The following is a 144,179-nucleotide window of genomic DNA, read 5'->3' as shown; positions in this document are numbered from 1 at the left end:
GGACACCCATGCAACACCCATGGAAACGCCTCTCTGAAGCAAGTAAGGCAATGCAGCAACTTGAGTTGCGTTGCCTTATTCCATATTTTCAAGGCCACGAGAAGCCATGCAAAGTGGCTTTACGTGGCCATGCAGATATGGGCCTGCACGCTGAGGTGCCGGTGCAGCACAGAAAGTGGCACACCGGCGGTGCAGGCCGCTTGTAAATAAGCCCCTCAGTATGGACCTTCTGTCCTCCACGTTGAGCCACAGCTCCCTAAGAAAAGCTTGGATTGATTGCAGTTCTATGAGTAATTTAAGGAACCCTTTTATTGCACAGATACCCTGATGACTTTCAGATGTCTACTGAGGAAGAGCTGTAAAGGAAAAGTCTTATCACTATCACTTTTCGCGTGAGCGGTCATCTCACTCTGGAGAGTGGGCATCTAGACAGAAGCTCTTTCCAGGAAGGTTAGTCAGGGTAAGGACAGCTTTAGGTCAACCTCACAAGGAAGGATGGCTGTGCAGCAATTGCTGGCCCTGTACCCTACCTCAGACTCAGCCACTGACTGACTGTGTGCATTCGATGCATTGTTATTTGCTTCCTAAAAGAACCAAAGCTAGGACCACCAAGGACAGAGAAGGGGCAATAAAAGAAGACGCCAGTCAGGCCAGCGGCATATGAATGTGATGTCACAGGAGGAGAAGGTTTGAGGCTCTGAGGGTTCAGTCTGGGCTGCTGGGGAGCAGCAACTATATTATATTTGTTAAGGAGCACAATCACCTCTCTCTTTCTCCAAACTCATGACAGACTCATTTTCGCCTTTGCATAAAATAGCATAAACAGGAAGAGCAGAGTAGATAGTGGAGCAAAAAAGGCAGATGGCAAGCATGAAGCTGAGAACCACAGTGGTGAAAAGAGGTGGTGAACTGTGGTAGGGTGCAGATCAAAATGTTTAGTGGGATGGGTGAAAGTTCTGGTGAAAGGATGGGGTGATAGCAGCAGCATTGGAAACCAGTATCCATGTGCATCCACTGTAATGAATGGATGTTTTACTTGAAGCCATAATGTAAATAAGAGGGAGTCACCTCCTTTGGGGGACTCACCTGAGTGTTGTACCAATTTAATAGCCTTATACTCTAAAATGAAACTGCAAACAATATGAATGATGGTTACAATCAACCAATGACTGTTGAATGTTTGCTGATTAATTGGCGAGTAGCACTTGCCGCACCTAGTGTCTGATCATTTTTCCTCTCCCTCTTCATAGATTTACAGGGACTGTGTGAGCTGTTCAAGTCAGTTAAAGGTTTCCCAAGCCAAACTTAAAATGGTTTCCTTACAGAAAGAGAGTAAAGCAATAGAACAAAAAACTATTAATTTATGTGATGTCTTGGGCCCTCGGCCTATATGCAGAGCAAAGGACGACACAGACACATGGAATATGGTACAGTAACTGGCCCAGGGAACGTGCGCCCAGCCCCTTTTATTGGCAGGGTCACCTGACTGGTGATGCCTGTGAGGGGTGGGTGTGGGGTGTGTATGACAGGACAGCCCTGAGGGAGTGGCTGGTGACACAGTACTGTGAAAACATTAGAACGTGTCCAGCAGGATACTACAATTTCGAGTGATGCAAAATTGCTACAATACTAAACTCACGCAACTCAAAAGATTTTTTTGAGTTTACAACTTTTTAGCAGTTTAAGAAATTTTACAAGCTGTGTGGGGTGTTTTAGCCAAGCAAGGCCCTCATTTGGAGCTCCCACACTCATTGTCTCAGGGCTGTAGACTGCCCTAAACTCTGACCCTGTCTCATGGTCCATTCCAAATATACAGTGAATGGTTTTTCTTTTCAAAACATCAGGCTGTTGCGCCCTTTCATGGGGAAGTCACGCTGGACTGTAAAACAACCCTGCTTTGCGGGCCATGGGTCCAGGAACTTCAAACTGGCAAAGGCGGGAAAAGTTAGAAAAGCATTACCCACTTTCGTAAATGCAAAGCACCCAAATTCTTGGCCTATATTATGGAACTGCTTCTCTGACAAATTGTGTTGTCCCAAACCTGAGGAATTTGTCAAAATTCCCAAAAAACACACTTCTTCATACTAGTAACTCTAATATTGATATTCAATCATTACAGTAAATATATACTACAAGTTTAATTCTAATGCTTTTAATTCTCCGTTGTTGCAAGTACCCCTGTATTGAAACTGTGTTCTGGTTCTAGACATATATATTTATGAATATTAGAGAAAATTAATGGTTACAATTATGAATATCTGGTTACAAAATACCGGTTATATGACGGAACACCGAATTTTAAACTACTACTAACCTTAACAACGAGGTCGGAACACCGACCTCGTCTTTACTACTAATGATTTTACCACGAATGCCTTTACAACGATATTTTGTTGTAAAGGCATTCCTGATAAAATCATTAGCAATAGGCACCATTCACCCTACATCCCTCACGCCACCCCCCCAATCCCACCCCAAAACCTAAAACCCCCTGACCCCCCACCCACTCCCCAAAACCAAAAATGCCCCACCCCCCCAACCCCACCCTAAAACCTAAAACCCCCTGACCCCCCACCCACTCCGCAAAACCAAAAAAGCCCCACCCCCAACCCCACCCCAAAACCTCAAACCCCCTGACCCCCCCACCCACTCCCCAAAACCAAAAACGCCCCACCCCCCCAACCCCACCCTAAAACCTAAAACCCCCTGACCCCCCACCCACTCCCCAAAACCAAAAACGCCCCACCCCCCCAACCCCACCCTAAAACCTAAAACCCCCGGCCCTCCACCCCCTCCCCAAAACCAAAAACGCCCCACCCCCCCAACCCCACCCCAAAACCTAAAACCACCTGACCCCCCACCCCCTCCCCAAAACCTAAAACCCCCCACTTACCTGAGTCGTCACCTTGTCATCTGCGTCGTCCTCCTCAGCCGACTCCCTTGTTTGTACCTTAACCATGCATGTTCGTTGTTCAGGACATGCGTGGTTAAGGCACAAAATAACGAAGTCGTGGTTAAAGAAAGCGTTGTTCCGCTTCCGTTAACCAGGACTTCGTTATAAAAAATTCGGCATAAAGGATGTTTCCCCAAAATACCAGCATAAACTGTGACCAGCATTTTTGCGACAAGTAAAGATTTTTAAGAACAAACCTATATTCTAAAAGGCGGGTTCTTAAAAATCCGAATCGTAGTGGGTCACAATCTGACCTACATCGAGATTATTAAAGTGGTAGGTCACAAATTGTAACTCAGTATGATTGAACGCCATCACAGGGATGGCAGCTTGCTGGGTTAGGAAACCACTATTTCATTGACGTTATTTTTTCTTCTCAAATGAAGCCTGTTTATCTTCAAGGAGACCGGGCTCCGTTTTGATAGAGCAGCATGACGGACGGAGAACCATTCTCTTCTTCATGTGTAACTAGCATTACTCATCTCGGAGTGGGCAAGGGTGTAGTCTCAGGGGGTATTTGGGGTGTTACGCCCCCTAATAAATGAATTTTATGGACAATAGTTGAGTACAGATGCTTTTCAGTCGGGTATGGTAACATGCCTGTCGGATTTCACAAGGAATTTTTTACATAAACACAGACAAAAACGTATAAGTTTTCTCTCCCTCTGCTTTGAAAATCTTCAAAAATCTCGATTATTTGATCAAATGACGTGTTTCCTTCAGTTAGTATCCCTCCAATCCGCACTCCTCTCCCTTTACACTGGCCCTTTAGCTCCTATCATGTGTGTTTTGACATTATATGCCAGTGTGGTTGTTAGAAATTCTGAAGCTTGTCTCCCCCCCCAATGTTACAGACCAAGTTACGCCCCTGAGAGTGGGCCATGCAGAGGATTAAAAAAAGTGAAGCCATTCTGTGATTGGTGACAACCCCCTGACCAAATCAAACTGGGGTTCTCACACTTCCCCACTTCAGTGTCACAGATTTGCTTTACAGCAGAAGATATCTCGGAGACCCTTGCTCTGTAGGAAAGAAAAAATGCAGCCTTAAGCTTTGCTCGCTTGCTCATCCATCTTGCTCTCCAAACTCCGAAGATCAGCTCAGTTACTCACACCAAGTATAAAAAAAAATCCACCCACCAGGTCCCAGATGTTTTGCATCCCATGTGAAATACTAATCGTAGGTGACAAGCACAGGTGATCAATCAAGAGGATCAAGCAGACTATCACTAAAGTCAATGGTCATGTGTCCGGTAGGTCATATGACAACCTATCAAATAGGAACAAAAAAAATCATAAAAACCCAAGGAGTTTATTGATTATGTCATATCTAAATAGTCCATTCTGGAACTACAAACTGCAAAATAAAGGTGCATGTTTGGGATGACAACTGTATAGTGGTAGTAGACTGTATATTTTGAGATAATAAAGCATTGCTGTATGTAGCAGGGCTGCAAACAGTGAGATATGGGTTCAGGTGCATTCTCTATAGTCTCCATTCACCATAATTCAAGGACAGTAATTCTTTACTGTTAAGAAAGGGGCGGTATCGCTCGGTGATTGTCTTCATATCTTTCCTTCTATCTCATGAGACATTCACCTTATATTTCTGATCTTTCTCTTTTTTGGTTTGATCACATTTTTGTTGTTGGCTCTTTATATCATCCGTCAAACAGTAATTCTGACATCACCTGTCCTTCTACGCTCTTTCTCATTTACATGTCACCTCATTGTAAAGCTCAATGCATCTCATGTCACTCATCCACTATTGAACTGATGCTAACCTCTTCATTGTGCTTTGGACTACCTGTGTGTCTTGTTTGTTCATATTCAAAATGTATCATATGCTCTCTTCCTCTGTGTTTCTTCTGTTATATTTTCTGCGTCTCATTGATTACTTCTTCATATCATGTGCTCCACTCTTACATTTCATGGGTCACTCACCAACAGGACTAAACATATCCAGATGCACCAATCCACACAACACAGAATACAGAATGCAATGCATACTTAGAACTCACTGTGACCAGCATGCCACATGCGTTAACACCTCCCTCTCCCCAAACAGTACAGTAAGCAGTGTCCTAAAGATGGCCTTTGGTTTGTAACCATGGCAATGAACAGTAACAGAACAGAACCCCTGTATCACCATGCAAACGTTGACAAACACAATATGGCAATGCACCAGATTACATAAAAACCCAAACCAAACACATCACTTAGCCATGGGATTTGCCCACAACAGTACTTCACCAACAAAATATTCAGATTAGCCAGGCAATGGCCACCATCACCCCCAAAGAACAAGAAGGCAAAATGGTAGACCCTGCCAGCTCATCAGTCACCATCTCAGACACAGAGGCACACTTATAGAAATGCACACAATCCTCGACCTAGCCAAGAGAAAACATGTCCATTAATTGATCATCCATCAAATCAAAGGGGGTTTTTACAATCCAAAAACAGTGCCGTCTATGGGTAATATACACATGTTGTAGATTTAATTTCCGGGGTGCTTAATGCTATTCAAATGCTCAGACAGTACCAAATTTAATAATGCAATCTGGCCCAGCCTCCATTCTGAGACAAAGTACAGAAATGTGAGGAAGATTATTTGTGAGATAACCCACGCAGCCAGGATTTCATCTCAATGACAGACAGGTACCGTACATAATCATAACATAATGTACTATGACATACAATTAGATAATATGATAATAAAATTTAAGAAAGTGGATTATTATTTAGGGTGGGCAGTCACCCACCTCAAGGAATATTTACCCTAACTTGTGAGGGTGAATCCTAAAGTCTCCAAAATAACAAGCTCAACCCCTGGTACCTATGGCAGAAAGAGCAGAAAGGCTCACTTGATGGAATTGTGTAAAGTACTTATGTAGTACCAGAACAGTAAGAAAGACAAAACACCAAACAATAATAATCCCAAACTAAGGGCCTGATTTAGAGTTTGGAGGTTGGGATTAGTCTGTTACAAACATGACAGATATCCCATCTGCTGTATTATGAATCCATAATGTCCTACGGACATCATAATGTGGTGGACGGGATATCTGTCATGCTTGTGATGGAGTAACCCATTCACCAAACTCTCAATCAGGCCCTAAATTAGGCAAATAGAGTAAAATGTTATAAAATGATACCAACATGACAAAAAATCCAATAAGGGGCACCAGAGAAATGCATTTTTTAAAGTTTTGAATTAAAAGGAGAGCAAAACATCTATGGGAGCTGTAGAACAGGACCTATGCACTATTTCAGGCCAACCACGATGGAGGGTGAGAGAGATACAAGTGGGTTCTAACCGGTCATTGATATTACCTTCTATCTTTTAATGTAGCTCAAAATCCTTCAGCAGGGCAAGCCTGACGCTGTATTTGGGAAAAGTGCCTCAAAATCAAACACCTTTACCACAAGGTAACCCTCAAGGCTTTAGTGGACTTGGAAGTCCTAAATGTTTCTAAGTCTCAACTTTTCAGGGTTTCTTAAAAGCTCCTCTTGGTCACTTCTAAGGCTCTCAGGATCTCGGTGACAGCACTAGTAGCCAGAACTCACTTCAGTAGAGGTCACCAGCAAGGTCCAGCCAGATCCCGTTTGTACTTGTCAACTGGTCACTTTAGGAAAAAGGACTTTTGCAGCTTGGTGTGTACTTGTAGCCACACAGGAGGTCAGCCAAATGACCCTTGGAGTCAACTTCTTTGTCTTGGGTACAAGAAGAAGTGGATTTAGTCCTTCAGGCCTCATCTCAGGTTGCAGCAAGCAGGGTCCAGTCCTCTCTTGATCTCCTCCAGGCCAAGAAAGTGTTCTGAGGTGGGTGCCTTCGGGTGGCACATTTATGCTTGGCAGAAGATAATGGTGGGGTGACTTGTGGGCTCCTCCCTAAGCAACAGGGTAAAAGTTCCTAAGGGCAACCCTACCCACTTTTGCAGTCTTCTCTGTTTGCACTACTGCAAATGCTCTCACAGTTCACCTTACTCCTAAAATTCAAGCTGAAGAAACCCTTTCTTCTTTGTTCAGGACATGTGTGCCCACCCAGAGGTGTGGCAAGAAAATGAGCATCCTATGTCACCAATCAAAGCTGTTTCTAAGGGTAGATCCCCTGCCACTGTGTTTGGTGCCAGTCTGGCAGTGGGAATAAAGGGGTGCCTTCTCCAGGTTTCATCTTACATTTGCCTGTGAAATGAGAGGTCCATTTACAAGTTTTTGAGGTTACAGGGTCCCCTCTAGACGGTATTCATGAAATAGGGAAGAAAAACACCTTCCCAGGTCTAGGTTATTGTTCCTCCTCTGAGAGCAGTTTTCACACCTCATTAAGGGCAAGTACTGGTTGTACGTCTGAGGATAGAGCTAATGCACATTAGCTTCCAAGAGCTTCTTAAAGGAAAAAGGTAACATTCTGACAGTTACCTTACCTGAATACTAATTCAAATTTTAAATCCACCAGTGGATTGCACATGTAAAGTCTTTGAACTAATTTTGTAGCTGATTTATGTCAAAAGTTACACATTAAAGTTTCTAGAATTTGGCTGCAGCCCTATTGGAGAAAATAGATTTTGGGCCATAGTCACAGGAGGAACATGCCTCTTTCAATTTTACACATGTTCCGCTTTTAAATATCAGGCACCCTCCCTGATGGGTGACATAATTTTTTTAAAGCATGGCTTCCAACCTGTCAACAATACTTATTTTGACAAGTCTGTATAGCAGGAAGTAGATTTGAAGCTTTGTTACTGTAGTGGGTGGCCCAACCAGTGCTGCAGTCTACAAGTTACATTTAACTTTCCATGTCAATGGTGTATTTCTATGCCATATATTATGGCCTTATACTCTACCTTTTCTCATAATATCTGCCTTACACGTGTTGTTGTCATGCACACTAAGGCATAGATTTACATACACTTTGCCTTGGGCTTGTGATACTTTTTTAATGCAAACCCAAGGCAGGATGTAGTGGTGGGATTTCCATTCCAACACAAATCGTGATTTGCATCGGATTGCAACCAAGAGTAATGCAAACCTGCGGAATGTGCTGCCTTGTGTTACTTTGCATTAAGGAGGCATTCCCTGTGTAGTGCATGGACATTCTCATGCATTCAACTACAAACAATTTTCGACAGAGATTTGCACAAAAATACTGCTCCTCCTTGAGGCAGATGTAACGACTAGAAATGTTTTCATTTCTCTTTGCGCTTCCCTCAATGCATATATGCTGCATTCTACAGCAAACACACAGCATGAGAAACACCGTTTTTTTACTGAAAGGGACCCCTTCCTGCACAAAAACTATGCTTACCACAATACAGGCACACTTGCACTAGCAGTATCTGCACTGAAGCGTGGAAGCCAACAGTGCGCTTGCACAGGCAGAGAGAAGAACTGTGCCACATCTTAGTAGGTATGGTGATGTTCTGCTCTACCCTGTTCACACAACGCAGCAACATTACTTGCTGCTCGGCGCTGCATGATTTTTTAATAAATCTGGGCCCTAATGTCCTTCTGTGCATTTTGTCTGATGTACTTGTCTTCAAAATGTCTCTTGGCTGCTTTCTATTGTATTAGTTACCATGGCTTTTTAGAGTGACAAATTGCATGCAATTCAGGTTGATAAGTGCCTCCCTTTAACGATCAAAGAAATGAATGGATCAATCCAGCATGCCAACTGTGTACTACTGAACAATGTATCCAACCCCTTCATCAGTATAGGATCCATTGAGCAGTTCACAAAAATAGTGTTTTATGTATGAATGATGTTGAGGCTCAGAGGCAGTTTTGTCTCGAGCGACCTGAGCCAGTCCCTGACAAAAAACACAGTTCAGTGGAATAGATAAATAACAATTTAATTCACTGCACTTGATCTGCGTGAAGGTCTATAGAATAAACCCATTAGTATTTCACCCATGTAACTAGTGGTAAGCAAAAGCCACATTGGCCAAAAAGAAACCATTCTCAATATATTTTTTGGAATCCAGATCAAGAGCCAAACTCAGAGGCCTGAAATCGCAAGAAGTCATGGAAATGCCAAGAAACCAGCACAGCAGAGTGTAAGCAAGTCAGGTTGGTAGGAGATACCACAACGGTACAGATGCAGTTATTGAAGAAATGAGCTTACCTTTTAAAGAGACTGTCCCTAATACCATGTAAAGGGCACTGTTATATCTGGTATAACGTACCTCCTAGTGAATATTATTAAGGGCACTTCAAGTCACAAGCTCCAAAAACATATAAATGCCTGAGGCCCGAAACCAACTTTTTTTTATTGGGACATGGAAGTCCAAGGTGACTTATCAATGTTTGTTAATGAATAACACGGGGTTATGTTAGTCCTTATATGCTAAATGTCACCTTTTAAACCTCTTATGGGTGAATAGAGGTCTCGAGTTTCCCTGATCTGAGTGCGCACGCACATGTGTGTGCGTAGAAATGCCTTTGAGCATGCATATATGTTCCACCACACATCCACCTCCCTATTTATTACAAAGAGTGCTGTATTATGACGTAATTGATGCTCCAGTAAAAGGGTGCTTAGTGTTGCTGCCACTTTTGTCTTATCTCCTTTTCCCTCATTCCTTCCAACTTCGCAGATACACGTTTCTTTATTATTTTTCCGCATCGCATTTACGTGTAAGCTTCCTGGTGTAAACCTGCTGGTTGTGCATAGATATTCCTTCAGATTTGATGAGGGAAGGACCAAGAAAGGGCCACTGTGAGAGCCAGAGCTCTCTACGTGCATGGGAGGAAACCCCTGTGTTTTATTTCTTGTGCCAGCTTACAGAGACAGAGGGCCTCATTTACGAGGCCCGGGGTGCAGGGTGGTGCAGCAAATACATTGATGTGCCACTCTGCTCCACCTGGAAAGGCAGAAATGCACTGTATCTACAAGATACGGCACATTACTGTCCTCTCTCCCCGCGCTGGTGCACAAATTGCTGCATAGTGCACAGGTGCCTGCATTGTGGGAATGATTGTTGTTGTGCAACACACAGAGAAAGAGGCAAAAACAGGGAGAAATAAAGATATTTCTCCACGTTGCGACATTCTTACGCCACCCCTGAGGTGGCATAGGAATCTGACGCCTTCCCAGACTTGTAAATCTGCGAATGCGTCAGATTCCTTTGAGTTCCATGGGTGTTGCATGGGAACACCCTAAGCGACACCCATAGAACACTCCTTTCACGCCGTATTATGAGTGAACTTGGTCCATATTTACCAGGCCATGAAAAGCCATGCAAGGTGACTTTGCATGGCCTTATAAATATGGGCTGGCATACTGCGCCAACGGAGCGTAAAAAATAAAAATTACACTCCAGTGGCACAGTGTGGCGCTTGGGCCTCGTAAATGAGGCCCAGAGTGCACTAACGTGCTCATATTTCATCATACTGAAAGAATTAAACCATCTAGGAAGTTGTCACTAGTGTATTGTAATAAAATATTACAAATATTATTGTGACAATTTTCCTATTGTAGCAGTTTTCCATGTAAAAAGAAAACATAATCCAGTACATCATAACAGGATTACTGCCTGCCACATGCTCCAACACATTAAAACCGAACTCTACCTTTTTGGTAGTAACACTGCCCTTACAGGTAGAAATCTAACATCGTTCACAAATACCACATGATATGGAATACAGGAAGGGTTATAATCAAGAGTCTGGATACGTTTTTCATTAACAGAAAAGATGTCTGTAAATTTAGTGAATAATAACTAGGCTGTGAAAATTCACCTGAACGATTTGTGAACCTATCAAGATCTGACCACCCATCAATCTCTCACCTGGACAGAGATTGTAGGGAAGGTGTTAGGGCAAATATTAAACATTCTGTGCTACAAAGTAAAACTAGAATGGGGGCAAAGAAGGGGAATTTGGCCCAGATCCCCACACCATACATGGAACCATGTAGTCATTGAGATCTCCTCCTCAAACTGGAAACAGACATTTCAACTGTTTGTGATGCATTCAGTTCATGAATCACCATCTTGGAGGAGATGGTGGGGAAATTGGTGATGATTATGGGGATTATTCATTAGAATGTGGAGAACCTCTTGTGCAAACTAGTTTCCTTGTTTAATACTATCATGTTGTTAAGTTCTCCTCTCAGGGCCAGCCCAGTTGTCTTCATCCATCCCAATCTCTTGATTTATATGGGGTTGAGGCCCCTGGACAACACCCATTATAACTGTTAGAAATGGGGTCTCTGGTTGGCAGTCAGTTTGCACTCTGTCCAAGCAGGGACCCTGACTCTAGTCAGGGTAAAGAAGAAACACACCTGGTTAACCCCCGCTCACCACTTTGGTAGCTTGGCACAAACAGAAAGGCTTATCCCCAGAAGCAATGTGTAAGGTATTTGTACCAACACACAGAGTAATAAAGATAAAACATTACAAAATGGATACCACACCGGTTTAGAAAAAAAGGTAATATTTATCTGAATCAAACAAGACCAAAATAATAAAAATCCACCATACACAAATCAAGATCTGAATTTTCAAAAGAATAAGAGTCTTAATCCATAAATTTTACACAAAGTACCTGGTTTGAGTCCAGAATAAAGGCGCACGGGAGAGCGTGCGTTAGATAAAGTCCGCGATGCATCGATTCCTTACTCGCAAGTGAGGCCGTGCATCGTTTCTTCTCCGGTCGGGTCAGTGATGCGTCTTTTTTCTCCCTTGCAAGAGAGTGATGCGTCAATTTCTGGACGGGCACCCTGGGCCAGGGTAGGCTTTGCGTCGATTTTTCATGCCCAGCGATGTTGTGTTCAAAATTCAGTTGCACGGTGTTTGCAAAATGCGCTGCGTGGAGTTTGCGTCATTATCAGCAGCTGCAAGCGTGTGTTGCGCATCATTTCTCCATCCATGATGCATTGATCTTCCATACGCAATGCAAGTGGAGTGTCGATTTCAACCGCGAGGGTGGCAGCGCGTAGTTTATCAGCCACGTTGTAGATGGTGCGATTCCCCGCACGGCCGTCTTTGCGTGGATTTCAGTCCTTTTCCACCCGCTTCACCTTTCAAGGGCCCAGGGACTGGATGGCGCACCATTTGGTAGGGCAGGAGTCTCACCAGGTAGTCCAGGTGCTGGCAGGGGATGTCTTTGATGGCCTTGAGACTTCAACAACAGGAGGCAAGCTTAGTTCAAGCCCTTGGAGATCCTTCTCAAGCAAGGAGGCACAACAAAGTCCAGTCGTTGTCCCCTTTCCCAGGCAGAATCAGCAACTGCAGGATAGCCCAACAAAGCACAGTGGCAGAAGGGGGCAGCACTTCTCCTCAGCTCTTCTCCTTGGCAGAGGTTCCTCTTGAATCCTTGAGGAAATCTGATTTTCAGGGTTTTGGGTCCAATACTTATACCCCTTACTGCTTTTGAAGTTGGCAAACTTGAAAGGAAAGTCTCTCTTGTTTGCAAGATTGTGCCTTGCCCAGGCCAGGCTCCAGACTCACACCAGGGGGTTGGAGCCTGCATTGTGAGAGGGCAGGCACATCCCATTCAGGTGTAAATGACCATCCCTCCCTCCAATCTAGCTCAGATGGCCCATCAGGATATGCAGGCTACTCCCCAACTCCCATTGTCTTGCTGTTTAGAGGAGATTCACAAACAGCCCAACTGTAAGTCTGACCCAGACAGGGAATCCACAAACAGGCAGAGTCATAGAATGGTTTTTAGCAGTATTTCACTGTTAGGACACGTAAAACAAATCAGTACATGTCCCACCTTTCACATACACTGCACCCTGCCCATGGGGCTACCTAGGGCCTACCTTAGGGGTGCCTTACATGTATACAAAGGGAAGGTTTAGGCCTGGCAAGTGGTTGCACTTGCCAGGCCGCATTGGCAGTTTAAAGCTGCACACTCAGACATTCCAGTGGCAGTTCTGAGTCATGTTTCCAAGGCTATTTATGTGGGTGGCACAACCAGTGCTGCAGGCCCACTAGTTGCATTTGATTTGCAGGCCCTCTGCACCTCTAGTGCACTTTACTAGGGACTTACTAGTAGGTAAAATAAGTCAATCAGGGATAAGCCAATTACACATATAATTTACAGAGAAGCACTTGCATTTTAGCACTGGTCAGCAGTGGTAAAGTGCCCAGCGTACCAAAGACAGCAAAAACAGAATCCAGCACACAGTCAAAACATGGGTACCAGAGGCAAAAAAGACAGGGGAGACCACACCAAGGATGCCAGGTCTAACAATACCATTATCCCTGATACCCCACCACTCCATAATACCCAGTTAACCCCCCATGTGATTCACCTGAGTGGAGTATAGTTCCTAGTCGCGGAGAGGGTGCGCATCATCACTCAAGGAAGGCTGAAGGTTTTCAGGAGCTTAAAAATGAAGTAACTCATTGGCTGGCAAACAAGGGTTATAGGGTTAACCTCGAACAGACCTTTTTTTAAGAGATCATTATGGTCTGGAGAGTGGGCTGGATAGGGAGCTCTAATAAAGCATGTCCTGGTGACTGTATAATTATGAAGTTTCGTAATGCCATGAGGATGGATCACATTATTCGTAACCTCAAGAATAGTACTGTTCCAAGAAGCAGAATATCAGTACTCCCCTTACTTTTTTTTCTACCAACCTCATACACTCAGGCCTATGAAGAGATTGGGGCGCACTCTGGGCAGTGTGGTGCCCCCACCCACTCTACTCTATCCAGGTTAGAACCCTAGTCTGCAGCTCAGCAACCAATTCAAGCCTCTGGCCTGACTAGATGACCCTGATTGACTAGTCGCATCCCCAAAGGCTTTTCCTTGGTGATGCCTGAGGTGTTTAGTCTATGCAGCGATCTCATGGTGATAAGTTGGAACATAGCTGGGGTTTGTGGTGAAACATCTGATGAGGAATGGGTTAAGATGCTGTGAATTTATGATTTAATTTGTCTTCAAGAGATTTGGAATGCACAGGAATGCTTACATCTGAATGGTTATGTTACGCTTGCTGCCACTGCCATTACCTATACCCATGATCGAGCCAGAAGGGCTCTGTTGACGCTTATCAATCTAGGGTTGAACTGCCAAGTGGAGATGGTCTCTTCTAATTTGCCAAACATCCTATGTGTCCTTTTGACTTTTCCAGATCTGTATAGGGTGTTAACTGCATAAGGTTAAAACTCAGTATCTGTCAGAGGTGAGAAAGAGGATGTTAAAGATTTTACAATGTTTTTAGATTACATTTTCCATTGTTTGCCTAATTTTATGATTATTTGTTGTTGAGGGATTTCAGTCTGCACCCCTGCACGGGTTGTCACACTAATTGGGACTTTGGCAACCTGGTGCCACTCACTGATCAGGTTCCCCTTAAATATACCTGGCAGGGTAATGTGCTAAACAATTTGATTACAGATTATAATTTAGGTGATCTGTAAAAATGAGGGGGATACAGTTCTGAAGAGTAGACGCTCACGTTCAAGGGGAGGTGCGCTACCTCCCTAATCGATTATATTTTTGTCTCTGCTTGTCTGTGTCTCTATCTTGTAAATTTTAAGGTAGGGTGGGATGTACATAAGGATCATAACCCTGTATTGGCTACTTTTTTGTGGGCCAAGATGCATGTGGAAGTAGGACACCTATTCAAATACCCTGTTTTAACAACAGATTAGGGGTGTTAGACAATATGGGCTAAGATTAAGATTACCCCTGTTGATTTTACTACTAATTTGGTTGTCACCTGTCACTGACATTCTGGTCTGTCTACATGCAGACGACCCTGGCAGCAGTATCCTGGCAGCTTTCTCTAACATTTCTAGATCTATCAAATCTGCCCTCACTACGAGGGGGATATCATCATCCCAATGCCACTGCAAGTGGCTCAACAAGAGGAGCTCTTGGGCGCATAAAGATCTACTAGTGACCCTGCACAAATAAGATGCACATTCAGGAAGAGGTGATAAAAGCCAGGGCTACGTATAGCTTGGCTTTTAAAGAACGAAATAATCATTTAAAAAAAGGCATGGGAAAATGTCCTTGCTGCTAGTACTTCATGGGACAGTGTGGCTTTCTGCATGGTAGTGAACCACCCTCTGTTTAGGTCCAAGCAGTTGTCAAATCAGGCTCTAACCTTCTAGGCACAGGCATGGACAGACCATTTTGAGGCCATCTACGATCACGAGGACTTGCAACCCTTCACACCCTGCACCCGGGTGGGTCTGAGGTTTATATTTAGGTGGGAGAAGGTGAGATGAGGTCCCTGGTGACCTGTACAAGTCATTTGTTGACCTGTGTGCACCCCTATTGACTCAGATTTAAATGCTGCTGTTTGCAGCCTTCTGCCACCCTTGTGGGGTCACTCGGTGACTGTGCCGGTATTTAAAAAGGGGAGTAGAGTAGACCTAGCATGTTATAGACCTACTTCATTGGTGGACTTTGAGGTGAAAATTATAGGTCAGGTTTTGTTGGATCTCCTAAAGGTTTGGGCTAACGAACATAACATTCTGTCAGATTTACAATATGGGTTCAGACCACGTTGGGGGTACTGTTGACGAAACATTAACTTATATTTACTCATCAACAAATACACCAAAGCGAGGTGGGGGTGCAATCCACTTGGCCCTCATGATTCTCAGCTTGGCCTTCAACAGAGTAAACAAAGCTAAGCTCTGGGTCGGTATGGAATGGAATTAATTGGGGTTGAGCCTGCACTGGGATTTGCACAATGGTCTCTCCCCTGTGTGAGACCTGATACAAATTGGGGATGCACACAGCACTTTAGTTTAAAGAGAGGGGTCAGTCAAGGTTGTATCCTGGCACCCTTTCTTTTTATTCTTTAAATTAATAAACTTGAATCAGTTGTAATAGAGCACATCCAGGATCTTCCTAGTGTAGGTGGTTGCCTAGTGCCATCCTTTTATATGCAGACAATACTGTTTTAGTTGCACGCACTGCAAGGGTTTGGCAGTGGCTTTCAGATCTTTTTATTAGTTTTATTAATAGTCTTCACCTCACGACTAATTATATGAAATCTCATACTATGGTGGTCGATCCCAAAAGTACTAAAACTACGCGCTTTGTTGCAAAGGGTTATCACATTAGAAGGGTAGATAACTTTTCCTGCCTGGGCATTTTGCTCAATTCTCACCTTATCTGGCAATTGTTGCTAGACAACAACATAAAGTCCTTTAATGGGCTACTTACAGTATTGGTGATTTCTCAAAACAGCTGGGGCGCAAACATATAAAGGCAGTATTAGGTATCTTCAACACTAAATGTATCCCCATAGCTAGTTTTGGCTGTAAAATCTGGGGCTATGCGCCCATTGCACCTATTCAAGTCATGGAGATCAAGTTTTTCAGAGGACTTCTAAATATTCCACAAAGCAAACCCTCCGAGATTATACATGAAGAGTTGGGCATGGGATACAGATCAGATTTATTTGCCTCCGTCCCTTGCTGCTTTGGTTTTCAGTGTGGCTGCAGGATGAGTTGAAGCTTAACATGCAAATTGTACATGATTGTATGGGACCGGACACTATGTTACATATCCCATGGTTGTACTATATTTTGTGCAATTTGTGAGACCTAGGGAGACTAGAACCTTTTTACGATCCTAGTCTCATTAAAGCAGATATTGCCAGGGTCAAGTGAGCCTATATCTCCAAGGAGGCAGCGGAGCATTAGGCCCTTGCTTTCACCAAGCACTCCATGTGCCACTTTATTCTGGTTTAATCTGTGAGTGGCATTGAACCTTATTTGAATCTGGATATGCCCAGTCACCATCGAAGACTGTTGACCTATTTTAGACTAAACTTGGTTCCTCAGCTTATGTCCTTCAATGGTGGTTGGTTCGAAGACTCTGAAATCCCTGTGTGCACTTGTGATAATGTATCTATTCCTGACACCTTGCACCTTGTTATGATTTGTCCTAAATTCAGAAAACTACATCACAAATATACAGGCCTCTCCAGTTACCTTTGAATGTTAAACAAGGGAGACCAGTGGTATTGTTTTTCCACATTTTACCTATGCCTAATGTATGTTTCTTCCTATCTTTGTTCCTTTCTGGTGTCCTGAGATTGAAATGATACAGGTTTTGTCGTATTATATGTTGTTTTATTCCCCGTGGTGTTATTTCTATTAAAAGTTCTCAGATAATATTTTTAGGATCTGCATATCTACTTCTATGATTTTCTTTGGAAAAATCAAATAAAGTTTTACTGATACCGACACTGGTAAATATAACTGGTAGGGAAATTCCACATCCCATGTTTATTACTCACACGTTTCTCACTAGATAGTACCTGATGCGATTCGTGCATGCATTCTACAGGAACATCCTGCGTAGCGTCTCAAGTGTTCACTTGTTTTATTAACAAAATGCACACCGTACAATGACTGCGCAGTAGAAGCCAGGACACCTTCAGACCGCAAAATCAGATGTGTAAGAATGAAAAAAAAGGTGGCAGGTCTTTCCCATCTACGAACTCACAATCTGGAACTTGTGAATATACTTATGACTTAAACAGCTGGCGTGAGGGTAAGGAATGTGCAGAACTTTTATTCTTCCTACAAGTTTGCACAAAAGTCTGGGCTGGAATGTGTCCTCCATTTTGTTTGGATTGCGCTACTGTCGAATAATTTTCCCACACCTCTGTATTTGCATTTGAAATCTGCTACCTATCGATTTCCAATTAAAACTGACCACAAAATGGACAAAGCCTCAATTGGTATGCCACTTTTTTTAGGGATAAATTTACCACCAAAGTTAAATCAACGTGTTATTCTACAGAATAAAATGTAGAGATTTTTGAAAATGAAAGCTGGGACCCCAAATGCAACCCCAGAGTTTGCATTTCGAAAATCCTAATAGTTTTCATAGTTTTAAAGAGCACACACAGGCCCAGATTAATAAAACTGTAACCCAATGCAGCGCAGCACAAAAGTTGCTGCTCTGCCTTGCGTAGCAGAAAGAGAGAAGGAAAGCAAAATATCTACGGAGATCTGGGTCTAGCCTGCTTTTGCCTGCTTTTGGAGACCTGGGTCTAGCCTGCTTTTGGAGATCTGGGTCTAGCCTGCTTTTGGAGATCTGGGTCTAGCCTGCTTTTGGAGACCTGGGTCTAGTCTGCTTTTGGAGACCTGGGTCTAGCCTGCTTTTGGAGACCTGGGTCTAGCCTGCTTTTTTCCTAGCGCCGGTGAACAAATAGACTTCTGAGAGCCAGGCACACACTTCTGCACAGTGCTTAATTTGTAAGTAAAGAGGTGCAGATGCTCAAAGCCCTTCTCTTAAACACGAGGCTGTTGTAATTAAATCTGCCAGCACTTAATACTGAGGCAGGGTAATCCTGAAGCCATCTCGGGCCTCTTCAATCCATTTACGGCCACCCCTGCCCCTTCAGCTCATCCTGCAACTTTCTACTTTCTACCTTTATGACGAGTTTTCGTTTTTCCATCTTCCGTCTTTCACATATGTGACTTTTGCTCGCAGCAAATGCTTGAGGCGTAAGAATAAGCCCCGACCCTCACAAATAAGTGCCAGTGCTCAGCACCGGAAACAACAAGCACAAATTAAGCACTGCTTCTGCACCATAGTGCAAAGACGTCTGATTGAGTTTAGTGAAGGTTTGGGTAACCTTCCAGTACACAATACTCTGCCTACACAAACTTTAAAACGTCTTCTACTCTGGATGCGTGCTGCATAGAACACACAAGCAAAGTCAGAAAAGTTAGGATAAATATAAGCATTTCTCCATTGTAATGCCTGATTTCAAGTGGCATTAGTTTTTAGTGCAAAACCTAGTCTGCTATTGTTAGTAGATGGGATTTGCGTCAGCAACCATGGTTGGTTTCATGAGAACGCCCATGTACCATCCGTGGAACGCCCCATTCAAGCAAAGCAATGCAAAGCAGCACTTTACGCTGTACTTTCAGGCAACGTTCCAGCGCAAGAAGGTACATTTTTTTAAAAATTGCAAAGGTTTGTGGCTCTTTTGGGGCACAAACCCAGCGCAAAAGGTTTGTTAATCTGGACCTGTGTCCACCAATTTATCTTAAACCTATGAAAAACCTGTGTATATGAAGATAAAACCAAATGAGTGTACTATTTTGTATTCACCTAAAGTTTATGGTGTCTGTCTTTACTGGGTGCGGAAATTTCCCATTTTGTAATCAGGGCCCTGATGTTCTTCTAAAAGGAGTAGGTCGCCTTTTCACTATTTTATTGTTATACTATTGATATGTTTGATGCACCCTTCTTCCTTTTGTTTTAAACACTGTTTTATTTCTATATTTAGCACACCTAACATAACTCAGTGTACATCAAATAACTAAGGAAAACTTAAGAAAAGTAAAATGTGACAACGTGTCGTCATATAGGGCTTCAGGTGAAATATTTATAAAAGCAAAAAAATCTGAAGGAAAAAAATAAAGACTCGATTGACGGCTCGTTTTGCGTCAGCCAGTGCAAGTCTCAGACAAACGCCTGAATTTTCTGCAATTAACGGCGCGCACTGAGCATCTTCCGTACCACTAAGCGCAGTGCCCGTCAAAGAGAACGGATACAGGATTAACTAGGTCCAATTTCATGTTATCTGACGCTACAACTTGCGAGAAATGAGTGTATCGCCATCCGCTGATGGATGGCCCACTCCGGTAAAGAGAGCTATCGATTGCACGATTTCACACGGCGGGGCGAGGAGCTTCTGACCTTGGGCTCGACGGACAGCAGGTCTCTGCTCACATCTGCAGGCGTCCAGGCAATCTCACAATGCTAATAAACGAGGATAGCTTTCTGAGGGAAATGGCAAAGGCAGAAAATGTGTGTGAGATGAGGCCTTATGTGCTGTGTTTTCAGATCAAGGAACGGGAGAGGTGCATCAGCGTGCCCTCTGCTCGCGGACTCGCTTCCTGCTTAATGCAGATATACATGGCAAGTGCTTTCTTTCTGATCAGCCAATTCACTGCCCCCGCTCAAAGTGTTCGGGACAGCCAATCGGAAGCGCCGATTGATTTTTCCACTTGGTTTAAGTGACTTTGGACGTGGATTGATGGTTCGAAAGTCTCGCAAGAACTACTGCACCTCTGTCTGCTGCGAGGCGGTGAAGAAGCGAGAAATAACCGAAGGAACTAATTCAGATCCACAAAGCGCACAGACGCTTCTCTTAACATTCAACTGGCAAAATGAAACTAAAGAGGGCACTAGGGATGTCTTCTACCAAAATATACACACACACTAATTTTTCACAAAAAAGACACCGTTTGTCCCCTTCTTTTCTTTCACAGGAGCATAACACGCGTGGGCAATCCCAACAGTTTGGTTTGTGAATAAAAGTGTCTTTCGTGTCATTGATGGGTTTAGGCTCTCAATAAGCTATCATATATGTAGTACGTTACTCATCTTTGCAGTCATCAATTCTTGTATTCACCATGTGACTCAAACACAATAAAACACACAAACTCAACAGCACAATCAAGAGAAATTAAAAATTAAAATATGCTGCTGTCTAAACATGTAGGGCACATGCTTGTAGGAATGAAACTAAACACAGCAGCAATTGTGCATCTTGCAGTGGTATTGTACACAGTGTTATGTTGTTTCAAAGTTCCAGTATGGCACCAGATTTAGAACCAATGTGTTGGCCATCTTGCACTATGAACAGCATTCCATAGTGGCTTCATGGGGTAGAATAAAAGGTAATGCTTCCATTTTCTTACGATAAAGTCCTACTCCCTCGCCTTCCTTTTAACCAATGAGGCCTCCTGCCTCCCCCCTAGACCCTCCCTTCCCCTTTCAAAACCCCCCCCCACCCTTATCCCCTCCTGTACAAAAACCAAGCCCAAGCCGCAACTCGGACAGTCCGTACCGGGAGGGTGGGAGGGAACGGAAAAGGAAGGCGAGGGAGTAGGACTAGGAGTAATGCCATTATCGTAAGAAAATGGAAGCATTACCTCCCGTCCCTCCCTCGCCTTCCTTTTAACCAATGAGACATAGCAAGAAAAACACACAGGAGACGGACATCGAGTTGCAAGACCCTTAGTTAATATCCTGCACCAAGAACATCCCAAACATTCTCTCATAGAGGATAAGACCCGGTGACCAAACACCGACTCCAAACCACCCAAGTCCGACAGCCTATAATGACGCACAAACGCCGAAGGAGAAGCCCAAGTGGCGGCCCTGCAAATCTCCACCACTGAAGTCCCCTGAAGCTCTGTCACCGTCGCCGCCATGCCTCTGGAAGACCTCCCCTGAATCCCTAGAGGAGGAACCACCTCTTTCAAGGAATAGGCCAACAGAATCAAAGATCGAACCCACCGACTCAAGGAAGCCGTGGAAGGTTTCTCACCTTAGCGCGCCGGACCAAAAGTAACAAACAGTGAATCCCCTGTACGAAAAGGAGCCACCACCCGCAGATACTCCAACAAAACCCTACGTACATCCAACAAATGCAAACGGACCTCCTCCCCTGATGAGGGATCCGGACAAAATGAAGGAAGGATGACCGCCTGCCTGGAATGGAACGAAGAATTGACTTTTGGAATAAAGGAAGGCACCGGAACCAGAACCACCCTATCGGGAAAAATCTTACAAAAAAGGAAAGGAACATGCCAATGCCCCCAATTCCCCCAACCGACGAGCCGAAGTAATGGCGACCAAAAAGAACGTCTTCAAAGATAGACGTCGCCAATCATAGTCCCCCAATGGGTCAAAAGGGGCCCCCGTCAACACATCCAAAACCAAGGACAGATCCCATGAGGGAAAAGAACGTACCGGGCGAGGAAATAAATTAATAAGCCCCTGAAAAAATCCAGGCATCAATCGCCCTTCAACTTGAAGATTACGCCATGGTCCCTAAATGCCTGAATAGCCGCCCACTGTACCCGAAGAGAAGCCACTGACAACCCTAAACGAGCACCGTCCTGCAGGAACTGCATCACCTCAAAGAGAGAAGCGCAGGAAGGATCCAACTCACGACTTAAGCACCAAGACGAAAACACCTTCCACTGTCTACCATAAGAAAGCAAAGTTGAACGTCTCCATGAAGCCAGCAAGGTAGAACTCAAAGCCACTGGCACCTAACAGAAACGCCCTGAATAGTTGAAACGGAGGGAACGCATATAAAAGGCCCTGCGGCCAAGGACATGACATCCCGTCCACCTCCCATGCTTGGGGACACCGAAACCGGGAGCAGAAGCACTCCACTATCGCATTCTCTACTGACGCAAACACATCCAGCACTGGAAGACCCCAAAGCCGAACCAGATGCCGAAACAGAGACCTCCGGAGAGAGAAAAGTTGAGAGGAAGGAATCACTCTGCTCAGTAGATCCGCACGAACATTTACCACTCTCGCCGAATGACATAAGCCTCGGCCACTAAGTCGTCTGTGCGAACCAGAACCGCCAACCCCCTCAGGGAATCCTGGAAATGGACCAGAGCCAGGAATATAGCCCGCAGTTCTCGCCAATTAGATGACCGACTCGCCTCCCGAGGGGACCAAAACCCCCGAATCTGAGCTGACCCCATCCATGCCCCCCAACCGGAGAGGCTGGCATCCGTCGTCACCACCACGGGTCTCAGAGGTGACAAAGACACCCCTACCCTCAGGTGGTCTGCATCCAACCACCATTGCAACTCTCTGTGAATCAATCCGGACCCTGGAACCCCGTCCTTCAGAGAACCGGACCCTGGATCCCACCTACTCAAGAACCACGTCATCAAGCACAGGGGATGGAAACGTGCCCAAGAACCCAAAATATCACTGACGCCAAATGTGCAGTCGCAACCATAGAAGAGCTCGGGGAGCAGACAGTAACCATACCTTCTTTACCAAAGCCTGGAGAGCATCCAACCTTTTTTTTTTTTTTTTTTTCGGACACAGTCACCAACCCTAGAATAGGCTGAAACCGAGCCCCTAGAAAAACCAGATCCTGGGACGGCACAAAGTCTGATGACACCCAATTGATCAAAAACCTGTGTTATTGCAGGACCCCCAGAACTTGGGCCACCTGCCTCTGCAAAAGGTCTCGTGAATGGGCATGAATCAAAATGTCGACTAGATAAGGGTGCAGAAACACCCCTTCTGAATGAAGCAAAGCCACTAGAGGAGCCAGCATATTCGTGAAAATTCGGGGAGAAGATTTCAGACCGAAAGGCAGAACGCAAAACTGGAAATGATCCTGCCCCACAGCAAACCTCAGGAACTTTTGAGAGGACCATGCCCCCGGTACGTGTGGGTAAGCATCCGGCAGATCCAGTGACACCAGAAAATCCCCTTGCCTGACCAATGGAAAAATAGTCCGAATGGACAGCATGTGGAAATGCACTGTCCTGATCCAGGTATTCACCTCCTTCAGATTGAGCACCGGTTGAAAATCCCCCTGAAACTTTCCGCACAAGAAACAAGACCGCATAAGTGCCCTGACCTCGGTCGTCTAGCGGAACATGGGAAATGGCCCCCATGACCAGTAAGTCCCGCACTCCGTCCAATAATGCTCCACTCCAAGACCCCTCTGAAGGCAGAGGTGTGGGATGCACCCCGGAATCTGGAGGAACCGCCACAAAATCTATGACATAACCATTGGTCACCATGTCTAGTACCCAATGATCGGTTACACTGTCCTCCCAAGCTGAAAGAAAGTGACACAGTCATCCCCCAACCGGCCCTCTGCCAGGCCCACAGCGAATGCCAGGACCCCTTCTTGAAACCACCCCGGGTCTCAGGAGTAGACTTCTTAGGTGAAAAACGCGGATGAAAACGCCGTCTCCTAAACGAAAAGGATTTAGCAACCCTAGTAGGAGAAGATCTGGAATGCTTCTTCCACCCTTTACCCGAAGAAGAAACCCTTTTATAAGGTAAGGCATGCTTCCGCTCCTTAAACGCCTTGGAAAGTATGGATGGTAATAGTTCTCCAAACAAGTTACAACCCTCAAACGGCAGTCTCAACAAGGCCGCCGTTTCCCCTGGATCAGCCTTCCATGAACGCAACCAGAGGGACCTACGAGCCCCAATCAAAGACCCAGATGCCAGAGCCGAAGTACGGACTATATCTGAAGACACATCCGCCAATAATCTGGCCAGCTGTTCCATACCAGCCAGGAGCTCCGAACACTCCGCCCCTTCCTGTACAGCCACCGCCAGTTTATCAAAGCCTTGAACCAATGATTGTGACGCATAAGCAGAATAAATCCCTGCCTTCAGCGCCAGATTCTCCGCCGCAAAAGCCCTCTTAAGACCTGAATCCACTTTACGGTCTGTGGCATACGTAGGCACACAATCCTCCGGATTGACTGCCGTTTTGCCAATTAGAGTAGCCAGAATAGAGTCCAGGCGTATTGAAGGAGGAAAAACCCCCTCACCCTCAAGTAAGTAAAGTTTCTGAAGGAATCGTGGAACCTGAGCCTTCTCCACATCCTTCCACTCACGAAACACCATATCCTTCACAGGTCCCTGGAAAGGCATGGCAAACATAAAAGGCGTCTGATATTTGAGGAAATAAATGAGACTCTGAGTTTGTAGGTTGAAACACAGGGAAACCTAAACTGTCCCGAACATGTGTCATCACTTCCCACATTACCTCTTCTGGAAACCTATTTCCCCCCAGATGACGTTGATGGGGCCTCATCCTCACTCTCCGATGAGGATTTCCTTGCCGCTACCGATGAGTGCGCACGCTTAGACTGATCAGTCCTGGCCACGCCAGCTTGCAGTGCCCTGGTGACAGCCATTTCACCCATATCCTGCACTTCCTCACTAGACATGAGGGGAGTACCCCTGCCAGGTACCTGTGGGTTCTCAGGAAGAGCAATGCTACCCTCCCCTCCCACCTCCGAGGAGGAAGAAGAGACAACCACGTCTCTTTGCTGGAGCTTTAGGCATGGTAACCAAAATAACACTGCCTTTCATTCCAAAACACTACCCTACATACAGGACCCTGGTCCTCCCTAACAGGGCTCCACCAAACCCTAAAAAGGTCACAATCCTTGTAAAAATCCAAAAAACCACGGGCAGAACGCCCGTCCTACCTGACCAGCATCCAAAAATTGAAGTTCCTCGGTCCTCGCGGCTCCGCGGCGTGGAAACCCGGAAACTAACGCCCCAGCCACAGAGGGCCGGCTGACCCCGTCAGCCGGCCCCCAGTACACGCCTCTCGAGCAGCCATGCCGTTCGCTCAAGACGTGACCCAGCCGTAGCACTCCTCGCGGAGCACCGCGTCCCGAGGAGTGCCTCCATCGACGACCTCCAGGCCCCGCCGTGCAGGTAAGAAAGGGAAAGAAAACCGTCTAGCGTGGGCTAGACAAAAGAACAGGAGGGGATAAGGGTGGGGGGGTTTTTGAAAGGGGAAGGGAGGGTCTATGGGGGAGGCAGGAGGCCTCATTGGTTAAAAGGAAGGCGAGGGAGGGACGGGAGGTAATGTGGGATGTGGCACACTGCAAATAAAATAAATAAATGGTCTGTTAGCACCACTTGGGGAGCTATATTCACTTGAAAAAAATCATATACAAAAAAAGGAAAGCAAAGAAATAGAAGGGGAACTATAAAAGAAGGAAAGTGAAAAGAACTTGTCAACCTCTCTTGGCCCTGAATCACACTGATTTTGAAGTGGATGGGTCCATGTGGTTAGAAAATGCTATCATTCACAAGACAAGATAGCCAATACAGAATCCATTTTAGGACATCCTCATTCCTCACTCCTCATCCCTACTTCTCATCCCTGCTTCTCATCTATCATTCTTACTTCTCATCCATCATATATCATCCCTACTTCTCATCCATTATCAATACTTCTCATCCATCATACATTATCCCTACTTCTTATCCATCATCCCTACTTCTCATACATCATATATCACCCTTACTTCTCATTCATCATCCCTACTTCTCATCCATTATACATCATCCCTACTTCTCATCCATCATCCCTACTTCTCATCCATCCTACATCATCCCTACTTCTCATCCATCCTACATCATCCTTACTTCCCTCATCCCTGCTTCTCATCCCTACTATTCATCCATCATCCCTACTTCTCACCCATCATCTCTACTTCTCACCCATCATACATCATCCTTACTTCTCACCCATCATCCATACTTCTTATCCTTACTTCTCATCCATCATCCCTACTTCTCATCCATCATCCTTGCTTCTCTTCCATCATCCCTACTTCTCTTTCGTCATTCCTACTTCTCATCCCTCATCCCTGCTTCTCATCCATCATTCCTACTCCTCATTCCTCATCCCTCAGTCATACCCACACATTTTCAGTTTTGTGAAACACACCTTCACACTGATTGGTTGGCAACAGCCAATCAGAGTTATGAGAGAGGCCTGCATTCAATTTCACTGAAAAGCAGCCTTCTCATTGCATGTGCTGGGTGAAGATGGAGGAGAGGAAATGCAACTGTGTTTTTGTTTCTGGTGAATTCAAGGCTGCACAATATTTCATTTTATTTAACTAAGTGTTTTTCTGTTTACACAGGCCTCTGCAGAAAGCTCTGCTGGTTTGGGAAATACAAGGAGCCCACAGCTTGGGCCATAAATCAGCTCTTGGAGAAAGGGTTATAGAGGTCATCTACGGTCCCTATTTCAAGTGAGGTGGTAGTTCCATTTTGTATGCTAACTCCTGTTTTTGCAGCTTTATCTCTTCCCATTTGGAAATTACACATGCACTGTAACAAGGCAAGAGACATGCCTTGCAGTATTGAAAACAAATTTAAGAGTTTTTCAATACCAAGACATCTAAAACATAAAAGTACATGTTCTACGATTTCAACAAACAGTAGGAGGATGAAGGCAAAAATATTGAGGGTGACCCTGCAGAAAAGGCCAGATGATAACCTACAAATGATAACCTACAACTCCTGTCCCCACTCTGGAAAAGAAGCAAAACACAATCTTGCCACACTCCTTTGCTACCTGTAGTAATGCTTTCTCCACCTAAACTAATTATAAAAAAAAAATAACTGGCATTCTTCCACCAATTTTCCACCATGCCCTATCAACGTTTGGGCTTTCCTCCCACTTTCATATTAAGTGCCATGTTTTGAGATACCACCATGCGGACCGAGGGTCGGGGAGAGTGTCTAATGTTATGGAGACAAGAGAGAGGCAGTAAAAGACTGAATTAGCAGATCCTCATCAACCATTGGAATGTCCACTTGAGCACAAGAGGTGCCAACAGATCAGCCCTCCCCCCAATGGATTGAATTTTGATACTATAGAAATAAAGAATGAACACTGGTGGTATACCACAGCAGTAGCTTCAAGGGTGGCAAAGCATGCAATTAAGTTAATGGCTTCGGATGGGAGTCATACAATATAATGAAGGTCACTTTCCTAACTAATAGGTCTCCCTAAATCACAACTTGAACCTTTAAATGGGGTCTTTCACTCAGCTGCATGATATGTAACTATCACAAGGAAGTATGACCACTTCAAACATATTTAAAATGACAGGCAGCATTTTCAGGGATGCATGCAGCATTTATAATGTCAGACTGGATATCCCCAGATATTAGGAAATAAACTTACCATAGCTGTAGAAAGCACAAAGTTAAGAGAAAAGACATTGCTTCTTCTCGACTTTATAAACTTCATGAAAAGTCTCATCATGACTTAAGCTTTCTAGTGAAAACTCCAGAAGTCTTGAAATCCCAAAAGCACCTACAAGCTACCTATTGTTCATAATCTTATCATCCTAAGCAAATCTGTCTCAACGACTTATGAACCCAAATGTAGCCACAACTCGTTTTTCTGAAGAATATCAATGTTAGCATTACGTTGAGCTCTGTACGCATACTTATTGAAATACACATTCGTATTACTCCATCAAGCTGTCAATAATTCTACTAATACTTTATTAACATCATTTCTCTCCGCAGAATTAGAAAATGCACTGATTTGTACCTCCAGTTATGTTATTCCATCATGGAAAATGCTCTACCACTCTTATGCAATGGCCGTGATCACAGTATATAGCAAAATCTAAATAAAATTAAAATAGAATGATGGACAGAGTGTTGAAACTTTTCAAACACTGACACTCAGTCACAGATTTCGGTTTAATCCTTCATTATTTTGCTCGGCCCAACACCCCACTTTGGACCCAGCCATATGCAAATCAGCCTTGACCCTGTTCCAAATGGGACTAGTTGAGCCTGAACTTCCAAGCCAGGTCCTCCCTAGACCAGAAGCAACCATCCTGGGACCGGTTTCAGAGTATCACCCCTCATCAGCCAAGCTAGCTCGAATCCAATGGCACAGCGAGCAAGGGGCCCACGCCTGGGCATACTCTTGCCAATTAGGGCAGACAAAGCAAAACCAAAATAAAATGATGGTCTAAGTGTTGAAACTTTTTAAACACTGACCGCCAGTCACAGATCTAGTTTTAATCCATTGTTATTTTGCTTACCATGTCACCCTAATTTGGACCCAGCCTTATGCAAATCAGTCTTGACCCTTTTCCCATGGAGGCCTCCCAGTCAATGGACTGCGCACACTACGTTCTGCCCATAACCAGCTGAGAGACACCACAGATAGCCACCTGCAGCTAACATCCCTTAGGATGGGCCGGGTATCAACCCTGCTAATGAGAGAGTGGCCAGGCATTTCAGTGTTTACTTCAATCCCAAGACCTGGGGTCCTACAATAGGCAACCAGGTTCTGACTTGAGGAGACAAGACAAAGGGAGAGAAGCCCCCTGAAGAAGCAAGCCCCTGCTGTGCCCTTGGAAGGCACTAGGGCAATAGATTGTTTAACAATTCCCAGACAGGCATAGACATGGGAGGAATCTGAGGCCTCATGGTGCAATTCAAGTGGTGATAAAGAATGTGTCCTGAATTCCCACTTATTCTCATAGTAACTACATTCTTCATTGACAGACAAGACAAGGGATTTTTCACCAAGAGTCACAGGAAACTTTTGCAACGTTCACCCACCTCTATGAGTAGTGAGAGGAAGGTTTCACTAAAGATATGTTGCCCGCATTGCGGGGCAGCCCTAGACCCTAACAGGCTACCCCTCTTGGAGTCAAATTCAAGAGTTCATAAAATGTTTCTATGTGCCACATCACAGCATCAGTCAGGCAAGCAGCTCTCACAGCAGCACAGGCACGTGGCTCTGCTAGCATTTCACCCCACTGGGGATGCAAAGGCCCAGACAGGACAACATAAATCTCAAACTCTAGCCCAGCCACTCAGGACCAAGCATCCCAGCACCTAATGACAACAACAGAGGTTTGCTCAACTGCACATCAGTGATCCACCATCCACCACAGATGGTGAGAACCAGAGCTCTACCCCTGCATGTTGAAAGTCACCTGCCAAGGCTACAGCTCCAAACCAATGCTCTGGGTTAGGCCCCCGGGTGAGAGGGGGAACTGGTGGAGATGAGCCATAGAATCAATTCAGGTGACAAATGCTGAAGTGTGTGGAAACCTTGATTGGCAGCTCCCATCTCACTGCTTCAAGCAATACTCATATTCAACTGCTGGGATTTGTTCTTAGGATCTTCAAGCAGCTCCGTGTCTCCTTAGAGGGATACAGGATTCTCTAATGGCTTTGGCTTCATCCCCACCAAGCTACTATGCCACAAAGGGTCACTCCTAGGACATTATAAACCCTCGTAGGCCAGGATCAGGCACAACAAGCAACTTGGCAGGGTCTTTCAGGATGCACCTCAGAAGATACCTTGATTCAGTTCCCAATAGTTTGTGCTGGGTTATGGTGTGTTCCATCTCTGGAGGGCCTTCTGTTGAATCAGGTCACTTCCAGGCCTGGTGACTGGGGTTCCAGCCACACGCCTCTGCCTGCAGAATGCTCTGCCAAGCTCATACATGGAAGAGGTGGAAGACTGCCCAAGGCCACCCACACAGAGGACCTCAGGTGTCAATGGACCCTCTGGGGGAGAAGACTGCCTCAAACCCAGCCCTTGCCCAATTGCCTAGCAGCCATGGACCACTCTGCCAATCCGCAGGCAAGGGGAAGGCTGTCTGTATTGAGGCAACCGACATTGGACTTATAATGTCCCTCATGTTCCTCTGCCATTGATGGTAATTTTGTAGGACCAGCTAAGAAAACCTTGTACAACTTCTATATCTTCCAGATGGTTAAGACTGATTGTCTTCTGGATGCTCCATTAGGGCCGATGTCATCCAAGATAGGGCTGATCTGAGGACCTCATTGAACCAAACATTCAGTAATAACATGGAGCGATGTGTACCAAGAGTAGGGATTTATTCAACATGAGCTTATGACCTGCATTTGTTGAGAATTCATCATTCTTGTGAAATAATTACAGTCTCCAATCAAGAAGAAGAATGGTTTCAGCAGGTCACCAGCACATTTAGGCGAAGGGTAGACATGTGCTGATTAATTCATTGTGGTACACATGCAGTCTCAGATATTTGAGGACAAGAGAGATTTGTTTTTGCTCAACCTTATGTGGCTAATCCCCACTTATCCGTCTAAGACATTGAATGCCAGCTGCTGGGGGCTATGTAACTAGCTTCCATGGTCTCATTCATTATCTTGATTATCCAGACAAATTGTTCCACCAACTGAGAATAGTCATGCTCCGTCACCCACAAAAACAAGAAAGAGCTATCACTCCATCAACACTTTCCATTTCTGGACTAAGCAAGGTTTCCCTTTTTGAATCAAATTACCCTGCAGGCCCCACTAATGGATAGTCTCAATTCCTTTAAGTTTCAGCTGTACAGGCATACTGTCTTCAAAACCCAAAGATTTTGGTGTCCCAGAGGTTCCTTAGCATGCCATGAGAATAATGCTACTGGAGTGCTATTCTGCATTGTTTATGGTTGGAATTATCATGTTGTCTGATAGTCTTCAATCTTCCAACTTTTAATCTTGTCTAATGAAAATGCTTTTGGCAAATCCTTTTGCTTTGGTTCATCTATTTTTGTTCTTAGAATTTCACCTCTAGTGGCACAGTAGTGGCTCATCCATCCCTCTTAATCATGGACCCAGTTCTGAAAATCAAAAAAATAGAAACTGAGTCCTATCCCAGCACTCTGTCTTATCCAGAGTAAACTCTTCAGACCCCTCACGACATTCACTCAAGACTGAGTGGCCCTCAGGAGTAGGACCAGGGACAGATGGTAAGAACTTGCAAATGACTGCCAGTTTGATCCCAAGATCCACCTACAAGCTTTTCACCTTCAGAAACCATAATATACACTTTTAGATTTAAGCAAAATGTTATTGTTTTAAATTAAAAACATAAAGCAATCGCTGTCAGGATGCATTATAATTAATGAATGATGCACTACAACAGTACATAGTAAATAGTTAAAAAAATGGCAAGTAAACAAATAATAAATGGGTTAAAATGACAAGCAAACGAGCATATATAATAAATAGCTTAAAAATGACAAGCAAGTACAGTCTGAGTGTAAAACATATTCAAACATATCATTAGTCCACTACAGCTTTTAAGTAGCAAACAACAACTAACTTCCCCACTTACAGTTACCCCTTACCAAGCTGTCATATATAGTGCACCAAAGTAGCCACCATCTTCAAAGTTCAGCACAGGAGTTCCAGACCCCAACCATTACGATCCATGCAAGATCTGTTATTACCACCCTCCAGATCCTCCTGAGGGATCATGGAGCTATTTGACGTGCCCATGTTATCATTTGGGACCAACAAGCAATTCACAAGGTGTTCCCATGCTCTAGCCCTTTCAATCATTAGCCACCCTTTTTTCAGCTCTCAAAATAACACAGCACTCTCCAGACCAGCCCATTTAACGAGTTATTCTCACAATTCAATTATTCAAGGGCCTCACGTAGACTTCCAATGCATTGTCAACCCTTGTTTTGCCACAATCAATGCTAAGTCAATAAATCTAGTAGTGGGTTTCCTCTTTTTGTGATGAGTGTATCCCCCAAGTATGCAGGCCAAGGGTGTACAAGGGATCGCTTGTAAAGTTATCTCATTAACACAATTCATTACTGCTTCCCAGAACTCCACCAAGGATGGGTAGGACCATACCATATGGGATATGGGACATTTCTGCCCCTTGCTCCCCACATCTTGGACATTTGGCAGCAACAGTCACATAAAACCTATTGATCTTTCCAGGCGTAAGGTAAGCTATTTGCAGAATATAAAAATCAATTAATTTGAATCTGGCATTATGAGAAACAGCAGGTGTATGTGCTAAGATCCTCTCCCAGTCCATATCAGTAATCTAAAGCTCTAGATTTGTTTTATCTTTCAGATCAGTAAGGGAAGTTGGAACACCAGCATGAATAGCATAGTATACATATGTGACCGCCTTTACTGGACCCAGTGTTGTACAGAGAAACTGACACACTTGATGTTTTAATGGTCCAGCACCTCCATTCCCACAGTGATTCCTAATCATGGTAACCACTTCCCTGTGCATCAGTAATTGGTCTCCTGGTATACCAAATTATTCAGCAAGCCTTCAAATATGAGCAATACTCCATCTCAGTACAAATCCCCTAAACGATTAACGTGCGCCATTTGTTTAAATTACAGCTCTAACTTCTTGTATGGTAATATCTCCCCCAAATCATCTGCATCTTCTCACAAAAGTACACGCAGCCGACCCAGGGACAAAAAATCCTCAATATCCTACAGTTGTGGACCAGATACTAGGGCATAGAGGGATGTATAGAACGCTCGAAATCTATTGTTGATAGCAGCTTGGCTATATAAAGGTTCTCCTGTATCAGAGTGTAGCTACATGGTCAAAGGACCCCTTGTATTTGGATTAATAAGCCATGCTAAAAGGAACCTGTTTTATCACGCTCTGCATGAGCCTGGGTCAGATATTCCCTGTAATCAAAGCAGAAGAGTCTCTCAATATGGGCTGTCAGTAATACCTTTGCTTTCGAGCAACAGATACTTAAGAGCGGGGTTACCTGGCCTTCATTGTTCAAGATTCCAAAGCACCTTTTCTTAAGCCTCTACCTCACCTACAAGTGGCCTGCGCACCCCAACTACTTCTGCAATACAGCAACCCCTGATCACTGTCTTGAAAAGCATCCCACTCAATCAAAGGGGATGTAGCAGTGTCTGCATTGTCAGCAAAATAAGCTCTGATATTATTTTTAAAGACCAGCTCATCCAGTGCCTCCACCCGCAATCTCCAAATGGGAATGCGAAGTTGCTCACGCTCCCAATTTAGAGAGACTAACATGATCTGAAACAGTTCACCACATATATTCTAATCCATGAACTGCACCATGGACAGTTGGGTGCATAAAAAGTTGTCAAGCCGAACATGAAGTTCATGCAATCCCGTATAAAAAGAGTAGTCTCGTGCCACCGGGGGAAGTCGCCTCCAACAGTCTACCAGTCCCCTCTGCTGCTACCATGCAGAAAAAAGTGAGCTGTCTGCATCACTGGGTAATTTCACTGGGGAGGATGTGAATGATCAATCTGCAACACAGTTAAAACCCCCACCCAATAATATGGTCTGTGTCAGGTAAGGTGCCAATTCCCTAGACATATAAGCAAGAAACACTCCCTTGTCTGTATTCGGAGCATAGATTCCAACAACAGCAAGGTTGCATCCCATCAACCTCCAAGACATAACCACGTGCCTGCCCTCCAGATCTACAAGTTTACTTGTTCTCTGAAATGGTACTCCCAGTCTTACCCAAGCCAAACACCTCCGGAAAAACCTGAATAAGTTGTAGCATACACCTGGCCTTGCTGCCTCTTGTGAAGAGCCAGTTCTTCAGACCTAGTAGGAAGGGTTTCAAGCAGAAGGGCTATGTGAGTTCTCCACCTCTTAAGATAAAAATACATCTTATATCTTTTAGACATACTATTAAGACCCAAGACTTTCCAGGAGATGAAGTTGTACCTCACTTTCTGTCAATAATATCCAGGAGAAGCAGACATGGTAACTCAAGGAGCTCCACTCCACTGGCAGACCCTGAACTCAGGCCAGGGCCATAGGCAGCAAAATAAAGCTGCCATTTCAAGCCTCTTGTGCACCGGCCTGTCCCATGTGCACTGTACACAGGACAGGCCAGTGCACAAGAGGCCTGAAACAACAGATTTCACTGCCTATGGCCCTCCTGAATGCACCCGATCTCGGATGCGCTAAGCAGGGTCAGGCCTGGCTGACCAGGCCTGACCCTGCTTAGCGCATCCGAGATCGGGTGCATTCAGGACTCCGAGGGTCACGGAACTCCGACTCCACAGAATTCTGCAAAGTCAGACTCCATCAACTCTGCCAATGCCTAAAATACAACCAACCCAACTCCCCATCCCCAGGACCAGAAGCAAACGACTCCCCATCCAAATAAGTCGAAAACCATCCAATCACATGCATGCATTACAAGCACAACAATACAGAGGGGGAACCCACTGAGGCGCACACCAGCCCCACAGCACACCGTCTGCAGAACACAAAACAGAACAATCACCTCAATATGGATCCTCACTGAAACACTTGAAGTGCACTCTTTCCAATTACAATCCCCCCAAAGAGCCCTACATTGGTATTTTTCAGCAGTACTTCCCCAAGTCAGGAGTCGTTAATTTATGTACCTGATGACTTTCTTGCTTTTGGTAGCAACTTTTTAGGCTCCATACTCAGAACTGAACCCTGTTTCTTGGTCACCCCCATATGCACAAACAGTTCTATCATAAGTTGACAGAGCAGACATACTAATGTACCATCTATATCACAGAGACATATAATCATCCAAAGGTTATCTAGATTCACAAAGAAGTCAGGCAAGTGCTGATTGGTCTTAGTCTGATAAGTGCATACATCAAAGGAGGTTGGCGCTGGTCACTATGTATTAGATCTAGAATTACAACAGTTATAAAAGTAACAGGAAGGGAAATCAAAGAACCATAACTGCTTTAATGAGCCATTTGCAGTTTCACTGTACTGATCATTTGTACTTTCATGTGTATGTCTTAATCTTTGAGGCAAGTATATGCTATTGACAGAATCAACCAGGCAGCCACACCTGCTGGAAGAGGAAGCCAATAGCCTGTCTCAAGAGCCTGTGTGCCCTTGCACCTACAGGGTTTGTGTGGACAGGATGATCAGATGGACACCAGTGGTCCAGGCTGTCCCATAATGACCAAAGGGAGCCGCAGACTGAAGCACAGTTTTAGAATGATATAGGACTTCTACTATTATCACTGATGTGGATGGTGGGGAAACCCTGAGGAAAACCCCTAAAAGGGTCATTCGGAGGTGCGCTGAAATGTGCTGGGTGAAGAAGGGCAATGGCATGGGATATGAGCCTTGGGACTGGATCTACCTAACTCCACCCACTCCAAGTGAACCACAAGGTAGGGGCTGCTGGGGTGCTCAGCTTTCACTATTCTGGGTAGGGAGGTGTTATGATAGGACCTCCCTGAAAGGCACATCCTCATGTAAGATGCCCCGAGGCAGGGTGAAAGCTCTTTTACTTGAAGTAATAGCTGAGGTTGTGCAATACATTGATCCCTAAACAGACCTGGTATGCCCCATCAAAGTACTATGTTGGTTAGACTGTCCCTGAGCAGGCTACCCTGCCCCCGATACATGCTTCGCACTCCTGCCTGCTTTCTGGGAAAACAGGCTGTATGGGGCTGCCAGGGCCCTTGCAAAGTCTGGGTAGGTGAACCAGATGAAAGATGGGTCCCAAGTTCTGTCCCCCTGCTAATCTGGAGGAAGGTAACTACCTATTCTTGTACTTTTGTGCATCTTGGGTGGCACAGGATGTTCGAGCATATATAGCTGACATTCAGCAACCCTGACTGGGCTTGGAGCTTCAAAAGAGCCCTAATCCGGACTTCCAGGGCAGTCTAGCCATCTGGGCACCAAATGCACTCTTATGATGCCGGCAGCCAGATGACTAGACTCGGAAAATGGCCATCTGGTAACATCTTTCATTCATATGGGAATTTTTGCTTGTCCTGTCGTGAATCTCTCTTGTGCAGAGGGCAAAGCAGGCCAGTCGCAATATGCCAGGCTTGGGCTCACAGATCCCAATGAAGCATTGGCTAGCAATTGGGCTTGTGGAGCTTGGACTAGGTCGGTTCTTGCCTCGCTGCTCAAGGAAGGGATGCCTTCCGAAGACAATAGAAATGTATGCTACATAATGTGGGACACCAGTGGTTGAAGCCGTTCATGAGGCCGGGGGGCCACACCCCACGACTATACCAGCCTTGACTGGAGTATAGACTTATCGTAGCTTCTCACCTTGCTGGAGCAGGGAAGCCCTCCTCCCCCGGGCATTTGGACCCCCATCTTGGTCATTTCATGACGACGCGGGCCAGTGAATGACACACAGGTCCAACAGCCCAAGCCCTGCCAGAGCTCTTACAAGAGACCAGGGCAGAGCTTTCCACCCTGTCCACGGAGGGTATCTCTCCTTGGGCTTGCAGACGTTTATGGTGTGTAGTTAAGTGAACCTTGCCACACTCACTTCACTGGGAGTAGCATCTGGTAGTCGGGTAGTCCCTCATTTCACCAACAATGACTCTCTGGGGTGAGATGACTAGTCTTTCTTGTAATCTGGGTATCTGGGGTGACAAAGGGAGACTTCCGAGGATGGAGATCTGACCTCACGGTGCCTTTCCTGCGGGAAAATTTCAAATCAGTACTCAGTGGGCACTTCCAGGGCACATCTGAATTTTGAACTTTGAGTCCCGCCCACGAGTCATATATTCTATTTATATAAAAAACAGTACGAGTGGCATTGGTGTTACAAATGTATGCACACACATCCATAATGTCACACACCGCTTGTAATGACGTAGGAGTGGCCTTTTCCTTGTGTTTTTTAAGGAATTCAATCTCCGTCCTTAAAATTGGAAATTTTTTGTTTACACGTATTGTGCTTTACTAATGCCCGTACATTTTTCTACAAGACAGCAGACAGTCATCCACTAAATGCCTGAACAGATATGCACCATTTCAACGATATAGCAATAATTCCTATCAGCAATAACTAACGCAGCTGTTAGTTTCCCCGAGCAGAAAATCAGCTTTCTATCCTTGTTACACTTTTGGCAGTACTGACTGCGCAGCTGTAACTTACTGCTGGGGGTAACTCTTATGTAATAAATGCGTAAAATTACCCATTTCACTGTCACTGTCACGTTTTATGATCTTATCTGTCTGCTCCGGTGATATTTAAAACACTATCAAACAAGAAATTACTCTGATAATATTTAGAGCATCTGGAGAAATGTCATGAAGTTTTACACAATTGTACAATTATTAAAGGTGGTATAATTGTGTGAATCTAAATAAAAAAAAATATTTGCCGTGTCTGCCCTATTTTTTATGTACCCTATTTAAAGTTCACTTCGGAGAGTACCTACTGCAATTCAACTTATGCACTGTTTATTGTTCAAGTTGAATTTTTTTTGGTTTTCGTCTTCACAATACAAATAAAATGTGTCAAAATACACCAGCTCACTGGGCCTTTGGTTTGGATTACACCTTAAATGGGGACTTTTGGCTATGGGGTTTAGACCAGTTGTTTCAGAACCCACAAACTGAGGTAGTGGTGTCATTGTTTTCATAAATGACAAGAATAATGTAATCTCTTTTATTTTTTTCTCGCCAAACATTCTCTGTTCCTTATATGTGGCAATTCTCTTTAATAATCAAAGTAAACAATCCCATGCTAAGGAAAAAAAATACCTTTGTTTAGTCAGCACTCTTTGGAAGGGGCATATGAAAGGAAATTTACACTGCAACAAATATTCAGCAGGTGCATTTCGCACCAATTCTGCTTGTTTAAGAGGGAATGGTGTAGGCATGAATTTGCTTCAATCCATTTCAGACTAGGTTGTTTCAACAAACATTAAACATGTAGCAAATTGAAGTTGCTTGATTTGTTTCCAATTTTAAAATGTAAAAGCTCAAACTAACACTTTTATAAAATCAGTTTGCTTCATGTGTCCATCATGAAAGGATTGTATTTTTGTCTGGAATGAAAGCAGCATTATATAAGGAAACAGCTCTTTCTTATATTTCTGCAGTTATTTCAAAGTCTGTTTTCTCTATTTTGTCCGTGCTACATATATTTCACAGTGGTGTGGACTGGCGTGAATCTTAAGTGTGCCTCCTGCATTGGCAAGTAGCTATATGGGGCAACTGCATTCCTCTGCCAGCTTTTATCGGTGCAAACCTAAAAACATTCCAAAAATGCAGTTCTTATTTTAACTGGACTTTGTAAAGACAAATACTGCCATCAAATCCTCTTCTGCTAACAAACAAGCATCTAGAAATATACATTTAGAAATCAAAGCCCGCCATTACTTAAAGTCAATCAACATTAAGTAATCACATGAAAATTAAATACATTTTTAAAATAAAATAGTCACAACACTACATAATTTACTACTGAGAATAAAAATGTTTCTGTCTAAACAAACAAGTTACTTAACCTTTGTATTGTTTTACAGTTTAATTATGCTATGTTTATGTTACAAAGCACTTCGGCTTCAGCTTTATAGTTTATTGTTATAAGAAAATCCCTAATTTGGAAAATACTACCATAATACACGGCTACCCGTTATATATAATCAATATTCTACATGAAAAGAAAGGAATTGCCATTTGGTCTAGCCAGAATATTGTGAAGACCTGCATAACGTCCTTCAAACAAAAATAGTGAAAATGTATTATGTTATAAGAGTAGACTCTGGCCCATTTCGCTACCCGATTGCCCCACCAGCAACCCCCTTAGGCACTTGTGGATGTCAAACTTCCTCCCCGTAAATTGCTCAACAATATTATTCCATTTAATAGGGTCTGAAAAAGTGATCCTGTATTCAATCCAGGCTAAAACTCGAGCCCTGTCCTCAAAGATGCAAAATCTGGGCATCTATTTAAATGTTTACCACTTCTTCTCCTTGTAAGTCAACACAGATGTTTGCAAATACACTGACAGGCAACTCATGCTGATTGTCATACTCCTTAGGTTCCTGCATTTGAATCATGGAGTAGACCTCACAAGAGCATTGGTCTGGTCTCACATATCACACTAGATCCGTCTGTATGCAGGCAGCTCTACAAAGAAAGTGAAGGCATGCCAAGTTCCAAATCAAGCGAGGAGTTTGTTCCCTAACGTAACACGCTTTACTTTTTGTTATTGTTGAAGATATTATAGGGTCTCATAGTAAAGCATTTAATTGAGTGCAAGATCCTATGCATCATAAAAAAGTCCATTATAGCACCAGCCCTGGATTTTAGGAGAAAAAAGATTCTCCATTAAATCTCACTAACTATCTTTGGACATAAAATATCTGTTGCTATGAGAAATGCACTATAACAACAGTAAGGGCCTAATTACGACTTTAGTGGTCCAGGGACTGTCACAGAGGTGTCGGCGGTCTGATGGCCATATTACGATACCTGGGTTGCATAGACAAAAGACCGTCGAGGACCCGCAGACACAGCCAGCAACACTAGACCGTGGTAGCGAAATAGGCGAAAACACCTGCCAGAGGGCAGACCACCAGTGTTCCTGCTGGACCAATTACGATGTTGCTTTCCGCTGATGTGACTGTGGTGGGCCAACCACCATATCTGAGTAGGAGAAAACAGAGAGATATATAGTAGAAACTCACCTGGAGGCAGCGTCACACATCCTGTGCTGCCATGGATCCAATCCTTCACGTCTTGCTGCTGCTTGAGCTGCTCGATTGTGCACAAAATCGACGCCATTATGGACACACCAACGGTAAGCCAAACACCTACCCGTTTGCTCCACAGCAAATCGATGGGCCGCCATTGACCTGGTATGTGGGCTGTGCTCCGTGGTCCAGATATATTTTGTGTGCCTTGGGTAGGAGTTTCACACAACGTCTGACCCAATCACAGCCCCATTATGCCCCCTTGGCCAGGTCACAGACACTGCACCGCCACACTCTACAAAACTTAATATGGGTGCACATCCTTAATATGTGTGCACTTCAGGGATAGTGATGTGTCCATAATGTTGTGTCATCAATACAACACCTAAAAATTGAAGCAAAACCCTCACATTGTTCACATGCCATGGCCTGTTGTTACATAACATATGTGTAAGACCTGACAGCCTTAGGGTGGTCACCCCTAACTTTTTGCCTGCCTCCCTCCACTTTTTGGACACTGTTTTTGCTGGTTTTAGGACTCTGTGCACTTTACCACTGCTAACCAGTGCTAGAGTGCATATGCTCTCTCCCTTGAAACTTGGTGACATTGGTTAATCCCCAATTGGCTTATTTAATCTACTTTTAAGTCCCCAGTAAAGTGCACTAGATGTGCCCAGGGCCTGTAGATTAAATGTAGTAGTGGACATGCTGCACTGATTATGCCACCAGCCTAAGTAGCCCCTTAACCATGCATCAGGCCTGCCATTGCAAGGCCTGTGTATGCAGTTTCACTGCCTCTTCGACTTCGCATTTAAAAGTACTTGCCAATCCTTAAGCTCCCCTTTTTCTACATATAAGTCACCCCTAAGGTAGGCCCTAGGTAACCCCTAGGGCAGGGTGCTATGTAGATAAAAGACAGGACATGTACCTGTGCAGTTTATATGTCCTGGTAGTGTAAAACTCCTAAATTCGTTTTTACACTGCCGTGAGGCCTTCTCCTTTCATAAGCTAACATTAGGGCTGCCCTCATGTACCGTTTGAGTGGTAGATTCTGATCTGAAAGGATTAACAAGGTCATATTTAGTATGACCAGAATGGTAATACAAAATCCTGCTGACTGGTAAAGTTGGATTTAATATTACTATTTTAGAAATGCCACTTTTAGAAAGTGAGCATTTCTCTGCACTTAAATCCTTCTGTGCCTTACAATCCACATCTGGCTAGGTTATTTGACAGCTCCCTTGTGCATTTCACGCAGACAGCCCCAAACACAGGATCCTCAGTCACACATGCACACATTTGCATACTGAATGGGTCTTCCTGGGCCGGGAGGGTGGAGGGCTTGACACTTACATGTCAAAAGACAGTGGCCTGCCCTCACACAATGGACTGCCAAACCTCCTACTGGGACCCTGGCAGACAGGATGGAACTGAAAGGGGACCGTATGCACTTCTAAGCCACTCGTTGAAATCTCCCCCACTTCAAAGGCACATTTGGGTATTCAAACAGGGCCTCTGACCCTAACAACTCAGACACTCCTGGAAAAGATACCACTGGTGAAGAAACTGTGAACCCGAACCTGCCTGGCTGCCCAAATGACTCACCTGACTGCTTTTCTGCAAAGGACTGCTGCCCTGCTGTTGCTCTGCTGCCTTGCGGCCCTCTGGCTCTGCTGAGAAGTGCTCTCCAAGGGCTTGGTTAGAGCTTGCCTCCTGTTCCTTAAGGTCTCAGGACCAAAAAGACTTCATGCTGCAAAGAACTCCTTGTGCGGTGAAAATTCAACGCACAGCCTGCCAGAAACGATGCACAGCCAGCATCGCGGTGAGAAAATCACCGCATGCCGAACCGGAATGACGCAGCCCGGCTCCCCGAGAGGAGATCGACACAGCGCCAGCGTTGCGACCAGAACTTCGACGCACGGCCCACTGGATCGACGCAAAGCCGAGCGGGAATGATGCAGCCCGACTTCCTGTGAGAAGAATCGACGCAGCGCCTGATGTGCGACAGAAATTTCCAAGCATCGCCTACCGGATCCACGCAGCTCCTACGACTTCGCCCTGCATGCCCAGGATTTCTCTGCATCATTCCCGGGGCGTTCGAAAACCCCTCAACCCAAAGAGGATCCAAGTCTGCACGGTGGAAATCCATGCAAAGCCATCCCTGCGTGGAAAATTATCGACACATCATCTGGGTGCACCCGGAGAAACCGATGCACACCTCCCCGTTTTCCACGCATCTCCTCCTCTGCGGTCCCTTGCAGAGAATTTGAACGCAGACCAGGTACTTTGTGCTTGCAAGAGACACTTGTTGCTTTTTAAAGACTAAAGACTCTTTTTATCATTCTCTGAAGTGATATTACAACGTGTACTTATTGAATCTTGATCGTTTTGACCTGCATTTAATCAGATAAATATTCTATATTTTTCAAAACACTGTGTGGTGTATTTTTGTGGTGCTATACTGTGTTATTGCATGATTTATTGCACAAATACTTTACACATTGCCTTCTAAGTTTAGCCTGACTGCTCAAGTGCCAAGCTACCAGAGGGTGGGCACAGGATAACTTGGATTGTGAGTGACCTACCCTGACTAGAGTGAGGGTCCTTGCTTGGACTGGGGGTAACCTGACTGCCAACCAAAGACCCCATTTCTAACAATATGCATCTGTATGGACATGTCATTGAATTCAAACAAACCTTCCCTGCAAAATCTTTGTCATGGACTCACATATATCATCCACATTGCAAGTGAATGTAAGGTAAATGGGAAACAGAATAATTTGTGTGACAAACTTCCAAAGCTCACAATTTAAACTAACCCTGCTGAATAAGTACGGAATAGGTATGGCAGCTTCAGGGGGACTCCAGGAAGGCTACTGCCGTGGGACACATTTCACTTTGCACATGCCTCAAAACCACTATTTGCACAGGAACTGTGGCTTGATGAATATCAGGGACAACCAATAGTATATGTGATCCCTATGTGACAAATGTTTAAGTGCAAGTCTAGAAAGCAAATACAGCAGCAACATCATGGGTCACACATTTAGATAAAGTAGGTGTAAGGTACACACACATTAAAATAGACACATGTCCATTTAAATGTATAGGAAGGTAGCACAACTAAACACACTGCATGTGTGGACAAACATACCTCAAGCTTGCACACACAATACAAATGTCCAATCTACATCAGGGGGAGAAAAGTAACCCAACAGATATTGACATTGGCCAAGCCAAGATGAAATACTAAGTATATGAAACACCACCCAATGGAATGCAAACCCAAATGGATTACATCCCACACATCCATTCATCGAACATTTCCCTCTGTCCTGGGTGACTCCACCACTGGTTCCAAAGTCAAATCTTACCAACCACATCAAATGGACCATCAGTTCAGATAAAACAAACCCAACTGTAGCTATACATCACAAATTATTCAAAAACATCAAAAAGGTAGAACAGTAATGGCAGGGCCAATATGTAGCAAAATAACCAACTGAGGTTTATTTTCATAACACCAAAAATTTTGAAAAGGCCAATGGCCAGTCCATCTCTCAAATGTGCTGAGCACACTGTTGTGCCCACAACTTGCCTCACAGATCACTGCCACAGGAACTTCCACAGGAAGAGCCATTTAGTGGACATTCCAGGCACCTCAATGATCACCAATGGGTGGGGTCGGGTTTTGGATGGGTGGGTTTGGTCTTGGGAGGGGTGGGCTTCACTTTGGCAGGGGTGGGCTTCTTTTTGGGTTTGGTAGGGGTAAGACTGGTTTTGGGGGAAGGTGTTACAGGGAAGGACTTGGACGTGGAAGGGATGGGTTGGTGTGTGGGAGGGGTCCTTTTTGCTTTGGGGGGTTCACAGGGGTAGGGACAGGGTCATACATGAAACTTTCTTTAGGCAATGGGTAGGTTGTTTATTAGGGATTAGAGGTTGGGAGGTTGAGGCAGTGCTTGTGTCAGGTGTGGGTGTGGCTGTTGCTGGTGTGCATGTGTCTGAAGTATGATTGCGTTTTGTTGGTATCTGTTGCATGTGCGAGTGTGAGTGTGTGTGTCTCTTAGTGGGCTGTGATGTGGATGTGATGGGTAAAGAGGGAGTTGTGCATGTGTCTGTGTGGGTGGGGGTGGTGTCTTGGGTTATGGTGTGAGTGGTAGCTGTGTCTGTGAGTGTTGGGGTGGTGTCCGGGGGTATGGGCTGAGTGGTGGCTGTGTCTGTGGGTGTTGGGGTGGCGTCCGGGGGTATGGGTGAGCAGTGGCTGTGTCTGTGGGCATTTGGGAGGTGACTGGCGAGTGTTGGGACGGTGTTTGGGGGTATGGGGTGAGCGATGACTGTGTCGGTTGGTGTTGGGGTGGTGTATGAAGTGAGTGTTGGCTGTGTCTGTGGGTTTTGGGGTGGTGTCTGGGGCTATGGGGTGAGTGGCAGTGGGTGTGAGTGGAGTGAGTGCCTGTTGAGTGCTTGCCTACTTGTATGTCTTGTGGTGTTTGTGTTTATGTGTGCTGCTTGTGGCTGTTGAGGTGTATGTATGTCTGAGTGTCGTGTGACAGATATAGGAATAGGGAAATTGGATTGGGAAGAGGAAGGGGGGATTGTGGTGGGTGGAAGGCTAACATGAGGGAGGAGGCCAGAACTGGAAAATATCTCTGTAGGCCAGACATAGCACTGTGAATGCCTTGCATGTACGCAACCATCTGTTGGAGCTGCATGCCCTGCACCTGGATGGCATTCAGAATGGCAGTCTGACCCACAGAGATGCTCCTCAGGAGGTCAATAGTCTCACCACTCAGGGCAGCAGTAGTGATAGGGGTAGGGCGTGATGTGCCTGGAGTGAAGGAGATGGCTACTCTCTTGGGGGAGTGGGCCAAGCCACCTGGCTGGGGAGCAACAGGGAATGTGGAGATGGAACTGGGGGTGACGGACAAGGATGGAAAAGGGATAGGTCCTGAGTGCTCCGCCACCACTAGAGAGTGTCCACTGGAGGTTGACTCAGAAGAATACGATGTAGAGCCAGTGCCCTCCATTGCACTCCCCTCACCCCCTGGGCCACTGGGTCCCTCTGTGTCTGATGTTTCGTGAACAGAGGTAAGTTGGCCAGCTGCTTCCCCACTGATGTCAGCCCCGTCTCCTCCACTTGCCTTTGATGATGCTGAAATAATTAGGACAAATAGGGTCATTCCATGTGTGTCAACACACTTGAACAACAGCTTTGATTACAAAACATTACAATACAGTACAGTAGCCTCCTGCCACAAGGACCTCCAAAAAGGCTTAAATACATTGGCAACACCAAATGCATGCATGCTACATGAACTGCAAACAATTGCCCACAGGAAAATCAGATTCACAAACAACTTCAATTGCATGAGTGAAGTTGTCCAATCACAATAACCGTGGATCAACTAGGAGAGCTTGTCACCTTGAATGGTTTGGCTCTTGTAGCACCCATCAGTAACTTGTTGGCATCAAATCTTATGCCAATCCAAAGTTCAGTCTCACAGATTCCACACAAGGTCCTGCAATCAGCAAATGTTCATATACACAATACCAAATCATGATGAATTGATGGGAAAATAATCCAGCCATGTTGCAGTAAGAAGTACAGTAGCCGGAAGAAGGTGACATGGAATTACCCATGCCACACTGTAAAAACTCACCAATGGTCACTTCACAATATGTCCATTGTCTAAATAGTCTCATGGAAGTTGCACTAATGTTACTTTGGTGGATAACACATCTTGTGCATAAATGCACACTGGAGACAATCTGGTCAAAATGTCTGGGAGATTTGTCTGCAAATATTCATAGCACACTGCATCAGCTAGGCCTAGGGAAATCACCTGTCGTGATTGGTCCTGCTGAGAACACCCTTCTAATATTGCATAACTAAAAGGCAATGGTCCATTGAATGTTGTTGTGGCTCAAGGAATCTCCGTCATCTGAAGAGGGCCTTTAACATGTTTCTTAATGGGAAGGCACATGAATGTACCTTTTTATCATGCAAACACAGATTCCATTGGATTACTGAGTGTACACACTCACATATGATTCCAACATTTCTGCATGTCACTCCCTGGTGCATGCCAACAGTCAGGTTATGAACCTTCACTAATTAACATGTGCAAAGCACTTAGCAAATGATACATCAATGGTTAAGGTATGTGTGACCCAACAAACAATGTTGACACCATATGAACTGTATACCCATCATATAAAACTATCTTCCAAAAGATTTGGCATGCACATATATGTGATGGAATCAAACAGCATCTCACAAAGACAGGCAGATCATGTATGAACAGCAGTGGAAATGATACTACAAAAGTGCAAGGCAGACATGCTAACATGTAGGCAAAAATACTGATGCCAACAGTGATGTTACCCAAATCATGCAACTCTACATTTCCCAGCTTACCAAGGGCAAGTATTGCTCAGTGACTGCACACAAAGGACGACATATGCTATGTCACATGTATGATGACCGCCGTCACCTGAGAGACAGTAGTGGCGCATCAGCACTCTTAACACACTGAAGACAAGTGGCCTGTTGGGTGCAGATGCCAATATATTCTCTTGAGCAGACACATGGCTGAGTACAGTGATCTATTACCTCATATTGTTTGATGTTGACGCTAACACACTGAAGACAAGTGGACTGTTAGGTACAAATGACATCCACAGTATGAAAAAAACATGAGATTGACCACTGCACTCAGCCATGTGTCTGCCCAATAGAGTATATTAGTAGTGGAAAGTACTCTGTTTTGTCCCTGGTCACAAGGACAATAGGCAAGGCACATCAGCATGCACCACAATTCCTTACACAAACGATAACACATCTTGTGTATCACAAGTGGGCCATCTCCAATATTCATGGGGAGAGGGCTGCCCCAAACACATCAACCTGGCAATGTAACAGATAGGAATCTGACCAGGACTCACCCCCTTGCAGTTGTGTGCCTCCCCTTAATTGGCCATTAAGCCTGGGGTAGGCCCCCACCAGTATGCAAGACATCCAGGGGCTCTGGTTCTGGCGTGTGCCCCAGCCATGTTGGGAGGACAGCCTCAGCTGGACCTCTGCAATTTTTGGGCCCAGCGTCTCAGGTCCTCCCACCATTTGTGACAGTGGATGCACTGTTGGCGATAGATCCCCAGGGTCTGTGCTTTCTGGGCAATGGCTCTCCAAATCCCTTGCCTCTGATGGATGTTGATCTGTATGAATGCAATAGACAAATGAAGAGGTCACAATTCCACTGTTTTAGGGTAACTGGTTGGAAACACCTAGCACAAGCATTTTATAATTGTCAACACATTACTTGTGTAAAGCACACATGGTGATAAGTACGGGTACATAAATACACACTTTTGGATTTGTCTGATGACTATGCACAACCCTGGTGGCCTACACTGACTTGGCAAGCCCACTGACATCATGTAGCCCAGGGCCAAGCAACATGTAACGTGATGTGAGCCACTATGAAACAAAACACACTATTGTGACCTCCTGAAGGGTAAACTCTTTGGGCCTGATTGGACAGACACAGGTATATCCAGCCACATTGACTCAATGCATACAGTCCCTACAGGCAACTACCATAGTACAGACTACACCTTAAGACTTAGTGAAAGCGCTGGCATGGGTGTCACTGAAAGCTTCTTCTCTGTGGATATGTGGACATGTGGTCTAACTAATGGATTCTGTTACCACTTCTGAGTGGGTTTGTGTGGTATGTACTGGTATCACAGGAGACATCTTTTACCATATGTGGCACTCCTACAGAGATGGCATTTAACATATCAAGGTATGTTTGGTCTCTTGGTTGCATGTAACAAAGCTGGTAATTCCCATGTCATGATCTCCCCTGAATTTACCAACTATCTGCGCTGTGAGTTTCTCACTTGTACAATAGGCGTGTACTGTACAAACAAAACTTATGGAAAGATGGCAACAGACCTTTGGGAGTAAGAGGTCTGGCATACTTCAATAACACACATTCACAATGGAGGTCAATGGAAATAATTACCAGGTCAGATGGTTACCTCAGTCCCCATTCCTAATGTAGTCAATGTAAAAGCATTCAGGCCAAATTGTGTTTCTGAAGACTCATTTAGTCCACAATCAAGGATCTGCAGGTGTACAGGGAGTGGGCTTGGAGCCTCAGCTGCCCAGCCACAGTTACTGTCCACCAGCCTGGGCTATGTCACATACTGTGTAAAGGCTTTGCCAGGCCTTGCCCTCTGCAGGCTGAGCATGTAGAACATACATGAACATCACATTACCATCACTTCAATGCATGACAGTACACCCTGTTTTCATCCTATATGTGAGTTCAGGGTTGTGTGGCACTTTAAAGGGCTCAGTGAGTTTAACATTGTTCTCATATGACAGTTCGCCAAAGCCTGATATGGGTTGAGTGATCTGTGGGACTTTACACATTGCTAACAACTTCCTCAACTTACTTTAAAAATATACATACACAGCTCATGCTGTAATGCAAATACATTTACTGCGCCATTTACCATCATCAGATATATGATTGTTTGGCTGTAAAGTGTACTTGTGCAGATATATGAATGCAACTGAAGGAGGACCTAGGGCTTATCACACATCACACAACACACTGGTCATTTGAAATACACAGAGTACAGGGCTCCAAAATCCATAACCTGTACATCCTATGTATGGACCAAAGAGTGAGACAACAAGCACCCAAATAACCCACTGAGATTCAGAGGCACATTGTAGCCGCTGAGGAAGTAAAGGATGGTGTTGAACAGAGTCAAATATGCAATGAGGTAGTTACCTGCTCCTCTGATGAGTCATAGAGCTGCCCACACAGTGGGAAGGACCTCTCCCACAAGCCTCTCCAGCTCCTCTGGAGAGAAGGCAGGGGCTTTTTTCCCTACTTGGCCTGGCATGATTGTTCCCAAAGTTGGCACACAGCAGTTGAAGTGGTAGAAGTGTTGATGGCATCAGTGTCAGGAGGCAAGTGAGTTATTTTCCAAACTGTGGCATACATGTAGGCCACATACACGGTCATCACCGTTGATGGGCACAGCCATTGGACCTTGATCTTCACAGTCAACAATGTTAGCCTATGGCTGTGTTCACCATGGTTGAAACTGCCCACCTCGCGGTTGGCTTCCACCGGCAGCAGGAGGTGCCTAATGTCCAATGAACAAGGTCAGGTATCTGTCTATTTGGCAGTTGAGACTGCAGTTGAAGCTACAGTTTTGGTGACTGTTAAATGCGTCAACACATCTATAAATGTGTAGTAACGTATCAACATATCAAAAGCTTCCTTGATATGTAGATTGTATGTCAGGACCGGAGGCTTCGATTATGCTTCTCAATTCTTTACTACTCAAAAACAGCAGTCAATGAAAAACAATAAACATTAAAGAGGCTTTGAACACCGCCTCCCATAACCAGCAATAACACACCAACATAGTATATAAACAGGGGAAGCACTAACAGACGTCCTCTTTTTTTGCTGCTCTGCAGTCAGATAAGTGCCTTCCCATTTGTGCCTAACTTTGGTCATTGTTCTTAGGAAAGTTGTTTTTATTGATGTATTTTCTTCTTGCACTCTGCTTTTCTAAGCGCACTAGGGTGCGTGTTGTGCTCGCATTCCTTTTCTGTTGCTGATGCCGCTTTTGGTGCTCCGCGTGCCTTGCACGCGCCCTTCAACTCTTTGTGTCGGTCGGCTTTTCTTTTCCTTTTGTCTACCTTGACACGGGCCTCACACGTGCGCTGCTTTTTCCCTGTCGGGCAGCCCTCAAGGCTTTATTTATTGATTTATTGTCTTCGCCGCATTGCGCAGCAATGTTTGCTCCACCGCTTCGCAGCTTCTTCTATTAATAATTTGCTAGTACGTTGTCAACGAACGGAAGGTCAGACACGGTTTGCCTGACTTCCGCGTCGCGATGTTGCTCGCACCAGGAGACGCGCGTTGATAGCCCAACTGGGCTATTCACATGCGTATACATCCAACGAGGGAGGGAAGTGACGTGTGTCAACTTCCCTCTCTCGTCGGACCAAGGACGCCGACTCTGGGCTGATTTAACAGGGGCAGTGATTTTCAACATTATTGACGCTTCTGTGCCTCGTTCTATTTAAAGTAGCATCTGCTATTGACATTTACTCTGCAGGTACTCGTCTACTGGTACAACAATTCTGGCAATTAAAATAATTAAATTTTTGGGATTTCTGACACCCCTGACCTGTGCTGGCTGGGGTCGGAACAATTGAAAATCAGCTTTTTTCAGCAATTGTGAGTACTTCAATTCTTTCTCTCCCTCTCCTTTTTCTTTCGAGCCATCTGATATTATTCATCCCAAATCATCAGATTGGGCTACTGCCCCTGCTGTAGCAGATTATATGCATCTGCATATTCGTAAAGGGTTTTAGAAGGAGGTCAGATCCAGATTGAGATCAGAGTGTCCACGTTCAGATTTACCACATAAAACACAATGATGACTTCCCTTAAAAAATACAACAAGGACCCAAAGAGAGGAATAGACAGGGCCCTCAAGGCTTATCAGGATAAATTTCTAGATGTGTCCTGTCCCCTCGCAAAAATACTCGAATTGGCTCTTCAGGCTCATGAAACTGGGGCAGCCATCCATTCGGAGGTGATGGCTGGGTGGACTCAACGTGCCATATGTTTCCTTGGCAATGCAAATTGCGCCTTAGCATCAAAATGCAGAAAGTCGGTCTTGCTGCGTTTTGCCCTCCAACTGGCAGATTTGGCTTCGGCTGAAGCAGGCCCTCTAGCTGAGGGACAGCTTTTTGAGGACAAGTTTGTGAAATACATTGTGAAATTCGTTAACACTTTCACGTCTTTTGGACAAATTACAATCTTCCCTTAAAAGAATGTTTAACCCACTTTTTGGACGGGCCGGTCGATTTAGATTACTCCCGACCCGCGGGGGCTTTCAACAAGGTCCTGCAAGAGGTGCTTATGCAAGACGCAGGGGTTACACCCAGGACCCTTCCCAAGCAAGTTTCTACCCCTCCAGATATCGAGGAGCATGCAACCGCAACAATCGGGGTGCACATAGAGGTTACAAAGCCATAGATAACACCCCCACAGGTAATACATCTCCCTCTTCCTTCTATCCCCTTAGGAGGCAGACTAAAATTTTTCACTCAAAAATGGGGTCCCATTTCCTCAGACGCATGGGTTCTAGATACTGTTCAGGGGTAATCCATATAGCTGGTTTCAGTCCCTTGACAGCCTGCCTTACCTCATCCAATCCTTTTTCCCAATGAGACAAATCCTTTATAGATGGCGAAATTCAGAAATTATTAACAAAGAAGGCCATTTCTATCACTTCCGGTCACCCAAGTGGTTTCTGCAGCAACGTTTTCTTGGTGCAAAAGAAGGGAGGTGGTCAGAGATTAGTACTCAATCTAAGGCACTTCAACCCCTTTGTTGTATGCCGTCACTTCAAGGTGGAGGGCATCAATCTGTTGAGAGATCTTCTTCAGAAGGGAGATTGGATGGTTCATCTAGATTTGAAGGACGCTTACTTATCAGTCCCCATAGCGCCTTCCCACCGACGGTTCCTTCAATTTCAGTGGAGAGACAGTTGGTATGAATACCTGACGCTCCCTTTTGGGCTGTCTTCAGCTCCTTGGGTATTCACCAAACTCTTGAAACCAGTAGTGGAAAATCTTTGTGAGAGAGGCATTCGATTGATAATCTATCTAGACAACATGATTTTCATTGCTCAAGATCAATCTCTGTTATTGACCCACCTGTTTTGGGTATGTTCTCTTCTTCAGGATCTGGGGTTTGTGATCAATCACAAGAAATCCTGCATGATTCTGTCCCAATGCTTGGAGTTCCTGGGATTCCAAGTAGATTCTGTACAAGCCCAGTTGCTTCTTCCTCCCCAGAAAATGAAATCGATCAAGAGAGAGTTGAGGATGTCCTTATCGAAACAGATTGTTTCTTTGAGGTCCCTAGCACGGATTGTAGGCCTTTTGGCCTCTTTGATTCGGGCAGTTTTTCTGGGTCCTTTCCATTACACAGCTTTACAGAGATTGAAGATCCATTTTCTTCAACAGGGTTTCTCATACGAACACCTGGTTCCTCTCGCTCTGGAAGCCCGAGAAGAGCTTCAGTGGTGGTTCTCCCACATTGAGGCATGGAACGGCAGGGCCATTTTTGCGGAAATCCCGAGGTGGTGATAGAGTCAGATGCCAGTCGCTGGGGCTGGGGGGTGAGATGCGGTCCTTTTTCCACAGGGGGGAGGTGGTCCTTAGAGGAATTGCATCTCCACATCAATTGTCTGGAACTCTTAGCAGGTTCTTTTGCCATCAGATCTCTGTCCCCCCTCAGGAGCAATCATTGTATTCTTCTGAAAATAGACAATGTGTAGGCAATCCGGTATATCAACTGTCTGGGGGGAACGATGTCTCACCTCCTGGCGAACATTGCCAGGGAGTTCTGGCATCTTTGTCTGGATCAGAAAATCACGGTGATAGCAGAATTCCTTCCAGGCAAAGACAACTTAGTGGCAGATTGAAATTCTTGATTCCTGAGGGATTCCAGCGATTGGAAACTTCTACCTTCTGTCTTTCAGAAAGTCATGGGGTTGTGGGGACCTTGTCAAGTGATCTGTTTGTGTCTCGCCTCAATTCCCAGATCCTGAGATTTTTCAGTTGGAGGCCAGACCCTCTGGACATGGCGACGGATGCGTTTCTGCAGGATTGGTCATCTCAGATGAATTATGCGTTTCCTCCGTTTGCCATGATTACTCGAGTCACAACGTGCTTGCGACGTCAAGCAGCATCTGCAGTTCATAACCCCCTTTTGGAAGGGTCAACCCTGGTTTCCATCTCTTCTGGAACTCTCGATTGCCCTTTCTCTTCGGCTCCTGGTGTTTCCACAGCTCCTTCTGGATCCGGTGGGTTCCCCGCATCCTCTTCTTCTATCAGGTCAGCTGTGTCTCATGGCCTGGAAGATATCGGGAGACATTCAGAAGTGCAGGGCCTTTCAGCTTCAGCTTCCTTGTTTATATGCCAAGCTTGGGCTCCTTCCACCCACAAATGAAACTCCCTGGCATGGAAGAAGTAGGTGCGTTGGTGCATTCGAGGAGATGTGGATCCCGTGGGATCCGAAGTCAAGGACATTATAAATTTCCTGTCTGAGGGTGCAGAATCTGGTCTATGTTACAGGTCAGTAAATAATTTTAGATCGGCTATTTCAGCTGGACATTCTTGGATTAATAATAAACCGGCTGGGCAACACCCTGTGGTTTGTAAATTGCTGAAAGATATCAGGGTGTCCAATCCACCTAGTCCCTATTCTCAACTTTGGGATGTGAATGTTGTTTTATCTTTTTTGTCTAATTGGCCGGAGAATCATTTGTTATCTATGAAACAATTGTCAGCAAAGTTAACCATGTTACTCTTTTTAATTTCTTGTTGCAGGCTGTCAGATGAGAAAGCATTAGATTTAGGAGGGAGTTTATTTTCTCCTTCTGGGGTTTCCTTTATCATTTCTAGGCATACTAAATGCATGTCTTCTTCTGTGGATTACCCAGCATTTCCACATAATGCAAATCTGTGTGTGGTCAAATGTTTAAAGGCATATGAAGAACACACTGCAAGTTACAGAGTGGATCCAATGGGTCCTCTTCTTATTCCCACCCAGAAACTCTTTAAACCAGTTTCAGCGGCTACTCTGGCATGCTGGGTTCGTTGGGTGATGGCAGAGTCAGGTATTGATATGTCTCTACATGGGGCTCATTCTACCAGTGGGCCTGGGCATCAAAAGCTTTTCTTTTGGGTTCCAGATTGGAGGATGTTCTTAGAGTGGCCGATTGGTTTAGTGATTCTATGTTTAAAATGTTTTATTATAAACCAATAGTACATGTTTCTAATTTGGTGGTGGATCAGGTTTGAACCAGCATAATCGGAGCCTCCAGTCCTGACATAGAATACAGAATTTTCTAGTGTAGCTTTAAGAATTTTAGATTCTATTAAGGACACAGAGGCGAGGATTATCCCACCCATTATATAAGTTGATATGAGTTATACTATTCAATGATTTGTATTATATTTTTTGTTTCCCGTCCTGGAAATTTTAGTCGTATTCTTCTAGAGTCTTATAATCTATTTTTCTTTCAGAAACGGATGCCAAACAAGGATGAAGTTTTGACGAACCGTTGTTTGGTCGTTCTTGGCAAACTGGAGTTCTGGTGGATTGTACTTCGTTCCACAGACTTTTGATGGACTTTGTCACTGTATGGTTGTTCTGATTATTTAAAGAAAGAGGACGTCAGTTAGTGCCTCCCCTGTTTATAGACTATGTTGGTCTGCTATTGGTGGTTATGGGAGGCGGGGTTCAAAGCCTCTTTAATGTTTATTGTTTTTTCATTGGCTGCTGTTTTTGAGTAGTAAAGAATTGAGAAGCATAATCCTTGCCTCCGTGTCCTTAATAGAATCTAAAATTCTTAACGCTAAACTAGAAAATTTTGTATTCTCCTACACAATCAGTGTGGTGCTGGGCTGGTCACAGATGTCATATAACCGGAGTGTACTGTACCCCACCGGTGACAGTATTTTTGGCGGTCGGAACATAATTTACAATATCAAGTGGCACAAGAGTAGCTAATATGTAGGGTATGTGCACATAAATCTTGTAGGCACATGTCTAGACAACCACACAGATCAAAGCTGGACCTTGAGTAGTTTATAGTTTTGATGTGTAATGGGTGAAATGTATTTCCAGTCAGTGATGTTTTCTCACATTACTTTGGTCTCACTCCCCATATGTTAGACTGGACACAGTGACTAAAGCTCCAACTCTTTTCATTTCACAAATAGGTACCTTGGGAGAGGCAGGATGTGACAACCTCCAGTCTACCATCCATTCCCACACCTCCAGACCACAGAAGAACATGACAAAATAAAGCAGTTCTGTCTCAATAGGCAAACAATCCAAGATCTGTGTCATCAGTTGAGGCAAGATGTCATGCCTCAAAACAATAATATGACATGTATACCACCCATTGCAAGACTCATGGCAGTATTACCCTTCCTAGCCACAGGGTCATTTCAATATACAGTAGCTATAGCTGGTGGTATGTCACAACCAATGTTCAGTGGTGTTTTAAAAGTCGTACTATCAGCAATGATGAAACACATTGACAGCTATATCAGGTTCCTCAGACATGAAGATTCAGCCAATGTGAAGGTTGACTTCTATGGAGCTGGTCGCCTCCCACATGTTGTGGGAATCATTGATGGCACCCATTTTGCATTGGTGCCACCACATACCAGTGAACAAGTCTATTGCAACAGGAAGCGCTTCCATTCTATCAACGTACAAGTTGTCTGCTTGTCAGATCTGTACATTTCAAATGTCTGTGCCTGGTTCTGAGGTTCAGCCCATGATTCCTTTGTTATGTGGAACAGCACCGTACCCCAGCTGATGTCACAACTGCAACAGGAGAGGGCCTGGCTTGTTGGGAAGTTACATCCGTTGCAATCTTGTGTGCGCAATGTTGTGTGCTACAATCAGGAAAAGTGTGACTCATTGTGGCACTTATGTCTCACTACAAAACAGGAGATTGAGCATATCCCAACCATCCTTGGTTGTTAACAGTGGTGAGGAAACCAACTACGCTAGGGAAATTCCACTTCAATGAGGCCCACGGAAGAACAAGGTGGCCAGTTGAGCAGGCTTTTGGGCTCCTGAAGGCCAGATTTCACTGTCTGGACAAGACCTGGGCCAGATTTCACTGTCTGGAGAAGACTCGGGGAGCCTTCCTCTACTCACCTGGAAAGGTGTGTCAAATCACTGTGGTGTGCTCCATGCTCCATAACGTCACCCTGCGAAGAAACATCCCCTACATCCCAGATGAGGGGGAGCTTGCTGTGCCACTGGGTGAAAATCCGGAAATGCCAAATGAAGATGTTAGTGGTGAAGAGGAAGGAGCTGACTTGTGACAAGATCTCATCAACAGCTTCTTCTGATGATTGTAAGTATGTCATGAGATGTCATGACTTTGACTGTACAATGAACTCTTGTTGTGATGATATGAGGAGTATATTTGTTTGAAAAGTTCAGAATCTGAAGCTCTGGCAAATACTAGGAAAGTGTGTCTGATGAGGAAACGTTTGACACAATCACATTTTGGAGATGTTGCTTTGTTTGTGTAAGATTTATAACATGGGCTGCGTTTTCCAGGTGTTTGTTATGTGAATTGTGTCATATGTATGGTTTCATAACTATACTCCTTGTTTTTGCGTTTGTTCAAGTACCTTCACCATCACATCTTCATTGGGACATTTCCGAGTTGCGACATTGGTAGGTATATGATGCTGTTCAGACATACAAAGTGGACATGGATTGTTCCTGGGAATGTAGGTCGCAGACTTTGGGTGTAAAAGACCTGTGCCAAGACAGCTTGCACAGTGATAGGATGAAAGTTTAGACAACTCCATGGGACTTGTTCCTTGTCATGGGGTGGTCCTGATGCATCATGTGTGTCATCATGTGGTCAGAAAATATGTACTCCTAGGCTGAATTCATATTAGTTTCCCTTCATATTGGCTAAACACCCTTTTTGTATGGACTATTTGTAGCTGTTGATGTGTTTCGTCATTGCAGGCCAAAGTGCCTCTGGCACATCACTGACATTTGTTTGTGCCAGACCCCCAGATGCAGAAGCACTGGATTTGTAATGACCCTGTGATCAGAAACTGTTGTACTGTCATCTGTCTGAGTCTTGCATTATATTATATTCCTTTTGTAAGGTAGGTGATATGGCTCCATCTGATGATATCAACCTATTGCATGTTTGCCTATTGTACAAGACAATGTCTGATATATCCCTTCCTTCCATGGTCTGGTCTGTAAATGTGATAATGTATCCAGTATGATTCAATCATGTATGATTTGCTATGTTTCAGACATATTGACAGCCTATGAGCTGAACAATGCAATAACATTTCTTCTTTGACAAGACACTTGTATGTATGTGTTTGCGTGGAATGGTTATTATCCTGAGCTGCACACTGTACACATGCAACATATCCATGCTTCCACAAGTAGCTTGTTTTTCATTTTATGGTTCACATGTTCTTACGTATCTACATTGCTAAATGTGAAATTTAAGAAAGCAGACAATGAGTTTGTGAATGGTGAATTTATTACAGTGCTAACGGTGAAAACAAACTTGTGGCAAAAAGTAACATGAATGAAAAGTGAAGGGGTAAGTCATGGTGAATGAAAGTAGATGCTACACCATCGGAAGTCCAAAGTCCAGAGTACTCCTCCCATCAGAAATGGAATGGTGTTCATGATGAGTCTACAGAATGAATGTGTGATGCACAAAGGAGGACAATAAAGGTAAGGTTTCTTGCTGACAGTGGTGGGTGTCTTGCTTGGATTTTTACATGGATGTCCTCACTTACGAGGGTGGTGTGGTTCAGCTGCTGCAGAGGCAGGGGTGTCTCAATCAATCAATCAGTATTTGTAAAGCACGGCTACTCACCCCGAGGGTCTCAAGGCACTGTCGGAGAGTGGTTGGTCCTCTGGCAGGGTGTCCCTTCCTGTGTCTGCTGCAGATGTACTCGGGCTTGATGTAGTTGGCCCACAGGAAGGTGTAGATGTTGGGAGAAAAGCCCTCATCAGGGTTGGATGGATGTCTTGCAGCACCCCTGTTAGGGTGGCCATGTTAAAATTATGGTCCTCTATTTGTTGGGGCATGTCCCTCTGCAGCTGCTTGATATCCTGGAGTTCAGTTAACACATGGCCCATCACACCTTGGGACTTCTGATAGACCCCCAAGCCTTGACTGATGGTATCCTGGTCATGAGTTGCCCCAGTACCTCACTCTGCTGGCCCACAGTATCCCTCTCACAGACCCTACCCCCTCGAGCCTGTGCCCTTGGCACAGGGTGAACTCTCCATCTGGGCCCTAGACCCTCAGTGTGAGGATTGTTGATTTGCAGCTCAGGATCCAGGACTTGGGAGCGTAAGATGGTAGCAGTTGTGTTAGGTACATAGGTTGGAGTGCACATTCTTGTCTGTGATGTAGAAGCAACTGGGGTGGGAGGTGTTATTGTGGGCACAGTGAAAAAGTGAGACTCTCTGTTGCCGTCCAACCAGGCTGCTCAGATGGGCCAGGACCATCATCCATCTCCCACATGTCCAGGAGTGTCATCACTAAGGGCTTCATCCAGGTGTGGGTGGGGAGACTGGACGGTGGACGATATCTGGCCAGATGCTGTGCCAGCTCAGCCTGTTGAGAAATAGAGTACATTGTTATTGGGTGAAGTGTGGAATCTACATCCAAAGGTTTGTGTGGCTGTAAGTAGAGGCCTTGGATAATCTTAAGTGGTAGGTTTGCTGATTGTGTTATGCTACCATGGTATTGAAGTTGTTGACATGACATGTGTGAAGCTTGCAGAAACTATTTGACTTAACCAGCTCATTAGATGTGGTGATCAGTTGCCCTTTATATGAGGGAATGAACATGGCATCCTACAAACAGATAAGCCAACACAGTGACAAGGGAACACATGAATTTGTCTATTAGAAGGCTTAGTTGTGTGAGATACAGGCGAACACACAACTTTGTGGTATACGTAGCTGTAGCCATCATATGAGCAGTGCTGAGTCAACGTGTTAGCTGCCACTATCAATCTGATGAAGTAGCTGAATGCCTTAGGAATAATTGATGTACACACTAGGTAAGCTGTTGTTCCGGTCCTCAATGGTTTCATTTTGGGATACCAGCACAAGAGCAAGCTAGGGAGACAGACATGTCTCTAAGTTATGCATGATATGTAGATTGCTCACTCTCATGTGAGTGAACATCAGTTGTGAGATGGCAAACAGGTGCATTTGGGCAAAGTGCAGAATGGCCTGTTTGCTTGAGTTGTAGAAACAGGGCCTCCTGGTAGCTGTAGGCATGTCACTTGCTGACTTCCGACACTACAGAAATGCTAAACTCCCAGGGGAGGGTACATCAGTTGAGACATGGCACATAGGTGTATTTGGGCAAGTCCAGAAAGACCTGCTCGTTTGAGTTACAGAAACAGCTCCAATAACTTGTCTTTAGCAGAGTACACAAAAACTTACCTTTTCCATAGCACATCGTGAGCTGTGGAAAAAAGGGGTCCTAATGTCTGAATTTATTGGGCTTAATTTAGGACCTTCGGGAGGACAGAAGGCTGACTGGGCTTTGCTCTCCTGACATGCTGATTTGCTTTTCATTGAGCTATTTCTCCAGCATGTTTCTCATAGTTTTGCAGGTGGAAGAACAGTGAAACAGGACCGAGTCCATGAATAAACTGAATATGACAAGCACTTCAATTATATATATAGGTGTTCAGATATTATTAGTTTAATCAGTAAAATTATGTCATACTTCCAAAAAGTGGGAGTCTCCTTTGCAAATTCAGCTCTGTTTCCCCTCCAATCTTGGAGGAGGTGATCGAGGTAAAAAAATAGGGTAAACCATTGCTCACATCAACTGAAATACACTTTATATATCACGAAGCTGTTTTTTCTAACACTCCCCCTTTCTGAATCTTTCTAAAGCACCTTTCAAGCTTAGGTTATTTTGGCAAATTTAACCTAAAACATCTATTCACTCATTTATCAAATATGAATCTAAGTCTAGAGCACTTAATATGCTTCATTTTTATAGCGTTTTAGTTTACGTGTGCCTAGCTATCCGATTATTGCATACTTTCAAAGGCAAATAAAAAGCACATTAAATTATCTCATAAACGCCAACAGTGGCAGCAATGCGTGCAGGCGTAGTATTTTTAATATAAATCACCATCCCCCAGGCCATACCAATAGATAACACAGTGCCTCTATATTTATATTTTTTCATTAAATATCATATGATTAATTTCACAAGTTAATTCGCTTTCCCTGTTAGAACAGCAAAATGTAAATTAAATATTGTAGTGCTCACGGATATTAAAGACTCACATACTTGTAGGAAGAGTTTGTTGCAGGCACTTTTTGTGACAGTGGGTACATTTTGTTTCTGAAACTGCAATCTTTTTAGAGTTTATGCTTGCATTTTTTTTATTGGCTAGACCTGCTAAATTGAAGTGCTCGTGAAGGTGAAGGACAAAAGGAACTGGCAACAGTCAACTAGAGCGTGGGCAGGGCTAGTGAACCAGGACCTGACTTGAATACCAAATGATGCTGAAGCCAGAGATCAAGGAAACTTTCAACTCACTTCTAATTGGAAACTTTGGGCCGGTTCACAAAACATTTTGGACTTGCAGTATTTATTATAGGTCCTTGGCGGGAAGGATGATAATGGCTGGTTGATGCAAACACCTTTTACCAAGGTATTATGAAAGTAGGTTTTTAAAGGTGGTAATCTGTGATCAGGAGGTTTATGCATATTTGTTGTGTTGCATTTTGTTGTGGTGGAGATATGTGTTGTTATGTTGTTTCTGTGAACTGTTGTGGTTCTGCTGCATTATTGCATTGTGCTGTTGTTGTGTTGTACTGTGTTGTGTTTTTTTACTGTTTTGTCTTGTTGTGCCCTGTTGTTTTGAGTTGTGTTTATCGTAATTTTGCTACATGTTATGTTGCAGTGTTGCGTTTTGTTTACCTTAGAGATGTCAACATATGCTACTGCATTTCAAGCCAAAACCAGAACATTCCTTTAAATTTGCAATTACACATAACAATTTACCATTGTCTGTGGTGGCAAAATACTGCTGTGTCAGCTCCTTAACTGAGCAAGACAGAAGTCAACCCAAACCCTTGACAGAAACCTGTCTTAAACTAGCACTTCCAGCGCTCACCTTACATGATTTGGCCACTCAGATAGTGATATAACGGATGAAACTATTTTGCCCTAAGGCATTTGTGTCGGAACACATGCTTCGGAAAGGTAGGGTAGTTTCTATAAGGAAAGCAGCCTTACTGATTGAAATGTGTAAAACTATGGGGCATATTTACAAGAAAGTGTCGCATTGGTCCAGATGCGCCACTTTTCTTGCGTCCTCCTGAGCCCACCTAACAACACCATGGTTGCGCTCTGTTTACAATACGTTTTACCATGGCGGTCATTACCACAACAGTGCTGTTGTGATGCTTTGTTGCAGTAGTGCCAAAACTTGGGTGCTAGTGCAGTAAAGCATAGGGAGGCCCATAGGCCAATACAGGAGCATCACTTTAATGCCTACCTTGGGCAGGCGTTAACAATGATGAAAAAAAATGGCGCAGTGAAATCTTGTAAACTTCACTGCGCCATTTTTTCGGACCTCCCTGCAGTAGAACGCCCATCTTGCACACATTATGCAAAGGCATAATGTGCCGCACAGGGCTACAAACTGGTGCAATGCATGCATTGCACCACTTTGTAAATATGGTGCAGGGGAATGGTCTCTTTAACGCCACTTTAGCGTAAAAAAATGATGCTAGGGCAAGGCAAGGTGTTGGTAGGGTCTTGTAAATATGCCCCAATATAAGTGCAAAAAAACTACCATTGCATGGTTTCACATTTCAAAGAGTAAGGAGGCTGGGGGTGACCTGAATATGTGGTGGAAAATGGTAGTATTCCTTACATGAAGGTCAGTGACGAGTAGAGGGTGCTATTAGGTGGAGGAGATTGAAGCATTAGTTATCCATTAACAGTTATGTGCAATCCGTAAGTTGGCCACATGCTACAAAGGCTGTAGGCCCAATTCAGGAAGGTTTAAGTATTAGGGGCTGATTTTAGAAAAGTGGTGCTGCACTCAGTGCAGCGCCACTTTCCTTGTGCCCCTTAGTGCCTCCCTATTGCCACCGTCTGTGCGCCGTATTTAAAATATGGTGCAGGGTATGGGGAAATAGCGTCAGAATTCCTGACGTTATGGAGGTACTCTGCGGGAGTAGTGCCAAAATATTGGCACTACTCCCGCAGAGTACATAGGGGCCCCTAGTATTCAATGACATCCCCCCTTTTAAAGCTTGCTCTGAGCAAGTGTTAAAAGCTGCGAAAAAATGGAGCAAGGAAATCTCTTAGATTTCTTGCACCACTTTATGCACCCCCCACATAAAGGGGGAACGCCCCCTTGCATACATTATGCCTGGCGCACAAGGATTTACAAAGTGATTGCAGGCATTGTACCACTTTGTAAATATGGCACGTGTAAAAAGCTTCTTTAGTGCTGCCTTAGCGTACAAAAAAATGACGCTATGGAGGGGTTAAGGGGGGTGCTAGTGCCTCTTACATCGGGCCCTTAGGCCCTCATTATGACCATGGCGGTAAAAAACACCTACCACTGCGGCGATGGCCGCCAAAAGACCGTCACCGCGGTTACCATTGGTTTGCCGAATTATGACCACAGCCAGATTTCCGCCACAAGAAGGGTGGACATCTGGCTGTGGCCATACTGGCTGATGGTGGTAAGGTGGCGCTGCTACCACCAGCAGCGCCACACCAGTAGACCGCCGCCAGCCGTATTATGGCAAATAATACGGCCTGGTGGTGTTCTGCTGGCGGGCGCTGCTGGAGGTAGCAGCGCCCCGTCCCGTCCCCTGCCGGAAGAACCCCCTGGATACAGGTAAGTCGGGTTTTCAACAGGGGAGGGGGTGGGGGGGTTATGTGTGGGTGTGTACATGTATGTGTGAGTGTGTGCGTGAATGCGAGTGTGTGTTTAGTGTTGTTTGCATGCGTGTATGAAGGTGTGTGAGTGCGTGTATGAATGGAAATGTGAATGCGTGTCTGCATGTACGTTTGGATGAGTGTGCGGATCTGTGCATGAATTAATGAATGCATGCGTGTATGTATGCGTGTATGTCTGTGTGGATGAGTGTGTGTCTGCGTGTGTGTGTGTGTGGGGGAGGTTGGAAGGGAGTGGATGCGTGGAAGAAGGGTGTGTGGGGGGTGTCTGGGGAGTGTTGGGGGGAGGGGCCCTCCTATCATTGACAGTGAAGCAATTCCCTGTCACTGATAGGGCCTACTGTCATGGTTTTCGTGGCGCTACAAATGCCACGGAAACCCTGGCATTAGGCAGGGTCATGATACTGGCCGTGGCACAATAGCGGCCACCGGGTTTGAGATTGTTATCTCCAGCCCAGCGGCTGCTACAGCCATGGTGGTCGGAGTGGTACATTGGCGGATTGGCTTCAGCTAACCCGCCAATTTCATGATGTGGCAGTAAGTACCGTTAGCCTGTTGGCGGTACTACCGCCACATTATCTCCGACCGCTGGGGTCATAATGACCCCCTTAGTGTCTTACTTCAGGTTTATGCACTGATTACCTGTACCCAGGAGGGCATGGAGATGATCTTTACACCCGATAAAAATCAATACCGCATGTTCAGTAATTATTATGTTTTATAATTATCGTCCAATATGTATGGTTTACTCACCAAAATCCACATGTTCCAGTAATTAAGAAGCATATTTTCCAAATAGTGGGAGGTTTAACTTGCCAATACATGCCTGGTGAAATCTGTAGGGCTGCAGACTTTACCGCACCCAATAAATATCCAATGCAGATAATTTCACACAAGGTATAATTCTGATCCCTGTAGAAACAGTGGTTTATGCAGCAGCTCTATTTTTCTGGGCCACTTGTAATCAGGGCCTCATAAGTGTCTTACTCGTGAAATTCCAGATATAAGCTTACAGAAAACTTTGTGGATTAGTTACCTTACTTAGCAGAAAATGACTTTGTGAACTAGTAACCTCAGCAAGCATGTCTTACTCCTGATAATTTATGAGTAAATCAAACTGGGGTCTGGAGTAGGATACAACTATTAAAAGAATAGACCTTGTGAATCAGTCCCTGCGTGTCCCTAAATGCCCACAATGAGTGATTTGGATCCCACTGCATGGGAACCTCATCTTTGCTTTCAGCCTTCACTCGAAACCCCAGTGGAAATACTCTTCCCTGAAGGTATAGTCATGTTCTTTTAATATATCCATAACACACCAAGTAGAGGACCCATTGTAGGATTCTTAGGCTTTTCTATAGGATCTGATTCACAGAGGTAAGTCTGCATTTGTAGATCTACTCACAGATAGATGCATTCCTACACCTTGGAGTAAATCTCCACTTTTTGCTGTTCACCATTTCTGAGTGGAGATTTACAACTAGATGTAGCCTTAAGAGTCTCCACTCTATTGACTGAAGGGGTAGAGACTCCTATGACTGACTGTATTCGTCTAACGTTACTATTAGTAGCTTTCCACCTATTTGTGGAGGTCTCTGCCACCGGGATGGAAATCTCCCTGCAGGAAAATACAGGGACTTTTAATAAAATGTATTATTTAATTTAAAAAACAAATACAATTAATTTAATGTAAAATAAATATGTAAAATCATTATAAACAAATAACATTGAGCCAGAACTAACTTAAGAAAAAGATTCAATGCCTAGTATTAAATTTGGACAAAATTGCAAATTATTTGATATATTAATTCATTCATTTTTTAACAGTACTTTAAATAAGAAAACAAACCTCTGCAGCATTTTGATTTCAATTTAATTGACAACAAACCTGGTTATAAGCTATGTTTTTGATTAATGTAATAGTTGTTAGACCACTTAGAGTAAAACAAACATAAAATTTAACTCATTGTACATTTAACTGTATTATCAAATTAAACACACAATATTTAGCATAATTGCAGTTAAGTGTGTTGACTTAAAAATGTAAACGAATATATTTTTTACATTTAGAAATAGCTACATTTGTTTTACATTATGTCTGATGGGGTGTTAGTGGTAAAGCCTGTCTCTACATTTTATTTTGGAAGTGTTTGCAGTGCCACTGGCTGGCCATGTGTGGTGCTTGACCTACTCCAAGACATGGCTGGGGAAAACATAGGCCGGTTTTGTCATCCTTAGAGCTGTAGTAGAATTAGAATGGTAATTTGTGAATAACAATTGTCTTACACATTTTATATTAGCATGTCCCTCCCTAAACCTCTCCTTCAATCTCACTTAACTCCACAGATTTTGTCGTATTTATTCACCATTTTCCCACAATTCCCCCTTGTCCCTCCCACATTTACTAATAAATCCTATACTATTGTGTCTAGAGATCTCTGCCACCGGGACAATGACTTTCATGCAGACAATATAAGTGAGGTGGAGAGGGAAAACCCCAGACATAGGTTTGTGAATTGCATTTTGTGGTACTTGAAGTAATACAACTGTATTACTACTTTACATACTCCAAAATGCCTATTATAAATATGTCTCAAAGTGTGTATTGGAGACATCAGTGACTTAATATATTTGGCCTCAATTTGTAACTTTTCAAAGTGCAATACATATGGGCAAAATTCATAGTTCATACTTTTACAGTTCAATTTTTGAATCGGTGCACTAAAGAGATATTTTGCAAGAGGAAAAGTGCTGTATGTAGCAACATATTCTTTATAAGGTAACAGAATGTGAACTAAAGTGGGAAGACCAACCTTTGTGCAGCAGGACTTACAGGTGATCATTACTATAGCTCAATTGTTGCTTGTCACAGTCCTCAATACAGGAGGACAGGCTACTGCAGTTTGTCGCCAGTTAGTACATTGAAATAAAAAAAATAACATAATCACCTCCACTTCAAATGGTTATAAAACAAATGCATCCTCAATGCTACCAAGCCATAATCATCTTGAGAACTACATGTTGTGGTTGGGCCATGGTTGGCCAGGAAGGAAACTTTCAGGGCTAAAATGTGAAATCAGGTCATTGCTTATGTATCCCCATTCCTGATGACGGACTTTATGCATTTTGGGAAAGTGTTCACAAGTATTATGTCAGTAGCTGTGAACTTTAAACCAGGAGCCTTAGCTACTGTCAACCCCTTCACCCCAGCTGAAAGTGATGTGCAATTGTGGAGGGGATGTCTCATGTAGCAAAAAAGAATGTGCTACACAGTGAATCTCAATCAAGGACACACATTTGTTAATATTGGCCTGACAAAATATCATGTCTACTATCTGAAATACCAACATTTCATCAAGGTAAGACCTCACACAAAATTATATATTTACTATTTTTAACCTGAACATCAACTCAACTTGATGATAGAGTAGTCATCGATATCATGGATATGATGTTTTAACAAATTGATTTTAAAACCTTAATATTGCTGTCTAACACTCCCTCTCATGTATTGTGATGCAGAAAACTGGGCAGTAGAACTATGGAATCACATTCTTGGAGATCACAAACCAAACCCTTTGGCTGGCAGTCATTAAAAAAGGTAGAATTAGGGCTGATGTCAATGATGCACTGACAGGAGTACTGGAGGAGGTATAGGTTGCCAGAGCGCAGACGACTTTAAAGGAAGGCAGCATGGACTCCTCCAAATGGAAGAATCAAGAAAAACATGATTAATGAGTAATGTCTTTCTTTTTCATAAATATTGTTTGTTAGGAGCAGGCCAAACAATCATGTTGTTTAACAGGAAATGCTGGCCTCCTCGTCAATGAATGGGTACAACTCCCTGGCACTGAGAAGAGATGCAATCAGAACCCAATAAACACTTCAGTGGTAAGGATATTGACTGGGACATCCCCCAGTTGCTGTAGATCATGTAGCCGCAACCACGTAGCATCAGGAAAAGTTCCCAGCGATGAACAGGACACCACAGCGCTAGCTGCTGATGTAAAAATGTTGAAGCAACATATTCACCAAGGTTTGATCTACAAACTATCAACCAGAAGAGCTGTAAACCCTTAAAATACTGCCACCTAAGCATCAGATGTTCCATAGAAATAAGCGCATTTCATTCTTGTTCTCATACCAAATAAAACAGCTTAGCAAGAATCATAAAGGTGCATCCTTCGTTAATGCAGACTACACAAAATGCATCTACAGCATGTTTCTTGAGTCTCTTCTGTTTGTACTGTAGATAATAAAAGATGAGTTCAAATTCTGTCCTGGAGGAATAATGTCTATAGTGATACTGGTTCAATGAGATGTAGCCAAGGGCAGTGATGCTATCTCTACACCTTTAGATGCTGTACTTAAGAACTTCTGTGGAATCATTGTAATCAACTAAACTTCCTTTCTGAGGATTTAAAAGTAATTAGGTCCTCAGCTTTTTCTCGTTTTAGTTATGGTTGATTGTCTCCGTTACCAAAATTGGTTGCTGAAGGTTACATTATGTGCAATATAATGAAGTACAATATATCATCACTCTCAGAAAGCCAAAAGATTATGAGTGTGGTGGGTTGGCCACTGCCAACCCGCCACATCTCCACTCATACCGCCATGGCGGTATGAACCGCTGGGCCGGAAATGTTCATCTCCGACCCAATGGTCCACACAAGACCACCAGCGGTATAATGAGCCAGCCTACCACCATGGTTTCCGCGGCAGTAGCACCGCACGAAAACCAGTCACAGGTAGACGGCTCCCCAGCAGCAATCACCTGACCCCCATCCCCCCAGAGTCACAATGTCCCCCACCCTCACCCCCCAGAGTCACAGCACCCCCTACTCTCCCTAGAGTCACAGTGCCTCCCCACCACCCTAGAGTCACAGCACCTTCCACCACCTCTCCACAATCATGCACACACACCCCCACACACACACCACGCATACACCCAATCACCTCCCCTTACATGCATTTATTCACACTCATCCATACACGCATTCACTCACACATACTAACACACATCCACACTAACATGCTTACACGCATACAGACATCCAGACACGCGCTCACTGTAACATTCATATACACATTCACTCACATGCATACAACCACGAATACCCCACAACACTCACAGACCCATTCACACATGCACACACACATTTATACACACACGCAGACACCACACACTCCCACCCTCCCGCTCCCCTGTCGGACGCCCGACTTACCTTGTACGGCGAGGAGGTCATCCGGCAGGGAACGGGAAGGGGTGCTGCTACCGCCAGCAGCACCCCTGCAGCAGGACACTGCCAGGCCATCTGTAAGGTCAAAATATGACTGGCAGCGTCCTACTGGATGGGCGATGCAGGTGGTAGAACCACCCAGGCACCTCCGACCGCCAGCATGGCTACTGTCGGATTTCCACCCAAAGTGTAGCAGAAATTTGGCAGTATCCTAATGTGGTGGTCGAGAGACCACCAGCACTGGCAGTCTCCTGACGACCGTGGCTTTCGTGGTCTCGGTTTGAGAACGCCAAAGTCATAATGAGGGCCATAATGTCTCATCTGATGTTCAGTTCGACTTTTGTTCAGGCAGAGCAACTGAGGACCAGTGTCTGAATTTGTATATGGTCCTTAGCAAATACACAGTTGCCCACCCTCATTTAAACCACCTAGCCTTCATGGATCTTCCCCCGGCCTTCGACAGTGTAAACAGAATTAAATTGTGCATCTCATGGTTACTATGGGGTGTACCGAGATATATTGTCTTTTTTATAAGGGATCTACATAGGCATACTGTGGCCTCCATGCGTTAGTCTCTAGACTTAAAATGCACATGCTGTTTTAGTGTCAGTAGAGGTGTTTGACAGGGTTGTATATTGGCCCAATTTTTATTTAACCTCTATATTAACCAACTTGAGCAGGTCTTGATTGCCACTAATGCAGATTGTCCCCAGGTGGGGCTACATCGTTTACCGGTACTCTTGTATGCAGACGATGCCATATTAATTGCAATCCCTGTTGAAAATCTTTAACACTTTCATGAATGATCTGGACCTGTCAGTCAACGTTAACAAGTCCTTTATAATGGTGGTTGGTGCCTGTTCCAGAAAAACAAATAACGTTCCACTTGGGGTTTAGCACATTACTAAAGATTAGAGAGGTTTCCCATCCTGGCGTGCTGTTTGACTCCTCCGAGAGGTGGAGTCTTCTAGTGACCAGGAAGAAGGGGAAATTTGTGCAGGTCAATGCAGTGGTCTTTAGATTCACCCTGGGACTAGGTAAAATACTCATTGGGGCCCTTTTGCAAGCCTATGAGGCAAAATTTATCTCCAAAGTAGTTTATGGGAGTGATGTCTGGGGTACGCTAAGCATAATTTGTTGCAGACTGTAGAAAATTCCTTTTTGAGATTACTTCTATGTGTCCCCCAAAGTGCCCCTATGTTCTCGGTACATGAAGAACTGGATGTTGGCTATATTTCTGATATTTTGTCCTTTCGCCCCTTTCCCTCTGGATTGACATCTGGTCCAGGGTTGAGACTAAGATGAAGATAGAGATTTTAAAGGATAGTTTGTCTCTAGGCCGTTCTCAGTATTATCCGTGGCTCAGGTACATCGAGCACACCTTGCAGAGTCTTGGTAGGGCTGATTTGTTTCATATGCCTGAGAGAATAGTTAAGTCTCACCGTAGAAGTTGAAAGAACATTTACCCTTAAGATACCTTGGGTGCGTAGCCATTTTTTGTTAAGATCAGTTCCGACTATGGAGCCCTATCTCTCAGCCGTGCCAAGCATGTCTGATCGGTTTCTGCTTACAAGGCTTACTATTTGTTGGCCTTTCCTCGTACTAGGACCGTCGGTAACACGTCGGAACACCGTGGCTGTGAAAATCATCTCCGCAGGACACCCTTCATGTTACTATGTTTTCTAATTTCTAAGTGGTCCCCAGGAAGGGTTACATTATCCCGATATTAAAGCAGGCCTACTTTACCCAAGTACGCACTGGACTTATGTCTCTTCAAATGTTACCGGGAGAAATCATTTTAAACGTAGAGTTTTTTTTTTAAAGCTGCAGTGAAAATAGGAAATAGTTGTGACCACTTCTTTATTATGTTCAGGGGCAATTTCAAGTATGCCATTTTGGACTATGTAACCACATGAAGGTACTAGATGACTCCTGTCGTTTTTATTGTGTCGTAGGACTTTTAACATCCTTTTGATTTGGGGGAATGCTTTTAACCTATGCAATTTTGCACAAATTGTTTTGAACTGATATTTCATCATGTATTGTTTAAAGATGCTGCCTGCATGTTTTTTTTGGTTTGATTTGACAGTGAAAAGGGCATCTGCCAAAACACAGGAACATGCTTCCTTCTCATATACATTCTGAAGCTAGCTATCTACTTTTACATAAAGAAATTAAAACCTGGTTATTTTCTTAATCTATCTTCCCATCTAATATCCTCAGTGCCTGTACATCCTCAATGGGTAACAGTAACGCTGTAAAGCATTCATTTATTCATTCATAATAGCATATCTTTCTTTCATTGTGTCTTAAAATTACAGATGGTCCTTCATTGCAGTGGGTTTTCCCAGCAATTACTTAGTAAGAGTTGGTCATTTTTATCACAACTAATGTGTATCTCTTCACTTAATCATACATACAGTCAAACTTTACAATTTTCTAGGAGGCTCCATCTACTGCCTAGTTAGACACAACTGGGTCCCTCACACTAGCTCCTTATAGGAACACATCTTGAAAGGGCGATCCGCATCACTGCAAGTACTCCCTTACGAACTGAGGTTAAGTCAGCTCATATCATCACTGATGACAAAGACAAGGAGCAGGTACAATGATGAAGCATGCCATCTATGGACCTACTTCTGCAGGGTCATCCATAAACATTTTGCCTTCACCCTCCTGATTTCTGAACCCGTTTTTGTTGGCTTTTAGGACTCTGCACATTTTTAATCTGCCAACCAGTGCTAAAGTGCTCTCTTTGCAAAACATGACACAACAGGCTTTACATGTCCTGGCTGTGAAAAACTTCTAAATACATTTTTCACTACTGCAAGGCGTAGCTCTCCCATAAGATAAAATTGGTGTTGCCTTATTACATTTGATAAGTTTAATTTTGGAATGGGAACAGCTAACCAGTTAATGTTTGATATCTCTAGAATTCTAATGAAAAATCCTAACATGGTGAAGTTAGATTCTAAATTACAATTCTGAAAATTCCACTTTTAGGAAGTTGGCATTTTCTTGCCTCATCCATTTGGTGCCTGCAGGCTGTCTCTTGTTCACAATACGGGGTGTAGCTGACAGCTGGGCTTTGTGCATTCCCTCTAGGCAGCCACACACAATAGGGAGCTTAGGTGTGACTAGATGGGCCATCACTCGCAGGATGGGAGCGTGGAGATAGGTCCAGCCTCTCTTACACTTGAACAGGTTGTGTCCTGTCTCCACACAAAGAACTGCATACCCCCATGTAGATAGTCTGAAGCCAGGGCCAGGAATGCAGGGCACCTGTGCACATCCAAGGCATGCCCCTAGAAGCTCCTCCCCACTTCAAAGGCACAACTGAGTATTAATACTGAACTTCATGCACCAACTCTCCAATACACTTCTGGACCTGCGGATACTCTGCCAGGATGGACTGCTGTGCTGCTGGAAGGACCGCCACTCTGCTGGACTTTTGATCTGAAGGACTGCTTCCCTGCTGTGTTGACCTGCTACCTGCTTTTTGGCACTATTTTTACTAACATATTTAAAATTGGATATATCTGGTTATATTGATTCGATTTTTGTTGTTTTGCTCTTTTTTTACTTATTAATGAAAGTTCTATTTTTCTAATTTGGTGTGTGATCCCTTTTTGTGTGATGTTTTTCACTTTATTACTGCTTGAAGTGTTGTACAAATACTTTACACGTTGCCTCTGGGTTAAGCCTGTCTGCTCCGTGCCAAGCTACCGGAGGGTTGAGCGCAGGTTAATTTGAGGTTGATAGTTGCTGCTTTACCAAGGCTCACACCCCAGTCAACTAACAACACAATTTCATACAGTAGGTGAATGCTTAGCATTTTTCAACAGAGACACCTCTGAGGCAACCTAGATATCCACAGACAGATATAGAACCATAAGTCCTGAAAAGGTGTCCACTCCTGTGAGTACTCTTTTGTGATTGTTGTATTCAAATATGAGACAGCACCCTTGGCTGTTTCTCTCCTTTCTCCTGTTTGTTAGGTAAATGCAGTATACTCTAATCAATAAATAAAAGCACATAATAGTATTAAGTATTACAATCATAAATATATAGCATAATACTATTTATAGTGTTGGAATTGGGTCATGTCCATCTAGTACGCCCAAATTTATTTGCTTTTTTTGATCACCAGGTACTGGACTATTTGTTGTGGGTTAGTCTCACTACTAGTGTCTCACCCACAGTAATCATGTGGTAAATTGACTGTGTATGTTTACCGCCAGTGTCTGCATTTTAAGATAAGGCATCTGTGACACAGCAAAGGTAAGGGGCACTTGGCTGGTTACAGTATGTATGGGCCGTGTCTGGGAGACTACCATCGTGTGCAGCCTGGTAACTGCATAGGTAGCCTGGTTCAGAGGAGAATCTGCAGGGCTAGATACTGATATAGATATTGACGTGGGGTAGGCCTTATAATATTAGTGAGCACTCATAGGTAAAGTCAGTAAGGTTTACAGTTTTGTCTGCAGTGACACTATTATACACACAGAGGAAAATCCGCCTTAGGGCGCAGTTTCACTTCCAATAGGTCTACAAAGTGCCCTGAGCTATGAAACTCCGGTGAAACCTGTACGCCAAACTGGACTACGCAGGTGCCAAGATCATACATGTACACCTTATGGGTTCTCCAGAATTCATGTATTTCTCTGGCTCTGCTCAGGATCAGAGTCCAGGCCTTTTGTCACCCTGCTGGGCTAAGTTAATTACTCTGCTCTACAGCAGAGGGAACAAAGTCCGCCATACACAACAGGAGTAATTAACAGTGCTTCCATCAGCTCCTGAGGAGGAAGGAATGGAGAAGAAAATCTGCATTTGTTAGATAGCTATCATACTGTACCAAGGTTGAGAAAGAACAAAAGAGGAACGCCAGAAAATTGGAGCCAACACAAAAGCTTTGATGGGAAAGACTCGGGCAGTGATGTCAGTTAGGGGCAGAGCTGAAGCTCCCAGAGGAGATGTGAACAGTGACTTCTTGATGGTGCCATCTTGAATTCTCCACAGCATGCTATGCAGGAGGGTTGGGACAGGGGTGAAAGGGTGATCTGGCATCCTGGGATTAAGCAGGGGTGTGTGGCTTCTAGAACGTTTCACCTCTTTTAAAAACTCCTGCACAAGGGAGAGCGGTCATAGTTAGATTTGGACACTGGAACAAGACAGTTGCAGCAGCCTTTGACAACTGGATGGACAACCCCCCTGATGCCCTAATGGACTGAGGCCTACTGTTGGCCCCAGGACCAGTTGGTCTCTCCCGGACCAGGGAAGCTGGTTCCCTTTCACCCACTAATGACCAACTAGGGAAAGATCTGGACTTCTGTGTCTCAGAAAGGGAGAGAGGAGGACCAGAGAGCTGCTTGAGACCTGGGGAACCCATTCTCAAGGCCAGTTTATTCTAATGGGGGTGCAGGACACCATCTCTGGGCCCCCACCAACGAAAAGAAGAGTGGAAAGTGCAGTGGGGACCTAGCAGAACAATGAAGCCAAGGACCCCATCTCCGGTCTCAACATCCAGAAGAGGAAGCGGGAGTGCCATTGCACCCCCCACATTGTGGTGCCTTGGTCTCATCTCCATCCCCTATGCCAGTGTCTGGGGGGAACATGTAGCCACCAACTACTGCAGCACCCTACCCACACAGAGCGAGCAGGGAGAAAACTGCTGGCTCCTGCTCAGGCAGGCACAGTGTCTGATGCATGGGAGGCTGCCTGGGCTGCGTGTAACCAGGCTCCACTCACAGCCTCGAGGTCTTAAGAGGACAGTGGTGTTCAGATGGGACAACAACAAAAAAAAACACTTACAAAAAAAAAGGAGGCAAACAACACAAAGATGCAAGCCGAAGAAATAATGCAGCAGAAGCCAATAATCAAATATTCAAAGCTTCACGGAGAGAGCGCACCATCACACCCTGCAGAGATTACTTACATGCATTTCTGCTTCTTGTGGTAGCCCAAACACAACCAGGGCACCAGAGCTGCAGGAGGTGCAGTAGTCCCCACCTCTATTGCAGGGTCAGAGAAATTAGGACCCCCAAAGGATTTTCACTATTGTTTCAAGCACTCCCTTGGGTGAACTTTTGTTCTACAGCTAAGAATGCAACGCCCTTTAGGGACTACTTCTATGTATCCATTTTATATGATCTGAAAGTATATAAAAAAGACATTGATAATCTAATGTTAACAGTGATTTTTGATTAATGTTGAAATGCTTTAATATTTTTAATGATCATACACATGGTTATTGAGTACAGTAAAATGATGGAGATGTTATTATGTGATTGTTGGTATTTTTGGGGTGGTGACCCTTTGAGAAAGCCAATAGGCTTGCATTATATATTGATGTGGTGACCCCTTGCCAAAATCAATAGACTTGCATCATATCCTGATGTGGTGACATGTGACAAAGTCAATAGGCCTGTTTATTTGCAGTGACCAAACCCCATATTGTAATGTGCTATCTTGTGTAGGTTGGGGGGCAGTACTCTGATTTTGGGCATCATGACCCTTTAGTCATCAAATGTCACCAAGGTATTTCTATCTGCCTTATGTACAAAGTGTAGTATTTAGTAGTATATGTGTAATAAATGTATGTTTCCTTTTGTAGAGAAAAAGCACTGTCCTGACAATAATTTACTGAGTTTTAATACTGCATGCCACAAATGATTACTAGCCATACTACCTGCTTTTCTACCCTGAGAGAGAGTCAATTTCTACAGTGGGGTGCTCGTTTGGAGTAAGGGGAAATTATGGACCTGTTACTTGTACAGGCCTAATAATCCAGTCCCCAGTAGGTAGTTATAGTTAGGATCTAGTTTCCATAGGAAAAGCATTTTTTGTTTTGTCAATAGCTTTGGCGCCATTTGACGAATCCTCATGAAAATTTCAAAACTAGTACAACAGTCAGTTTAGCTGCAATGCTGAAAGTTCCAGAGTGATTCATCAAGTGGGGGCTGAGAAAAAGAGGGGTACCAAAACTCATTTTCCCTATGCAATTCCCATAGGGGTTTTTAGACACGACTACAGCCCGAATCGCTGGACCAAATTACAGCAAATTTGGCAGAAAAGTAGCTTTGGTTTAGAAATCACTTTTTTGTGATTTGGTGTAAATTAAATTGCTATCTTTTGAGATATTAAAGGAAAATTAACTGTTTATATCTGGGAAGAGGCTAAGCACGGATCTCATGGTGAGATCTGATTGGCTGTCAACACGTCAACCAGGACGTGCTGCCAGACATCTTGTGACCAATATAACATGATAGCACCTTCTAAATGATCTATAGATCTGAAAACTAGGATTAAAGTTTAAATGTAGGGAAAAAGGCACTTTAAGGAATATATATATACATACATATATATATATATATATATATATATATATATATATATATATATATATATATACATATATATATTCATTTAAAAACCAAAGGTTACAGGGACGTTATAGGCACATTTTAAATGTACAAAACCATAGAAAGTCACCTGTTATGGTTGGAGTTATCCAAAGTAACTATGACTCATGCCCTAAGGTAACTTTAACTGCTGGCCCCGCCATGCACAGTTTTTTCATAAATTTTTTTACTGAAAATATTCCATTGATATTATCAATGATGTTATCTAAGGTGTCATGAATGCCATGATTTGTCGAGTAATTACTAGTGCATGGCAAGGACACGAGTTAATGTTACTGTGGGGCATGAAGTATGTTTACTTGAGATAACTCTATGACAGGTGAATTTCTATGGTTTTGTACATTTAAAATGTGAGCCTAACTATAACGCCCCTGTAACTTTTGGTTTTTAGGTTAATTTCTATGTTTTGTTCTTTAATTTCTTAAATATAACATCTTTGTAACCTTTGTTTTTTTCAGTGAATTTCTATGTTTTTTTTAATGTATAGTAATTCTCATCACTATACATTAATCTAACCGCCGCCGCACATGGCCAACCTCCTACAAGCACCTAATCTTGCACCGTGAATGGCCTTTGGCCGTGCCCGCCCGGGGTTGGCTGCAAGGCCAGGCCTGCGGCCAGACCCTGCTGCCAACCTCCCTAACCACCCAACCCCATGCTGCCCATGGCCGTTTGGCCATGTGCAGTGGGAGTTGGCTACGGCCTATCTTTCTGGGTGTGATAATAGGTGTCAGAGGGTGTATCAGGGGTGAGAGTGGCTGTGAGAGTGTCTGTCTGGGTGTGAGAGTGAGTGCATCAGTGTCAGTGGGTGCGTCAGTGTCTGTGTGGGTCTGTGAGTGGGTGCATGAGGGTTTCAGTGGGCCTGTGAGTGGGTGTGCCAGAGTCTGAGTGGTCTGTGAGTAGGTGCGTGAGTGTCTGAGTGGGTTTGTGAGTGTGTGCATGAGGGTTTGAGTGGGTCTGTGAGTGGGTACGTGAGTGTCTGAGTGGGTCTATGAGTGGGTGCGTAAGGGTCTGAGTGGGTGTGTGGGTGGAAGAAAGAGATTGAAAAAGAGAAATTGACAGAGAGAGATAGAGTGAGAGGAAGAGAGATAAAAAGTTTTTTAGGCTTTGATAAATGATGTACTTGAAATGAAATATTTCAAGACAAATCGAAAAGAAAACTCTATTCCTCAGTTAAAAAGAGTGAGATCATGTTTCAGTATGAACGTCAAACTTTTGAAGTATAAAAGAAATTAAAAAAGGAAAATGACCATGGACACACCTGGAGTAACACCCTCAAATTTCAATGTGAGGGTCTGTGATCTTAACCTTCAGGCAATTGGGAACTCCTTACTGTGATGAACTCTTTCTTGCTCGCTCCTCTACCCCATTATGGGATGGAAGAGAGAAAGAGAGTGACAGGACCGATGGGGAGCCTCAAGGCCCTGAGGTCCTAGCTGGCTCCCCACTTACTGCGGGAGCTGGCATTGCTCTCATAGGCAAGGAGCAGTTTTTAAAAGCAGCTCCCTGCTTGCAGGAGCAATGTTTTAATCTTTTTTTTGCCCACATATTAGCGTGCAGGGAAACGGATGAAAACCCTGCTTTCAGCCAGTGGGAGCAGTTTGACAGCTCTCACTGTCAGAAAGTGGACTTTGTTTGCTTTTGCTTTGTGGGAGCTGTCATCTTCCACCACACAAAAGCAAACAACTATGTCCCGGGGGTGGGCATCCCAGGACATAGAAGGAGCTGGCCCTAGGGGGGGTGGCGGTCCCCAGGGTTATCATTGGCTCCTCAAGGGGGGGCACACATCCCCCTCCAATGAGCATTGCCCTGGGGAGCTTGTTGTCCCCAGGGCTGGAAGCCCACAACTGACCCCCTTTATTCTTTTATTGTAGCCCCGAGTGGCAGTGGGGCTGTTAGGGAACAACACTTGTTCTTGCTCTTTAAGTCCTGGGGGTCCCTCTGGGATCCCAGCACCAGAGCTAAGGGGTCAGAGTGTCCCTATCCAGGCCCCTTTTATTATTTTTTTACTTTTTTGCTGGGACTCGGCTGACGCTGAGTCCCAACATGGCTGCCAACACTTCCTTGTTGAAGTGTTGTCAGCCAATCAGAACTCAGCACAAGATCGGGAGGGTTCAGCAGGCCTTAGAGTCCCTATATATACAAATTTGGATTTTCTTTAATTTCTCAAAAACGACTGAGCAGATTTACACCAAATAACAAAAAAGGATGCCTTATGGACCAAGAGCCAAGTTTTTGCCTAATTTGGTGTCATTCCATCCAGTGGTTCGGGGGATATCGCTGTTCAAAATCCCTATAGAAAAATAAATGAGGACTAAGCGTTTTGGGACCTAATTACACACAAATTATGGCACTCATGACATCTTTGATAACATCATTGAGAATATCAAAGTAATATTTGCAGTACATTTTTTGACGAAAAAACTGTGCATGGCGAGGGCGCGAGTTATTCTTACCTTAGGGCACAAGTTATAGTTACTTGGGGTAACCCTAACTATAACTGGTGAATTTCTATGGCTTGTATGTTTAAAATGTGAGCCTAACTATAATGTCCCTGTAACCTTTAGATTTTTAAGTGAAAAAAATATATTACCTACTGGTGGTCGCCAGTAGGTAGTTATAGTTAGGACCTAGTTTCAATAGAAAAAGCGTTTTTTGACTTCCCTTTATCTTAGGCACTGTTTGACGAATCTCACGAAACTCCCCAAAAAATGCCCCAGTGATTCTTGTTGTGTACAGAAAGTTTTGGGGTGATCCGTCAAGCGGGGGCTGAGAAAGAGGGGGGATCAAAAAAGTTGTGTTTCCCATGTTAATTCCCTTAGGACCTTTAGACACGACTACAGCCCGAAGTACTAGACGGAATTACACAAAATATGTCAACAAGCTAGCTTTTGGTACGCAAATAACGCTTTCGCTTTTTAGGTGAAAATCTGTTCAGTACTGTAGAAGATATTAAAGGGAAAACAAATTTGTTTATCTGGGCCCACAACGATTTTGCAATGATCACAACGTATTCGCAAATGCACGCGACAACAGAGATACTGTGATTGGCTGTCTTCAGATGTCTAGAAATTTGCGACCACAATCTTAGGGAATGGGTTACTGTCCACAGGGCTAAAATTCGAGATGGAAAGTGTCATAAGGGTTTAGGGTGGAGTTACCCTGACTCCAGGGCTATTATAAAGAACTCTATGGTGGTCTAGTTATGAGCTTAAAATATTGTTTTTTGTCGAGTATTCCGATAAGCGCAAATAAATTGCGACCCTCAGCACAGCTCTGTGTAACACGCGGCGCCTTTGCGAATATCACTGACAAAAAAATATATATAGTCACCCACTCAAAGACCCACTGAGACTCTCATGCAATCACTCACAGACCCAAACACTGACACAGCCAGCCACAGACCCACTCAGACACTGGCGCACTGTACTGCCATTTGTTAAATTTTGTTTTGACCAATGACTTTGTGTTTCACCACTGCGCATATTAGTTGCTCAATGTTCACCAGTAGCACATGGTATGTTTTGTTCAGTTTAGCCGCCTATGGGCTTTGACATGGCATTAGCCATTACTTTCTGTATTCAGTTTAGCCGCCTATGGGCTTTGACATTGCATTAGCCATTACATTCTGTATTCTGCCTATTGGCTTTGACATGGCATTAGCCATTACTTTCTGTATTCAGTTGAGCCGCCTATGGGCTTTGACATTGCATTAGCCATTACATTCTGTATTCTGCCTATTGGCTTTGACATGCTGTATCCAGTCTAGCCGCCTATTGGCTTTGACATTGCATTCCTATTGGCTTTGACATGATGTATTCAATTTAGCTGCCTATTGACTTTGACATGCTATTAGATATTCTGCCTATGGGCTTTGACATGATATTATATATTGCATTTTGTATTCAGCTTAACTGCCTATTGGCTTTGACATGATATTATACATTACACTTTGTATTCAGCTCCGCTGCCTATTGGCTTTGACATGATATTATACATTGCATTTTATATTCAGCTCAGCTGCCTATTGGCTTTGACATGATATTATACATTGCATTTTGTATTCAGCTCAGCTGCCTATGGGCTTTGACATGATATAAGACATTGCATTTTGTATTCAGCTTAGATGCTTATTGGCTTTGACATGACACTAGACATTGCATTTGATATTTAGGTTAGCTGCCCATTGCCTTTAACGTGGAGTTAGACATTGCAGTTGAGAATCCAAGCTGTATTTTTCCAAGCTGTGTTTTTGCACAAGAGAACCAAGATGTTTTTCTCACAGTAGACTAGACATGATAAGAGAGAGAGTACATGGGTGTTGTTTTTCTTCGCTTGAGCTTGGGAACAGGAGTAGTCTTGGAGACCTGGCCAGTCTCCAAAAGGCTTGCTCAGTTTCCCAGGTCTGAGAGGAGGGGGCACACCTTTGTAACGAATGTAACAGGCTGCAGAGGGTCAGATTCGAATCTGCCGGACCTCGTGCTGGAGCTTGGCGCCAGCTGCCAGCAATCCCGTGTGGGTAGATGAATCTCTTTCTCGCGGCTGACAGGGGTCATCAGCTTGCAGACCTTAGAAAGATGAAGCTGTAAATAGTTTCCCACACGGTGAAGTATTTGTTTTGCTTTGCATTCAATATCTTATAAATATAACCTGCTGTGTATATTGCAAACTGATATATTTTGTTTGATTAACGCGGACTTGAAAGCTACTAATTCGTCATACATAAAAATTGGGGTTGGGGAAGAATTAACAACAATAAAAGTCTTCTTTGACCTCAGAAGTGCATTTCTGGTGTGTTATGTTAGTGCTTAGAAACTAGATAAGAGGAAAGCACTACACGCACCCACTCACAAATCCACTCAGACTCTCATGCACCCACTCACAGACCCACTCAGGCACTGACGCACCCACTCACTGATGCACTCAGACACTGACAGATCCACTGACAGACCCACTCAGACACTGACACACCCACTCACCAACCCACTCAGGCCCTCATGGACACACTCACAGAGTCACTCAGACACTGACGCACCCACTCACATACCCACTCAGACACTGATGCACCCACTCAGACACTGACAGATCCACCCACAGTCCCACTCAAACACTGGCGCACCCATTCATTGGTCCACTCAGACCCTCATTCACCCACTCACAGACCCACTCAGACACTGACACATCCGCTCACAGACCCACTCAGATACTGATGCACCCAGTCAGAGACCCACTCAGACACTGAGACATCCACTCAAAGACCCACTCAATGATGCACCCACTCACAGACCCACTCAGGGACTCAGGCACCCACTCACAGACCCACTCAGACCCTCATGCACACACTCACAGACCCACTCAAACCCTCACACACCCAGTCACAGACCCACTTAGACCCTCATGCATCCACATGCACCCAGTCACAGACTCACTCAGGCCCTCATACACCCACTCACAGACCAACTCAGAACTTCATGCACCCACTCACAGACCCACTCAGACACTGACACACCCACTCAGAGACTCATGCACCCACTCACAGACCCACTCAGACACTGATGCACCCACTCACAAACCCATTCAGACCATCATGCACCTTCTCACAGACCCACTCAAATCCTCAGAAACTGACTTACAGACCCACTCAGACCCTCATAAACCCAGAGACCCATTCAAACCCTTGCACACCCACTCACAAATCCACTCAGACACTGACACACCCACTCACAGACCCACACAGACACTGACACATTCACTCACAGACCCACTCAGACACTGACACACCTACTCACAAATCCACTCAGACCCTCATGCACCCATTCACACACCCACTCAGGCACTTACACATCCACTCACAGACCCAGTCAGACACTGATGCACACACTGACAGACCCACTCAGACCCTCATGCAACCATTCACAGACCCACTCAGACCCTCATGCACCCACTCACAGCCCCACAAAGACCCTCATGCACCCACTCACAGACCTACTCAGACACTCACAAACTTACTCACAGACCCACTCAGACTCTCATAAACCCACTCACAGACCCACTAAAATAATCAAGTGATCAACTGGATAACAAACATAAAGATAGCAAATAATTAAAAAGTGCTTTGTCGCTATTTGAGAACTCATGTGGTAAGACTCTCTCATTTTTTATAATTTCTAAAGGAAATGCTTTAGGTATCAGAGTTTTGATTACGTCAAGATCATATCGGGCATGCTGAGCTTATGTAATAAATATAGAACGTTAGCAAAATAGTTGTTCATTAGAATACTGTGGGCATGCAGAGGTCAGGACAACAGATTTGAATTATTGAGAGCAGAGAGTAGGGTGAAAAGGCAAAATGTTGAGCATGCTGGGCAGGTGGGAGGGGCAGTGGCAGCACAACAGACCATGGAGGGTAGGAGAAAGGGGGCAAGGGCAACAAACCAGCCATGCAGGACAGACGAGAGGCTGTGGCAATATAACAGACCATTGAGGGCAGAAGGAAGAGGCAGTGGCAGCACAACCTTACATGCCAAAAGGCCCATTTCAGGCAGGAGACTCCTGATGTTTTTAAGCCTAAAAGGGCTTTATTTTATTTGCCTCCTGCCTAAAATCTCCTCTTTTCTTAATGCACTTCAATTGGGAAAATTAATCCCAAAAGTCTTTTTTCAAAATCTTCTTCTTACCAAGCTCAAAATGTTGGCAAGTATGGTACATTGGATCATGGAAGGCAGGAGGAATGGGGTAGGGACATGGACTTGGATAACAGAGGGCAGGAGGGAGATTGGCAGGGGCACCAAGCTGACCTTACAGGGCAGGCATTAGGGGTTGCAGAAGAACAATACACCACTGTTGGACTTTTGCTTATGCAGGGTCATCCCCAGTCTTTTTTGCCTCCTGCCTCCTAATTTTTTCGGACCTGTTGCTGTTGGCTTTTCAACTCTGAGCACTTTACCACTGCTAACCAGTGCTAAAGTGCATATGCTCTCCTGTGTAAATTGTATGTAAGTGGTTTATCCATGATTGGCATATTTGATTTACTAGTAAGTCCCTAGTAAGGTGCACTAGAGGTGCCAGGGCCTGTAAATCAAATGCTACTAGTGGGCCTGCAGCACTGGTTGTGCCACCCACATAAGTAGCTCTGTAATCATGTCTCAGACCTGCCACTGCAGTGTCTGTATGTGTAATTTTACACTGTAAATTCGACTTGGCAAGTGTACCCACTTGCCAGGCCTAAACCTTCCCTTTCCTTACATGTAAGGCACCCCTAAGGTAGGCCCTAGGTAGCCCCAAGGGCAGGGTGCAGTGTATGGATAAGGTAGGACATATAGTAATGTGGTTTATATGTCCTGACAGTGAAATACTGCCAATTTCGTTTTCACTGTTGCAAGGTCTGTCTCTCTCTCATAGGATAATATGGGGGCTACCTTTAAATATGATTAAAGTGTAGATTCCCCTAGAGAGTAGATGGACATGTGGAGTTTGGGATCCCTGAACTCACAATTTAAAAATACATCTTTTAGTAAAGTTGATTTTAAGATTGTGAGTTTGGAAATGCCACTTTTAGAAAGTGAGCATTTTCTTGCTTAAACCATTCTGTGACTCTGCCTTGTTTGTGGATTCCCTGTCTGGGTCAGTTTGACAGCTGGGTTGTTTTTCACCTCACACCAGACAGTGACACAAAGGGAGCTGGGGTGTGATCTGCATTTCCTGATTAGCCATCTCTGCTAGGAGGGAGGGGTGGAGTGGTCACTCTCATCTGAAAGGACTGTGCCTGCCTCTGACAATGCTGTCTCCAACCCCCTGGTGTGTGTCTGAGGCCTTGCCTGGGCAAGGCAGGATTTCACAAGAAGGTGTGAGTCCCCTTTGAAGAAAGGTGACTTCAAAGACTAAAATGGGTATAAGAAGGGCACCCAAACTTACAAACTTTAGAAACACTTCTGGAACCAAGAGGAACCTCTGCCTGGAGAAGAGCTGATAGCTGAGGAAAACGTGCTGCCCTGCCTGTGACTGTGCTTTGTGGAGCTTTCCTGCAGTGCTGCTTCTGCCAGAGTAAGAGGGCAAAGACTGGACTTTGTGTGCCTTCCATCTTGAAGAAGAAATCTCCAAGGGCTTGATGTAGAGCTTGCCTCCTGTTGTTGAAGTCTCAGGGATAGCAAAGACTTCTTCCTGCCAGCACCTGGAGTCTCTGGAGAGACCCCTACTCTGCTCTGTGGTGCCCTTCCAGTTCCTGGGACCCTGAAAGGAGAGGCTGGCAGCCTAAGGACAAAAATACACGCACCGAGCACCGTGCGGAGAAAAGATCGACGCGAATCCGATCGCGGCTGAGAAAACGACGCGACGCCGGTTCCACAGCTGAGAAACGACGCCGCAGGAAACGCGACCGAAAAACCGACGCCCGGAGCAGGAGAAACGACGCGCAGCATCGCTGACGGAGGCTGAGAGATCGCACCCTGCGCCGCGGGACTTTCGGATCGTCGTGTGGCTGGCTTTTTCAACGCGCACCGCCGTGCCGAGTTGTTTTCGACGCACACAGCCGTGCAGGGTTACTTTCGACGCACACCGCCCGTGCGGGGTTATTTTTGACGCAAACCAGGTACATTTTCACGCTAGCAGCGCTAGTGTGGTGTTACAACTACCTAAAGACTCTTTTTATTTTAAACCTTTAAAAAAATCATAACTTGACTTGTGTATGTTGGATTTTTGTCGTTTTGGTCTTGTTTTGTCTAGATAAATATTTCCTATTTTTCTAAACTGGTGTTGTGTCATTTTGTAGTGTTTTCATTGAGTTACTGTGTGTGTTGGTACAAATACTTTACGCCCAGCACTCTGAGGTTAAGCCTACTGCTCTGCCAAGCTACCAAGGGGGTAAGCAGGGGTTAGCTGAGGGTGATTCTCTTTTATCCTAACTAGAGTGAGGGTCCTTGCTTGAACAGGGGGTAACCTGACTGTCAACCAGAGACCCCATTTCTAACATTGGTGACCAGCGGTCGGGATTGGACTTGTATTTGTACTTGACATACAGTAATTAAGTGTACACTACTGTTTTGATCTCAGACCACTACGTGACCACATACTACTTGTTTGGTGATCTTTTGATTTTTCTCTTAAGGACTCTTTTTATTCTACTTCCATGATTTTGCTGATCCCTTGACTGATTCTTTTTACTTCATTGGGAAATTATTTTTTTCTGCCTTTTGGAACTTTGCACTTGTGACCATCATGTCTCAATCTGGAGATGCAACAGCTGGAGCTGTGTTTGAAATGGAGAAACTGAAGGAGTACTCAGTTGCTCAATTGAAACAGTTCCTTAAAGATCTTGACTGTCCCACTGAGAGCTCCACCAGGGAGGGGGAGCTGCAACAGGCACAGAGGGCTTGGGTGACAATCAAGAAGGCTGGAGGGCACACAGAGGAGGAGAATATGGGTGGGGAAGTGCAGAGGATACACAGTGGTGTAGTGGAGGAACCTGTTACGCCTGGGGGGAGGGTCCCCAGGAGGGATGGCAGGGTGTCACCCAAGGGTCTGACTCCTGAAGAGTTACAGGACAGACAGGCAGAGAGGGAGTACCAATGGGAGCTGAAAAAGCTTGATTGGGAGTTGGAAGAAAGGAGGAGGAACTTAGAGATTAAAAAAATGATTTATGCTTACGAGCTTAAATTGAAAGAGCTGGAAGTCATGAGGGCTGAGTCCAGCTGGAATGGTGGCAGCAACAATTGTATATCCAGTGACGCTGCAGAAGTGCACATGCCCAGAGAGGTGGTGCCCTACTTGAAGGAGGGAGTTAACACACGCCAGGAGGTTCAGGGGTATGAGGTAGCTCCAGTGATGCACAGGGTCCCTGAGGTGGATTGGGGAACTGGCATGGGGAGTCATATTCCTACTGGTGGGAGGGACACTCTACTGACTCTAGTTGAGAGTGACAGGGAGAGGGGTTCCCCCCAGGTAGAAGTCCTGGTTATGGAGTGTGAAGACATCCCAGAAGAGTGTGGGTTGAGTGTCAGGGACAGTCAGGTACTGTCTCACCAGTCTCAGGAGGGTGATGTGGGGTGCTTTGTCAAAGCAGAGTCACTGGATGGTTGGGTGAAGGGGACTTTGGTTAATTCATGTGAGGGGCTGAGTGATGTAATTGCTGGAGAGCATATGTCTAGTCCTTATTTTCCAGAGCTATGCCAACACCAGGTGGAGTGTGAGTTCTCTGACCCCAGGGAGCTTACAATGGAGGCAGACTTCTGGGTGAGTACCAGAGAGTCTGAAGAGGCATTTGGGGGTGCTCCTGAGAGGAGTGGTCTAGGTAGTTCCCAACCAGGTGAGGTAGGGAAGGATTGTAGTGTCCCAGGTAGGTCCCAGTGTAGTGGGATGGGTGAGGGACCCCATGTCCCGTCTCAGAGGAGAGGGAATGGGGATGGGTTGAGGCCCAAGGTGCCCGAGATCCGGTCCCAGGTCCAGGAGGGTTCCCTGCGGGAACACCAGGAGGGGAGCCTAGCCTGTACCATAGGGCCATCTGTTGAGAGAGACCCCACAGTGTCAGGAGGACTTGGGGGGGCGGCTGTAGCCAGCGTCCCACCAGTTCTGGTGTCTGGCAGTACCACTCCTAGTGAGGGGGTGCAGAAGTCCAGACAGAAGGTTGAGAGGGGGTTGCGGACCCCAGTGGAGAACCTGGAGGGTCAGGGGTCAGCTCTGAGAGCAGAGCCCCCCATGAAGGACCTTGGTGAGACCATTTCTGGGTTGGGGGGAATCCAGACTCTGTCAGATGGGCAGAGGTCAGGAGACCTGCGCCAGCCAGACTCTTGTGTGGCCCTTCGGGACAGTGTGTCCCTTGAGGGGGGTAAGTGTGCCCCCCTGGAAGTCCTGGTGTGCCAGGCAGTGGTTCAACCGCAGGGTGGTGACCCTGGGTTGGATGACCAGGTTCAGAGGGTAAACTCTGACCTGGTGGGGGGTAGGTATGCCCCCCAGGAAGCCCTGGTTTGCCAGGCAGTGATCCAGTCTGTGGGTACAGACCCTGGATTGGGAGGCCAGGTTAAGGGTGTCCCCCCTGACCTGGAGGAAGGGGCTACTGTTAACAGTGCCCCTACCATGTTGTCTTCTGGGGGGGCCACTCCTAGTTGGGTGGTTCAGGACCCCAGAAGAGAGGGCAGGGGGAGGGAAGCCTCACCCCTGGCCCTGGTCCAACCTGAAGGTACAGACCCCAGGTTGGAGGATCAGTTGCAGGTTAACATCCCTGCACTGATGGAAGAATTGTGCAGGACTGCTTCTACAAGCACCCTGACAGTTTTTGACTCTGGGGGTGCCGCTTCTGCAGGGAGGGTACAGAGCCCCAGAGGGGAGGACCAGGGTCAGGTTGTCATCCCTGACCTGGTGGAAGAGAGAGTGGTCAAAGGGTGCCAGGCACCTGGGGCTACCACCCCCCACTCTCCACAGTCACAGTGGTTAGAGAGGCCTGAGGTCGGGCTCTCATCCCTGACAGTTGTCTGGGGCCACTGTGGCTTGCTGTCCTGGTGGACAGAGTTGCCCCTGGGGGGGGGAGGACGAGAGTCACACCCCGGGGGTGGAGTGGGCAACACCACTGTGTTGGCCCTGGTGGTGCTATCTGCCCATTGCAATACACCTGTGAGCAAAGTAAAGTTAGGTGTTGCACAGATGGTGTCTGTAGATGTGGAGAAGGGTTCCCCATGGGTTAGCTTAGTGGGCCCTGAGAGTATGGACAGAGGGATCCAACTGGAGTCAGGAAGGCGTAGAACTGGAACATGCCCCTGCTGTTGTGGGCCTGGGTCCCTGTTCTATCGCCCCAATCAGGGAAGTACATCAAGGTATTGATTGTTCTCCCCTGGCTTTAGGCTGGTAGGGGGTCGTGTTGGACTTTTGCTTATGCAGGGTCATCCCCAGTCTTTTTTGCCTCCTGCCTCCTAATTTTTTCGGACCTGTTGCTGTTGGCTTTTCAACTCTGAGCACTTTACCACTGCTAACCAGTGCTAAAGTGCATATGCTCTCCTGTGTAAATTGTATGTAAGTGGTTTATCCATGATTGGCATATTTGATTTACTAGTAAGTCCCTAGTAAGGTGCACTAGAGGTGCCAGGGCCTGTAAATCAAATGCTACTAGTGGGCCTGCAGCACTGGTTGTGCCACCCACATAAGTAGCTCTGTAATCATGTCTCAGACCTGCCACTGCAGTGTCTGTATGTGTAATTTTACACTGTAAATTCGACTTGGCAAGTGTACCCACTTGCCAGGCCTAAACCTTCCCTTTCCTTACATGTAAGGCACCCCTAAGGTAGGCCCTAGGTAGCCCCAAGGGCAGGGTGCAGTGTATGGATAAGGTAGGACATATAGTAATGTGGTTTATATGTCCTGACAGTGAAATACTGCCAATTTCGTTTTCACTGTTGCAAGGTCTGTCTCTCTCTCATAGGATAATATGGGGGCTACCTTTAAATATGATTAAAGTGTAGATTCCCCTAGAGAGTAGATGGACATGTGGAGTTTGGGATCCCTGAACTCACAATTTAAAAATACATCTTTTAGTAAAGTTGATTTTAAGATTGTGAGTTTGGAAATGCCACTTTTAGAAAGTGAGCATTTTCTTGCTTAAACCATTCTGTGACTCTGCCTTGTTTGTGGATTCCCTGTCTGGGTCAGTTTGACAGCTGGGTTGTTTTTCACCTCACACCAGACAGTGACACAAAGGGAGCTGGGGTGTGATCTGCATTTCCTGATTAGCCATCTCTGCTAGGAGGGAGGGGTGGAGTGGTCACTCTCATCTGAAAGGACTGTGCCTGCCTCTGACAATGCTGTCTCCAACCCCCTGGTGTGTGTCTGAGGCCTTGCCTGGGCAAGGCAGGATTTCACAAGAAGGTGTGAGTCCCCTTTGAAGAAAGGTGACTTCAAAGACTAAAATGGGTATAAGAAGGGCACCCAAACTTACAAACTTTAGAAACACTTCTGGAACCAAGAGGAACCTCTGCCTGGAGAAGAGCTGATAGCTGAGGAAAACGTGCTGCCCTGCCTGTGACTGTGCTTTGTGGAGCTTTCCTGCAGTGCTGCTTCTGCCAGAGTAAGAGGGCAAAGACTGGACTTTGTGTGCCTTCCATCTTGAAGAAGAAATCTCCAAGGGCTTGATGTAGAGCTTGCCTCCTGTTGTTGAAGTCTCAGGGATAGCAAAGACTTCTTCCTGCCAGCACCTGGAGTCTCTGGAGAGACCCCTACTCTGCTCTGTGGTGCCCTTCCAGTTCCTGGGACCCTGAAAGGAGAGGCTGGCAGCCTAAGGACAAAAATACACGCACCGAGCACCGTGCGGAGAAAAGATCGACGCGAATCCGATCGCGGCTGAGAAAACGACGCGACGCCGGTTCCGCAGCTGAGAAACGACGCCGCAGGAAACGCGACCGAAAAACCGACGCCCGGAGCAGGAGAAACGACGCGCAGCATCGCTGACGGAGGCTGAGAGATCGCACCCTGCGCCGCGGGACTTTCGGATCGTCGTGTGGCTGGCTTTTTCAACGCGCACCGCCGTGCCGAGTTGTTTTCGACGCACACAGCCGTGCAGGGTTACTTTCGACGCACACCGCCCGTGCGGGGTTATTTTTGACGCAAACCAGGTACATTTTCACGCTAGCAGCGCTAGTGTGGTGTTACAACTACCTAAAGACTCTTTTTATTTTAAACCTTTAAAAAAATCATAACTTGACTTGTGTATGTTGGATTTTTGTCGTTTTGGTCTTGTTTTGTCTAGATAAATATTTCCTATTTTTCTAAACTGGTGTTGTGTCATTTTGTAGTGTTTTCATTGAGTTACTGTGTGTGTTGGTACAAATACTTTACGCCCAGCACTCTGAGGTTAAGCCTACTGCTCTGCCAAGCTACCAAGGGGGTAAGCAGGGGTTAGCTGAGGGTGATTCTCTTTTATCCTAACTAGAGTGAGGGTCCTTGCTTGAACAGGGGGTAACCTGACTGTCAACCAGAGACCCCATTTCTAACAACCACAATACACTACACAGGGCATTCAGGATGACAGTGCAGCATGACAGACCATGGAAAGCAATAAGGAAGGGAAAGAGCCGTGCACATGGACAACAGAAAGCAGAGGGGAAAGAAGCCAGGGCAGAAAGCTGACCATGGTGACAGAGGGTCAGGAGGAGGTGGATGGGACAGCAAGCTAACTGTTCAGAGCAGGCGGGAAAGACAGTGGTAGATAATGAGGGAGCAGGGGCATTGACTCCGACAATTGATGCAAGGAGAAGGTGGGGGGCAAGAGTAGCAAGCTTGGGTGGGGACAGCACAATGACAGGCCAGGCCCTGCATCCAACCCCTCCTCCCCTACCATGCATTGTGATGGGCATCTTACTTAATGTTAAAAAACTTTAGAAATTTACTGGAAGAAAAGGTTACAGGGACATTAATATTATCAAATAGAATTAAAAAAACCTCAGCCACCTAAGGTTAAATATGATGTGCTGAGGCAACAAACACATTTTTAGGTCTGCAATACAGGGAGGCATGGTGGGGGATTGGTTTTGGGTTGTACTTATAGTGTGTTTAATTATCTTGTTACTATGTTTTATGTGTAGCACACTGTTATTGATGCTGCTGTGACTTCCCTTCTGAGGGCTGTCTCTTCAGTCTCTGGCCTCCAACACCACAAACTGAGTACATCTACTGCCCCTAACCTCCATACACCCATGGCTACTATGTTAGAGGCTTCGAGCTTTAAAGTGCTACTGTGGAATGTCAATGGTCTGAAAGTCAGAATTAAAAGGGGAGTGGTGCTGCAATACCCCAGTAGACACTCTCCCGATGCGGTTCTTATGCATGAGACATACCTCCAGGGAAACACTTATCGGGCACCGGATCGATAGGGATATAAAATGGTGGAGCTGGCGGGCTACACAAAGGGCTCTAGAGGGGTGGGCATCCTTGTACGTAAGTCAATTCCACTCATGATACAAAACACCCGGCCGGACATGCACAGGAGCTATGTGGCACTTTACAGAAAGTAGGAGGGGAAAACGCTCAACATCATTTCAGTATATATCCACCCAAGGCTACATGACACTGTGTTCTCTGACCTAAGTGTCCACCTCCACCTCCCTGAAGGTGGACTGTTTATGGACGGAGATTTCAACTTTGCCCTTTGAGACATCAATGACCGTTGGCGTTCCAGATACACTTGGGCCCCCCCGTCGTTCTCTGGCTGATTTCTTGACGGCCCTGGGTCTCACTGACACATGGCTCACCCACAACACTGCTACACAGCAATACACATTCCATTCAGGGGCACATGGTGGCCTCTCGTGCATTGAGTACATCCTCACTCTATCATACTAACTCCCACACTTTAGATAAGTTTGCCACATTGGCAGAGGTATTTACGATTATTCCCCAGGCGGTTTATGGTCAGCCTGACATAAGTGACCATGGCAAATTGTACTTAGCCCCTGGTACCTTAAGGTGCCATGCAGCTGTGCTGGCTTCTATGGCGCCACAGAGATATACTTTGATGAAAACGAGGGCTTGTGGACTCAACACAAACCCCATGGGAGGCACACAAGGCAGTCATAAAAGGCCTGGGTCTCTCACTGATAGTGGGGCATAAAAAGGAAAAGAGGGCCTGTCTAGAGATACTTAAGTGGGAGATTCATGAGCTAGAATCCAAGCTTGCTGGCGCAGCACAGGAGGGCTCACATCCCATCCTAGCCTTAAAGCAGAAAGAATACATAGACACAGCAACGGAAGCCGCCAGGGCCAGCTATCGAGCAACCCAGCACTGCCTGGATGAGGTGAGTGAAAGGGCTGATCAGCTCCTGACTTGGAGGACAGGAGGGAGAGTGCAAACTGGTGGGTGCATGAAATACAGACTGATAAAGGGGGAGCAGTTGAGAGACAGACACGGGGTAGCAAATGCCTTTGTGGCACACTATATACAAATATAGTCCCCAGCGCTCACTGCCATGGCAGAAAAGTGCCTTGAACTACTGTTGGACATTCAGCTCCCAGGTATTTCACAGTTAGACAGGGAATTCTTGGAACAGGAACTCACTGAGAATGAAATCATGCAGGCAATCCTTGACTTGAGCTCTGGTGAAGCAGTGGGCCCCAATGTACTGCCTATTGATCTTTACAAGCTCCCAGCCTCAAAGCTCCCCCTTCTTCCCACGACTGTTCACGGAAAGCCACAAACTGTGAATTCTGCCCAAATATCAGAGGTTGGCCAGTATAGTGCTGATCCAAAAAGAGGGCAAACCACCGGAGGAGTGCACTTCATACAGGCCTGGACCACTGTTAGACTCAGAGGTCAACAAAATTACTGGCAACCCAGCTTTTCTGGGTAGTCAAGATGTTGGTCCATCCAGATCAATCCAGCTTTATGCCGGGGAGAAGCACCTCCCTTAATTTGCAGGGCCTGCATGGTGTCCTAGGTTGTGCAACTGGAATTCATAATGATGCCCTTGTGTTCTTGCTTGATACGCAAATAGCTTCCGACACTTTCGAGTGGCCATTCAAGTTCAAGGTCCTGATCAAGCTTGAAATAACTCTAACTATAACAGCTGAATGTCTATGTTTTTGTATGTGTAAAATGTGAACCTAACTATAATGTTCCTGTAACCTTTGTCTTTTTAGTAAATATAAATATATATATATATATTGTATATATATATATATATATATATATATATATATATAATGTATATATATATATACACACACACACCCATGCATTCATTCATTGCTTCATTGTTGTAAGAATTTTATTGTCTCTTATTTTATTGTTCTTGTCGTCTGATTATGCTAATTCAGATTTGCGTCATCCGTAATCTAAATGTACTATCATTTCAATGTATGTGTTTTGCCTTAAATGTGTTTTTGTTTAGAAATGTGGCTGCTGTAATGCTTTCGGTGCATTTTGATTTCTTTCATTCAGCTGGTGTATAATGTCAGTGTCTGGTTCTTGCTTGATACTTTTTGATTAAATAAAATGCTCAGGCAAAGCACTTAGATCAATGTGTTCTAAGCATGGGAGAAGTGGTGACAGAATAAAACACTATTGTAGCCCAAGAGGCCAGCAGTGATAGACCATCCACAATATGGAACAGTAACCCCAAGATTATAGGGTGAGGACTCTCTTTTGCCTTTGGGCTATGAAATAGTTGTCTTAGGCATGAATCTCACATCTACAGGGCGAAGGAATGGTGATCAGTGGTTTATAGTGCAAAGAGCAAAGTCAGGTCAATCAACTGTTCTTTTTGCATTTGTCACCCCAAGTGGGAAGGGTATGCCCAGACGTGGGTCCGGTGCTCACTATGCCACCAGATTCAAGCTAGCCTGGCTGAAGAGGGGTGATACCCCGAAACCGGTCCCAGGATGCTTGTTTCTGGTCCAGGTAGGACCTGGTCTGGCAGTTCAGGCTGGACTGTTCCCATGGGGAACAGGGTCAAGACTGATTTGCATATGGCTGGGTCCAAACTGGAATGGCATGGTGAGCAAAAAAACTGATGGATTAAACCCAGATCTGTGACTGGGGGTGAATGTTTGATTTGTTCTGCATTCCGTCCATCAACTGTTCTTTTTGCAAATCCTTAAGGAGGACAGGTGTTGTATTGGGGCCCAATGCAGCCCATGCCCCACTCAACAGTGTCTCTTGTGTCCTACTCGAAACGGCAGGAAGCACAGCACAGTGGTCACCATGGCAGCAGAGACGCTGGCGGGCCGCAGCACACTCCCAAGGGCCGTACCTTGAAGTGGCCGGCATACCAGTGCAGTCTCTTGCAGTCTTCTCCCAGTAGGACTCACTGGAGGGTACCATGGCTTCTCCTTTCCACTGTCCCAGGATCCTCTAGGAAGGATTCATGAGAACAAATGGGACTCAAACCAATATGGCAGCTATCCCATTGTTTTCTATCTAAGGAGTTAGATGATTCTCCTTCCTTGTGTTGCAAGACTCCTTCACTCTTCTTGGTGTGTTTCCTCGCTCCAGTGTGTTCTTGGGATTCCATCGCCTTTGTCCAGTGTCTCCAGAATGTTCCTTGCAGTCTACTCCTGTCTTCAGTATCCTCCCTTCTTACGCCTTGTCATCTTGGAGCCACGCTGACTTAATTGGAAGTTTTTCGCCTTCAGGTTTTTTCCTCCCTTGGGGCTCCTTATATGCACTATCTGCTTAGGCCCTCCAAGTGTTGGCGGCATCAGAACTCCAAGATCTTCTCGCCATCCAAGATCTACAGACAGAAGTTCTCCACCTGAGAGATTTCACAATGGAGTGTCCTGAAACCAACTCTTCAGTGTGCACATAACAAGTGTGCTTTGCTTTTATGAGTAGGTTTGCCTGTTTCTGACTGCGGAGCGTTAGGAGCCCGAGAGCAGCATTTGAGTCTAGACTCATGAATCTGTTTAGAGCACTCACACAAAGAGGACACAGCTCACCCCCTCACGACTCTATAGCAGTCATTTCAACTTTTCAATCTGCAATCCTAGGCCAAAATGCTCTTTGTGGTATGTCATCAATAGTGACGTCACTGGAGCCAAGCAATATGGAATTTTCGTTTGGTAACCAGCACACTGAACTCAGGGTAGGTAGTGAGAGAGTATATTTCCTTTCAAGACATATCCTATTAGGATAGGGTGACCCACTGCCAGAGAGAGCTGGGCAGGCATTGTTCCTCGGCGTATAGTCACTCCGCGCGCCCCCATGAAGGCGCGGCGTCTCCCTGCTGCTCGAGCGCCTTTCAAAGACTCAGGCGTCCCCGCGTGGGAGGAAGGGTCGCCTCTCGGTCCCAGCTCTGCAGGTAAGGCGGGAGATTTCTTTCAAACACCCACTCATTTGCTGTCACACGAATCACATTCAATTCAGCAACTTCTATTGAGAGTTATTGCTGGGGAATCCTCCGTGCTACACATTTTTTTCTTACCCTCTTCGCGGATTTAAATGAGAATAATGCTCATTGCCAAGGAAACATCCCTTTCACAGAGAGCTGACTGAGAACAATTGATTGGCTCCAAATCCTTGAGAACAAACGCAGACAGAATAAAACAAATAGTTTCTAATGAATAATTAATTCATATGAATCCATGTAATACACACTACCTCGTTTAAATTTTAATTCTAGGGCGTCATCCTGTTTCGAAGGACACCTAGTTTCGGCAGATACAGGAACAGGAGTACAAGTATATGCACTGATTTTACCAAAATATTCTGCATGACCTGATGGAGCTGAGAGTGTGGGCTATTGGTATACTCTTCCTGCGGGGGTTGTATATTTCCCTTGAAGTTGATTGCTCTATATCGAAATTGGGACATCCCTTGACAGACACATGTTAAAGGGTAACTAGGGTTGTGGCAGAGTTAGTCAAGCATCCATCTGTGACTTGCCTGCGTCGCACTTTACCCTTGAACTAGCAGCAGTGGCAAAGGCCTGAACTGACATTTCCTGATCTCCCTGCAAGCGCTCCTGACTAAAACCATGATGGAAGTCTACGGTGCTTCCAACTTTACTCCAAATGCATTTTTAGGGTCGAGCCTGCATCGCATGCGCTTGCGCATGCATTTCACTAAGCGAGACGCTTTAGGAATTAAAAAGGGCTCGGAGCCCTGTCCACGTTACGTCAGTGTCTTTCAATGGCTCATGGGCTTGCCTGTTAGAGTCTGCTTGATTTCATTAGTGGAAGGCATGCATACGTCATGCCATTTCCGGTGGATAGCCCTCCTCGAGTGCATCGACCAAGTACAGAAAACATGCGAGGCTCGCTGTTTTCCATCCAGCTTGTGGACTACTTTTTCTCTATTTTCCCAGCACGATCTCGCTTGGCAGAAGTCGAGCGCTTTACATAATATCGACCCTGTTACACAGTTAATTGCACTTTTTCCGGTTACGTGCATAAATGCACTTTGCCGATAGGTTTCATTACGATTGAAAAGTCGGGTTAGGAGTTTACAACGCTATCAGCTCTAACACGAGCAAACGCGAGACCCGTTGCATTGCAAATGCTTGTTATTCTTTGACGTTGAGATAATACCTCGAAGAAGTGACAGGAGGCATAATGGCGCATCCACCCCAGCTATCAAGTGTCATGGCTGACAAGAGATAAGAGAGTTAGGGGCATATTTAAGAGCCCCTAGCACCATTTCAACGCACTGCGCCATATTTACAAAGGGGTACAATGCATGCAGTGAGCCACGTTGTTACCCTTTGCACTACATTATGCCTGTTCCAGCCATAATGTATGCAAAGAGGGGCGTACCCCCCATTAGGGGGGCCAAACAAATGGCATAAGGAAAAGTAATAGATTTCTTTGTGCCATGTTTTCTGCACTTTTAACGCCTGCTCAGAGCAGCCATTAAAAGGAGGCTTCCATTGGTTACAATGGGCCTCTGGGTGCTTTGCAGGATTTTCGTTAGAATTTTTGGCGCTAATCCTGCAAAGCGCCGGACTAGCATAAACAATTCTGATGATAGTCCCCTAACTACCACCATGGTGTGCCGTATATTATATACAGCGCACACATGGTGGCATTAGGAGGGCACTAAGGGGCGCAGGAAAAGTGGCGCTGCACTGTGTGCAGTGCCATTTTTCTTAAATATGCCCCTTACTCTTAAGCTAGGTGGCTTGTGGTGTTAAATTTTCTGCATTCAAGCCCAACTCTTACTCAACACAATCCTTAGATGCCCTTTCTAGCCCCCTCCCACGCACCCCCAACAGTTCAGATGAAAATGTGATGGCCTCTATGCTAGTTTGGTTTGCTAGACCAGTTTGTTTTGCAAAGACTGATTCTGTCTCCAAAGTTAATAGTGTGGAAGTCAAAGACTGTGACGATGCACAGCCGTAATACAGTGTACAGGTATTCGATATGGAAGCTGCTTCCATAATTTTATGGCTATCAACAACCTAAAATATTGAGAAGATACCATAGCACCTTATATGGTGAAGAAAACAGTACAGAAAGAGCTGGAGCATTGCACTTCATGATAATGATTCAAACTGAAAAAAGGATTCTCTATTCAGTAGATAATATTGGCCAACACAAACACCCGCAGCCTGTGTGTGGCATCTGCTAAAAACAAAATGTTTTCTAAAATGAGGACTCTGCCCACCCCCTCACCCACCACAGCAAATTGAAATTCGTCAGTGTGAAGGCGAAGCTTGGGGACTACTAAGGTGGCTACTCCCTGACTCTGTTCTGCAGTGGTCCGATTTTCTCTCCCACCCAGCTGCAACAGAAACTTGCAACCTGAGCATTCCCCTGCCTGATGACTCCAAAACCTCACCAAGCTCACTTTTGACAAGCTGAGGGTCCATCCAGCATTGAAAGCAGGCTGCACAGGGGTGCAGTGGTTTGGGAGTTGCACAAGCCTCGACACAAGGGATGAGCCTGTCCTCGACCTGGACCGTACCCGGTTGCCGGCTGCCCACAACATTAGTGCTGTCTACTCAATGGGGGCCATGAAAGATTGAGTGGACAGCCATACTATCACCCACATCAGGCTATGACAGTAGTCTTAGAGACCTCTGGGGTCTACTGGGAACAAAGGAGGCCCCTGCCTTCCCTCAGTGAGCTGGCAGCCTTCAGTTCCTTCACGGCCTCATTGCTCTGCTACACAAAGGTATATGGCAATATTGCTCCTCCTCACCAGTAAACTTCTTTCTACCTTTTCTTCTGACCCACATATGGCATGCTTGGCCTAACTTACCACGACTGTGGGGGCGCACAATGGATGCCTTCCTTTGACCCAGTTTTTGCAATCATTTCTCCACTGGCTCCTTGTTGGCGCGTTCAGAGACCTCCCTGATCCAGACTATTAGCCCCTCCTCCTGGCTCCCACATGGCTTCCTCTAGTCACCAGCTACCTGAGGCAGACGGCCCCATAATCAGCCCTTTGCGTGGGCTCAGGCCACTACCCTTTGAAGTGTAAGTGTGAGCTCTTTCCATCCTCCCTGCCCAGGAAGACCCAACAGTATTGAGATGAATACAGATGCAGTTGAGTGTCCTAAGTTTTGGGTGTCCGGAGGGAATGCACAAATGTAGCTGTCACCCAGCCCAGACCATACAGGTATTGAAGACAGGCTGTGAGACACACAAAGAAGTGAATGCAGGGAAATACCCACTTTCTAAAAGTGGCATTTCGAAAATAGTAATAATAAATCTGACCTTACCAGTGAAGAGGATTTATCACTATCATTCCAATGATATAAAGCATGATGCAGCTACTCCTTTCTGATCAAGAATTGCAGCTTAAAGTATATTAAGGAATTCCCAATTCTGGCCTATGAGGGGAGCAGGCCTCGCAGTAATAAAAAACAACTTTGGGAGTTTTTCATTGCCAGAACATGTAAAACTTAAACGTACTTGTCCTGCCTTTTACTTACATGGTACTCTTCCCTATAGGCTACCTAGGGTACACCTTAGGGGTGACATATATGGAAGAAAAGGGGACTTTAAGGCTTGGCAGGAGGTTTTAACTGCCAAGTCGAAGTGGCATTTGGACTGCACTCACAGTCTCTGCACTGGCAGGCCAGAGACATGTTTAAGGGCTACTGAAGTTGGTGGCACAATCAGTGCTGGAGGCCCACTAGTAGCATTTAATTTACAGGCTCTGGATATAGGGTCACAAGGGACACACAAGTAAATTAAATATGCCAATTGTGGACACACCATTGTTATTATGTTGAGGAGAGAAGCACAACACTTCAGCGCTGGTTGGCAGTGGTAAAGTGCTTAGAGTCCTGATGCCAACATAAAGATTCAGCAACAAAACAAGAGGTGAGAGGCAAATTGTTTGGGGTAAGATCACCCTAAGGATGCTAGATCTGACACTGAGCCTTCTATTTGAGGAGTTGGTGCCCAACAATACCATGGGACTTATGTGATCTCTGTCTGGCTTCTGCTGGCCCAGACTCTGGTGTTTGTCATTAGGGGGATACTACTGCTGCTGGACTTCTCATGTGGTGGTGGCAAACCCAAGGGCCTTTCTTTTTTCGAACTGGCACCATCTTCAGCTACGATTGCTTAGCCCGTGGGGGTCCTTTCATACCTCGTGTACTTCTTTTTTTACACCCCATGTGGTAATCTGCTATAATCCTTTACCTTCTGTGAGAGTCAACCTTATCCGGTAGCGGTTAGGGGCAGATTTAGGCCTGAACTACCAACCCACATAGTCTCCTAACTGATAGACTTGCTTGCTGGATCCCCCTGTGGGCCCTCACAGCACTGAGACCCTCCTTGAGCTGCTACCAGAGACCTTGAAATTCCAGAGAGTCACTAAGGTTGGTTGTTCTGAGCCTCTTTCACTAACACTACACATCCCATAATTGCCTGTATGCTCTAACATCAAAACACAAGATCCATCCTCTCCATGGCCAGGAGGGCAATGGAACCACTCTCCATCGATGGCAACAGGGTCTCTTTCTCGGACTATTCTGCGGCAACCACCACCAAATGAAGTAGGATCCTCGCACTCCATGCCCAGATGAAACTTAGGGGTATCAACTATGGGATCTTAACACTGGCAAGAACAATGGACAGATGTATGCAGGAGTTCCTCGAACTGGGTGAACTGGAACTGTTCCTTGATATGCTGGGTGAACAATGGGCATAGAGTTTGTAAGAGTCCACTTAATCTAAAGTTGGAGAAGCTTAGAAAAAACATTAGGTCCTGAAGAAGCGTCATTGGATCCTGGTGGACCACAGAGACGCGAAACATGTCGACCCTAACTGAAGGTGGGTCGGGTAGTCCCTGACTTCCTTCCTTTCTTTTTCCACATTCAGTATTAAAGAGTGGTTGAGCATTATCTCTACCCCACTCTTTGGATATATTTTTTAATCTTGGCCATCACCCCACACAGATAAATTAAAAGAGTATTTAGTGGGGGCCCTGAGCCAATTTTAGTGCTTGTTCTCTTCTCCCCTATTTTTTCCTCACTCACTTGTGGGGCACTAGTGGCATCATCGATAAAAGATCTCCGGCAGAGAGCCCCCCTACGGGGGGTGCCCGTCAGACATTGCAGCGCCGGTCTGACGAGGAGCCTGTCCAATGATGAAGCATGACACGCATTAAGGTGTGTGAGGACTCTTGCTCCTAACATTTAGGACTCCTAGTGTTCACCCTGTCTTGTTTTTCTATCCTTGGAACAGTGTATTGTATTATAAAATAACTGTCATCGGAGGGTATACACTGGACCAGTAATCCTCCGGACTCCCTTTATCTTGTTGCAGAACAATGGGCATGGCACATAAGGAGTTAGTGACTTCACTTCCCTGCAGACTCTCTTCCACCATGGAAATCTCTCAGGTACCAGCCACAAACTCAGAAAATGGGTAGTGCCATCAGGAGGAAGTTGGATCATGCTGGCCTGCACCAGGTGGTAGAGGGGTTTCACAAGGGCAGACTCTGAGGTAAGTCTCAATCCCCACTGAAGTAGCCAGATGAGTGCTAGTGTTGCCATGAAGGGCTGCAAAAACAAGGTGATGCAAGCATTGCTTAAATTCATTTCATTCACTGGTCATCACTCGGTAGGGGCATCCCATTCCATCATTTTTCGTCCATCATAACACCTCAGTTTGGACCCAGCCATATGCAAATCAGTCCAGCCTGAACTGCCTGGCCAGGTCCTCCCTTAACCAAAACACAAGCAACCTGGGGTCAGTTTTTCCCGTTAGGCTCTTCAGCCAGATATAGCTTTGTTCCAATGGCAAAGTGAGCCCGGGACCCACGTCTGAGCATACCATGGTGCACTTAGGGTGTCAAATGCAAAAATAATAAGGTGATAGAAGGAAATCTTGAATCTCAGCCACTGGCAATCACTCGGGACACATTCCTTTCATCACTTTTTTTGTAATTTGCCCTTGCCCTCCCCTTTGCTTGTACTCCTCCACAACATTTTAGACGTCTCAGACATGATGTCACATGAGCACAGATGTTTGGCTGCCTTGCTGGCCAAGGCTAAGCTATGCATTCTTCCCCACAGGCGACAACCCTCCTTCCATCTTACACTGAATGGCGACTCGAACTACACCAACTAGCTGACCATGAATGGATCACGTATAAATCGAATGACAAACTACCCAAGTTTGTGGCAGTGTGGGGACCCATTCTGCCAGCAATGTCGTGCCTCTGGTTTGATTCCTCTCGGTGGTGCCATCAACCACTTCCACCCCACAGAGGGCCTGACATTTTACATATTGCTAACCATTCCCAAGTTATGGAGCAATATGCTCTTAAATTTCGTTTGGCCACCAGAGCATTGCCATTTTCCGCATGCCAGACAATCTCTGCTGCCTCCTGAATAATCAGAACAAGTGAAAAGGTATGTCTGGGTATTCCCAAACTTGCTGGTCATTCTTAGCTGGAACACCCCCTCTATTATCACAGAAGAAGAGTTACTCAAACTGAAACCTTCACATGTGTAAAAAAAAATTGGAAGTCAGAAACAATTGTGCAACCATCTTTCCTGAATTTAGAAATGAAGCTATATAAAGATGTAGGTCTAAATTGCATCTGCAAATAGTTCTAAGAAGGAGGCCCTTAATGTCTATGTTTGTGCCATCGGTGGTTTCCTCTGGGCATCTCATGTTGTATTTGGGCATTTGCGGCTATGCCTAGGCATTTGAAGCCATCCTGGGCATGAGGCTGTGACCAGCTACTGAAGCTATATATGGATACACAAGGCCTTGTCTGGGTAAATGACTATATTGTATAGTGTAATGTACATATTACCCCTGATTAGGTGCCAAAGTGAATTTGCAGATGGGTGGAAGATTACACTGTGTGCATGTTTGGATGGAAGAGTGTGTGTCTGCTATGTGGTCAAGGTGGATATTGTTTTTATGACGTGTGAGAATCAGAGATGTGCTATTGTTGTATTTTGTTGCTGTGTCTTAATGAAGAGAAAGCACATGAGTGAATGAGTAAATGAAACCACTTATTGGCTGAACATTAATAGCAATTTCTTGGTGTAAGCTGGGTGTCTACAATAAGTGGATTTTAAAAGACGTTCTAAAGGGGTGTATAATACTTGAAAAAGCCATGAAATTCATAAACTAAGTTTGAAGTATTGAAAACATACATATAATTTTTAGTACGCCCTATATACTTTACTATAGTATTGTCTACTATTATATTGCTTGACATAATATTATTTTCATGCATACATACGACAGGCACAGTAATGGTAAAACGCATACCACATAAAAAATAAGTGCTCAACAAACTCTACTCCAAGCTCCAACACCAGCTGTAATCCTAAATCTAAGCCTAGCCCTAACCTTTACTCTGAACCCCAGCCCTAGGCCTAAAACTAACCTTAACCTTAACCCAGGACCTCAACCGTAGGCTTAAACCTAACTGTCACCACAGCCCTAAACCTAACCCTAGCTCTGATTCTATGCTTAGTCCTAAACCTATCCCTAGCTCTAAACACTAGCCCCAGAACTAACCTTAGACCTGAAGTAGACCATAGCCTTTAACATAACTATATCAACATAAAACACTTTCTAGGTAGACCACATCAATCTCTCACACTTTTCTCCATCAGTACAATATCATTTAATGTTTAGGGATCTTATGCTGGTTTTCTGGTTTGATGCCAGTATGAATTGGGATGCACAGTTAAGTTGTGAGCCATCACTAGTCAGTCTTGGATTGAAGATTGCACCCTCTTTTAGGTTCAGATAAATGTGATTTCACAATCTAGGCCCTTCTCCTGTGGAAAATAGAATTCCTTTATATTCTCTGAACTGCCATCTTAGGAATCAAAATAAGTTGCTGCTCTCAAACCCTATTTATAAGCACCAAACAGGGGCCAGAGAGCCTTTTTCTGCTGCAGCCTACTTGTAGCGTTTAATTTGCAGGCCTTTGGTACAGGTTTATACTATATACTAGGGTATGTGACAATCAGATGTATACCAATCTGAATATGTTTGAAAGGGAGGGCACAAGCACTCTGCCTCCGGTTAGCAGGGTTAAAGTGCACATGGTCCTATGGCCAAAAAGACCATGTTCAGCAACAGAAGGCAGAAATCTGGAGGGAATACCACACAAAAGATGGTCAGTTCCAACAGGTGGTAACAAAATAGATGACTGTCTTAGTACAGTTGTTATCATTTGATTGATTAAAAGGTGACATCTTTCAATTTCAAGGATGTCACCTTTGTTGCATAACCCACAACTTTGGTGTAGTTCTACAAGGTTTGCTTTCACACTCACGGGTGACATGAGTGAACTTGGTTCAATGCGCCAGGGTTGACTATCAAAGACAGGTTATTGTGGCCTTGAAGAGCCCTACCCAATACTTTGTTGAAGTAGAGTTATTACTTTAGGGTTACTATGAATCCCTTTAACGGTATCAGGAGCACCATAGTAACAGAAGCAACCCCATTTCTTTTACTCACAGTATCACACACACACAAACACTGTACTAACAAATATAGACACTTTTAAATAAAAGCATTTATTTAACAGGAATAAACTGTTTCTCAGTACATCTATAACAACTACACAGGAAAGTATAAAAACAGCAAGAAGGTGCATTGTGAGCAACAAGAACAAAATGAACATTTCTAACATGGTTAAAATATAATCTAAAACCTAAAACCCTAAAACTTACTCTATGCTCTACACTGAGAGAGCATGGAAAGCAGAGCAACTTGCAGTGTAGAGCTTCCTAGGGAGAAGCTACACATGTACACCTTGTTGACAGCAAGACCTGTTGTTGTCAGTGGAGCATGACAGCAGCGTTCCCTGCGCAGGGCAAAGGTGCTGCAGTAGCATCCTTCCTCCGTACTCGGCTTTATCAGCACTAGGCGATATGGCAGTAGGTGGGAACGTTTTCTGGCAGAATCTTTTGCAATCATCTGGATGAAGGACCTCTCCTGACAATTGATCAAACAGCAGTCAATATATATTAAATCTTATCAGATATTGGAATTTCTGACATAATTTTGGGAATGTTTGACATAGGTTATGTTCATAAAGGTGTGCCTCCCTGGCATTTCCTTGGGAATTTATAAGATGAAAGGACATTAATTCAGACTACACTGTTCTGGCTATGTGTCTGTACTTGTCCTTATTTGACCTTCACATGGTGATAAGTAGACACCTGTCCTGGACTGATATTGCATCAGGTGTCATATCTGTGTCATTAGCCGAATGAACTGACACTTTCACAGTTCTTAGAAAGATAAGATCAGGCGACATCTGCCTCAAATGGCAGACATGGGAATGAGGCTGCATAAATTGAGAAATATGGCAACCTCTATTATCTAAATATTGCGAACTCCATTGTCTAAAGATAACAATGGGGCCAATTTAAAATGGAGTTGGACATTAGGGGCTTTACATTACCTTCTGTGATGTCATCAGGATTAGAGTTCACATGATATCACTTTCTGTGGTGTAATAGGGGAGGTCAAAATTCATGTGATTTCCCTTCCTTTGATTTTATGATGGACAAAGAGTGTGTAATGTCACTTTAATTACCTAAGGTGTTTGGAAAAATCCATGATTGTGAACAGTACATGTACCTGCGCTATCATCCTTTTCTGCATACTGAGTCAATTCTTACCATAGTGTTTAGTTAAAAAATTGGGTCCAATTCACATATATGAGTTTGTGTATGTGTGTATGTATGTGTGAATTAGCCTCGAAACATCGAACTCCTTATTAGTGAAAATTACAAAAAGGACACATTCCTTTCAATTTGTACTAATTTTTGATAAATATTCCCATTTTAGATATTTTTGGACCAATTTACAAAGGCATTTATGAGTATGTCAGACAGCACAAAAGAAGTATGTTTCACGTACTGTTGAGAATAGGCCCTTATAAATAATAATAGTCTTATGCTTTTGATCATTGGGACTTATGTACTAATGTAAATATGTTTACCACAATAGGTAAGTACAACAAGAATCATGCTCGTGATATATTTCTCGGGTTTCATGCATGTGCATGCTAAACCTAAAAGATAATGGATCAACCTCAATTTCTAGAGGAAAATGTGATTTTTAAAAGATTCTGTTTGGAGTTGCTGCCAGCAGTCAGTATATTACTCTGCCCACTGGCGCATGAATCCGGCATAGCGAGAGTCAGGGAGGGAGGGCGAGGCACAAATAGCGAAGCAGTGAATAAATTGCCCTGCACAGCAGAACCCTGCAATTCAATATCAGGTTGTACATAAATTATATTGGTCCGTGGCAAATAACCATCTCACGCAGGGACATCGAAGGAGAAGAAGAAAAACAGAACAACAAGCGCTGGTCCTGTCTCCTACTTAAAGATGAGAAAGAGATACAATTACCTGAACAATGGGAAGCTACAAGTGAAACTGTGTCAAGACAAAACAAGAGGAAAAATACAAGGAAAGCGGTCGGCGGGACCAGCCACCTGGTTAATTGCAGCTGCAGCTGATGGATGCAGAGTCCTTGTGTTAAGAAATAGTCTTCTCAGGTGTTTAAGCGAATCCCTGAAGGTACGTGGACCTTTTGATTAAAAAGAAGGAACACTGGGTTCTGAAGGCGTTCACTTGCATTCGTACCCTTCATTTAAAGTCCTGTTTCCTAGAATGAATGAGCTTTCAGGCATACTGTACAAGTGCTCCCTTTATCTCGTCCATACCTAGTTCCTAGGCTGATTTAAAAGGTAAGGGCCGTATTTTTAGGCCCCTAGCGCCCCAGCAGCATCACTTTTCGTGACACTCATGTGGCGCTAAGCACAGTGCCTTATTCACAATGTGGCGTAAAGCAAATTAACGCCACCTTGTAAATATGGCCCCTTCCCACACAGCACTGTGCGTGGAAGGGGTATGCAATGGGTGTTGCTGTGGGCGTGCCACAGCAACACCCATTGCATTTTGACGATGCCTCCGATTTATAAAATCTTGCGAACCTGAGGCAGCGCCAAAATCTGACGCCACCCCGGGGGTGGCGTTAGCAGGGCGCAACGAGGAGGAATACTTTTATTCCTCCTCATTTTTTGCTTTTTCTATGTGTGCTGCATTCTGCCGCACGCATAGAAAAAGCAAAATGCCAGAAATTATTGTTTATGTGCAGGAAGATGTCCCTTCCTACACATAAACAATCATTTCAAAGTGATGCTTTGGCACTTCTGTGTGTGCTGCATTGTGCAGCACACACAGAAGTGCCAAAGCGCCATTAGTGATTGTTTATGTGCAGGAAGGGGCACCTTCCTGCACATAAACAATCACACCCCTCAACACAGACATCCTTGCAGCGCAGGGGGAAACACAGGGGTGCACTGTATTCCCTTAAATACAGCACATTCCTGTGTTTCTAAAGTGACGCAGTGCGGAGCTGCCAATTTTGGCGCAGCCCCGCTCTGTACCACTTTTCTTTAAATCTGACCCTAAGTTTCTTGTAAATGCCTTTTTGGGATTATGCATTCCACCATTTCCTCGCTGCCCATTTTTATGCTGTGGGGCGGGAAGGACAAAGGCAGCGTTTTGGAGGTTTCTGTCAGGAAAAACTTCTCTGAACAGAGGAGGTGCAATCCTTCTGAGGGTTACAGAATGCCACGAGGCACCCTCAGCTTGAGGTTGGTGAAAAAGAAAGACACATTCTAAGGATCAGGGAAAAAGTCCCTACAATTACTGAGACTTGCGGGATTCGGTGCCCTATGCACTGAATTCCGTGCACAATTCCGCTTTTCTGACAGAAAGCTCAGATTAGGAGGCATTTACCAGAACCCCTAAATGCCTCACTCCAGGGTGCTGTTATTTATCAGGTCTGGTAAATACTCAACGCCATCTGGGCCCAATATCATCACCCTGCAGCTGTTCACGACCATAGGGCCACTCATCACCTACAACCAGGACAACTCAGAGGGAGTTGACCCTTCTTTTCAGGGACAGTATCTCCTTGATTCACATGCTCTAGGTCAAGGGTGAAGGGATGAGGGCAACTTGCCTTATCAGAGATGATGCCCACATGCAGCAAACATTTTCTGTAGGTCCTCTGGTCCCGTGGAAGTTAGAACAAGAGCTACACCGAAAACCAAGGGCACATTCTCTTAATCGTTGCCTGTTGCCTTGAGAATACTTCCGCGCAGTGAGGTTTAGCCGCAAGAAAAAACTTTTGTCAATCCATCAAAAAGGCAGCTCTTCCCCTCGATTCAGTGTTATCGACTGGCCGACAAAGACTGATTAGGGCTACTAGTTTGTCCTTGTTAGTCGAAAAAAATACCAGATTCTTGAGTCAAAGCAGTAAGAGATTTTTTTTGTTTACTTTGTATTGCTCCAGATTAATAGTTACTTAGATTTCTTTTATGTTCATGGATAATTTTTATTTCATTGTTTAACTTATTGAATGCTGTCGTTTATTTAACTTTTCAACCCCAGAAGCTTATAAAGGTTCTTGTTGCTACAGACTGATCCTTCCCCGCTTTCAAAATCATTTTCGTTTTTGCTACTTGTACTTCTGGCTTGTCACACTCCTAACTCACATGAATGTCTGTTCATGAGACAGCCAACCACACCAGCACTGTATTTGTTTCAAGAGAAACTCTTCCCATTAAGGGAGTGTGAGATTTCCAAATACCCAACATCAACTTCTGCTCTTTCTGTCCAGGCCAGGGCAGACACCAGTCTGTGCTAAGGCCCAGAAGTCCTCATTCTATGTGTGAGCCTCGTAAGTTTGTAGATGTCAGCCATGGTAAAGACAATGGCATTGCCGTTCCTTTCCAGGCTATAGCTATCATTTGGAGTTGCAGAGTACTGCATTGTGTAATTATGTGCTACTACAGAGCAGTGCTATATTGCTTTAAATGGACGTCTGCCTGTTCTGCAGTGTGGATACGATGTGTATCCCGCGTTTTGGGAAGCATCACAATGTGAGGAGGAACACAGTCCCTTTTCCATTCCAATAGATCTCTGTACTTCGTCTTTGTTAAGCAGAGACATGTTAAAAGACCCACCATACACTCCTATAGAACTCCACCTATGAAGGCCGGATGCCGTATTTGTGGGTGAGTAATAGTGGTGCAGTCACTGAGCCTCTGATTACCAGTGGAGAAGAACAAGTCTTATTAAAGGGGAAGGATGGCTAGCAGGAATTTCTGCATGGTGCATTAGACGCCCCATGGAAGAGTTTGACATTCCGAAGAGCTTCCACATTCAGTGGGGGCATTGTAGAGCTACGCCACCATTCTGCTGTCTCTGTACCAATAGACCACAACAAAGAGGATGTAAAAACCTGCGAGGGGTAGAGTATGAATGTTGGCTTCTCATATTGCCTGATAAAACGATATCCCCTGGAGGGGCTTGAAGAGGAATTTCCTGGGGTGATGAAAAAAACATATTGTTATAATATTTACCATGACACTCATCAAAGGCCACAGAGGACGTTGAACTTTCACACCACATGGCGGTGGGGTAACAAAACTTGAAGGTGCCCACCTGCAGAATACATGGAGGAGGCCACCTCCTCCCCGGCCTACCACCTATCCGTTTTGCAGTAGGGGCCCCTTGGATCTCAGAGGCCCCTCCTGCCCTGCGGGTGCTGCGGGGGATTTTGTTAAGTTACTGCCACATGGATGAAAAATGAGGTGCATTTCTTGAAAGTGGACACGTGACAATATTTCTCTGAGTGTCAAAGCTTTCATGTCCTATTCATCGCAAATCCCTCCACATGACTTGCGAACACCAAATTTGTATGTTAAGGATGAGCACTGCACCTTAACCGGAAAAGTATGGAGTAATAATTCTCATTTTGTTTTAGTTTTACCTTTGACAGTGTTAGGACAGTGGATTCAGGGCCAATAGTTTCAGGTCTTCACTGGAGTCTCAGAAACTGGTAGTGCTTAGAAGAACATGTTGCTCCTACTACCTTTTTGGGACTGAAATGATTAGGAACATAGCTTCAAGATCTGGTGAAGAAAGGTTGTGAGGATAGAAGAAATGCATCACCCTTTTGGAGATGCTTCATGCTTAGGAGTCAGGCAACTCAATTCACTGCTACAGTACTTTCATGGGCATTCATACAGGACCATGATGGATTATATTCTGCCCAAGTCTTTCCTTGTGCTACTGCTACAGATACATAGATATGCTTTTTCTGGGTGGGCTGAGGACACAATTACAAAGGGATGAATAAGTGTGCCCTTATTTCTCCATGTAAATCTGTATAGTTGAACAAGTGGGTCATCGTGGCGGTCTTTAATGCAATGTCTTGGAGTTGTCTTCACCAACCACCTGCTTAAAGGGTAGCCTTGTTCTCCACTCTTTCCAATATCATTAAGAAAGCGTTGCTGGAAGGGGTACAGGAATTTCTCAGTTAGAAGATAAATTCAGTAATTCGAGAAGGGGACCAAAGCAGGGACATAACTCTATCATGCCTTGGTACAGAAGCAAATTGAAGGTTTTAGGCCAGCAAATGATCTAAAATCATGCAATAATTAGTTGCAGAAAAGGCTATTTGTGTCGATCAATTTCAAAAGCGTTGGTTTATCATGACCAGGTATTTTATGGTGTTACTGGATTAGAAAGCTGTATATCTTTTGATTCCTGCTCAAAAATGTTCTGGAATTTGCATTTTTGGCATGCACTATACCTTTAGAGTTCCCCATTCAGGTTGTCTTTCGATCCAAGAAGCTTACACACATTTTGTTGAGGTTATTATACAACCTAAAGATTCAGGCAAACCCTTAATGAGGAGAGTGACTGATCCAAGTACAAACGAAATAACAGATCTTGAAGGATTCACTATGTGTTGGTTGAGAAATTGCACATCATTGGCACTCTGTTAGGTTTTTGGGACATGTCATACGTTCCCTTGATCATGCAATAAATCTTGCAAAGAGGCTACAGTTATTTCTGTTCAGCCTTCCCATTAGAAATACAACACCTTGCTTAAAAATAGAAGTAGGCACAGTACCGTGTGCTGTAGTAGTGACATTGTATCAAATGCTGATATTCTCTTCCCAAAATAATTGTTTTTTCATATAGGTTATTGAGGGGTGTATGTGGCCCTGTCAGTGGAATTTTGTTTATCTAAGTCACATTTTTTAAATTTATTGTGCACCTATAAATAGTTTGCAACCAATTGCAGTCACTCATTATAGGAGATTTTATGTGAGAGAGAATCATCATCATGCTATGGATCGTGTTCCCCTAGTAGGACGTTGGAAACTTGGATAGGATTCAACGTTTCCATGGAGAAACAGTTGCTTCACTTCACACGTCTGCGCATCATTATTGATTGGTGAATGGAGGATCCACTGTAGCTTTTATGGTGGCTGCCCAGCAGTCAATATTTCAATACACAGAGATGTTTCCCAATATGAAAACAAGTGTTGCTACAGGCAGACCTATGTTTTCTGGTCAATTGATAAAATGGCATTTCTGATTGAAATAAAGACTACAATGAGAAACTAGGAAGAATTAATAGTACTCCAAAGGGCAGATGCACAAAGTTATCATCCAATGTAATACAGTAACCAAAGTTGTGTGAGAGCGAGTGAGCAGGACAGCATCATATCTACTTTTATATGGTGGTCTTGCTTACTCCTTAGCTAGCACTGGAGCAGTCAGGCTGTCTAGCACCAAGCACACCCTTGCATCATAGTTCATGTGTGGTTGCACGATGTCTAGCATAGGATTTGTACTGCATAGATCGCCTGATGGTACAAATTATGATGTGTCAGAAAAAAGATTATTATTTGGGGTAGATGGCTGCTCACCTCAACGAATAATCACAACCCTTGCTTGGGTGAACCATCAAAGTCACTAAATTAACCTGAGTTCAACCCTATGGTAGCTATGGCACAAAGAAGACTGGTTTAACATAAGGCAATGAGTAAATTACTAATGCAGTACTAAAACAGTAATAAAGTCAAAACACAATAAAATAAAAATCCCAAACCAAATTAGGAATTAAAATGAATAAACAAAATGGCATAAAAGTGACAGAAAAACCAATAAGGAGAACCTTAAATGTGACTTCTGTGAAAGTGTTTAAGTAGATATAGCACCAAAAAGCACAAAGTGCCAATGTTAATCAATGATTGAGGACCTAGGTGCAATTTTAGGCTGACTGCAATCGAGCGCAGGTCAGATACAGCCACTAGATTCCTCATGATCAAATATTTTACCTTCTCATTGAGGGGCAGATTTACAAGCCCCTAGAGCCTCTTAGTGGATTTTTTTTTAACGGTAAGGCAGCGCTAAGTAAGCCATTCCCCGCGCCATATTTACGAAGTGGGGCAAAGCATGCATTGCGCCACTTTGCAACCCCTTGTACCACATGCAATGCGCCACTTTGCAACCCCTTGTGCCACATTATGCCTGCCCCAGGCATAATGTATGCAAGGGGGGCGTTCCTCCACAGGGTGATGCAAGAAAAGTGGCGTATCTGGACGGATGCGCCACTTTCTTGTAAATATGCCTCTTAGTTTTTAGGTCCCAATCAACCACAGCAGTACACTTCCAAAGCCCTCCAGGGCCTCAGGAGAGGAACTTAGAGACTCACAGGGTGCCAGGCAGAGACCAAGGGGCAGATTTAAGAGCTCCTTACCACATGAGTGTCATTTTTTTTACGCTAATGTCGCGATATAATGTCAAAAACGCCACGCCATATTTACCAAGTGTAGCAACGCATGCATTGCTCCACTTTGCAACCCCTTGCGCCACATTATGCCCGCACCAGGCATAATGTATGCAAGGGTGGCGTTCCCCCGTTAGGCATCTTTAGCGCCTGCTCAGAGCAGGGCGAAAAGGGGGCACACCATTGGTTTCAATGGGCCCCTGTGTACTATTCAGGGTTAGCACCAAAATGTTGCTGCTAAACCTAAACAGTACATCAATAGCGTCAAAAATTCGGAAGCTATTGGCCCCTAACATGCACCATGGTGCGCCATATTTTAAACACGGTGCATACATGGTGGAGTGATGGTGGCGCTAAGGGGTGCAAGGAAAGTGGCACTGCACTGGATGCAGCGCTACTTTTCTTAAATTTGCCCCAAATTCTAAACTTAGACCAAAAGTCTAACTTTACTACTAGTAAAGTTAGACTTTAGGTCAAAACTTAGACTTTTGGTCTAAGTTTACATTTGTGAATTGGGCCCCAAGAATATAAGTAAACATCTAGGGCTGGATTACACTGATTGAATCTGAAAACTGGATATACCTCTGTGCCGAAAGGTTGCTTTTCCACATAATGGTTGTGAGAAATGCTGTTTTTGCATTCGTCGCAAGGTGCAATAGCGGCGCAATACTGCACGGTGCGAATCCAACCCCTAATACTGTTCATACGAGTTGTTAATGACTCAGAAAAGGTTATGCCCCTCATGAGTCGCGATAATGTGTGTGCATTGGAGATGATTGAGAAAATAATTAAGTATTCCTCTAAAAAAACACAATGAACACGTGCAGGAAAGCACAGGTTTACATGGTGTCCCTCTTTACAGCCCCACTAGAGGTGGGTTCTTTGCACCACGAGCTACCGCGGTGATTTCATCAAATGCGAACATTAGTAGAAAGTCAAGACTGGGTAAGTCTGTGTTTTCTGGATGACACATCAAAAAACTGCATCATGGGAAAAAGGGAAGCAACTGGTTACTTAAACCAGAATTACCACCCCGGGGCCTAATACATTTTTCTACGTAATTGTCCAAATTAACTGCAGTGATGTCTCCGGTACAACTTGCAAATTAGCCTTCCAAAACCAGAACTAGCTTTTAAAAAGGTAGCGCCGAAAGGCATTGATGAGCGAGGCATGTCTTGGAAGCTGTAAATATTTACAATATCTTGCTTTAAAGCCACAGCAAATAAAGAGAAGTGTTTGGTGAGAAAACAGGAAACCACAAGAAGCAAACATACAAAGGTCACAACGAGAAGACCCATTAGCGTGGACTTTGCTGGAGTTATTGACAGGTAGGTCCTCGTTAATAACTAATGCAGGACACCGCATCAGTAATTCTGCCCAGACAATTGCTAATACCATGTATTTCATTGATTTCAGGATTCCACGTTTTTGTTTTAGGTATGAGGCAATGGTGCCAGAAATCAATGGTACCGCATAGATTTTAGTGTGAGATTCCAGTGTTACGGACTGTTTTCTACTGGCAAATTCCATCAGATGTTACCTGACAAAAAGCACCTGTAGAAAAGCCACAGAATAAAAGAGTCTCTTTAATACGTTTTTGCGCCGTGTTTGCAGTGCTTAATTTGTGCTTGTTGTTTCCGGTGCTGAGCACCGGCACATATTTTTGAGGGTCGGCGCTTAGTGTTCTGCCTCAAGCATTTGCTGCGAGCAAAAGACACGCTTGGGAAAGACGGAGGAAGAGAAAAACGAAAAAGGTCACAATGAGAGAAAGCAGAAAGCTGCAAGTGTGAGCAGAAGGGGCAGGGAGTGGCTTTAAATGGATTGAAAAGGTACGAGATGGTGTCGGGGTTACGCTGCCGCAATATTCCATGCTCGCACATTTAATTGTAGGAACCGCGTTTTCAAAAGTAGGACTTGGGCACCTGCACCTTTTTATTTACAAATTAAGCACTGCATGTTTACATTATTTAGCGCCAAGGGGGTGTACCATGGGTGGTGCATAGGCGTTTCCATGCAGCCACCCAAGGTTTCTGACGCTAAGCCCTTTTTACTTAAAGTAGTACACAGGGTTTAGTGTCAGAAAATAGCGTACACTTCCGCCAGGCGCTATCACAGAGAAATGCTTTAATTTGTCCTTTCTTTTCACACTTTGCATGTGTGCTGTACAGTGCAGTGCAGGTTTAAGGTCAGTCTAACCTTAGTCTTTGTATTGGAATGGTATCCTTCCAGTACAAAACCTATTCTGGATTCACATAGACACCCTTGTACTATGGTGCAAAGGTGTGTGTGTGGTGTCCGGCAGCTAATTTCACCCCCGGCTCTAAGGGAGAGGGGAGGAGAGTGCCATATTTTCATAAATAAAGCCTTGTCCTGCTGTCTCCTTCTCTCATAATGCAAAACAACTTTTTTGGCTGCTGCTCTGGGTTGCGTGAGATTTTTGTAAATCTGCCCCCTAGAATCACTCTTTTTCCTTTGTTACAGCTCGACTGAGTAATGCCAAAGCACCCAGAAAATGGCCAAAAGGGCAGAAGTTTTAAACATCTGCACAATCTGCACAAGGTGCAAATGCACCCAATTGTGTTACTACAATTCTAGCCAGAAATGCACATTGAAATCAGAAATGTTGCAGTGATTGGTTTGACAGTCTGATCATCTTTCATGGTAATTTCAAATAATTCACTGCAGCCCATCCTATAGGTAGCTCAAAATGGCGGGCATGAGTATGGTAAAAAAATAAGTTCCTCTCTGTCGGGATGCAGATACTGCCACAAACGACTGAAAGTTTGTGCGGCCTATCATGAAGCTAGGAATTCTTAAATAGCTTCTATAAAACAACGACATTAACCCATGTGAGCATGTGCTTCAGCAACAAGGAGGAGGGCAAGAGTTGAGCTCCAACAGAGACAAGTAACCTAGGGCCTAATTTGGAGTATTGTGGATGATCTGCCAGTCCCCCAGGAGAGTGGAAGAATGTCCTTCGCCTGACCTCTGGGCACACTGCCCAAGATACTTTGAGAGTATGGGACCGCCTTTCGGTGCCAGTGCCAAACAGGAAAAATGAGTGTTGGAGTGTCATCACTAAATAAGGCTGAAACATGTTGAGTGAGAGTCAAAGGTTTCCACCAGTGGAGCCAGAGGGTGCTCCCCATCAGAAACACAACGCATCCCCTGAATCTAAATAGTGTAGGGGTCTGCAATATTGCTGTGTAGGTGTGGCTCAAGTAATAGATTTAGCTCAGAAAAAATGTAAATAAAGCATGTAACAAGCACCAAAACAACATTAAAATCAAGAAACCAAACATTAAAATTCTCAAACAAATTTATTAGAAAGGAGAAAATGGAAATGTAATACGTAAACGAGCATCAGCATGGTAAAAATCGGTTATGGAAATCACAAGTTATGATTTTTTATGTAAATGTCAGAAAGTGCTCATAATAAAGAATGGGAAGGTTAATATCAACCATAGTCTATGCGATGCAAGTGACTGAGTGGATCATGTCTTCTCAGGCCAACCCAATGAAGTGCGGTCAAGTAAATCCTAACTGTGTAGTATGGTCAAATATTTTACCCACGGTTCCATAGGAAAGACCAGCAACAGCTAAAATGTTACCTCAAACAGTGATTGAAATGAAGACATGAATTCATCCAACATGGAGGACAAAGCAACGACGGGTAAGAGTATCCATTGACACACTTGTTGGAATTAGAACATCTCTAGTACACATCCAGTTTGGTGCCCTGCCACATGTGGGTTTCATATCCTATAAAAATAAAATGCATGATACAAAAAGTGGACACATGTCATGGTATATGAAGAGTTTCTGGATATGCTTTCATGTAGAATGGAGAACCCACCGCCACTTAAACAGCTACCATGATGTGTCACTCCATACATTAAAGAATGCTACCGGGCCAACAAGCAAGTAAGTTACCATGGGGCATACGTCAGAAATCTGGCAGTCTGGAACACTAGCGCATAGAAACTGAACAAAGTGAAAGATTGAAGATTATCATACATTCCAAGGTCTACTCTGCACCCTACCAATAATAGTGCCATTACCTCTGTGAGATCTCACCCCATTGCAGTGTGTCATCATAAATCTACTGCAATATGTGTGCGCTACTTCCAGTATACTCAACAAAGCCTCTCACAAATCACAATGTTGACCCTCTGCTGGCCGTGCCAAGGTTGACCACAGCGATTTCTTTTCATAAAATGTCACACACATCTCATAACATATGTAAACAATTCACAGTATCCAATGTTTGCTTTCTGGGTAGATATACTGCACATAATGTCACACAAGCTACCAACAACATCACCATGTCTCAGCTGGCAACCAAACCATGCAGTCATGATGATACTGTGATGCTTTTGTCTGGAGTGCATCACTGAAGCCCCTCAGGGACAATCTACTTCCAGGGCATCAGCATTCATTTCAGGTGCATTATCTACTTCTGCCACTGGTGAACCTTGGCCCCCCAAATTGATGCCCATTTAGCTTTCTGTAGAAAACATCCACACAAACTCAAGACCAACGTATTGACTTTAACAACCGGATCACTGAATGACAGACACACAGGGCCACTATTGTTGAAAATAATGACCTAACATACATCCATGCTGACTTGGAAGCAATCCAGCAATAAATGCCAATTAAGACATCCTTTGAAGACATGTCTGCTGGAGTGGGAAACAAAATAGTGAAAATAATCAATGACATAAAAATGCAATAGGTTAAAGGAGTGATTTACTAAGATTTTGCATAACTTTGAGTCATAAAAGTGACGCAAACTAGCACATTTTTTATTTTTAAATTATTTACTTTCCGGTGGCAGTTAACCAAATGTAAAGCAAAGCAGCGTTACCTAGCATCAAGGGGGCGTTACATGGGCATGCCCATGTATCTATGCACCTTTTTTGATGGAAAACCCTATCTACCAAAAATGTGACGCAGGGTTTTATGTTAACAAAATAACACCTTTTGAAGCCAGGCGTTAAAAGGAGAAATGTTGTAATTTCTTTCTTTTCCTGCTTAGCATGCGTGCTGCACTGTGCAGCCCACGTACAAAGTAGAAAACGTTTTAGAAGTTGTCAAGGTACCCTTCCAGTGCAAAACCTATGCGAGACTCTCGCACGCACCCTTGTACTAAGGCACAAGTGTGTGCGCTTGGTGCACTGCAGCTGAAAACAGCGCTGGCATTAGGGAGAGGAGAGAGCAATAGCTCTGCAGATATGGCGCTCTCCTGCTCCCTCCCGGTCATACAACTCAGTGCAGCATTTTTGGCTTCAGTGCTGCATTGACTGACAGGTTAATAAATCTTCCCCAAAGTGTCACCTGGGACACAGTGTTTGAAGACTGACAGTCAGGCATGTGCCTTTCATATCTTCGCTAGGTGCCACCTGCCACCTGAGTGTTAAAAAAACCCATAAACTTCGCACTTGTATAGCCGTTAGGGTCTCAAGGCGCTGTACACATACCACCGTGGAACCCCTGTTGGCTTTTCTCCTGTGAGGCACCCACTCCTGGGAAACCCTCAGGGTGAAGCCAGGCATCCAAGCACTGTCAGGGACGTTGTGGAGATTCAGCAAGCTACTGGCCAGAGTTACAGAGTGGGACCCATTAATTAGATTAGGCACCGAGGCGAGAATTATCTGGTCCAAGGGAATTGAGCCCAAGACCTGCCGAGGCAGGAATTGAACCCTGGTCCCGGGCCAGATCTCTGCATTAGGGTATGCCTCTATAACCATTGTGCCACACTTCTCCAATGGCCAAACAGCTGTATCACATGGAGTGCATAACTAAAGTTGGGTTAACACCCACAACCCTGCTCGGGTTCAGAAGATCAGTGAAGGAACAGTCTCTGTCATAATCATAATCAGTCAATGGGAGGGAAATGTTAAAGCAGTGATGACAGAGAAACAGTAGCTCAGCATACTTTTTATAGGAACAAATCTTTCACGCTACAGAAGGAGAATCCTCGTAATATTTTTGAGGCTGACATCTTGTTTGTGTATAATAGCTGTTTTACCAAGTAATGTTTGGATTTTCTTTGGATTTTCTTTGGTTTATTCAAAATGATTGTAGAGTCACCCACATATCTGAAGTGTTTTTTTCATACCTATGACAGTTTTGCTGAAATCTGCATCTATATGTCTTTTGGAGCCATATCTCTGTCATTAATTTTACATGTCTAAGAGGTTTACATATCTAACAGCATGAGATCGGAGATGTTGCCTTTTTTTCTCAAAATTTTTTTTCTTCTAATTTCGAAAGAACTTACGAGTAAAATAATTCCCTATGATCTCAAACTTTTTCATGCTTCCATTACTGTCAGCATAGTCTGTGTCGATGCCATTATCGTGATTTTGCACATTGGGCTGGGATTTTAGTATTTTGCCCTTTGTGGCCTTTTCTGGAGTAATTTCAGGCTAATTCTTTCTCACTAAGAGTAAAGCTCTGTTCAGTTTCCCTCCTGGCACTTTCAGAAAATCTCCGAAGAATATATTTCAGCTCAATGAGATCTATCAGGCAGAATTCCTACACATCATTAAACAGTTGACCCATTACCTTCCAACCTTGCAAAGACAGGGGTCTCCGTCTTGTACTTTATTGGGCTTACCTGATCAATCTCCTGCGAGATAAAGCAGTATTTTCTCATTGTTTAATTGATGGGCAAGGCACACCCCTCTTAAAAAGACAACCACTGTGCCAAGGGATTAAATACTTTCTGCCAATTCTCTAGCTTATACTTTTTGACAACATTTTGGAAAGTTGTGAGAGCATCCAACTGAAGCAATTTGTTAACAGTAACAATCTCCTTGATATCTTCCTGTCAGGTTGCAAAGCTAATTGTAGAACCAAAACTGCCATTCTACAAATTGTCGATGGTGCATTATGTATTCTTGACAAATAAGATTCCTGCCAATTGATATTATTACACCTCTTTGTGGCTTTTGACAGCCTTAATCATGATATCCTCACCCACATATTAAATGAACACATAGGTTTCATAGATAAGGTGCTTGATTTGTTAAGCACATACCTATCAAATTGCTCCAAAGTGGTCATAATTATTTTTCAGCCCTATTCATGTTCTTCAAAGGGTCAGTCTTAACCCTGGTGCCTTTCAATTCTTACCTCAAATCTCGAGTTAAGTCATCAGACTGTCCCGGATTTCTGATCTGCAGTATCAACTCTGCCTTAGTGTGAGCAAACCAGAAGTAACTTTCCCTGGTGGCCTCTATTCGTAAAAACATTTACAATTGTACTACTGCTCATCATCCTAAAGTGAGTGACAATAATGTAACTCCTTCTCATTTCGTCTTAACCCAGTCACTCCCATATTCACACATAGCTTGACTCTACTAGCATCGAGCCTATGCTGCACTCTATTCATTATTTACAATTTGAATTCTCTGGGTTTTATTCTTGACTCGGATATCAATCTTCATGAACAACTTTGTAGAATTGGCAGTGGTGTCAGCCAGCTGTGATTGATCTGTGAAAACAAACCTGTCCTTTTAGAACAGGAGCCCAAGGAAAATTGCCCCTGTGTTCATACTATCTAGCCAAGGCTATGGTTATCTATCGCATTCTCACTGTTATTCAGAAAAAGTATTTTGCCCCCCCTCAAAGCCGCTTTGCATGCTGCACCACATTTGACCTCATGGACTGGCTGCCCTGAACACGTCACCCCTATCTTTCACTCAGATCCCTACTGATGGAAGGTCAATGTATAAACTCTTGCTTTAGGTTCACAGACTCTTACACTCCGATCACTCACACTATCTGGCTAAGAATTTAAAGCTCTCTGGAGATTGTTGCTAGTTTCAGAGTTCGAATTCTCGCTTGCTGGAAACCAAAGTCTTCGACAAAAAATTCACATTGAACCAGTCATTTTGCAGTTGTGCTTCTGGAGTGGAGTTTGGGATGATCTTCCGCCATCCATATGCACTATCACCTCTAATCTCACTTTTAAATAAGAAAGTTTATGATTTCCCCTTAACCAATGCTTCTCTACAACCAGTGTTTAATCTCCAGATGCTCCCCTCTTTATTTTTGTCCACTGCATATGGCGCCTGGTTTCCTTGACCGTTTTGAGACATTACTTCCTCTGACAATCTAACTGCACATAACTTGGTTATCCTTCTGTTCTGATTTGTTCATAATTTGTTTTACTATTTACTTATTGACTTTTGTTTATTTGTGAGATACTATTTTTTTATTGCTATTTTATTTGTGAGATTCTATTTTGTTATTGCTATTTTAAGAAAAACCCTGTCACATTAGAGCAAGTCATAGCAGATGCGTATTTTACATTCATCATCACAGAACCGGCAGCACAACCAAAGCTCCTTCTCCTGCGGCTTTCATCACTCTTAATCCATCAAGGTCCCACCAGGCATTCCATATCTTGTGAAACTCACGTGGGCAGGCATGCGCGCTGCATACTGTTTGTTCAGCTATAGCGCAAACGTCCATTCTACATGCCCACTATCTGTGAGATACTATTGAATGTGACCTACCTACCATTTAATTTGTTATCCTGTATGACAGTGTGTAAAGTGCTTTGATGATCCAGGGCCTTCTAAGCGCCACATAAAGACGCTAGATAAAATAATGAATTAAATACATTGCAGCAGTCACTGGCTGTATAATCATATTACGCCCTTAATTTTGGTTCGTTTGTGGACATTACTTCCTCTGACAATCTAACTGCACATAACTTGGTTTTCCTTCTGTTCTGATTTGCACGCCTCTGATCATGGTCCATTCATTGCATGTTCTTTCAGATTGTGCATAGGTGTGGCAGTATTTGCACCAGTGCCGCAGAGCTATTTTATGTGGGGTTGGTGAATTTCAATTTGTAGTGATGCTTATAGGACTCTCTGTTGTACATGCTTAGTTACATCCACTTTGCATGTATTTTTTAGGAACTTGGCACAACACAGCACCATGTCTTTTGATCATTTCCATGCAAATTTGTTATTGTACCCAAAAGATGAGTGACACTAACATTGTATTTCTTTGAACTGAACTTCTGCCCAAGCTATCTGTTAGTAAAGTCTTGGACCTGGTCGTTTCTGTGGGGCTCAAAGTCCTCCAGGAGGACAAGGAAGGACACAGCGGACAGAGAGATTTCCACAAAGCTTAATACATCAGATGTGTGCCCCAAGGGAAGTCTTGCATTTTAGTGCTAGAAATTAAAATGGAACTAACGTGAAAAATATAACCACCATAGTTCTCTTTTCTCTAGAATTACTTTGCCTCTTTCAGTTTCTCTCGTTCTCTTCATTCAGGCTTTTTGGAGCTTAACATCCTGCAGTGGGGCAAGGTTGGGAGCCACGAGTGGGCAGCTCTCTATGAGCTAGACTCCTTCTCTTTTGGGTCTCAGTTGAAGCTATCTTTCTTCGCAAACTACTCTATTCCATTTGGGTTAATTCAGAAAATGTTGCCTGCAAAGTAGCACCCTTTCCAGGTATCCTTGACACGTTGTGTTAGACCTTGGGAGGCCCAAAATCTTCTAAGTCCAAACACCTTAGAATATTGGATATCGTCTTTCTGGACATTTTTCAAGTTCCCAGACTTCTGAGGAAGTTTTCAGGATAAGAGGGCACAGATGGGAATGGTGACATAATGCACCACTCACTAGGATGAATCGCTGAGCAAAATGCCAATCTAAACTGGTCAGCTGGCTCTTCCACAAAGATCCCTTCTTTGTTCTTTATTGTCCATGAGGCTAGCTGTGCTGATACCTAAAAAACAAAAGCAGGACCCCATACATTATAATCCCAGACAGCATTAAGTTTGTTCTTCCTTCTTTTCAGGAATATCCCCAAAGCCTCCTAAAAGGCTTTCTGTCATCCATGAGGTCCTGTATTAGTGCTTTTCACACTTTACCTCTGGGCTGGGGGGAACCTGCTGGCGCTGTAGGGATGAGGGATTGATTGATCCACTTTGGATATTGTACAGGTCAATGCAGGAATGTGTTTCTTACCACTGTCAATCATGCCATTGAAGTTGATATTCCTGTGGATGAAACCTTTTCCTCATTGCTATGTAATGCTTTTGTGACTTGCCACATTTTTTTCAACATGTCTAAAGCCTTTTTAAATGTCAGCCAATGTGAAATTAAATATCAGGAGTTAAATGTTGTGATGTTCTATTTTTATTTAATTAACTTTATTACAGGTTGTAGGAATGTGAATCTTTTTGGTTGACTCTCTCAATTTTTTATTGCAATTTACTGGCATTTTTTAACTCTGCTACTGGGAGGCTGCGAAATAACTCCCTCTACATTTGTTTTCACCTCTGAACATGGTAAAATAATTGCCTAACCCCAACTAGCATTTCTGACGTTTGGGTGAGGCTACAGTACGGTGGTGCAGAATTTGGCCCAGCGGGATTAAGATGCAACATTTTGGCTGCTCTGTAGATTTACGCTACCCAGAGTAGCTCTAAAATTTGACAACAGAAATGTTGGAGCAACAAGAAATGTCACCAGCTATATTAGGCCTGGAGAAAATTAATTGCAGCTGTGAAATGCATGTAATTTCAGAATTTTATGTTTCGTGAAATTTGCAAAATTTCTCAAAATATCTCATTACACGGTTTGCAGGGTTTGTTTTGCATGTGAGACCACAGAGTATGACTCAGACAGAAATGTCTTTGCCAAACCAGTTTCTTGCAAGGCATTTTTTACACAATGTGCACACACGAAGAAAGAAATACAGGATACCGACGAACCACATTTCACTCCAAATGCATAAATTGGCAAAATATTTATGGAATTTTTGCACTATTGCTAAAACACGAATTAGCATAGCTTCATTCTAAATACACACTGCAGGTATGCATAAAAGTCTACTTCTGATGTTAGATAAGACACATGTAAGTAGCACAGAAGCCCACAACTTACGCATAAATATTGAGCTGAGGTTGGACATAGTAAGCATCCGTCTGGACTGTCTAACCTCTACCAATTATCCAACAGGATTCAAAAGTGCTGTTTTCTCCATAGGCTGGAGCAGCCTCTATATTTTGTATCTAGAGGATTAAGGATAAAACACGTATTCCTATAACTTAGCTTAGTAAAGGCCTAGAAAATTCTTATTTGCAGTATTTTGTTATTTATTAACAAGTTGATTCATTGATGAAATAATATTTTTGGTAAATATGCCAGAACATAAATACCATAAAAGCTGTTCCTTCTTTTACCAATTCAGTTATGTATACGCAGCAGCAAGCCTAGCCCCAGAAAGAGGCATTTAAATTTAGTAGGTAAACATTTTATTGTAAGGATTTGATTGAAATCAATTACAGTATATGCAGGACAAAATAATATTTACATATATCATAATGTAAAACGTCAAAAATAAAAAAAAATCTTGAGTTAAAAGGAGAGAAAAGAGGTAGACGGGCATTAATAATAGATAATATAATCAATTGTTTCCTCCATCTCTTTGCATAATCAATATTGTTATGATCTTCATGTATACTCATCCAAGTGCCCTCAAATGTGTAGAACTTTAGTGGAAAAGAATCTTATGGCCTAACTTATATATAGCCCAGATGAAGTTGCCGCCTGCCTAATTTAGAAATAACCACCAAGTTGGCTGTCATTTATAAAGCACTGGCAAGAATCGCCATCACTGTGGTTCATACCAATGCTGTTACACTTTTGTGCAGGGCTCCGTCAACATGATGGAGCCTTGCACCAAACTGTTTTATTTTTTTATTTTCAAAAAGAAAATCCTAAATTGGAATTTTCTTTCTGAAAATAAAAAAGAGAATCTTCCTTTCACCTTCGGGGTCCTCTCCCATGTCAAGGAGAACATATAGTCGTTTTCACTGCCTCTGACCACAATGGTTTTCCTGGCTGTGACAGTGAAAACTGACCTCTAATTCCACCCATCTAACTTAGGTGGGAAGAATTAGAGATCTGCCTCCGACGGTGCTTAATTCACAAGACAGTCCGAGGGGTTGAATTACGCCAGAGATGGAGGAGTCTCTGCCATGTTTAAAGCAAAAGTCTTTCCGTTTTTAAATTTGGCGGGCAGGCCACAGTCTTTGCAAAATGTATACTCCATTGCTTTTAGTATGCATACTAAAGTTCACACTTTTCTATTATTGTTTTAGCCTCTAATCAAAACCTATTTGTTGGGTATTTTAATCAAAACTATGTATTAGCATTTTAAGAAGCTTTTTTTGGAAATGTTAACCAAGGGTTTATGAAGGAGGGAGGAGAACCAAAGAGTATACATTTTCGGTCTCACAAACCATAGAGTCGCCAGGAAGGTTGGCGCTCTAGTGGTTAGCTACACACTGCATATAATGGCAGCTGGGGTGTGGGCACGCAGCGGGCACACCACTAGAGCGCCAAAGCCACACCAAAGGCAAGCCTTTTTGTGCCCGTCCGCACCTGAACGGGACAAGGGCCCAGAAACTGTGCCCAAATGCCCACTATTTCGGTAAGCTTTACCTCACAGCAACCTATGCTACTTTGACCTTTGCCTAGGCCTCAGATGTGTCCACCCGTAAATCTGGAAAATCACTGTGAGCTCTGCAGCTACTCCTGGAAGTCTCAGGAAAAGCCCAGTGAGATGTTTATACACCCCTCAAAGGAAAGTGAACTCTGGAAGATGGGCTTAGTTAATTGTAGATCCCTACCACGTCATAAATCAGAAATCAGATTGTTGATAGAGGAAGAGCAGATGGATATTTTGTTTATTACAGAAATCTGGCTCCATGAGAATGCAGGTCCAGACATTTTAATGGCCTTACAAGTGGGCTACCATATTTGCTGGCTTGACCGAGTTTACAGAATCAGTGGCGGCCCTGCTATCGTCCTAAAAGACAAATACAGATGTTCAACTACCCCTCTGCCAATCCCTGATAGTGAAAACTTTCAGTTCATCATAACACTATTCCCCACCTGTGCTCTCACTGGGATTCTAATATAGAGAACCTCTGGCTTATGCTCCAAAAAAATTGACGCTTACTGGATCTACTGATCAGCATGGCCAATCTGACAAAATTAGGAGACTTTATTATTATACACATAGATGAGGCTAATACTCCAACCACCAAGAAACTACGACAGGACCTAGAGGCCATTCAGCTAATATAATAAGTAGGCAACCCCATGCATGAGAAAGGACACCTCCTGGATCAAATTTTTAATAATGACCCAACGATTTAGGTAAATATGTTCTCCCCTTTACTTGGGTCAGGCCACCACCTCATTTCTTTTGCGCTTGAGAATTTCTCTGCAAGAGCTGTAACTAACCCCTTTATGAGATCAGACCGTAGGTGGGCTAAACTTCAGTCCAAGGAAGGGATGGCGGCCCTGGGTGCCTCTTTACGAATGCTGGGGGACAATCCAGACAATGCTCATAAGTGCTGGGAGGACTGGATACTGCAGGTCCTTGGTGCGTGTATTCCAGTGCCCATGATAAGTCATAGACCAAACGCTCTCTGGTGCAATAGCCACCTTGCCTCCCTGAGGAAAAACTGTGAGAGACTCAAGAGGAAGTGGAGGAAATCCTACCTGGTACAGCTAAAAACAGACTATAAATCTGCCATTAGGCACTACCATGGTGAAATTGAAAAGGCTTAGGCTGCCTATTACGAGGAAAAAATTAACCAGGCCTCGAACTCCCCAAAAGAACTGTTCAAGATTGTTAAATCCCGCACTACTGTTAAAAATGGTAGTATTCTTCCACCCCACCACTGTGGCTCGGTGCAATGAGTTAGCGGCCTTTTTCCAGAAAAAGGTCATGGACATCTATGAGTGACTACAACTAAACCTAGCCCAACCTTCCCTCCAAATAGTTAACACTATGCTTTACCCTCACTTAATGCAATTGGCATCCTTTCCAGGCGTCACTGAGGAGAGTGTTCCTGCACTTATATGCAAGGTTAAGTTTGGATTGTCATTAGATCCAGCTCTACCTCATATTTTGACTAAAGGTCTACAAGTATTACTTCGAACTATAATTGAAGTACTTAATCTCTCACTCTCTTTGGGAGTAGTCCCAAAGAAATGGAAACATGCAGTAATTAGACCCCTGCTGAAGAAACCTCACTTAGATCCCGCCTTGCCGGGTAGTTATCGATCTATCTCCTTGTTTCCTGCCATGGGAGAGATCCTAGAAAAACATGTTAATCAAATGCTTTCGAGCTTCCTTGAAGAAAATCAGCATCTACATCCCACAAAAATGTGCTTTTGTTCACACCACAGCACAGAATCAGCTCCTTTGTCAGTTACTGAGGAGCTAAAAATCATACTTGATCAGGGAGGAGCAGCTGCAATCATTTTGTTGGACGTAAGGGCTCAGTTTGATACAGTGGATCATACACTACTGATTGACAGACTTAAAGAGACAGGAGTCCAAGATAATACGCTTAAATGGCTCACCTCCTATGTGAAGGATAGAACTTTTTTCAAATCAGTGAAAACTCATGCTTTTCAGATGTAATGCCATACACGTGAGGAGTTCTTAGCCCCTCTCTCTTTTATATTTATATACGACCTCTTGCTGACACCCTACAGTTGTCTGGGATGTCAATAGTCTCCTATGCGGACAATATGCAATTAGTTGTATCCTTCACCAAGGGCAAAAAGCTGGAGCACCATCAGCTAGCCCCTTGCCTTGATAAAGTTGCCAGATGGGTGGGGAGCTGCTGCCTAAAACTAAATGGTGACATGACTGAGTTACTGGTTCTGGGGAACAACTTACTCCCCATGCCAGTGATCAGTTGGCCAAGCTGTCTGGCCCCAACTCCCCATAAAGAGTCTGGGGATGTGGTTGGACAAGCTTTAGTCATGGATCTTCGAAGAGAACAGCTCGCTGCCACTTACTTTGGGTTGTTCTGAGCCATATGCAAAAAATCTCAGAGTGCTCCAGAAGGATAGTAGTAAGTCACTGGTGGGATCCCGTCTGAACTAGGGCAAGTCACTTCACCTGGACTCCACAAAGTATGTTACAAGAAAGTTGCAGGTAGTCCAAAATGCTGCCACCAGAGTTCTTAAAAGTCTGAGATCTGGCTCAGTGAAAGAGGCCATGGAAACACTACACTGGCTTCCCATTGAATTGAGATTTAATTTAAATCCCTATATCTGGTACAAAAAGATCTCATCTTAACTACAAAGGCCCTTCCAAGATTAGAGGACTTTGCTCCCTTTACTCACCACCTAGATCCCTATGGTCTGTTTAAGACCAATTACTGAGGATACCAAAAATACATAGGGTTAAATGGGGAGGGAGATCCTTCACCTACCTGGTCCGCACACTTTGGAACTTACTGCCCCTCAAGTTGAGACACCTGGACAATGAACTTTGCCTCAGGAAAATGCTTAAAGCCTGGCTCTTCCAACAGTAAGGTCCCTGGCACCACTCCTTGCAGCTTTGCTCATTCGCTCACCAAGAGCTGGGAAGACTTAGGGTAGCCATGCACTTTACAAATACATAAAAAATAAACATAAGCATACAGTCAAGATATAAATTGGGCCTTAGTCTCAAATAGACCGTCTTCATATTTGTGTCCAAACTGGACTCAAGATAAGCCTGCCAGAGTTTATCTAGTGACAAGACTTTTACTCTTTGATAATCACATTAATCGTTTTATCGACTGAGTTTTGAGAGTTAGTGTTTGTTAAAAATACTTGTCAAATAATTCGTTTTTTTCAGATTCTCATCCTTCCTGTTTATACATTCATAATTTATAAATGCAATATTATCATGTGTGATTAAAGATGTGAGGCTTTTGGAATGGATGATTTCAAGATGAGTAGCTGTCAAATGTTCTTGATAAATAGGTTCTTACGTTTTTAACCTATTTTGCAATGTAGCACTGGTGAACCAAAAGCATAATGAGGACTAGTTCAGAGTTTATGCCTATGCCATTTGCACCAGTAGCTCTACCGCCATGAATCCTGAAAGTTGCTTTATTATGTTATGTTAATAATAATTCTACCACTGTTCAGTGCTTAATTTAGCAATGCGTTGCCAGGTTAAATTCTTGTCAATTCCTCTATAGAAATGAGCTGCTTACAACCCCTCAAAAGGTCATAATTTTGGTCTTTGCAAGGTTTACTATGACACAATTTATGTTGTATTGTGCAAAGTCTTCAAAGTTTGACTTGCACTAAAGATCCTTGGGGGGTTAAAGAAAAAAATTATAATATTGCCAACATACGCCAAGTAACTGATGGTGAATGTATTTGTTCAGATAGGTCGGTAACGTACAACAAAAATAACAAGGAGGAAAGGATAAAACTTTGTTTCAAGCAGTTGTTGGTAAAACCTTTTGGTGTTAGGACAATACCATTGGATAGTGCTGCCTGCACCCAACAGTCCTCATGTAGTGTGATTATAAAGTGTAAGAGGGTGCATTCAATTCTCCCAGAATACTGTTTTTGCTAAAAACGGTTACTATTAAATTTGCCAAAGGCTGTAGGGTAGTCAATTTAGCATGCATAAAGTTTGTAGGCCTTGCTCTCCTCTGCTTTTTTAACTAATGATCTTAAAGCCATGATGTTATCTAAAGATATAGCATGTCCTCCTAAATCCACCTTGGCAGAATGAAATCATTTGATTATCATCAGCCCAGCAGATAACCTTTTAGCAACAAGTTAGTAAATAGTTTGGCATCGGGATCTAAGAGATCATTATGGCAGTAATTCTGGGGCTCTGACATGGATCCTTTTTTGTGCATAGGATATCGTTTTGAAACTTTCCACAAGAGGAAGATATGTAGCTCATTTGTATGGACACGTTCCAAGAGGTTGCCCTATGTGTCATCCTTTTAGCATGTTCACCCCACTGTTTCTGACTGATACTTGTGGTAACTGGCCTTGACTGTGCCCTGAGCTCTGCTAAACAGGCCCAAGGCCTCCCTTTGAGCCATGACATACCCTTTGCAGGTCATTGTGGTCAGAATAAGACTTGGAACCAGTTGGTGGCCCATTTGTATTGGCCCAACATGTCGGCCAAAGTGAAGGAATTTTGTAGCTCCTGGGCAACCTGTCAGGCCAGTGGTAAGGCAGGTGGCAAACTAAAGGCTCCCTTGATACCACTGCCAGTGGTTGGGACTCCCTTTGAAAGGGTGGGCATAGACATTGTTGGTCCCCTAGACCAACCAACTGCGACAGGGAACAGGTATCTCTTGGTGATAGGGAACCATGCCAGAAGATACCCTGAGGCAATTCCCTTCAGAACAGTCACTGCACCGTCAGCGGCTAGGACCCTACTTGGTGTGTTCACCAGAGTGGGCTTTCCAAAGGGCCAAAGGCAAAGGAAGTTGTTTAAGCTAGGGGCACAACTTTCATGTCCAGCTATCTGAAGGCCATGTGGGATGAATGTGGTGTTACCTGCAAGTTCACCATGCCACATCATCCCCAGACTAATGGTCTGGTGGAAAGGTTCAATAAGATCCCAAAGGGCATGATCAATGGTTAGTCTGACAAACTCAGGAGAAGATGGGATGTTCTCCTACCATGTTTACTGTTTGCCTACAGGGAGGTTCAACAAAAGGTGTTTGCTTTAGTCCCTTGGAATTGTTGTTTGGGCACCCTTTAAGAGGCCCATAGTGCCTGGTGAGAGTGTCTTGGGAAAAGCCTCTCAAGGAAGCCAAGGCCAATGTGCTGTACTGTGTACTAGGCCTGAGATCTCACATGGCAGAGTACATATACAAAGTAAACAGAAACCTGGAGGCCAGCCAAGAGCTCATGAAGCTCTGGTACGACCAGAAGACTACCGTGCCTGAATACAAACCAGGACAATTGGTGTGGGTGTTGGAGCTTGTGGCTCCTAGGAAACTCCAGGGCAAGTGGACTGGTCCCTATCCAATCCTAGAGAAGAAGGGTGAAGTTACCTATTTGGTAGACTTTAACATCACCAAGAGCCCTCACAGGGACCTGCATGTCAACAGGTTGAATGAAACCCCACCAAGACAGGACAGACATGACCATTTTGACGGTTGCAGATGAGAGAGGAGAAGAGGAAACTGAGCCACTGCCAGACCTACTCTCCACCAATGTGCAAGATGGGTCACTGGAGGGAGTTGTACTCTCTTCCAAATTGATAGACCAACATCACAGAGACTGCAAACAGGTACTGGAGAAGTTTGCTGGTCTGTTCTCCCTGACCCCTGGACTCATCACTTGGTGTGCCCATGCTATTGACACTGGTGACAGCCTACCTGTAAAGAGTAAGCTGTACAGGTTGTCTGACCAGGTCAGAGCCGGTATCACAGCTGAGGTAGCTAGGATGCTGTAATTGGGGGTAATTGAGCCTTCTGACAGTCCATCGGCCAGTCAAGTGGTGCTGGTACCCAAACCTAATCCGCAGGGGGAAAATAAAGAGTTGAGGTTCTGTGTGGACTACAGAGGACTGAATGCAGTCACAAAGACTGCATTCAGTCCTCTGTAGTCCACACAGACCTTACACCTAGAGCTGATTAGCTCATTGATAGGCTATGAGCTGCTAGGCACACAAGCACATTTGATTTGACTTCAGGCTATTGTCAGTTCACCCAAAGTGAAGGAGCAAAGAAGAGGTCAGCATTCTCCACACCAGAGGCACATTGCCAATTTAAAGTAAAGCCCTTTGACTTAAAGAATGCCCTGCTACCTTCAAAAGGTTGGTGAACTGGGTCCTGTCTGGGCTGGAGCAGTTCAGGGCAGCTTATCTGGATGAGATAGCCATGTAAAGTTCCACCTGGGAGGATCACCTGTCCCACCTGAAGGGAGACCTTCAGACCCTGCAACAGGCAGGCCTGACTATTAAGGCCAGTAAGTGTCAAATAGGGCAGAGTACAGTTGTGTACGTGGGTCACCTTGTAGCTGGAGGCCACATAGAACCTCTCCAGGCTAACATCCAAACGATATTGGATCGGACTGCTCCAACAAACCAGACTCTTGTCAGGGCCTTCCTTGGTCTGACTGGGTATTATAGAAGCTTTGTTCAGAATTATGGGACCATTCTGGCTCCCCTGACAGAACTCACTTCTGAAAAGAGACCGAGGAGAGTCATATCGACTCCAGAGTGTCAGAAGGTCTTTGACACTCTGAAAGATGCTATGTGTTCAGCATCAGTGTTGCTCGCCCCTGATTACACAAAGGAATTTGTGTTCAGACAGATGCTTCAGAGCATGGGACTGGGGCAATGTTAGCACAGGTAAATGAAGAGGGCCTTGATCAGCCAGGTGCCTTCATCAGCAGGTGACTACTCCCAAAGAGCAAAGATGGAGTGCCATAGAGAGGGAAGCCTTTGCTGTGGTTTGGTCCATACTTATTTGGTACTCACTTCAGTGTTCAAACTGATCACAGGTCTCTCAGAAGGCTCATGCAGATGAGGGGGGAGAATCCTAAATTGTTGTGGTGGCCCATTTCCCTACAGGGGATGGATTTCACAGTGACACACAGACCCATGTTAATGCAGATGGACTTTCGAGGTTTTTCCACTTAATTAATGAGGACTACCAGGGTGGAGGTTAGTTACCCATCACCTTTCATTTAGGAGGGGGCCATGTGAGAAAGGTACCTTTTTAGCATGTACAGCCCATTGTTTCCGACTAATTCTGGTGGTAACTCATCCTGACTGTGCCCTTGGCTCTGCTAAACAGGCTGAGGGCCAGTGCTCTGAATAAAAGGTATATGGGAAAAATGTCATAATTACAATTGGCAATGACAGACCCTGTATGTCCCAAGTAGATAATAGGGCACAGGGGATTTAAACTACCTATAAGTTCCAAGTATATAATAGGGCAGGGACGTTTTAAGGCCCAGAAGATTTCCTGCACTGGAGTGTGCACTGCTGTGTTGCCTACTGTCATTTTTAAAGGCAGCCCCACCTCACAGACTGTCTTTAAAAAGTAAGATATATGCAAATTCAACTTTGAGATTTAAGGTACTTCCCAAGTGTTAAATTACCTTATCTTTACATATATGGCACCCTCACGGTCTCCTCTGGACTCCCCAGAGGGGGGCTGCCATGTAACTATAAGCAGGGTCCATATAAAAGATGTTTTAAATTCCCTGATGAGTGAAAAACTGCACCCTTCATTTTTCCTCCTTGTAGATACGTAGCTCCATAGGCTAACATGAGAATATTTTCAATAAGCATGAGTATTGCTAGGGAAAAGCTAAATATGTCATGAAAGGACTCAAATGAATGGTAATGATCAATCCAACAACTTGTCATTGTTGACTTTACCATAACTAGTACAGAAATAAGTTATAAGACTTTCTTTTCTGTAAGCCAAATTTCAGCCTGCTAGTGGTCTCTCCTGATTGGTAGGCTCAGACAGGATTAGCCAGGCTGCTTTGATGACGTGATCAAAGGCTTGCACTGAGCAGAGGTTATCTGATGGGAGAGGTTGCCAGATGCCGAGGCCAGGCCAGGAAGGGTAAATCAAACTGGGTTGCAAAAGGAAGCAAGTCAGAAAAGAATACAGTCAGGCCTGTACTCCGGACATAAATAGTGGGCTTAGGAAAGGAATTTGCAGATGTCCAGAGGGGAAGTTAATGAAAATGAGCTACACCAGTGGATTGGTTTAGTCAGGTCTTGCTCCTCTTGAGGAAAAACATCTGTCTTGGAATTTTAAACTGCAGTGCTGATGCCACACTTTGGGGGAAGTTGTCATGCCCCTGGGTGGCACACTGCAGCTCATTGGACAAAGATGTCCACTGACTGTCCTCCCCAGGATGATTGAATAAAAGTGGCTGATCTGCATTGGACTTCAGATCTGTTACCTGAAACCACAAGAAGAAGAAGGACTGCCCTGCTGGAACCCTGATCTGCAACCCAGAGGACTTCACTCTGAAGTACTGCTTCTGTTGCACACTGGAACAACAGTCCTAAGGACCTTGCCTAGTATCAAAAAGGACTCAGGAGTGGACTCCCTGAAAGCAACAGGCTAACAGAGCTTGCCTGCACCATCTTTCACAAAAGTCCCAAGTCTGGAGTGTGTTCAGTGGAATTTTAAGGATTTGGCCAGGTGCATTGTGGGAATTGTGGTCCCAACATCCCAAGGACCATCTCAGAGCTTCTAGACCTTTGGATTGGTGTTGTGGACACCCAAAGATCGGGAAACAAGAAAAAGAAGAAGGACTGCCCTTCTGAACCATTGGTCTGCACCAAGAAGGACTGCACTCACAAGGACTGCATCTGCTGCACTCTCTGGGCTTCCCGAAAGAGGACTTTGCCTGGCTTCTAAAGGATTCGGGAGTGAACTCGCTGTAAGCGACAGGTATAAGGGAGCAGCCAATAGTCACTGGCACCAACTCCTGCCAGAAGAGCCCAGTTGGACAGCGTTCAGTGGGCTTTTAAGGATCTGACCAGATGCATTGTGGGAATTGTAGTCCTAGCATCACAAGCAGCAACTCAGAGATTCTGGAACCTTGGATTGGGGTTTTTGGACCACTTTTCTGCATCAAGAAACACTTCTAGAAGTAAGCCTAAAAGTGTTACTTTGCAGACAGCTGGAAATCTTGACTGTGTCCCGGGCCAGAGCAAAGATTTTTAACCCTTTGAGTGATATTTGCTTTTAAGCGCTAGTTTTACTTTTAATCTTTAAAAATTCATATCTCTGGTTCCCTATATTGGGGTTTTGTCATTTTAGTGCCATTTTAAAGATAAAAATATTTCCTATTTTTAAAAATTTGTGTGGGATTTTTATTGCGTGTTGTGCCTTACTTATTTACTGTATTGGTGTATTTAACTGCTTGAAATAGCTGTCTCCTAAGTTAAGCCTGCTTACTTGTTGCCAAGCTACCAGAGGTTGAGCCAGGGGCTGATGTTTTGAGACCTTGACTGGACCTAACACTGTCTGGGGCATTATTGCTAGTGGTAGGTGCGTACATACCTCTACTAATAACCTGCCTCCAACACCCTATGAGAGAGGGCTTTCTCCAACAGGACTTCTGTTGGGGGCAGGTGAATGAGAAAGTCAACTTTTCATAATTATGAACATGATTTCTTCACTGATGTTGGTTTGAGTGCTTGGAAATTCAACTATGATGAATTACTATACATAGCCCTTTCAGATATAAGTCCCGTTTTTATGTGAGATGTAGTAATAGCAAGATATTTTAAAAGATGCAGTGCCACAACCAGTTAATATCCAGAATGTTTTTGAGTCTATAAATTAATGGAAGCTAGTCCATGCTTCCTCTTGTTTACAGTATTAAGCTGCTAATATACAGTTTTTTAAATTAGAGTTCATCTACTTGATCTTAGAGCCCGGGATATTCGCAAGGGTACATTTCAAGAGAGACCATAGGGCCTTCCAAAGGGTCCTTTTCCCTTTTGAGATTATATCATCAAATCTGTTTAAAGTACGGATGCTTTCTCTACCTCTATTGCATGTACAACATGAGCAGGATAATAAGGCAAAATAGTATCCCAATCTGCAATTTATAAGTACAGTACCTTACCTTGTTTTTAGATGTATTGACAAAAGAGGTAACATAGTCTTGGTCCCAAAAGGGTACGGTGGCTACCTAATCGGGTACCCAACGGGTAAAGTGGGCATACCTATTTTGCCATGCTGTATGCTGTAGCATAATGTGAATGGCAATTATTTAACAGACTAATTGATGAAAAACGCTGACCAAAAGTCCCTCTATGTACTTTTGGGGGAAAGAATTCTGCTGAGACAGTGGCAGCTGTCCCAAAGGCAAGACCTAAAAAGAATGTAGCCACAGAGAGAAAGCCACCCTTTAATAAGCCATGGTAAATGCATCAGAAAGTGCAGTTTTGCTTAGAGGAGTGCGGAGTATGGGCTGCTCTATGAAAACACGATTCAAGAAAAGGCTGCACCTGTGCACCAGGGGCTGCGAGTTGCATTGTTTCTGTTTTTGCTTAGTGCACCTTTAACTATGTGCATGAAGTACAAACAAACTGTGTGCCCTGAAGGTGGTAAGCACATCAGTGTATGTTTGAATTTGACCCTCCATCATTCACATTGCAGAGGGCACTCGGCCTATACTTCAAGAAGGAGCAGAGATCCCCTGCAGGTTGGTACTACGAGTGACCTCGAGGGACGAACTGGCTGTGTGCCACCTTATCATGGTGCACAGACAGTGCACCCTCTGATGGCCACTTTGCCTCTGTGCCTGAATCTATATGATGGTGCAGATGTAGAGTCAAAGTGTTTCCCTCATTTGCATTGGACCACTGGACCATGGCATTCCCTTATTCAAATTAAGGGAATTCCCCTTTATGTTTGTGCTGGTGCTACATGTACATACTCTGTGCACATTATGGGCTGCACGTGCATCTGCTGTCCCTTTTGTAGTTCCAAAGTGCCCTAGGGCTGTAGAAAGCAGGTGCATATGCTTGATGCGACCCAGGAGCACTTTAGGTAGTACTGCCCCAACAGCCTAAACATGGAAGTAAATGTACGACTGGTTTAACATGAAGAGGCAACTATTGACTAAAAACATAAGAAAGTATTTTTTTTATCATATAAAATCTGGTTTTGGTTACACAGGTAACCCATACCCAGCTCACTAACCAAGGGAGGAAGTCCTCCCTATGGGGAAAAGAGAATTCACTGGAGTAAGCATAAAGGGATCAGGGAAGACAGGTATAATAAAGCTGAATTATTCTGCTCTGAAAAGGTCATGCATGGCTAAGTCATAAGGTAATGGGAGGGATGTATAAGTAGACTGAGAAGAATAAGGATACAGAAACACAGCAAAGCTCTAAACTACTAGGACAATCCATAGAGTGCCCCGACAAAGACTTTACAGGTCTAATAGAGGAGCATGATCCAGCATGGGATATTGCTGAACTCTATGGCAGCATAAGAGACAAAGGCTCAGATTTAAGAGGCAACATCACAAAACTAAATAAAATGATGGATGGAGTGTTGAAACTTTTCAAACACTCACCCCTAGTCACAGATCTGGGGTTAATCAATTATTTTTTTGCTCACCACATCACCCCAGTCTGGACCCAGCCATATGCAAATCACTCTGGACCCTGTTCCCCATGGGAACAGTCCAGCCCGAACTGCTAGGCCAGGTCCTCCCTGGACAAGAAACAAGCATCCTGGGACTGGTTTCAGGATATCACTCTTCATCAGCCGGGTTAGGTTGAATCCAGTGGCACAGCAAGCGAGGGACCCACATCTGGGCATACCCTAGCCACTTAGGGCGCACAAGGCAACATCACAAAACAAAATAAAATGATGGACGGGGTGTTGAAACTTTTCAAACACTCACCCCCAATCACAGATCCGGGTTTAGTCCATCATTATTTTGCTCGCCATGCCACCCCAGTTTGGACCCAGCCATATGCAAATCAGTCTTGACCCTGTTCCCCAGGGGAACATTCCAGCCCGAGCTGCCAGGCCAGGTCCTCCCTGGACAGGAAACAAGCATCCAGGGACCGTTTACAGGGCATCACTCTTCATCAGCCAGGCTAGCTTGAATCCAGTGGTGCAGCGAGCAAGGGACTCACGTCTGGGTACACCCAGGCAACATCACAAAACAAAATAAAATGATGACGGAGTCCATTTAAGGTATTTAAGAGAGCCTGGTGCCTCCTTGCACTACATTAGTATAATTTATGTTTACACTAATATAGCCCAACGAGGCCAAAATCGCAGCACCATATTTACAAGTAGTACAATGCATGCATTGAGCTATTTTGTAACACCTTGCGCCACATTATACCTGCGCTCTGCATCATTTTTTGCGGCTACTTTTAATGCCTGCACAGAGCAGGCGTTAAAAGGGGGCACACCATTGCTTTCAATGGGCCCCTATGTGCTGTGCAGGATTAGGGCCGACATTTTGGTGCTAATCCTACACAGTATATCTATAGCATCAAAAGTGTCGATGCTATTGCCCCTACCCTGTGCCATGGTGCTCCGTATATTAAGTACGGCTCACACATGGTGGTGGTAGGGGGCGCTAAGGGGTGCAAGAAAAGTGGCGCTGCATTGGATGCAGCGCTACGTTTCTTAAATCAGGCCCAAAGTATTTCTAAAGCTCACACCCAAGACCAGGATGAGGGTGTCTACCATTGTATTTTAGTAGCCTAAGATAATGATACAATAATGACATGTAACATCTAAACACTCCTGGTGCTTGACTGATGCAGCATAGTGCAAAAGGAAAAAAGAGGACAAGTAAAAGGAAGAGGAACAGAAGGGAGATAGAAGAAAAGTAGGAGGATAATTAAGCAAGCAAGAAAAAATGCAACCACAATGAAGAGAAAGTGACATGATAGAGCAAAAAAGAGGAAAATGAAAAATATGTAAAAGATATATTAGAAGCCAAAAACAAAGCAAATGAAGACGGCTGGCCAAGCCCATTTTATCTCTGTTCACATTATTATTATTATTATTATTATTATTATTATTATTATTATAGTGCCTTGTTGCCTCTGAAAATGTTGAGGCAGATTTGACGAATTCCTACTCAAAGAAGCCATGCTACATATTAAGTAACTTCACACTAACTCAGTGCAACACGGATAATGCTCAATTCAGAGTAAAAGGCATTTGGAGATTTGGGGTCCAATTTGGAAACCCGGTGCCACGCAATAGTTGACATTCACCACTACACAGGGAAACAGCATGCCTGTCTGCTCTAAAGTAAGTCGCTTGAAAGTGTGTTTTATTTTAAACTCACACCAAAGAAGATAATTGAACAAAATGAGCAGGTCGCAATAATTTCCTGCAAGGCAGAGATGTAAACAGGTTTAAATTAGGGTATGAATTTCTTTTTGATGTTCACTTAACTGGCAAATTAATTGGTTATTAAGGCTGTGGTACGATAAGTGTATTAGAAGAATTTCATATCAATTAATTACTTGAGAATCATAACATTTGGAGAAATGGTATGTGGAAAAAAAATGAAATATCTCAGAAAATATGCTGCAGGTGGCGCGAGATTATACAGTTCAATTTTTACTTTATTACTAATAGCTAATACGTTATTAAGTAGTTATCTAAAATAGAGGAATTAACTTCTACTTCAATAACTGCTCTAAAAAACAGTTCTTATTGTACAATTAGATACACTGTCCACTTGCTCCTGGACTTAATGGCCCAAAGATAATCAGAGAAAGCGGAACTTTGGGTGTGTGCAAACTTTTAAGTCTATTATCGGTGCCTCTGAAAATTGACTGGAAACTCCACCCACTGGAGTTACTGAAGCGAGGGGAGCCAGTAACTCAGGGTGAAGTTCTTGCCTACGAATGAGACCTTGAAGGTCCCCTTTAAATCTAGAAATTATGGGGGAATCAGTAATTCTGCATTCGACTCCCCCAGTAATGTAATTAATAATTTCCCCAGTTGTTCTCCTGGAGTTTACAAATGTTTGGAGAAAGTAACATCAAGGGGAGAAGAACACTGGGTCTACTGTAAATCCATGGCACTTAAAATTCCACTGCTTCAGGTAATGAGAGTAAACAACCCCAATGGAATTAAAGGGCAACTCGTAACGAGGCCCCTAGAAGCGCAGTCCAGTTAGGAACATGAACAGGATTAATGGAATCATTGTGTAAGCACCAAGGACCACACCCTTCTTAGACGGGGGCGGAGGTTCAAAGAACAAATAGAGATAGTGGCTCCAGAGCTGGTGTCTGTATCTGACATGAAGGCCCTCTGCCCTCACTCAAGGTAGAGCAGATCATGACAAAACCCCCAGAGGTTTCAACAGACCAGACTGCCCCCTCCAAAAGGCCACCAATGGGAGCTACGAAATCTACGGCCACAACGAGATTGCCTGCATACTGCATAGGGTAGCAAGTACTTTATGTTCCACAAGGGGATCTGCACTGAGAAAGCACTGTTTTCCTCATTTCCAAAGGGAATGACGAAATGCAAATTAGGAAACCCCATGAATGAATGCACCCATGTAATTAAGGGCCTTCTGTAACACCAAATTGCATGGCTGTTATTTAGCATTAAACAATGTTCCTAAAGAGTCACCACTGCACCTCTTACACTAGCTATAAAATGTATTGAACAGTATGGATATGGTGAAGTGTTACATTCTTATGCAGCGACGGCTGCTGCAAATCTCAAGGGGAGGTGCAGGCGGGGGTGCAAGGGACAAAAAATAATAATAAAAACATCAATAATAGTAATACTAAAAAAGTACCTTTTCCAACGCTGCTGGCTGCTTCGTGCTCCTCTTCTGATTGTGTCCCAGCATTCCCTGGAACACTAGCACAGGCTCCCCCATGCAATCCTGGTGCTGCCCTCATGCTATAATTAGCATGAGAGCAGCACCAGGATTGGTCTGAGCTTCTTGAGCTAGTGCTCAGAGACCCTGTATTGGAGTCTGTGAAGTTTCTCCAACCTAGCTGTGTAACACAGTCGGGTTGAAGAAACCTAAGTGCGCATGTCAGTTTGGCCAGCCTAAGACGGCCTGCCAAACTAACATGTGCACTTAGTGCACTTACTCCACTCCCCTTCCTCCCCCTCCGATGTACCAACCCCACCCCTTCTTTCACATGCTGGCTCAGCTGAGCCAGCAGCTTAAAAATAAAACGAAATATTGTTTTATTTTTCAGCTTCTGTCTCTAAGCCAGTGGGGCAACGCTTCTGCTCTTACGTGACAGAAGGGTAGGCAGACAACTATAGACAGCTTTGTGACGGATAACTGCATTAAATATAACATACACATTTGAACAAATTGTACAACCTTCCACACCCTCTCATAAGTACTATACTAGCATTTGCTACTTATACAACTTGAGAAAAAGGTAAGCATTTGGATAAATCCAGGTCAAATAGGCACACTTAAAACCAATTCCCAGGATTCCATCTGTCCTTTATGTTAACCACCAGATTTGTACCTTTTCTTCCACTCCATTTTGGAGCTGCACTGAAGACTAAGGCCTGGATTCCACCCACCATGTTCTTCTGTAAATTGAATTTAGTACGGTGGAAGGCTACATTTGCATATTAATAGAACCTATGTACCTACTCCTAATTTCCAAGATTTCACCCTCATTATTTTTGTAACGTTGTAAAATATTTCGAAGTTCGGTATGAAGCATCAACCAGTTGACTTATGGTCAATAACTTTACACACATTCTGCACTTAGTAAAAGAGTAGGTATAGAAATGGTCTAGTTTACCACTATCACAGGTAAGATGTATAAATGCAGCTGAGACACATGCACTACAACTATTTATCTATGTTCTGTGTAGTGCAAAAATGTGTTCCTTCAAAAACATTATTTCGAAGAAAGACAATCTCTTATCCACTTTTATTTGGAGTAAGACACAACCAAGACATACTAGGAAAGAGTTACACTCCCGCATATGGGATAGATTCTTCACTTATACTAGGTGGCTGCTATGGGTCCTAGATTGGCTGCTAGTAAGGAATCAAGACCTGCATGTATCCATTTTTTGACTGTCTCTCCAAGGAACATCAGGTGAGGTGCAATCATTACTCAAAATTCAGCACCGATTTTTCTTTAAATGAATACATCTGAAGACCGCAAAGGTACTGATACTAAAGTGCTGAGAAATTATTCATGCCTTCAAAATGCCAACAATATCAACATATACACCAATTTGGGAAAATATCAATTTGGAGCGTTACGTATCTCGTGTGGTATTGGGCAGGTGGTATGATCTGGGATCGGGATTTTACTATGGCTTGCTTTTTCAATGGGTTTTGAAGCTTTGGGAATCTACAACTAACCTTTGAAAGTCGTAAACATGATTTTTAAATGCTTAGAATTCACGAGTGCTCCATACCACAACAAATGACAGAGACAGATTGAGGGTGTACATGTGGTTTTTGTTGGATGCACTGCATATCCGACTATCAATCATTGTCTAAAGAGACCATTCGATGAAAGATGTCACTATGGACCTCAAAACCCAAGCTGATTAAATAAGAAACATTCTAAAATGCACATTGTTAGTGATTGCTGGACATGTGGAGCTGGGTAAGGAGAACTTTTTTTTACCCTCTACACTGGTTGGCCCCTTTAAGAATATTGAGAATAATCTCACAGCTGTCAGAGAGAAGTGGACTGAACATGTTAGGGAGATGGTATCCACATAAAGATCTCCTCATCACTGCAAACTAAGATTCACTATGTGAAATTGGCTAATCACCGCTTGCAACACCGCATGTATATACTCCAATGAATTTTAAGCTAGGTGAGACTAATACCTGTACCTATGCTAATACTTATTTAAATAGCCAAATAGCGTCCATTTTCCAGTAGAACGGTTGCCAGGCCACCATTGCAAGGGTCTGGATGAAGCAACCCACTCCATTCAGCTTCCCCTGGCTTAAAAATACAGTTGGGCTTAGAAATGTCTACCATACAAGGAAGATACCAAAACACATCGCACATAAGACAGAATGCGCTCACATGCTTTATTACCCATCCATACACTCGCACCAAATGTTCATGCATGTGATCCCTCACTCCTTTTTCCTTGTAATTCACACAGTGGGATAGTTACAAAACACGATAAGAGCACCACTCAAGACCTCACACGTTATTCAACACGACCCATGTCGGCCGTGCAACAGACTCTTACTGTTCCATCCATGCACTTCCATGAAGTGCATTATACCTGTCTAATAAATACTGTTTGAGGTCACTTTAGGGGGTATAATTGGTACATAGATGCAAAAAAATACAATGCAACCAGAATAGCTGTTCCCGATGGATTAGGGATAGATTTCTGTCATGAAGGGATCAGGAGACTGCGCTCCACATAGAACGGGTCCTCAAAATGGAGCGCCACCAGTGCACCTTTTACACTGCTATCGGTGGAGGCTGACAAGGCCTTGAGAAAGTCCTTGTTGAGGGAAGATGCGCACTTGAGACCTCGGAGAGAATCCTAGGCATAAAAATGGTACAGAAGAAAAACCTATTTTACTGAACAGCCCTGACAGAGTTTGACTGTAAAAATAACTTATGCTAAGTCTCTTTCACTGCTGGAGGGAAATATTTAGTGACAGAATCAATGCTCCTGTTACCCATCACAAGTGTCTTTTCATCAAATTATGGCAATCAGCGATGTAATACTTTACTATATAAAATGCTAATCGCTGCGAAACAGGTATCTACATTAACAATGACTGTCATTAAAACTGGCACAGACACAATGTCTTCTGTTTGACAAGTAGATTGTCTGTAGAGCATATTGAAAATGAATACAAATAAGCTCTGAAAAGGCTGTTCCCATGACACTAAACTGGATTAGCTTCACTTCTCATTTCCCCTGTAAGTATATGAGAGGGGACCAGCCTGATCTTCACATCTGAGCGAGTGCACCAGCAATTGAAGCAAGCATTCAGTGTTAGCATAAAGGGCCAAGTGCAGGAGGGAGAGATGAGAAGGGGAGGGAAAGATGAGAGGTCAGCTGGGCACACAAGTGAACCTTCAGACCCATGGGACATCTTGCTGGGGGGAGGTTAGAATATATGATTAAATTATTCCCCAAAGTACATGATTTCTTTGTGTCAAGCATTTTCTTCCTAAGGCGCTATGTTAGGCGGGTAGAAAAGTGTCATTTATCTATTGTGAGGTTTTCTACAATGCTAAGTGTATCTGGGTACTTCAAAGTGTTGCTCGGATGTGGACCAGGGGGTTAGAGCCCAGTCGGTGAAAACCGTGTCCTGATCAGATATTCATCAGCCACTACCTGCACAGTTTCCAGGCTGGTCCAGAAAATGCCTCAGGTTAGCTCTGCCATGAGGCTTGGGTTCTTTGAGTTCCACATTCTAGGACCATGGACGCTAAAGGATCTGCATCCATGTTGGTTCAATCTGAAGACTTGATGAGAGATAGTTTTACCACTGCTGCTCACATGTCTCAGTTGGACATATAACAGGAAGCCACTCCTTGCTGGTTTCTTAGGCCTCTACCATAGTAAACCTTCTCCATGGTGCAAAGAACTTTGAACTTCATTCTTACATCTACAGGGAGCTGGTGGGTTGTTTTCAATTGTGGTTCTATGTGGTTGGTCAATCGTTGTGCAAGCATAATCTGGTTGCCTGATTCTGCAGGCCTTGAAGCTGGTGGATGAGTTTGCTTGGCAGCTTAAAGTGCATGTAGTCCTTCAGTGAATAGTCAACTTTGGCCCCTGGCTAGAATCAGCATTTGAATTCATTAAAGCACATTACAGACTATCAATTATGTAATTTTAATTCTTGTTTTTCTGCTCTTCCATCTTATCTGGCTTAAATGGTATATTATGACTAAATGCTGAACAAACATACATTTTGTACCTGGCGTACAAAGCCACTTTGCCAGTACAAAGGTAGTGACTTGCAGAAGGTGAAAAGATTCAGCGACAAAAGGATTTATTAATGCAAAAGGCTATTGTGATTAGCAAAGAAAAGTGGAATTGCCTATAATACAAGCAGCAAAAGTGATGCAAAATAGGCGCATTTGCACTGACGCAAAATTTTATGTATATGTCTCAGTGTGCCTTACTAGTGCTGAGATGTTTGCGCTCAACAAAATATAATTTTGCTGCTGGAGCACTACCCTTCCAACCTATTGGTGCCACACCAAGACCTTAATTTCCACGTTGAGGTCCTGGGCACAGGCAAGATGATGATGTGGCATTATAGGAAGCACTTGTTGTTGAACTAGGCAACAGCTGTAAGAACTGTAAATCACAGTCTGATAGTCTGTGAGAATATTATTTCATCATGATTTAGACCGATAGAGTATGGGGCTTATTTACCGCCCAAAGATAACTTTTAATGATGATACGGCGGCGCACACTTCAGCGCCACAGCTACAAGGCCACGTAAAGCTACTCTGCATGCCTTATTATGGCCTCGTAACTATGGACGGAAGCAACGCAGTGCAAGTCGCTGCGTTGCCTCACCATGCCACAGAGGCGTGCCATGGGCTTTACGGTGGGTGTTCCCACGTAACACTCATGTCATCTGACTCATGCGTCAAAAGACTACGCCTCCTCAGGGGAGGCATAAGGGAGGTGCAATGAGGAGAAATATCTTTATTTATCCTAATTTTTCCTTCTATGTGTGCTGATTTCTGCAGGACACATACAAAGAGGAAAATTACTTTTGTGATTGTTTTTGTGCCGGAAGGTGTCCCTTCCAGCACAAAAACAATCTCCCTGCAACGGAGACACCCATGCATCATGGTGCAAGGGTGCCTGCGTTGGCGCACGGTAGCCCATTGTGCACCAGCGCAGGGGAAAAGGACAGGAATGCGCCATATCTTGTAGATATGGCGCATTCCTGTCCTTTTCTTTTGACGAAGGGCAGCACAGCAAGAAGGCTTGTGGTGCTGCTCTGTGCCAGAAACTTGTAAATAAGACCCTATATTTTCATGACTTTTTTTGCAATTTGCAGACCACCACTCTGCGCTTAAGTTCAGCGCTTTACAATAAGCAACAGCAGGCAAACGACCTCTCTTTGCATAAGAAGACAGTGCCACTAAGCAGGGGTTACATTTTTAGATATGGGTTGAAAAGGAATGTTTTCATTTTTTCAGATCTGAATGATATTTTTGAGCCATCAAATGACTTTGTTTAAGTCTTTCACAGTAAGAGGCCGCCCCTGAACAACACTGATACCGCTAGTGGGAAAAGAACCTTGTTTCAAGTCTGTAATTGTTACTTCTAATTCACTTCTAACTCAGATCTTATTTACTCTAAGGCAATGATTCTTAACGTGGAGGTCCATGCGCCACTGGAGGTCCGAGATACCTACTCAGGGGGGGCAATGACTGTTTAAAAAGTTAAATATTGTTAGCAGGTTAATAAAGTATTCTACATAAAAAAGATGAATGCACAATTACAAAATGTTCTGTAAATGTAAGTGATTTAAAATTGGAAGCTGAAAATTAAGTTAGTATCCTTAGTTTGATTTGTGGGGGCAGCTAAAGTAAAGAGCACAGTAGTATGGATAATAGGTGACCGCAATTAAGCACTGATATGCATCGACAAAAAGCATACATTAGAAGCAAAAACAGTCAGCAGTATGCTGGAGCCTGTTATATTGTGCTGTATTTTAGAACGAAATCCAATTTTTAAGAACACTCCAACCTTCCCACGAAAATCAAAACTGAAATTTCGATTTTTGCATATCTCTTGCCTGTGTATTAAACAAAATATTTAATAAATTAACATTTTATGCACGTATTTAATGTATACTTGTTTCGGTAGTTTTGTTTTGAAGTGCAAATCTAAGAAATTGCTCAGGTGGTAGTTACCATTCATTCGGGGTTCCCCAGAAATCCAATGTTTAGGAACTGCTGGTCTAAGGTTTAACCCCAACAAGACTATGGAAATATGGGTCGTGGCCGAGTTTTAAGCGCAGTGGGCGGATATGACTCAAACATGAGGAGCACAGCAACAGAGTGGGAGGGGTGGCACGCCGGAAGCAGTAAAACCGGAACCGGCGCGCGCTCTCTGCGTGGACAGTCCGCGGTGCACCGAGCTTTGTCCGTCAACAGGAATGGAGTCAATTCACAAGTTATTAGGAAGACAAGTGCAATCTACTCACGCTTCCTTACACCGACGTGTAAAACCAATTACACTTCCCATCCGCCACAACGCCTCCTGGTTTCTCTGGAAGGCACCTTATTTACATTACAGATTTATGACTGTCTGCAGCCGTGCTGATATGAAATAACCTTTCCTTCCCTTGGATATTAAAGCAGGTCCGCTTTCCTTTCGCAGCTGCATTATTCAGAAGTATAAATATTTTAAGAAGAATAAGCAGGGTATTTTGGACGCCAAGGAAAGAGGTGGGGGAATTAGCTGCTTGCAAAGGCAGACTTGATTGCATTAACCTATCGGCTGCGTCCTCAGCTTCATCTCCCACCCTGGACTATAAATCCTCGGGGCACAATATGCTTTATTTTCTATGCCGAA

Source organism: Pleurodeles waltl, chromosome 4_2, assembly GCF_031143425.1.
Source record: "Pleurodeles waltl isolate 20211129_DDA chromosome 4_2, aPleWal1.hap1.20221129, whole genome shotgun sequence".
NCBI lineage: Eukaryota > Metazoa > Chordata > Amphibia > Caudata > Salamandridae > Pleurodeles > Pleurodeles waltl.
Note: the sequence above shows the minus strand (reverse complement) of the source record.